Source organism: Talpa occidentalis, unplaced genomic scaffold, assembly GCF_014898055.3.
Source record: "Talpa occidentalis isolate TD23 unplaced genomic scaffold, MPIMG_talOcc4v2.1 talOcc4.12, whole genome shotgun sequence".
Taxonomy (NCBI): Eukaryota; Metazoa; Chordata; class Mammalia; order Eulipotyphla; family Talpidae; genus Talpa; species Talpa occidentalis.
The window spans coordinates 97089341-97198631 of NW_023601212.1; the positions used below are offsets into that span (position 1 = coordinate 97089341).

Genomic DNA, 109291 nt, shown 5'->3' on the forward strand with positions numbered 1-109291 from the left:
CGACTAGCGCAAGGCAACATGCCGTAGGACAGGCAGTTCATGCTAAACACAGATGACTTAGGGTCCCGGAGCCGGGGCTGCAAAGGCATCTTGGCTTCCTGAGATTTTCCTGAAGGACATTTTCTTCCCTCTGGCTTATTTCGTGGCAACAATACACACAGGGAGGCCACGCACAGGTAACACAACATAGATTCATCAGCTGTTTATGACTTGCAGGTATCTGCAGACTCTCAGTAGTTAAGTTTTGGGGGAGTCAAAGATTATGGGGACTTTTGACTGGGGTGAGGGGTCCCCTCACCCCCAAGGTGCCAACGGCCTGCTGCATTGCTGCTAGGAGTGCTGCTGTGCGCTCCCCGCGCGCCTGGTACCCGGTGTGGCGGGTGTCACTGTCCTCGGTGGTGGCGCCGAGGCTTTGCCTCAGCAGATCTGCTGCTCAAGAAAAAAGCCTGCGCGCCGCTCCTCCGTCCCCAGGGCCGGGCCTGGGGCTCTGCTTCTTACAAGAACCCTGGGGGATTCTTGAGGTCCGGGCGGTTCGGGAAACATCTTCTCTCAACCCCGAGCGCGGCTGCCCGCGGCCCAGGCCCCTCCCTCCCGGGCTCCCTGGACACCGAGGTCCGTCCGCGGTTCCGGCCCAGCCCCGGCCCTCCCGGCACCGCTGGTGCCCGCTGGCGCCCGGCTGCCGCTGAGCCCGGGGCGCCTTCGCTCCGCCCTCCGCCGGGATCGCCCCTCGGGGTCGGCTTTCTCTCCGAGGAGAGGCCCCCGCCCGGCCCTGCCCGGGGGACCCCCCCCAAGCCCCGCCCCGGCCGAGCCCACCTGCCGCGCCGCGACTGCGCTCTGCGCCCCGCGCCCCGCCCCCACCGGAGCCCTGCGCGGAGCCCCCGCGGGCCCAGCGCCCCCACCACACCCCCGGCCGCCGCGCCCTGCCCTGCAGCACCCGGAGGCGGGCCGAGCCGGGGAGGGGGCCCTGGTGGGCTGCGAGAGGATGAAGCAGGTAGGCCCCGGGATGCTGGGGATGGAGGGGGGTGGCAGCACCGGAGGAGCCTGCGGGGCGCGCCGCGGGCCCCTGGCAGGGGGGATGCGCCTGCCCCGGGCCTGGCCCTCCGGACCCCGCGGACTGGCCGGGGCAAAGCCTCAGGTCACAGCCGGGGGAGGGCCCCGCAGCTGAGAGGTGGGGGGCGGGGAGGTGCCGGGGGCGAGCCTGCCACCGCTTGGGTGTCCCCCCAGGCCCTGGTGGACGACACGGAGGATGTGTCCCTGGACTTTGGCAACGAAGAGGAGCTGGCCTTCCGGAAAGCTAAGATCAGGTGTGTCCACACGGGTGAGGGGCCGGCACCCCCCAAAGCTGCAAATGCTCGCACCGTCTCACCCTCCCGTTCATGCAGAGGGGCCCGAGGACCTGCTGTGAGTCGGGCACCGGCTAGGGACACACCCCGGACAGATGGGACAGGATCCCTGACCTCCAGAACCTCGGGGGGCGGGGGGGGTGAAGGTGGTCACGGAGGGGCAGGGGAGCTGACACCGAACAGGCAGACACTCGCATTAACAAGCTAATCACAGTGTGGGAGGAGCTGGGACGAAGGCAGCAGGGTGATGCAAGGGAAAGGGGCTGGGGAAGGCCACTTGCCTTAGTGCAGCCTGGGAGGGCTTCTCTGAGGAGGTGATGTTTGCATTGAGACCTGAGTCATAAAAGCAGCCAGCCAAGGGAGACTCCAGAAGTGGTCCTAGAAGAAAGGAGCCGCAAGGGCAGACACCCCACACTGTTGGAAGATCAGAGACTGGTGGTTGTCAGGAGTTGGTGGGGAGGGCAGAGGGATTGGCAGGAGCCTGGAGAGGTGGGCAAGGGTTTGAATTTTTATTCTAATCCCAGTTTCAGCTCCTCCCAGACATAGTGGCTTGGGTAAGGTCAGTTGCCTGCCTGAGACCTGCTGCATCCCGGGGGCGCAGGGTGGGGCGCGGTGAGGAGCAACCCTTGGACACAGCTGCTGGTGCCCTGGGCAGTTACCGCGTCTGGAGACACCTGTGGCCCAGCCACATTCCTCACCTGCTTCTGCCTATTGCTCCTTTAGGCCCACAGAGCTAGCAGGCCCTGCGCCTGGCACCCTAAGGCTTTTCCTTTTAAATTCACTGATTTGAATCCACCCAACCCCAGAATGGAATAGGATTGAATCCAACCAACCCCAGAATGGAATGGGACTGTTTTCCTTCCCTGGGGCTGCTGTAGCAGTTACCCTGAACTATGGTTTCAAACAAGGGAACTTACATTCTCCTGGCTCTGAGGCCAGGGTGGGGACAGGGCCACTCTCCCTTGGGTTAGCTAAGGTGCCTTTTCCACCTTCCGGTGGCTGCTGGCTTGGCCCCTCCTGCACCCTCCAGGCCTGCAGGGAGCATCTCTGGTTGACTCTCTCTTTTTCCAACTTCCTGATGCCTTGCCCTGGGTCGGACCTCTCTCTGCCTTCCTCGTAGGGTTGTGATTGCATTTAGGATGCACCCCATCATCCAGGTGAGCCTCTCATCTCAAGACCCTTCATTGAATCCCACCTTTGAAGTCCCTTTTGCCACATAAGTTAGCTTGCACAGGTTCTAGAGATCAGGATCTGGATATTTGGGGGGGCATTATTCTGCCTGCCATGTGATCAATGATTGTCTCTAAGGAAAGACCATGAGAAAGCTGAATTCCTGGGGACAGAATCTTACAGAACATCGGGCCTCATGACAGTTCAGTCTGTATTAAGTACCTCCTGTGTGCCTGCCTCTGGGCTGGGGGTTGAGGCCTCTTGGTATACAGGACACCCCCCTGCCCTTACAGGGCTACCCCCCGACCTGCCTGTAGCCGGGAGGGTCAGCCTTGACGTTGCTGGCATTTGGGCCAGTACTTCCTTGGCTCTGGGGCTGGCCTGTGCCTTATAGGCTGTTCAGCTGCATCCTGGTGGCCAGTAACCAGGCTCGTGGAAGTGGGGGTTGTGCGTGCCCGGGGTTGTTAGAGCGCTATTTTCAATGTTGTGATTGGCAAGAGCGCCAAGCTTACCCTGGTCTGTAGAGGAAGTGACAGCCAAGTTGAGCCCTAAAGGATGGAGGGGGGAGTTAGCTAAGCAGGGGAGAGGGAAGGGGTCACGGGCAAAGGCTTGGAGGTGAGCTCAGGAGGTTAGGGTCTTGTGGCTGAAGACCAGGGGTCTGGGGAGCAGAGGCTGGGGACACAGCCTGAAGTTTGGGAGCCACGCTGTCCTCTAGAACTTTCTGCGAGGACGAGGATGTGCCGTATCTGCCCTATCCTGTAGGCAGCCACATGACCACTGAACACTTGATATGTGGCTGGTGTGATTGCTGGAACTATTTGGATATTTCATTTTAATTAATTTTAATTTAAATAGCCATGTGTCACTACTGTATTAAACAGTGCCGTTCTAGAATTGGGATTTACACAGGGGAATGGTGTGACCAGAACTGCAGGATTGTAGGGGCAGAGGGAAGTAGGGAGTGAAGCTGGGGGCTTGGACCAGGCTGCTGGCAGGGGTGATGGAGAGAAGGACAGGGCCACAGAGGAGGTGGGCTCAGCCGCTGCAGTGATGGTCCACTGTGGACTGTGGATGGGGATAGTCCCGGATGATGCCCAGGCTCTGGCCTAGTGGCCCAGGTGAAGGCATACTGCTGGGGAAGAGGTGCTGAGCTCAGGATGGTCCTTTCTGGGTTGTGATGGAATGTTCTAATGGCTAGGTTGGTGGGCAGCTGGGAAGGAGGCAAGGAGCTCAGGAGTCATCAGGCTGCTTTCAGAGAGCTGGGAGGCAGCAGCTCACAGACCCATCTGTTTGAGAGCCCCCAGTCCCAGAATCCTCTGGTTTCCCTAATGCAGATTTCTGGGCCCAGCTCTGGACCTACATACCAGAGTCACAGGGGATGGCTTCCAGGGAATGAGAACTTAAAATAGCATCCCTCACAGGGTCTGATGCCCAGGAATAGAGAGATGTCTCTGAAATCCTGAGAATAGATGAGCTTCCCTGGATAGCAGGGTGGAAATCGGGTTCTTAATGGAGGCCTGTGCTTGGGCTTCAGGCGGGTATAGGAATCTTGGAAACCATTATCTAAGTTTCATTTGTGTGCTGCTTTAGGAAAGGCACTCAAACTGTTACGGATTATTAAATGGGTTGATGAACCGAAAAAGTTAAGACTGGTGAAGACAGGGTGGGAATTGTTTGTAAATTCGGTGTGACTTTGAATGGAGGTGACATCTCGGAAGAGATAGAACAGGATGTCAGGCCACTTCTTCCTTTACCACTTGCTGGTTTTGTGATCTTGGACAGGTCACCTTGCTTTGTTGTGCCTCCACCGACCCTTCTGTAAAATGGGATAACTGTACCAGCCAGACCTCACAATGCGGTTGCTGTGCAGTTTGTTCAGTAAATATTTTTCACAGTCTGCTGGGTAGCTGCTGCTGCTGGCTAAGCCCTGGGGACAGAGACCTGGTCCAGTTCCAGGTCAGCGAGGTGCAGTGCTATAGAGGGGGCGCCTTGGGGAAGAGCAGCGAGGTGTGACTCCCCAGTACACCTGGGCAGGTAGAGGAACCGTTGGCTGTGCTCTGTCCCTGTGTGTTTTTCCCGGTGGGGTACTTTTTCTCTTTCTAGCTTTTTCATTGTAGAAAAAATACCCTACAACATAAATGGTGCCATTATTAATCATTTTCAAGTGTATATTTCAATAGTGTTAAGTATATTCGTGTTCTCGTGAACCACATCCGCAGAACTTTCTCATCTCGCAAATCTGAAACTCTGTACCCTTTAAACTACTACTTCCATTTCCCCTCTCACCACCCACCCCCTGTCAACCATCATTCTAGTGTCTGTCTCTGTGAATTTAACTTCAGATACTTCATGTAAGTGGAATCATATAGTATGTCTTTTTGTGACTGGCTTATTTCAGTGAACATAATGTCCGCAAGGTTCACCCATATTGTAGTATGTGTTAGAATTCCCTTCCTTTTGAAGGCCGAATACTATTTCATGGTATGAATGGACCATGTTTTGTTCCTCTCTTCACCTGTTGATAGACTCTTGGGTTGTTTACCTTTTTCAGCTCTTATGAATAATGCTGCGATGAATGTGGATGTGCAAATATCTCTTTGGGACCCTACTTTCAATTCTTGATATATACCCAGAAGTTGAATTGTTGGGTTATATGGTAATTCTATTTTTAATTTTTTGAGGAACTTCCATCCATTTTCTCTGACGGCAGCTCCATTTCACAATCCTCAGTGATGTACAGGGATCTAATTTCTCTAAATCCTCACCAGCACTTGTTCTTTTGCTTTTTATTAGTCAGCCATCCTGATGGATCTGCGGTTTCTTATTTTGGTTCAAATTGACCATTCTTTAATGATGAATGATGCTGAACATCTTCTCATTTGCTTGTTGACTGTTTGTATGTCGTCTTTGGAGAAATGTTTATCCAGGTCCTTTTGTAAATATATGTTTTTATTTGGAATATTGGATTTTTTTGTTGTTGAGTTGTAAGTGCTCTTTACATATTCTGGATATTAACTCCTAATCAGATATATGATTGGAAAAATACCTTCTTCCATGTCATAGCTTGCCTTTTCATTCTTGGTTCTTCCCTTTGAGGTACAAAAACCTTTTAGCTTGCTGTCTTTCTGTTTGTCTATTTTTACTTTGTTGCCTTTGCTTTTGGTATTCTAGACTGTGTGTTTAACTGGAACCTAATTCACATATATAAATTCACTCTTTAAAAGTGTACATTTCAGGGCCTCCCTGGTGGCGCAGCGGTTGAGCGCTGGGTTGTGAAGCTGCCAGCAGCTTCTGCAGCGCCAGTTCAATCCCCAGCTGCTCCCCGGCCACCGGAGGAGGGTCCCACATGGCGCGCAGACCTCCCCTGCCGCCCGCCGCTCCCCTCAGCAGTGTACTTCGTTAGGTCTGCCTGTTCTGCTCCCCGCTCTGGCTCTGGTGAATTCTCTCACCCTCCCGCGCCTCTGACTGTACCCAGTGCTTGTATAAATAAATAAATATTTAAAAAAAAATAAAAGTGTACATTTCAGTGTAGATTTTAGTATATTCACAAGGTTGTGCAACCATTATCATCTAGTTCTGGAATTTTTTTATCACCCCAGTGGAAACCCTGGGACCCCGTAAGCAGTCACTTCCCACCCCTCACCCTACCTCTAATTTACTTTCTGTTCCCATGAACCTGCCTGCTCTGGACATTTCACATAAAATGAGCCATGTGCTGTGTGGCCTTTTGTCTGACTTTGGCCACTTAGCATGTTTTCAAGATCCGTACATGTTTGGGCCTTTATCAGAACTTCATTCTTTCTGTGGCTGAATCACAGCTCACTGTATGGATGGAGCACCTTGTGTTTATTCACCCATAAGTTGATGGACATGGTGTTTGCTTTTTCGTTCACATATCAATGCTGCTGTGAGCGTTGGTGGCCATTGGTGTGCACACAGTTCTCTTGGGCATAAACTCGGAGTGGGATTGCTGGGGGTATGGTTGCCCTGTGCTTTAGCTGTGCCGTCCTCTACAGGTGCTTCTGTGAGTATGCTGGGCTTCCAGCCATCTTGGGCTCCAGGTCAGGCAGGCCCAGCTTTACCTCTTTTTCTTTCTTTTTTTTTTTTAAAGATTTATTTATTTATTTATATAAATGCTGGGGTATAGGCCAGAGGTGCAGGAGGGTGAGAGGATTCACTAGAGACAGAGCGGGGAGCAGAACAGGCAGACGGACCAAAAGCACTAATGAGGGGAGCAGCGGGCGAGACAGGAGAGGTCTGCCACACCATGTGGAATTCTCGCCGGCCGGCTGGGATCAAACCCGTGCTGCAGAAGCTGTGGACAGCTTCACAGCACTGTGCTCAACCCGCTGTGCCACCGGGGAGGCCCCCACCTTTGCCTCTTGACATCACCATTCCCAGCCCACTGCAGTTACAGGACTGCAGACAGCTCCCAGACATACACAGGCTCTAGGCCTTGCGCGCTCAGAGAGGGTAGGGACAGTGCCTTCTGCCCAGCGGGGAAGACCCAGCTGTTCCCCCGTCACCCCAGCTGTTCCCCTGCCACCCCAGCTATTCCCCTGCCACCCCAGCTGTTCCCCCACCACCCCAGCTGCTCATGCCCTGTCCCTCCCTGGGTTAGGTGGGCCTCCTGGGGCAAGAGCCTAAGTGCCCCCCCAATCTTCTCTGTGGTTCTGTTCACCGGGGCCCAGGCCTGCTCACCAGCTCTTGAGGTGGCCCATGTCACACGCGGGCAGAGGAGACAATGCCATGGGCAATCCAGGGTCCCGCAGGCGGGATTGTAACTCTTCGCTTGTGGTGACGCTGGACTAGCCAGGGCACCTTCTGGAGCCTCCGTTTTCTTATCTGTAAAATAGGGGTGATGTTAGCTCCATCGTAGGGTTGTGTGAAGAGGACTAAAGGAGGTGACGAGTGTCTGTAACAAGCAGGACCCCGACACCTCATCCGGTGCCTGTCATCTTCCCATCAGGGTGCGCCCTGTGGGCAGCTGCCTGGCCGGGACTGAGCCCTGCTGCAGTGGCCGCCCATAGCTGGACCGCGCTGTGTCTTTAACCCCTGCACCACCGGGGAGGCCCCAGCGTGTTGGTGTTTTCAAGGCACTGTCTTCACGGAATTGATGTGCCCCCAAAGGTCACGGGTTCCAGTGGATCCCACCCAGAGTGAGATCGTCCCTCCGCGGACGTGGATTCCTCTCCTTTCTCTTTCCTTTCCCCTGTATCCCTTTTCCTTTCCTTTTCTGTTTTACTGGCCGTGCTTTATTTGCTCTTTCTCTTTTAAACAGGATAACCAGAGATACAGACAGTATGCATGGGAATAAAAACAGAAGAAACAAATTCTAAGAGATTGCAGTGCCACAGGCCGGGACTGATTTTAATCTGATTTTATTCACACTTGCCTTGAAAGGGAGCCTGGGTCGTTCAGTAAAACATACAATAAAAGCAAAATATGTTTTATCACGTACAACTTCCAAACTACGGTAATGCACCGTAACTGCTTCCAGGTACACAAGTCTAATGCTACAGGCCTTTTCTTTTAAAAATAAACACAGTCAAGACTCTGGAGCATTTAATAATAATGTAGGTAGGTCAGGTACCTCCAACACACAGTCAGCAGTTTACTTACAACGAGCACTAAGTAAATTAAGTGCATGGAAGAGCCTTGGGCTAAGCAGCCCTTGGTCCTCGGTTTAGCAGTCAGCAACAAACCCTGTGCCAGATGGAAAATGTGTATTTGCAAATATGTTTCAAAAATGGAGCTAACTCTTTGTAATCAAATACACAGAAGACACCACTTTGCTACAGTAAGATGTGCCCTAGCGATTCCCCGATTCCCGGCTCTCAAGAGCGTTCCAGATCACGGGTAAGTGTGAGCGAGCGCCGTCGAGGACCGCAGGCTAGTGGCCCGGCTGGGTGGAGTATGGGTGGAAGCTCGGGGGTAGAGGTTGGACACCGACTTTTGTTACCTTGAGGTAGGTGTCACGTGTACCAAATTTGGCTTTCATTTTCAGTACCGGCAACGGTACCAAAAATGTGAAAATGTTGACGAATGAGATTTTAGGACAAAATAATATTCCCACACAATTATGTATGTCAGAGAGCTCTGAAACTGCAGGGCGGCACGTGAGCCCTCCTGTCTGCCTCTGGAGTCCTCATCTGTGTCAGGCTGTGCTGAGGGGGCCGGCTGCTCACCCCGGGAGCGACACCCAGGGCCCCACCCTGGGACAGCAGACTTCCATCTTGTGCATCCTCTGGGGAGCACTTTATACTTCCCTGTGTCTCCCTGACTAGTCAGAGTAGGTTTCTAGCCTTGGTGCTGTTGCATGCCAGACTGAACCAGCCTTTGTTGGGGGGCTGTCCCTATAGGATGTTCAGCGGCATCCCTGGATGCACCCACTCAATGCTAGTAGCACAGCCCCCCAGTTGTGACAACCAAGAATGCCTCCAGCCATGGCCATTTTCCCAGGGGGGTGGACAGTCCTCCTGGTGGAGAGTTTTCATCTGGATCATTCTCTCTGTCTCTGCTTGGGGTTTAGATTTGGATAAGTTAACTTTGCATTTGAAGGAATTTAGAGCATTCCTGACCTCATCATGCTGACTTCCACCCCAGAGAAGCAGGTGGGGGATGAGGAAGGACAAGGGCCCAGTGATGGCCCCCTGGTGGCCACCTGGTATCCTCAGAGATCAATACACACCCTGCTCCAGCACTCACTGAGAAGAATTTGGGGTCTCTGCTGTTATTCCAAGAAGTCTGTTGGCCTCAATAACTGCAGGCCCCTCACCCAGGCCCCATCCCCAGTGACTGTGGGGAACAAGTCACACTGCCCGGCTCACGCTAAAATCTACTTTAAAAAATCTAGAAATATGACACATAAGCAGGTCCCAACAGAGCTGATTGTTTAATTTTAAGGAAGGTCCATGATTACCAAGGAAAATAAACCACAAAATCAAGGAACTAGACAAATTTCAGTTCTCTTTGATTAGGGCACGGAATTACATCTTTTGAAGTTAATTCCTTACATCGACAGCAGCTGAACTTCCCTTTTGGTATTTCTTGTTAACATGACATTGCTTGCACAAGCCACACCAACAACAAAATCACTGAAGGGAGATTTTCTCTTGAACTGTGACCCACATAACATTTGGGGACTGGAGGGGGCATTGGTCAGTTTCCTTGATGTTGGGCAGCAGCCGACTATCTGGACCTGAGTGTCTCACTCATGAATTCATTTGTCCCAGGGTTGGCACTGCTGGCATTTGGGGCCGGACCTTTGTGTCGAAAGATGTTTAGAGCATCCCTGGCCTTCTATCCATTAGCTGCCAGAAGCAACCCCAAGTTGCTGAGGGTCCCCAAATTACCTCCCCTCGGAGAACCACTTTATTCTTTCATGCTTTATCTACTCATTAAATCAGCAAAAATGTTCAAGATGTGCTTGGCACATCTCAAGGGGACACAGAGGAGACCAGACAGGGCATGCCTGTGCGGAATTTGGGGGTTTTATTATTTCAAGAAGTCTGTCGGCCTCAATAACTGCAGACCCCTCATTTAGGGAGCAGACAATGAGTATATGAGCAGGTGTCTAAGCAACACCACGTCAGGGAGTCGGTGCCAAGAGGACATGAGGAAAGGGGCCCAGGGCCAGGGAGCTCCTTTCCATCAGGGAGGGCTCAGAGGACTGAGGAGGTGCATTTGGATGGACGCCCAAACGTGGAGGGAAGAGCAGGTGCAAAGGCCCTGAGGTGGGAGGTTTTCTGTAGGGATTGTCAGGAGCAGGCCAGGGTGTAGAAAGCAGGAAGGTGGCAGGGAGGAGTCAGAGTGGAGCTTTGAAAATCCCTATAGCATGGGAATTTGGGGTTTCTCCTGTGTTTAATGGGTGATATTTGGGGATATTTGAACAGGGGGCAGGTGCAGTCTGACCAGCACTTGCACAAGCTGCCTGTGACCGCCATGTGGCCTGTAGGGTAAGAAACGAGATCTGTTAGGGGGACCAGGTGGGGTTGGGGTGAGAGATGCTGGTGGCTAGAGCTGGCTGACCACCAGGGGTGCCCCTGGGCACTTGGGTTGACCTTCACCTTCTCCCAGCTGCATGTGTGGGACTCGGGTAGGTGCGAGGTGGTGGAAGGCAGTGGTTCTGCATTCCCTGGGGACCTCAACCTTGCTGGCATCCCCAGGGAACTTGAATGAAGGACGGGCCAAAGCCTCGGGCTCTCTGTCCCTGAAGATGCTGGCTCAGGTATCGGTGTGAGGTGTGAGGGCTCTGGCCGTGTGACTCTGCTCTGCCCTGAGCTAGGAGGCATATCTTTCTAGGTTGTCCATTTGTAGACAAGAAGGGAATGCTCGTGCTGGCCCGTGTGTGTGTGCGCGTGCGTGTGCATTCATCTTCATTGGCGTGGGTGGGTATCGATTTCTGGCCAGTGAAGCTGCGGCTTGTCCTTAGTAAAGTTCAACTCTGTAAATCAGGGTGGGAAACCAGCGGGAGAGGCCCGGGGCTGGCCCTCTTCTAGTCATAAGGAAGCCCTGCCTCGAAGGGGCTCAGGCCTGGGTGTCCCAGGGCCATCTACACGGCATTCACTGCTGGGGCTTCGGGCTCCTGGGATGACTCAGAAGCAGCCACAGGTCTGCTGACTCATGTCCCCCGCATGATGCTACGGATGTCGGATGTCTGTTGCCTCTGGGTTTTTTAAAAGACTTCAGAAATTTTTAAGAAACGGTCAGCCAACAGACACGTTATCTTAGGCCAAGGAGATATTTTAAATGAATTTGAATTTAAGTTAAAAAATGAGAGAACAGATCCCATTAGAAGTCTGACTCACAAAGGGAGGCGGGTGGCAGTTGGGGTGTCTTGGGGACCGTGGGAAGTGCCCGAGGGGCTTGAGGCTTTTGCTTTGGAGTGATGGAACTGCTTTAGAACAAAAGTATGAAGTACAAAAGGCCGCTGGAGTTTCACTTTAAAATGGTTCATGTCATGTGATGCGACTTTCACCTCAATAAACTTTTTTGTTGCATTTTTATTTTTCTGTGTTTTACACTTTTAAGAGTATTTTTAGGTTCACAGCAAAATGGAGGGGGAGATTTCCCATACACCCCGCAACCCCATGAACAGCCCATTCCAATTTCAGCACCCCCCGCAGCCTGGTACCTTTATTACAATGGGTGAACCTACATCAACACGTCAGCATCACCCCAAACCTATAGTCGGCATTAGGGTCACTCTTGGTGGTGCCCATCCTGTGGGTTGGGTCAAATACGATGACATGTCTCCACCAGGCCGGCATCTAAGAGCCGCCACCGCCCTGAAGGACATCTGAGCTCCACCCATCCCTCTCCCTCGCCCCTGCTCCCCACCAACCCCCGCCCAGCCCACCGGGAGCCCCCCTACACTGTCTTACTCCTGCTTCCCTGGTTTCACTCTCCCAGAACCCATCTTGTTTGAAACAAAGTATGTAGCCTTTTTAGATTGGCTTTTTTTCTTTGTAATAGGCAATTAAATCATTTAATTTAAAAGTCACTTTCAAACCCCTGGATTACTGGCTGCTTCTGACCAGCTGCGGGAGTCTGGGGGTGAGGAGGGGGGGCTGAGTTGAGTTCTCCTTCTGGGGGAGCCTGGCAGCCAGGTGACCTGTTCCTGGCTCTGAGTTTGCAGCCCCTCCCGCCCCTCCTGGAAGGCGGGAAGTGCTGTTGAGTGCTGTTGCTTCGGGGCCAGCATCCCAGCCAGCATCCCCAGGGCCGGTGCTTTCTCCCCACCTTTGGGGCAGCCCACCCCCAGGTGGTGGAAGGGCCCATTTGTGACAGCCCAACCTCAGGGGCCCGGCTGTTGGGGGCCACTTATCCCGAGGAACCCCTCACCCCGGCCTTTGTGTGTAGCGTGCACTCTGCTGCTAAGTTTGTTTTTTAGATTGTAACATTTTTTTAAAGATTTATTTATTTATTTTATACAAGAACTGGGGTACAGGCCAGATGCGTGGGAAGGTGAGAGGATTCACCAGAGACAGAGCGGGGAACAGAACAGGCAGACTGATGAAACACACTGCTGAGGGGACCAGGAGAGGTCTGCGCGCCATGTGGGACCCTCGCCTGCCAGCCGGGATCAAACCGGCGCTGCAGAGGCTGCGGACAGCTCCACAGAGCGGCGCCCAATCACCTGCGCCGCCAGGGAAGGCCCATGGATTGTAACATTTTTAAAATTCATTTATTTTTTCAATTGAGCTATAATTCATATGGCATAAAATCCATGTATGGATCCATTTATGGTGTGTGGCTCAGTGGTTTTAATATGTTCGCAAGGCCACGCAACCATGGGTATAACCGAATCCCAGAACACGTCATTGCACCCAGAAGCCCTGCCCTTTAGACCTTAGCCCTCCATCACTGTAAGAGCCTCCTCCACCTGTGCTCACACTCCCCTCTGAGCCCCACGGCCCCATGTCTCCCCCTTTGTCAGTAAATAGCCGAGGGCTTCATGGGCACCCTACTCTGGGACAGGTGCCTGGAGCTGAAGGATTAGCTCCAGGCTCCCCAGGGGTAGCTGTGGGACCCTGATCTCACCTTATCATTCTGACTCTACTTACCCCACTGATACTTCATGCACTGAGTTGAGGTTGTCCACTTCAATTCTGTTGACCCCTAGGTCAGAATTCGCCCACCATGGTCCTTTTTTTTTTTTTTTTTAAAGATGTTAGACATTTAAAGCTACACTGGTTCAGTTGTGGCGCTTGATGGGGTGGTGTGGGGACAAAATACCATCTTAATATTTGCAATGATTGGGGCCTCTCTGGTGGCGCAAGGGGTTAAGCACAGCACTATGAAGCTGTCTGCAGTCTCTGCAGCACGAGTTTGACCCTCAGCCGGCCAGGGAGCAACCCACATGGCGCAGCAGACCTCTCCTGTCTCCCCACTGCTCTCCTCAGCAGTGTATTGCAGTAGATCCACCTGTTCTGCTCCCCACTCTGTCTCTGGTGAGTCCTCTTACCCCCTGCACCTCTAGCCTGTACCCCAGCTCTTGTACACATAAATAAATCTTTAAAAACTATATTTGCAACGATTGGTGGATACATCCTCATTCTGAACCATCACAATGCACAGAAACAAAAACACAAGGAAGGACTATATTCTCTGCATTTTATGGACGAGGGATGGAAGCACCCAAGAGGCAGGGGGCAGACCCAGGCTCATGCCAGGGCTGATATGTGACGCCTTCAAATCCTGCCCACTTCCAGCAGAATCAAGTAGCTCTTCTGAAATAAAATCGGAATTCAAATTCATTTATAATAGCTCTCTGGCCTACAAGAGTATGTCTGCGCTTGGGGGTTGGGGGGGCTGTTGGCTGACTCTCCCTTAAAAAATTAGCTAAAGTCTTTTAAAATCCAGAGGAGATAGACTCTGTAGGGTCATGCAGGGGACATAAGTCGGCACAATCTGTGGCTGCTGCTGAATCATCCGTGGGGTTCAGGGCTCCATCAGTGAGGGTGGCAGATGGCCCTGGGATACCCAGGCCTGAGCCCCTTTGAGGGAGGGCTTCCTTATGGGCCAGCCCCCCACCCCGCCTCTCCCCTTGGAGTCTGACTTCAGTGTGAAAAAGCACCCGCACCGCCCCCGCCCCCGAGCAGCCAGGCCCTTACCTTCCTCACCCTCCAGAGAGGTCTCAGCGCCTTCCTGCTGCTTAACTTCAGCCCAGGAGCCCTGTGGCTTTTGCAGTCTTTTAATGATCTTTCAGCATCTGTAGTGAGGCAGCCAGGTGCAGGGCAGGTAGAGGGGCTGGGAGGTCTGTCAGCCTCCCAGCCCCTGGCGAATCTTTACTCTCTCTGGTGTGCTCTCCTGATCTCTCCCTCTGGAAGCTGTGGCTCCGCCATCTTTCCGCCGCCCCATCCTCTGTGATGCTGCCCTTATGTGCTCAGCCTCTGGGCTCAGGTGTGCCCACTCACGCATGCCCACACCGTGCTCCAGGTGTCCGCCATCAGGTATGCATACTCCGAGCCCTCATTCCCAAGCGCCTCCTGCATTCAAGGCCACAGGTGATAGCCACAGAGGCCAGCGGCTCAGAAGCCTGAGCAATCTTCCTTTACCCTACGGGGGCACCTCAGACAGCCCGGTGAGGCAAAGGGGACGTTGATTCTGCCACTAAGGCAGCTGCAGGCCCTCCTCACGCCGACACCTTCTCCAGGGGAGCCGCTGGTAGGGGCAGCCCTGCCCACCCCAGGCTGCGAAGGTGCTTCTTTGCTCTGGCCCTGGGCCCTTCACATCCCGCTCTATCCTCATGTGCAGCTTGGGCAGCTCTCTCCCCTTCCTGCCTCGCTGGTTTTCTTTGCGCTGAAGGCCTAACTCCAGTACCTCAGAATGGACTCATTTGGAACGAGGGCCTTTGCAGGCGTGACTAGTTCTGATGAGGTCATGCTGGAGCAGGGAGTACTCCGAGTTCAATATGTCTGGAGTCCTTATAAAAACGTGGCCAGGTGAAGCCTGAGACACGGGGAGAAAGGAGAGCGTGTCTCAAGGTTCCCCATGCCTTAGCCTGTACCAGGCTTCGTTCCTTTATTTTTACTGTGGTTAAATATGCATAACTTCACCTCTACCCTGTGACCGCTTGGTGACGTTACACACACGTGTTGTGTGCCCCCCACCACCATCTCCAGACTTAGTCATCGTGCTATGCTGAGAGCCGAGTAACTACCCACTCTCTCCCCCCCAGCCCCCAGGTGCCTCTACGCCACTTCTGTATGGATGTGCCTATTCTAGGACCCTCACCTGAGGGGACCTGGACAGTATCTGTGCTGACTGTTCTGGCTTTTGTCACTCAGCATCGTGTTTTCAATGTTTCTCCAAGTTGTAGTCCTTATGGTCCTTTAGTTCTTTTTATGGCTGAATAATATTCCACCTTGGACACGCCGCTCGCTTGCAGGATGCTCATCCTTGTGAATGGTGCTGCTATGGACATGCACTTACATTTTGCTTGAGTCTTGTTTTCAGTTCTTTGGGGCTCCAGTTTCATTTGAAAATTCTGGGATATCAGCTCAGGAGTCCAGGCCACGTCACTATAGCTGTGCTGGGCAAACTGTGGGTGCCCTAGGGAGACCCCCTACAGGGCTGCATGCCCAAGGGCCTACCTACCCGTCCTGGGGTTCACCTTCATTTCGATGCTGAGCAAAGCTGGCCTCAGAAGTGGGGATGGCTCTTTAAAAAGAGCAAAGAACAGAAACAAGAGGGAAATCTGAGCTGCAGAGAGAAGCCGCTGCTACTCACTTCCACACTCGGCCTCTGTGGTGCTGACCGTTGAACAGGAACACTTTGCCGTCAGCATCTCCTCCGACATCCCAGCAGCCCCAGACCTGCCCAGACGCCTTGGGGAGAGGAGGTGACACATTGTCCTTGACATGGCATCCAGGGCATTTACAGGAGAAAACTTGGATCAGCCCAGATGGTGGCCTGGCCCCTACGGGCTCTGAAGGGCTCCCAAAGGCTCTGCTTTTTCAGTTGTGGGTCCTTTCTGCCTCATTCTGCGTTGTTCCTGCACCCGAGTTTATCTGGAAAGGGGAGTTGAGGAGGGTGCCTCAGGTGTGCCAAGCACATGAGTCACCAGGGAGCTTGTTAAAATAGTCTGAGGTTGGGCTGGGGTCCTGGGGAGTTTCTGCCTGGGGAGCTGGCAGAGAGAGCTGAGGGGGCAGGAGGAGGGCTAGGAGTGTGGAGAGCCTCAGGGCCGGGAAGGATGTCCCCACTTAAACCACGACCTTCAAAACTCTCTAAAGTAGAGAACTGGTCTGAGACCACATTGTGTTAGCTGGGACACAGGCCGGGCAGAGCCCAGATGGGGACTGACGCAACCTGCATAAAACAGGATTGAAACAGCATCTGAAAGTACAGTCGTCTTTTCTGTTTGCTTTGGACTTTTATAATATCAGCAGCAATAATCAAAATAACACCTACCACCTTAGACTAGGAATTGACCAAAGTGTTTTTAGGCTGAGATAATTTCTCTTCCTCTTTTAAAACTAGTATTTGGGGGCCATGGCCTAAAGGTTAAGTCTCAGCACTACTACCGCTTTGGCCTGAATTCTATCCCCTGGCCAGGGAGCTAGCCCACAGAGCGCAGCAGACCTCTCGCCCACTGCGCCCCTCAGCAGTGTATTTCAGTAAAATCTGCCTGTTCTGTTCCCCACTCTGTCTCTGGTAAATCCTCTCAATGCCCACAACCCAAATAACTAAGTATTTTATTTTATTTTTTAAAGATTTATTTATGCATACAACAGCTGGGGTACAGGCTAGAGATGCGGGCGGAGGGTAAGAGGATTCACCAGAGACAGAGTGGGGAACAGAACAGGCAGACTGACTGAAATACGCTGCTGAGGGGAGCAGCGGGTAAGCCGGGAGAGGTCTGCTGCGCCATGTGGGTAGCTCTCCGGCTGGCCAGGGATCAAACTCGTGCTGCAGAGGCTGCGGATTGCTTCATAGTGCGGTGTTTAACCCCTTGCGCCACCAGGGAGGCCCTAACTAAGTATTTTATTTTAAAATTGTCATTTTTATTTATACATACCAAAGTTGGAAAGACTATTCTTGTATGTTTCATGTTTTTTTATTTAAGAGTTAGTTTGAAAGGAGGCAGACTAAAGCTTATTTATCAAAGTGGTTTTGGTCATTAAAATAATACACCTTGCATTACAAGTTAAGCAGACAGTCTGCTGAGTAGGGCCCAGCCCCATGAACCTTCCAACAATTGGAATTTTTTCTGCATTTTAGTTCAGGAGAAAACCACAGTCAAAAAACGAAAACCAAAATGAGATGGGCAGGGGATTTATTTGAGTATATTAACTTCTAGGTTTTACCCTAGATCACTATACACTCTCTTACATCCCCAAAGTCTGTATTAGGATCCTGTGACCCTAAATGGGTTCAGTCACAAGGTTCAACAACAGATATTTGCTGAGAATCTTAAATACCAGGTGCATCAGGGATATAAAATTACCTGGAACATGGTCTCTGGCCGGGGAAGAACCTTCAGGTATTGGAGAAGGACTCATTTCTCCTCAGGGTGAAAGGGGAAAATTGTGTCAAGATAGTTTAGTTGAAAGATCCTCCATCAGGTTTAAAACAAAAAAGGTGTAAGAGACTCCTAGGAGCCTTACCTTCTTGAACATTCCAGGCTTGGAAGTTCTGTGTGATCATGTCTAGTTCTTAAATGCCAGGGCCCTTCCCTGGCTGGCCTTTCATCCAGGCTGCGGGAGAGCTTGGCATCTGGAAGCACAGAAGAGAAGATTCTGGTGAGTCGCTGTTGTTTGGGCCCAGCTTCCCCTTCCCATCAGGAGTGAATGCAAACAAGCCCCTTAAATTCCACCTTTATTCTTCACTTTCCCTTGGGAGTTGGAAGCCCTGCCATCCTACAACGTGTGCTCACTCTGACCAAGCTTCTTCTTGGCAGCACCGAGCAGGCTTGTGCCCCAGCGGGTCTGCCAGCCCACAGGCCACAAGCTGGCAGCTCGGGGGCCGGCGTGAAACACCGCCTGCACTATTTTAGCTACACAATTAGTCGCCATCATTTAAAAATCCGGTTTCCCATCGCGAGCCTGGACACCTGGCTTATGCGGGTTTCAGATCTGATGGTACTGGGTGGGGTTTGCCGAGTCCCGGGTGGCGCTGTGACGACCTCATCATCAGGCTTGCACTGTGGCTTCCTGGAGAAGCTGTGACCCTTGTCACCCATTTACCCATTGGTCTCTCGCCTTTCCAGATCATCGTTTTAAGTAGTGGAGGGACGGTGCTTGGCGGAGGTGAGCGTGTTCCCCTGGGTTCTCTCTCTCATGTCTGAGGCTCAGTGGACAAAGGTCTCCCCAGGTCACATCCAGCATTCGAGTGCCACTTGCCGTGAGTGAGACTGGGGTTTGCACACCCTGATCTCACCCCTCACGAGACTTCATGTTCCCCACACGCTGTGTCTTCACAATGTTGATTTATTGGCAGTTTACCGACGCTCCAACACGTGGGCGCTGACGTGTAACAGGTATAGCTGGCCCACCTGAGCATCGGTCAGGGCCGGGGGGCACAGGAACCCACGCGAGCTGACTGTCCGTTGACAACCTTAACGCATCTGCAAGTCCGACGTTCTCCAACTCTGTCCAACACCGTCAGTTGTTAAGGGCCCAAAGTCAGAGCAGATGCGGTGCAGTCCGGTCCGCACAAAGGCATTTCCAGGGCCTTGCAGTGACCGAGCTCTGCGGGCTGCGCCGTCTGGGCAGTCCCCAGGGAGCAGCGTGCTTCCTGCCAAAGCCCGGACTGGGCGGCAGCGCCTCAAGGAGCGGACTCTGCAGAGACGCATGTGCAGTTTGCTTGGTCTTCCTCATACTTTAAAGAGTCTTTCTGCCCAGGGTCAGTGTGTAGGGTTGTTCAGATGAGGTTCTCGAAAGTTCACCTAGGGTGTTTTCCTGGGGTGCTGCCCTACCACTGGTGTCTTTAAGTTGACGGGGTGCTGTCTGATTTACTCCCCCAAAGTGGGTTTGTGCTTTGACATTGGTGACGCCATCATATTCAGTAGAAGATACGGCATTTACAGCTCATCCAATAGTATGACTATTCAAACAATAAAATGCTCTCGCCACCCTCTATCCAGGAACGTGTCCCCGAGGACCGAGGCTGCATGTGGTCTGCATGTGCTCTGCTCTGTCACTGCCGGAATACCCCAACCTTTGCCTTTAGGGAACTGGTCCCTGTGCCCCAGGTGGGGAGGCAGTCACCACCATTGTTTCACTTCAGACACGGCTGGTGATGTTTGGAACCGAACAGGGGAAAGTACTGAATTCTTCAAAGGGGAGAGGAAACTTGCTGGCCGGCACCCCAGGGAGGGCTGTTCCCTGGGAGCTGTGACCTGCGCTAGTCGGCTTGGGATGCACCCGGGGCCCCAGGATGAGGGTCTTCTGTTCTTTCCTAGGCACCCCTTGGCCACCTTCTTCCACCTGTTCTTCCGAGTGAGTGCCATCGTCACCTACCTGTGCTGCGACTGGTTCAGCAGGAGCTTCGTGGGCTGCTTCGTCACCGTGCTGCTGCTGCTGTCCTTCGACTTCTGGTCGGTGAAGGTGCGGCCTCTGCCCTGAACCACGGGGCTGACCTGGGCTAGGGGCTTGGTTTAAAATGCTGTGACTCTTATGAATCAGGAGGCAAACGTTGCTCAGAGACAAAATGTTGACTAGGTGGCTTCCAGGGTGTCAGCTGTCCTGGTTGCAAACACGCATCCCGTGAGGGTGACTTCATTTCATTGTTTGTTGGTTAAATTCACAAGCGTCGTGTATTTAAACACACGTATGGACGCTTTAAGTAGATGCACATGCACATACGCACACATTTTTAAGCCTCGTTAAAAACTGGGAGCCTTGGAATCTTGAGAGCCCCCCCCAAGTCCATCCGCCTTTCTTCCCGCTCCCAGTACAAGTTTCACATGAACGGGTGACCTTTATTCCTCGGTTCAAAAGATCGGGGCTCTCACGACCTCTGATGTGCTAAGTCATTTTGTCCATTCTCAGAATGTAACCGGGAGGCTCCTGGTGGGTCTTCGCTGGTGGAACCAGATAGACGAAGATGGAAAAAGCCACTGGGTTTTTGAAGCCAGGAAGGTACTGTCATGCCGAGTCACCCCAGAAGCGGGAGCAGGGCTGTGGAGGGTGGCAGCGGGTTCTCGGGGCGCCGGGTATTGACCCCCACCCCCCATCCCCCCTCCAAGCCCTGAGAGGGAGCGAGTGTGGAGTGAAGCCATCGCCCGCTTCTAGGTGGCCACTGTCACTGGTTTTTGAAATTGACTCACTTTCCCACAACAGGTCTCTCCAAATAATGTGGCCGCCACAGAAGCGGAAGCTCGAATCTTCTGGCTCGGACTTATTATCTGCCCCATGATTTGGGTCGTGTTCTTTTTCAGCACCTTATTTTCCCTGAAGCTAAAGTGGCTGGTAAGGCAACACCTGGATCTGCCATCGCCCGGATGTCTCCGCAGAGCTGTGGCTGAGGAGAGGGTTCCTTACATAGCCACGAGGCACTGAAGCAGCTGTGCCAATGGAGCTCACCCGCTGGGAGGGCAGAGCTCAGCGGCTGCTGTCTACTCAGTCACGCAACCCTCGCCACAATCAACTTTAGGATATTTCCATCACCCCCCAGAGCACCCCTATACCCGTGAGCCATCACTGTACCCCCACTTCCCACGCCCTCCCCTTGGGATATACTTATCTGTTTCTATAGATTTGACTGTTCTCTAAATTTCCTATAATTGGAATGTACGGTCTTTTTAGGACTTCTTTCACTTAATTTTTTGTTTTAAGATTTATTTTTAGGGCCTCCCCTGGTGGCACAGCAGTTGAGCGCTGGGCTGCGAGGCTGCCCACAGCCTGTGCAGTGCCGGTTTGTTCCCTAGCCACCGGCGAGAGTCCCACAAAAAAAAAAAAAAAAAGATTTATTTTTATTAGGGCTCCTTGGTGGTGCAGGGGTTAAAGTCTGAGCACTGTCATGCTATTACCAGCCACGGAGCCTGAGGTCGGAGCCTGAGGTCGTTCCCAGGCCAGGGAGCTGACCCACATGGTGCAGCAGACCTCTCCTGTCCCGCCCACTGCTTCCCTCAAGACCTGGATGTAGGTCAGAGGCGTGGGGGTGAGAGAATTCAGCAGAGATAGAGTGGGGAGCAGGACAGGCAGATCTACTGAAATGCACTGCTGAGGGTCTGCTGTACCCTATGTGGACCAGCTCCCTGACCAGGGATCAAACTCAGGCTGTGGTGGTGACAGCGCTGAGATTTAAACCCCTGCACCATCCAGGAGGTCCCTCACTTAATGTTTTTAAGGCCCATCTGTCTTGTGAACACGTTGGCACATTTTGGACTAATACTCCATTGTTTGGCTGGGCCACATTCTGCTTGTCCATCCATCCACGGAGGAACTGGTTGCGTCCATCTCTTGGCTTGTAAGAATAATGCTGCAGGAGAGGAATTTAAAGCACAGGACATCCTACTTGGACAGGACACCCTCCTCAGCAGGAGTTAGCTAGCCTCTGAGTTTTGAGGTTTTCTTTCGGAGTTAGTGCCCTTCACCACTATGATCTGGTTTGTTCAATGAGCAACTGAAATATCCAGACAGTGAATGAGCCACGTGTGGGCTCTGGAATTTGGATCCTGGCTGCACCAACGTCAGCTCTGGAGCCTGCGGCTTCCTCCCTGTAAAGAGGGCTGGCAGTGCAGCCACTGCTTGGGCTGCTGCTGGTGTAAACCTATCCCTGAGCTTTTGAGAGCTCAGGAAAGATGGGTGGGGTCCAGGCCAGAGTCACTTCTGCTTGGCTTGGGAAGATTTCAATTTATGCTCTTAGGAAAAGTACCTTTGCTTTATCTGACCGCAGGCCCTCGTGATAGCTGGGATTTCTCTCCAAGCCGCAAACCTCTATGGCTACATCCTTTGTAAGCTGGGAGGTGAGAGTGACATCAGCAGGGTCACAGCCAGCTTTCTGTCCCAGACGGTGTTCCAGACGGTGAGTGTTTCATCACCTCGGGCCCCTGCGCTCCGGACAGTGAGACCTGTTGTAACCGCATTTTTTTACGTTTTCCTTTTCAGCCAGCTGGCCACTGTCTATCTTATTACAATATATAAACAAAGATATCGTTTTAACAAAAATAGCATAATAAAAATATATACAAGATCTGCCGTTTTAACCGCAAGGGAGGCGTACAATTAGGGGCGCTCAGCACATCTCCCTGGCTGGGCAGCTGTCACCACCTCCCCCCTCCAGGGCCCTTCATCTTCCCAGACTGGAACTGTCCCCACACACTAGTGTCCTATCCACTTTCTGTCCTAGGAATCTGCTGACTCTAGGGACCTCATACGAGGGGAATCATATAGCATTTGTCCTTTTGAGAACTTCCCTGCTTCATTTTTAGCGATTTAAAAAACTTTTAATATCATAAAAGTCTTAGAATGTCTAAGAACCACACAAAAAAATATTTTTTAACCTAACCCAGCATATATTTCTAGCACAGAAGAGATATGTTTCACCAGGCTCATCCTGAAAATCTTTTCTGTACCGGGTGGGCTTGCTCTGGCCTTGAACTGGCAGAATCAGGCCACTGATGTGAGGACAGAGTCATGCTCGCTCTCCCCTTGCAGGCCTGCCCCAGTGACTTCCAGAAGCCGGGCCTTGAGGGGCTGGAGATTCACCAGCGCTAGGTGAGAGGTGGGGGCAGGGTCTGCACGGCAGGGCCTGGGGGCTTTGGAGCATAGCGTCCTGGGCATAGCTGTGCCTGGGGTCCGGGTGGGCTGCCCAATACCCTTGGGGGCCAAATTGGGCCTTGGGCCTTCCTGGAGTTTTGCAGTCTCCCTTCCTCACATGAACACATGCAAATTCAAGCGTGGTTGGAGGTGCAGGCCTCAGGGGAGTGAGTGGCAGGGAAATGAGAATGGGTGGGGAAGAACACAGGGATCAGCAGCCTGCCACCTTTCTGCCCCAGGGTTAAGGGGGCAAATGGGAATGACTCTGTCCCTAGCTGGTCTTAGACAAGTGAGCAACTTGAGGCAGCGAGGATAATTTGAGAGCTGACAGCTCGCTCTCCTTTTTATGTAACTGAAATCCCTGTATGTTGTTCTGAAGGCCCCTGGAAGCAGGTGGGTGCAGTGTACACGCACCGGGTGCAGGCACAGCCCACAGCTGCTTACCTGGGGGTTGAAGCGCTCCAGGTATCTTGACAGCCCCAGCTGCACACCCACACGGGCCTCTGCCAGGCTCCCATGCACCCAGCACGCCCCAACTCTGGAGAGTAGCCGTGGGGACTGCCCAGCACGCCCCAACTCTGGAGAGTAGCCGTGGGGACTGCCTCGCGTGAAGTCTTGGCTTCATCCCTCCTGTTCTTTTTTTTTAGGCTCGTCTCTGAAAGTGGCAGTGGCTTCAGTGAGAGGTTCTGTCATCGGACAAGTTTCCGCCAGAGAAGAATTCCCCAGCCTGCCAGCTGGCGGCTTTTCAGGGGAAGCAGGCCTTGGGGGAGGTTTGAGGAAACATTTTTATTTTTTTTTAAACGGCATGTTTGGTAGAACACCCTTTACACATGTTCTAAAGGAGCGTACAAATACTAGAGGATGAAACTGAAAAAGTGGCTTCCACCAGGCCAGGCCGGTCCCTTCCTGTGACCCATGTGTCCCCGGGGCCGCCTGCGTCCTTCTGTGTTCAGGAAGGCAGGGGGTTCTCTTCTTTTGGCTGATGCAGGCTGCAGAACTCCTGGATTCCTGGAAAACAGGGCGATGTGTCAGCGCCTAGGCCGCCTTGTTCTCTGGGGCGGACTCTCCAGACAGCTTAATTCCCCAAAGAAGTCCTGTTTCTACCGAGGAATCCTCGAAGGTGCCCAGATACCAGCTGCCTTCCTATGGCCCATTCTGTGATCGGGAATTCCGGGAGAGATGTCATTTACCCTGAACACTTGCTCAACAAAGCCCAGCCACAAACTGAGGGGTAAAAACTTCAACGACAGGTTCTGGCTGCGACAGCCAGGCAAGGGCCACCTTGGCGGCTGAGCAGGCCCACGTGTGAGTTTGTCTCAGCTCCTGGAGCTTTGGGTTTTCTTCCTTCTCTTTGTATGGTTTCACTGAGATGTATTTCCTGTACCGTAAAACTCATGCGGCTGTGCTTTCAGACTGACTTCGCTCACAACATTGACATACTGGAAGATCCCCAGCTCCTGGTTGAGGGGGACACCCTCCAGGCCCTCCTACACCACTCCACCCTCCTCTCCCCACCCGAGGCTGTGCGGCTGTAGTCATTTGTGCTCCTAGGTGGGACCCGTTCACATCCCAGCCCACGTGGCTCATTTATTTCCCTTTCTGGCCTCGAAGGCATCAGAACTTACAAGACTCAATCACTTACTTTGAATTATGCTTCTGTAGGCTAAAGTGGCTGGCGAATCTGGTGCATCGGTCAGAAAAGACTGTCCGTTGTCACAACTCTTTCCTTAAAAAAACAAAGAAATCCCATTGAAATCCCTGAAGAAAACCTAGTGCCAACATGACCTTGGCACTTTCTGTGCCTGTGAGGAGGAACAAAGCCAAGAATGTTGGGGGGCTCCAGGACCACCCCACATTCCAAGGCAGCTCTGACTGTCCTATGGATCACTGGGGTAGTGGGTGGCAGTGCTGGTTCCAGGGCTCACAAAATGGAGTCAGCAGCTCCCGAGTGGCTCCCGAACCTGCACTGCACGGAGCAAAAAAAGTAGAGACTACAAAAGGTCAAAGGTGAGAAGCGTGTCTCAGACACCTTCCTGGGATTATGGGCACACAGGCAGCGCACGCAGGCTCGTCCGCACTCAGGTGCTTGAGAGTGGTCGGGGACTCGGTGCTCGTGTAGGCCCTGCTGCCCCACATACGACTGACCTGCCAGTCAGCACTGAGCACCTGCTGCCAGTGCGAGTGTGCAGCACTCGGGAGGGGTGAAACGCAGCTGGAGCTTTGGATGTGGTACAAAGAGGAGTTCAGGATCTAGTCTTGGGGGTGCCACGGAGCCTGGGGTCCCACAGACCGTTCTCCTCCTTGGAGCAGCTCTTGCCCCTTCCCCACTTCCACAAAGCACACATCCCCCAAACTGCAACTTTGGCCTCTGTTCTATACACCGCCTTGGGGACCCCTCCTCTACTCCTGGCCACTCTCCCAGGCCTGAAGACAAACCTAAGGCCTCCCCAGCCTGCAGACACAGCACCCCAGAGGGAACCCGCCACCCCCGACAGTGCCCCCCAAGTCACTCGGGGATGTCGCAGACAGCAGGCCTCTGACCCCTCCTTCTGCAAGACCGTCAAACCCTGACCCCTTGGCCGGCCAACACGAGGCGCTGCCCCCCCTGCCCTCCGGTGAGCCAGCCACGGGGCTCCCTGAGAACACACTGGTGCCCCTGAAACAAGTCCTCAGCTCGCATCTGACAAACGCAGCCGAGCTCCCGGGCTGCACACACAGCCGCCGCAGGGGCTCCCCCCTCCCCGCCAGCATTCTCCCTCCACTTCCAGTGGGCCGGGAAGCCGTCAGCACTGAACATGGGGCTCTGTTGGGGGGCAGGAATAGGACATGGAGGGCATCTTTCTAAGGGGTTTTTGAGGTTAATTCTGTCCATGACCCGCACCTCCAAACCTATTTCCCGTCCAAGAGGGAGCTCTACTGCCCTCTCCTGCCTGCATGGGCCCCAGGCCATTCCCCTCTGTCCCCTCTCCTCTCAGTATTCCTAGGACCTTCACCCCAGCTTTCCCTGAAACTCCCTGCCCCCCTCACCGAGGTCTGCCAGCTCCCCTGGTTCCAAGCGTGTTTGCGGATTCTCTGCCCTAGAGCTTGACTCGCAAGGGTCCCACTGCCCAGCTGTGGCCTGGCAGCACCGGGGCGAGGAGGGAAGGCTTTACTTGGCCACGAGGGTAGGAATGGGGATGCCCGCACTCACCCACCTATGTGTGGGTCCAGGGGCACTTTGCCCAGGAGGGGGACGTTCAGATCCTGGCACATCACCTCCGCACCCCCCGTCGTCGGCGGGAATATCTGAGACTCTTTCTGTGTGACAAGGGAAAAGAGGGAGGAGATGTGATTTTGTTTCAGAATTGAGAAGGCCCACGTCTTAAAACACCTTTTAAAAAGCTATTTTGTAATATCAAACACCAACATCCCCCAAAACATTCATTAAATTAGCAATAGAAGCTTGTAATTGAGATGCTACTTCCTGGGACAGGGGAGGAGCTGGCTGGCACCTAGGCAGCCGGCACCGCTCACCTTGCACTTGGGGCAGACGAAGCCACTCATGTTCTCCACCACCCCGATGATGGGCAGCTTCACCTTGCGGCAGAAGCTGATTTCTTTCCGCACGTCCTGGAGAGACACCTCCTAGCAAGGGCCAGAAAGTCTGGTGACTTCACAGTAAAAACAGGTTGTGTGGTGGAGGGGACAGGTGTCCTGGTCGATTTTTACCATCACAAAGACTTAAGAGAATAAAGCACAGCTGCTGATTTTTGGGGCTCCCTAAGAGTAATGGGGTGATAACGCAGCACGGCAGAGTACCAGTGCTGTGGGGTCTCCTCAGGCCAAGGCCCTCTCCTCAGTTTGGGGTCAGCATGGCTTGGCAGCATGTGACTGGACAGAAGGCGCTGGGCACTGCCAAAGAAGGGGTGAGGACCACAGCAGGTGAACCAAAAACGTGTCCACTGCCCAGGCTGGTTCTGCGGGGAGTTCCTGAATTGTTTTGACAGGCGTGTCCATGTGGGTACTCACCACAGAGCATGGCCAGGGTGACGTGACCAGGAAGGACTAAGTTACCGCAGCACCAAATCTAAATAACAGCAGCACCAAAAATCTCACTGGCTTTGTGAAGGGAAACTAAGAAGGCAATTCTGAACCTCTATAGTTTAATCCGTGGACCAAAAAACACTGTGGAATGCTTATTCGTCGTCGTAAGAGAAACCCAAGGTCCCTGAAGACCTGCCCAGGGTGTGGCTGAGAAGCCTCCCCAGCGGGCCCGGCTGCCCGCTCACCTGAGGTGTGGTGATTATCACCGCCCCGTCGATGCGCGCTGCCGTCAGGTACTGGACCACCGACAGGTGCTCGTCCGACGTGCCAGGCGGGGTGTCTACGACGAGGTAGTCCACCTCGCCCCAGTCCACATCTCGGAGGAACTGCTTGATCATGCCTGCAGAGAGGACCACGACACCCTGTTCTCTCAGTGGCTCTCCCAGAAGTACGGGTTCGATCTCCGTGACCCCCGATCTGTGCTCTGAATCTCGGGGTCTGACAGTCAGCATTTTTGGATGTCATTCCGGGGTGGGGGTGCTGCTAGCACCTGGCGGCTAGAGAAGCCAGGGCTGCCCACACCCTACAATGGCCGGCACAGCCCGCCCCTCCCAACAAGCTCCCTCTGGGACAAATGCCCGTCAACCCAGCACGGATGCCCCTCACACGCCTCTCTCTCGCTACCAAACCAGAGACAGGAAATTTCAAGGTTACACAGGTCTTAAGGGGAGAGAAACTCATAACACATTTTAATGACACATGGGAGCGAGTCCTTCTAGTAGCTGTCTTCGACCAGTGGAGAAGACCAAAATGGAGGCATCAGGGTGAGGCTCTAGAAAGCCCAGCAGATGAGAACTGACCCCTGAAGGGGATGGGCTGTGCGGGGACCTGCGATGGGGCTGCCCTTGGGAGAACGTGGCGGAAGACAGAAAGCAGAGGCACAAACCGTTCTTCTTTGGTCCCCTCCAGATAACAGCATCGTCAGGACTGCTGAGCAAGAACCCCACCGACATCACCCCCAGGTTGTCTTCCAGAAACTGGAGAGAACAAGCAAGAAGCACTCTACTTTATTTTTATTTATTTATTTATTTATTTTAAGATTTATTTATTTATATAAGCACTGGGTACAGTCAGAAATGCGGGAGGGCGAGGGAATTCACCAGAGCCAGAGCGGGGAGCAGAGCAGGCAGAAGGACCGAAGGACACTGCTGAGGGGAGCAGCGGGCGGCAGGAGAGGTCTGCGCGCCATGTGGGACCCTCCTCTGGTGGCCGGGGAGCAGCCGGGGATCGAACCGGCGCCGCAGAGGCTGCGGGCAGCTTTGCAACCCAGCGCTCAACCGCTGCGCCACCGGGGAGGCCCAAGCACTTTACTTTAAATCACTGTGCAAGACACGTCCCTATGTCTTCTGAGTTCTAGCTAAAAAACCATCTGGGGACAAAGTTACCATGTGACCTAAGCTGCCTATTCGCTCTTTGAATCCTCAAATCATTTTTGAAGACAAAAAGGGCTGCGCTATTGGGGGGCATGGACTGGGTCCAGGCGGCCCTGTGCTGCGTGATAGGAACTGGCTGAAATGAAGGAAAACCAGCTCCCTAACTGGCCCCCAGCCTAACCCTGCCCACTTCAGTGTCCGTAGTTTTACTGGAACCCCGGCACCCACTTTCACTACGTCCAGCTGCAACAGCGGGGCGCACATGGCCTACAAAGCAAATCTAGTTATCGCCCAACCCCAGCCTCAACTATTCCTTGTGCCTAGAAAAGTTCCCACAAGTACTTGCGGCTGACGAACAAGTGGCCAAGAACAGCCTGCCTGCCTAGCACGTCTGTGCACACACGCCCCCCGCCCCCCGCAAGTAAGAGGCGCGGACACTCACCACAGGAGACCAGCCCGAACCACTCTGGTGAACCTGCATCAACGGAGCAAGCACATCGTTTGTGAGGAGCTGGCCACACTCCAGGCGCAAATGCCACCATTTTATAAAAATACAATTCATCGTCTCGTGTGCTGAGTTCTCAGTAGGGAGTCAATGGCTGGGTGGGGGATGGGCAAGGGAGGCACAATTAATCCAACACTTTCTCCCCCCAAGGGGGGCTGTTTTGAAACTCTGCTCAGGTGTCTAGTCAAGGAAGCAAATAACCTCAGTTCAAATAAAACTCTGGGTCTGTGGTATGTGAAAGTGTGATGGCAGCTCCTGACAGAATGCAAGTAATCACGGAAGCAAGGAGGCGGCCCTGGCAGGAGGCCGGAGTGAAGGGACTCGCCGAGGGACACGGCAACGCCAAGGTAGCCCAGGCCGCGGCAGGAGTTTTAGCTCCGCTGGCCCAGGGGCGGGGCTGGGGAGGGGTGTCGCTGGGGCTCAGGATTAAGGCTTTCTTCCAGCGGGGTCGCCAGCAGCCAGGGCTCAGCTGTTTCCCTCTTGCTATGAAATTAGAACTTAAGCAACTTCCAATTACACATCAACCTCAGAAATTAAGCTTTAGAACATAAGCCTATTTTTTTTTTTTTTAATGAAGACTTGCTTTTTTAAACAGCTACATAATCCACATGGCACATAATTCACCCATTTAAAGCACACAATTCAGTGGCTCTTGGGATATTCAGATTTGTACGTCCACCACCATAATCACTTTAGGACATTTTTATTACTATAAGAAGATACCCTGCACCCCCAACCTGTCACCCCCAATCCCTACGTGTCCCCCAGCCCTAGTGGCCACCATCTGCTCTGTCTCCCTAGATGAGCCTGTTCTGGACATGTCACAGAAACGAAATCATGTAACATGAGCCCTCTGGCCTCTGAAGTCCTGCTCCTTAGAGACACACTCACTCCTAGTTACACGGTTCTCTAAGTCACTGGTGACGATCCAACAGCCCGGAAGAAAACAGCCCAACTTTTATTTCATCTCACCGTTCACAAGTCTCAGTTTTTGTAAGCTAATTGTAGTGTGTATACGGGACACACACACATGAATGTTTAAACATCAGGGGGCACGTGCCAGGAGCTTGATGACAGGTGTGATCACAGGGGTCACCTACCTGATCCTGCGCCCTGCCAGCCCCCGCCACAGCAGGAAGCCCTGAGCAGAGCCCACAAGGGCTGGCCCATCTGCCCCGGCTCCTCTCCAGCTGGCGCCCCCAGCCCTCTGCCCCCTCTGCCACTCTGCTGAGGACATGAGGACACTCCTGCTTTGGGCATCTACACTTGCTCTAGGGGGGCCCTTTGGCAGGCTCTCAGAAACAGGGTGACCCTGAGCACACCTCCCTGCCACCTGCCCCTTACGCTGCTTTAGTTTTCTGTGACTTGTCGTCTGCCCCTCCCGCAGGAGCCCTCTGCCTTGTTCATCACTGCTCAGACCCAGCCCTGATGCCCCGGGGCAGCCTAACCCTGCCTGCAGCCTAGCTCAGTGGACTGCCCTTGGGGAACTCATCTTGGACTGCTTTTTGCCCCACTCTTGGCGGAGAGATGGGGAGATCCCAGCACCTGCACTCACTCTTGGCCCTGCCGCCTCCGGCATCGCTCTCCCGCAGTCTCAGTTCCCCAGGAGAGCCCACAGGCAGAAACATTCCCTTGCTTCCTGGGGAAGAGCCCTAGAGAAACCAGCCCCACGCTCACATCCCAGCTATGTTTCCGTGCCTTACTTCTGCATCTGGCGCACTGTTTCCCTTCCCCTCTAAGGCAACATCCATAGGAACACTTCCCACGTGCTCTGCGTGAACTTGAATGTCATCCCGCCTCCAACGTGCACAGCTGTTAAACAGGTGGTTGAGGAAAACATCTGCCTGATTTCGCTGTGTCCGTGCAGAGGCAGGCCGCTGCTGACCCCAGTGTCTAGTGGTAGCAGCGCAGCCTGCTGCGCCCCAAGACACTTCCCTGCGCCTGTGAGGTGACACTTACCTGCTCTCCTTCCAATCCCATGATCTTGGGAATTGATGGCCCACATATATCAACGTCCAGGAGAGCAACCTGGGGAGCAAGAAAGCAGAGCAGTGATGTAACTGGACACGATTCTCCAGAGGTGCACAAGTGGGAGGGGACGGAGTTTGAGGAAAAGGAAGTGAGGAAAATGGAAGAAACCAGGTCAAACATGGACCCAGTGGAAGCGCTTGAGCATGAGATATAACACTGTTCTTCTAGGCCATGCAGGAACAGTCCAAAACCTCTAAACAGAGTCTGGCAGAGTGCAACCCCACCCCGAACCTGGCCTTGCAGTGTGGGGAGAGGGGCGTCTATGGGCACTGGTGCCAGGTCACCTGGGGACTCAGGCTGTCACCACCTACTCAGGCCTTACCATGCGCCTGGGGGATGGTAACTGGGGAAAGTAAGGGGCACAGAGGCCCAGGGGCTTGTTCAATGAGCAAGGAGCAGAGGGACATAAACCAGGGACTCCCCATTCACACCAGGGCTCTTCCTCTGCCCCTGGGGCCAGGCCAGAGCACTCCCTCCAGCAGCTCTCCGACCCTGTGTCCTGAAGATCAATGACAGTTCAGACAACTCCCAAAACCAAAGGAAAAAAAGAAACCTAGGAAAATTTTTTGCAGATCCTCAGATGAACACCCTGCCCCAAACACCTGCTTCCTTGGTCTGACCCACGAGGGGCCGAGTTGGCCGGCGTGGGGCCAGCGTTCACCTTGAAAGTTCTCATGTCTAGGATCCAAAGTGCAGCACTTCTGGGTAATGTTTTAATTTGCCCTAAATTTGCTTCTTGCTTCCCTCTTCAAACCTCTCTTCAGACCTCAACCTCCTACTTCCCCAGGATCTCAGGGGACCCTCACACGCAGCTCAGCCTGCAGCCTCACGCGCCCTCTGCTGGAGCACGAGGATAGTGCAACAGGACACGCTCCTGGCCTCCTGGATACTTGGGGGTCAGGGGGTTGTTAATGACCCACAGACGTTTCATACCAGAGTGTCATGATTTGGGAAATTAAACTATCACTACGGCCCGAGATGTTTGTCAATACCCTCAGGTATCTAGCTACTCTGTGTCCTCTTTGGAGAACAATTTAATCAGTTTCCTTCTGAGGAATTACAGGCCGACAAACCAATGGGGTGAATACAGCAAACTGATGCAAGAATGGGTCATGTGCAGTTGCTGCCATGGTGGTGTCTGAAATGGCTGCTGCCAGACTTCCTATTGGCCCTGTCACAAGCCCAACACCATACAATTACTGCCAGAGAGCCCAGTTATTTCCAGGGCCCCTGCCTGCCAGAGCAGGTTTGTGCTCTGTGGAAGGTGCTAGAAGCCTGATGGGAAGAAGCCCTGGCTGCACTGGCCCAGCCAAAAGTGGGGGTGAGCGGGAAGCAGCTACAGGGCTGTTGGGCTCAAAGCTTCCCCTTACCACGCACCCCAAGCTTCCCCTTAAACAGAGGTCACGGGAAGTGGATTGAAGCCCTAACTCTCGGGGCTCCTGGACTGTGTCACTCTACAGTTGCTTCCCCACCCCCACTCCCATCTGTCTGGGCTTCTGCTCCATGAAACAAGCGTTTGTAGAAATGCTGGCACCTTCCAGCTCGAGTCTGCAGGCCCGAGGAGGCGCGATCAAAGTCCAGCACGGCAGCCTGAGGCAGAGTGCGGGCCTTTCAGTGACGAAGGTTGCTGTCCAGATCCCAAGGCAACACGATCTGGTAATTTATGGGCACTGGTGACATCGACAGTGGACACATGGCCTATGAATTTGCACGGCTCATAGCTCAAACTTCCATACAAAGGCTCCTTCTCCCTTCACTACACCCTGCCTGTACCTCCCAGCCAGCCTGAGATTAACTCAGGGGTGTCTTCCAATGCTGCTCCCACTTGAGTCGAGGCCCCGCACAAAGGAGCTGTTAGACTGGCCTGCAGGAGCTCATGTGGACAGCCTGGCTCACAGCCAGCAGAGCACAGGGTGGCCCCCTGCAACGTGCTGCACGGGGTGGGGGTGGAGGTGCGGGGAGGGCAGGCAGTGGGGGAGGAGAGGATGTGCGACTGGACTAGCCAACAAGACAGTCCAGTGTCCAGTGTCCACACTGCACCTTCACGGTGTGCCCTCTGGAGACAGTGGGGCTTCCACTGTCATGAGAAGGTGCTTGGGGGAGACACACCTTCTATGTGCAGACTTGTTTAAGTCTGACCTGCAGTGAGAAACCCGCTTATCCAGCCGCACATCCATGCTGGATAGGGCCTCCCTTCGCTGTGCTGCAGAGCCCATGCATGCGCCAGGGCTTCTGGGGAATCACGCGCCAGCAGTCACCCCTACTCACAAGCAGTAATTTGTAACCAGCCTGGCTCAAGCCCATGTCCAGGGAGCTGCTAAGGAACACGCCTGACAGCTTCTAAGAGCAAAGGTTATTCTGGGTAACAGTGATAACCTGAGAATTTCTTGGCCTGCCAACTGGTCCATACAAATTTGACCATCTGGTGGCAGGAGATGGCTGGCTACCAGAAAACAGAACTGACGAGTACATTTTGAACTCAGCACTGCTCTCTGACCAGGTGCAAACTCAGCACTGCTCCTCCATGGATAGGCAGGTACTTATATCAAGGTTTAAAAGCCACCACTAATCAATGAAAAGCCATTCTTAGCTCACAGGGCACAAAGACAGATGGGCTGGATTTGGCCATGGGCTCTGGTCTACCGACCCCTAGGATAGGAACAGGAAGAAAAGGGCTAATAAAGAAAAGAGGTTCTAAGCCTGATGTAACAATCAGCATGTCAAGAGAAAAGGACACTTGCTTTCCATTTCCACAGCTGGAGAAACCCATCCAAGCCTAGCTTGACTGCCTGGCTAAGCCTTCCCTGCTCTCCCTGCAGGGATCTGGATTCCCAAGAGGCCAACCCAACTCAATTTCAGGGGTCAGTGCTCAGCAAGTCGGCATGAACCCTCAGACTGAAGGAACTGCTCCCAGTTTTTCCCAGGGCCCCACCTGTGTGTTTTCATCCTCCGCTAGGACGTGGGCCAGGTGGGCACTGAATGTGCTTTTGCCGACACCGCCTTTCCCAGACAACACCAAGATTATGTGTTTCACGGTCTTCATCTTCTCTTTGATTTCCTCTATGGCTGCAAAGGAAGCAGTTCAGGTGATGAAGTCCCTCACTGAATCCTAGATGCCACTCTTCCCACAGGGCAGAAGAAACTACCATCCCGGGGCACGTTTACCAGGATCCTGGGTGAATCACCTGACCACCTGGCCAGTGGTGGTGATGAGTGCCGCAAAGGAAACGGGGCTGTTCTCGCACCTGGAACTTCCTCCTCAGTTGTTTCCTCCCCCTATCGGGACACTAGCTCCATGAGGGTGGGGACTCCGAAGTGGACACCACCGTATTCCCAGCTCTACACGGGGCTTTACCCATTACACAGTAATGGGTCCCAATCTGGGGGAAAATCTGCCAGGGGATCCCTGACAACATCTGGGGACAAATTTTCGTTGTTACAGGAACCAAAGGGACCACTGGCATGCAGTGGTTAGAGGCTAGGGATGCTGATAAATGTCCAACAGTATTCAGGACAGTCTTCCTGACAAAGAATGACCTGGTCCTGAAAATCAAGGGTGCCAAGACTGAGAGTCCCCAATGAAGTGTACAACACCAGGAGATAATTATTTTCTTCCTGTTTTTGATGCGGAAATGGAGTGTCAGAGAGGTTCAGGCTTTTGCTCAAGGTCATACTATTTGCAGTGCGCCAAGGGATCGAATCTAGGTATCCCTGCATGCCATCCAAATTCTCCCAGCTTCCTTCTGCTTTTTAAAGATCCTTTAGCGGCTCCAGAATCTGACCCCCCACCCCCACAATTTGTCCTTCTCAGTACTTATCACTGGAATTTATTTGCTAGCTTGTTTACTGTGGGGCTTCCCTATTAGTAAACTCCACCAGGGCAGTGGCATGACATTGACAACTGTATGCCCAGTGCTGGGCACTGTGCCTCGGAGGTGATCACACATATTTCTGTTGAATGACCTGGAGAATCCATCTTTTGCCCAAAGGAAGAAAATTTTGTCCAAAGGAAGAAATTTGCAGAGTCAGGATTTAAGCCTGAGCTCCTAAACTTCCAAATTTATATCCTATTCCCTCTGCAGGGGGCCGCCTCCCGACCACTGCACTGCCACTCAAACGTCAGGTCCCACCCATCAACCCTGCGGACTCTCCCAGGCTCCGCCCCATCTCAGCCTTTAAAACCCCGCCCCCGGCACTCAGGCCCCGCCCCTCGGCACTCAGGCCCCGCCCCCAAGCCCCACTTCCCCTCCATCCACGCCCGCCTCTTCCGGCCTGCGCCGTCCACTTCCCGCCCAGGCCCCGCCCCTTGCTCACCGGGGTCCGGGGCGGCGCCGGCTCCAGAAGCGCACAGCCGCTGGTTGGGGCACCCCTGGCAGGAGGCCCCTTGGCCAGCCTGGGCGGTGCCGGTCCCGGGACATCCTTCGCGGGAACAAGATCACAGTTAGAGGAACTCCTGCCCCTGGGCCCCAGCACCCACCCCCTCCGCGCGCTCACCCTGAGGCACCTCCTCCATGCCGCCGCTGGGGCGCCGACGCAGGCTCCGGAACCCGCGCTTGCGTATTTCCTCCCGCCGGCGCCCGATCTGACGCTCCAGCCGCGCGAAATAAGTGTCGGGCTGGGGAGAGTGTGTGCGCACGCGCAGGTCCGGCGGGGACGGCGGGGCTGCTGGTTCGGTTCCCCTTCACAGTGGGCTGTGCAAGACGTTGCCCTGCATCGCCCTCACATCGTCTTATACCTAAGAAATTTCGTATGCATGCTAATTGCGCTGTATTATGCCAAATGCTAGTCGCCTCAAGTTCAAGACAGCCCCCAATCTTGGCCACGGAGGCACACCCGGCCCTCTGTTCCACCTGCAGGCCAGGCCAGTTGCCCGGCAGAGTGTTCCATAATCGTCATTTGTCTGATACCCGCCTCTTCTCCCCGTGATTAGATTCAGGGTGAGTTTTGGGCTGGCTGGCTCCAGGGACGGGACTCCGGTGGGGTGAGGCAGCACCCCCATTAGGGGCCCTTGCTGGCCATGGGGGGCGGGTTGCTCGGTCCCACATGGAGTCTGCCCTGTTTCTGCTGTGGGCGGCGCCTTCTGCCATTGTAATCCGTTGAGGACTCTGCAGGATGATAAACTGAGACCACCTGAATGTCCCATTCTCCGTCAATCTTTCCATACAGGGCAACCCTGATATAAAACTGGTTGCCTGACTGTGGGTCCTCACCCGCGCCTAAAGGGGACTTATTAATGCTAAACTGCAGGCACACACAAAGGTTAACAAAAGGTTTATTCGCAGTGGAAGGGGGAATGAGGAAATGTACAACTCAGGGGGAAAATAGGGAGATAAATTCTTAAATGCGTCCTACCCATTCTGCTGACCTGGAATCCCAAATGACCCCAAGACCAAACCTGCCTAGCCAAGTGCCCGAGACCCCCCAAACATGGCTGGTTTTATTTACAAACAGCAAAAATGGTTGCTTAACTCCACCCTTAGGTTTTGCAACTTCCCTTTGGGGATCAATCACGGGGTTTGTAGTTCCCAGTGTCTTGATGGAGTGGGGGTGGCGTCCACAAAGCCTGTATGGCGTTTGCTCAGCACATCCTTTTCCCCTAACAATTCCACTTAGTGGTTTTAGGATCATTCTTGCCTGAATCAGTTATAGTGATATTTGCAAAACTGCCTTTCCCAGCCCTGTCATTATCCATTATCTTTATTATTGGCATCCTTCCATAAATGATGGCATTCTTGTCCCCTCTTTTTTTCCTTAGACTCACTATGAACTTCTGTGTTTTTAAAATTCTGACTCTGTGGTTTAGAAGTCGCTGTTCTTGCTGGTCGACTTTGTCCCCAAATCTCCCTCCCAGTCAGCATTGTTTAAGATGCTAATCCAAATCCTTTGAGCACATCTTTCTTACATGGTGAGATGTTCTAGGCTTCTCTTCCACATTTCCTACTGCAGTCATTTCTCCAAGGAGCTGGGGTTGCTTCCCTGGGGAATTAATGATCCAGGTCTTGGTGCCAGGTATGCTCACCACAGCTGTTAGAGGGCCTGACTGGGTCCTAACCCACGTGCTTAAAAGGGACTTGTGGGCCTCCCTGGTGGCGCAGGTGGTTGAGCCCCGCACTGTGAAGCTGTCTGCAGCCTCTGCAGCGCCGCCGGTTCAATCTCAGCTGGCCAGCGAGAATCCCACATGGCGCAGCAGGCCTCTCCTGTCTCGCCCGCTGCTCCCCTCAGCAGAGTATTTCACTCAATCTGCCTGTTCTGTTCCCCACTTTGTCTCTGGTGAATCCTCTCACCCCCCGCTACTCTGGCCTGTACCCCAGCTCTTGTATGCATAAATAAATAAATCTTTAAAAAAAATAAAATGTTTCGGTTCCTCTGATTAAAGGTGGCAGTGACTAAGAGCACAAAATTGAAGTTAAAAAAGTTTTTTTAATGTTGAAAACCTAGTTAAATCCCGTAGATTTAAATAGCTACATTTTTTAGGATTGACGGAGTTTGTAAAACTAGAGTGCAAAAATCAGTGATGAGGGGCTGCAAAGGGGGGCAGAGGAGGGAGAGAGGCAGGGAGGGAGGAGGGATGGGCAGAGACAGGATTTGGGGGCCAGGAAACTACTCTGAGGGGTGCTATGAGGAGGCCCAGACTGGACACCACCAAGTGTGAGCCTGAATGTAAATTACCTGTTTTCTTAATTATCAATATTGATTTGCCAGTTATAACAAATGTACCAGGACAATGCAAGGCATTAATAATGGGGACAAGTGGGGTGGAGGAGAAGGAACATGCAGGAACTAGCTGAACTTCCTGATAAATTTTTCCAGACACCTAAAGTTGCCGCTCCCCCCACCCAAACAAAGTCTGTTAATTTTTCAAAATTTGTTGATATTTCTGAAGGATTAGAACTTAAATCTAGACCAGGACTATGGGGTGCTCTGCCCCACACCCCTCCAGAGCAGGCTTCCTGGCCCTGCCCACCTTATAACCTGGGGAATTTTAGACCCGAATCCTTCTCCCCCACACCAATTAAATCATCACAGGCCCTGGGCCTGATCCTACTTCTCAAGGTTTGGGGGTGCATCCCCCACTCCAACAAACAAGGCTCCTGACCCCAGCTGGAGGCCTGTGATTCAACTCCACCCCACCTCTGCCCGGAGATGGCGTTGGCTCCCACAGGGTACGGCTCAGGCACAGGTCTGTCTTCTTCCCACTGCTGATGACGAACCCAGGTTGTCACCTCTGCTTCCCCCCTCCTGACTGCAGGTTGGGGGTTTAACAATCCTCCCCTTGGACTTTCGGGCTGTCACCTGTTCTGACTGTGATGATGGGTCAGAGGCTCCCTCATCTCCTCCTTGGTCTCAATTAAGTTGCTGGAGCAGCTCAGAGAACTCAGAGAAACTTAGAAAAAATTTGCTTCTTCATTCCTGGTTATCATAAAAGGATAAACACATCACAGAAGGATATTGTAAAAGGATCAGGAACAGTCAGAGCTGCACTGGGCAAGGAGTAAGGGAGAGGGTGGGCTGCTCCCAGGTGCTCTCCCCAAAGCTTATTTGGGTTTTGATGGGGGCTTCGTTACACAGACAGGATTGATTAAATCATTAAAGGACCATTGGCCAGAGGTCCAGGTACTGAAGGTTTCCACCCTCCAATCCCAGAGATGGTTCCCCCGGCAACCAGCTTCTGGCCTTACAGGCCTCACACACGGTTAGGTCCCTTAGTCAGCACTAACATAACAAGAGGCACCTTCTCAACTCTTAGCCTTTAGGAAATTCCAAGGGTTTTAGGGGCTCTGTGCCAGATTGGGACAAAAACCATACACATTTCTTATTATAAATCACGGAATCACAGCATGTTTTAAACACTCCCCAGGGGTTCTGGTGGTGGCACTACAGACTTACTCGGAGGCAGTGACGGGTGTGAGGCGGGTGAGGGCGGGCTAATCATACTCTGAAGGCAGATGACACAAGTTCAAATCCATGTCCAGCTTTTAGGGCCTGAATAACATTGGACTAGTCACTGCATGACCCTGCTCCAGTTTGTTCCTCTGTAAAATGGAGGGGGAGGTAGTTAGATCATTTGCCCCGTGAGATTTCTGTTGGGATAAGAGTTTAATTCTTGCAAAGCATCAAGAGCAAAACATCCAGAGAGCAAAGGTGCAATACACGGGTGGGGTGGGTGGCTGAGGCTTAGGCAGGGAGAGTTTCCCTTAAGGCATGGCGTGTTAGTGGGTGAAACAAGATGAGAACCTGTGTTAAAATGGTTAAGAATTTAAATACTGAATCAGTGGGACAGAAGCATTTAAATACCTGCAGGTGGAGAAAACGCCATCACGCGCCCTGGAGGTGCTGCCTGCAGTTCTGCATTCCACCAGTAGATGATGCTCTTCCCCAACAGATCATCAAATTTTCCCCATGTGGGGAAAATTAAATTTAGAAGTAGAAAATTTTCTACCTCTTTCCTTGAATCCAGCAAAAGTATCACCTAAAGAGCTACATACATGCCAGGCACTTAACATACAATTGAATGAAAAAATAAGACTCCATTCTTTATACGTAGAGAAGTTGATGTGTGTTGTTCAAGAGCATAGATGTTCTAAACACCCGATATTTGCATTAAATTCCAGCTCCCCCGCCACCAGCTTGTGCCCTTCCTTCAATTCTCAGTTTCCTCCTCTGTAAAATGGCAATATTTACAATAACCTCGAAGGGTTATTATGGGGAGGAACAAATAATATGAGTAAAATTATGTTTTTAAAGCATCTGGTACATTTAAGCCCTAGGTAGGTGCTAGGAATTATTAGTTTGTTTCTTAAACAGCTTTTTTGGGGGGCCCCCCCAGTGGTGCAGGGGTTAAGTTTTAGCACTGTCTTGCTATTACCCATTGCTTTGAACTGAGTTAGATTCCCCAGCCAGGGAGCTGACCCACATGGCACGGCAGACCTCTCCTGTCTCCCCACTGCTCCCCTCAGCAGTGTATTTCAGTGGCTCTGCCTGTTCTGCTCCCCACTCTGTCTCTGGTGAATCCTCTCATCGCCCCCCACCTCTGGCCTACACCCCAGTTATTGTATGCATAAATAAATAAAAATAATTCTTAAAAAAAACCTCAGCTTTGTGAAGGTGTAACTGATGGACAATAAATTGCATGTATTAAATATGTACAACTGACATGTTTTAACTTATGTATACACACCGTCACCGCAATCAAGATAGTCAGTTCATGTATCATCTCCCTCCCCCAAAAGAAGCTGATCTTTCATAAGTCAACAAAAGAATCCTGCCAGGACCCAACCAGTCTGCCAGCCTCAGACATGTGAGAAACAAATTTGGAACACGCGTATATAGTATATGCTCTGTCACTCATGCTTGTGAAGGAAAATATACGCATATACATTAAGTATGGAAGACTTAATCAAAAAGTCACAGTCTCCCTCTGTGCCCCCACGCCCCACAGACTTCAGGCCCTCTCCAAAGGTGATCATCCAGCACTGTGTATCCTCCCACATGTGTGTCTGTGCGATGACTTGCATGTTTGCTTCAGCAATGTCACAGCTTACAGGCGGTTCTATCGCTTCCGCACTTCCCCTATATTTGAAAGCCTTTTCTTATCAGCAAATGCAGACATCATTTTCTTCGAAAGTTGCAGAGTATTCCATAGAATGGGTGGGCTACGATCTCTTTAGTCATCCTCCACCAGCGGGTATTGGGTCAGCTCCACTTTTTTTTTCATTGCTACATTAACTGCAGCAATGACCACACATCGGCGTGCATTCTAGCACACGTGCATGTGTCTACCGGTGGGTTTCCGGGTCACTGGTCACCAGCCAAGACCAATGCTTGAAGTCCAAAAAAGTTACCTTCTGAAGTGCAGAGCAGGGGAAACAAGCCTTTATTGGAAAATTCCGTTTTTGTGTTTGCATGGACCTGCATGCTGAATGGGAAACAACTTCCTTCTGACTTTTTCTCGGATCTTTCCTGTGTATGTCCCTATGTTGGTGGTTTTCTTTTCTTTTCTTTTTTTTTTAAATAATAAATTTTATTTTTATATTCCCCATACAATTGCAGCCCCCCCATTCTGACCCCAATCCCTCCCCTCCCGCCCCCGCCCCCTAAAAGTGTCTCTGGTTCATAGTTTTTTGTTGATTTTGATTTTCACTTTCTTATAGTTATTCATTTTCCTGGTCCCTTATTTAAGTTTTCTAGATTCCTGCTATGAGTGAGACCATCCGGTATTTTTCTTTTTCTTTCTGGCTTATTTCGCTGAGCAGGATCCCTTCCAGCGCCATCCATGTTGCTGCAAATGGCATGTGTTTATCTTTTTTGAATGCTGAGTAATATTCCATGGTGTATATGGACCACATCTTCTTGATCCAGTCATCTATTTTTGGGCATTTGGGCTGTTTCCAAAGCTTAGCTATTGTAAACAGTGCTGCTATAAACATAGGGGTGCAGGTGCTCTTTGGAATTGATGTTTCTGTGTCCTTTGGGTAAATACCTAGGAGTGGAATTGCTGGATCCTATGGAAGCTCTATGTTTAGTAGGTCCAGAAATCTCCACACAGCTCTCCACAGTGGTTGGACCAGTTTGCACTCCCACCAATAGTGCAGGAGAGTTCCTTTTTCTCCACACCCTCGCCAACATTTGTTGTTGCTAGTTTTTTTAATATGTGCCATTCTCACTGGTGTAAGATGGTATCTCATGGTAGTTTTGATTTGCATTTCCCTCATGGCAAGTGATGTTGAACATTTTTTCATATGCCTGTTGGCCATTTGCATTTCCTCTTCAGAGAAGTTTCTTTTTAGCTCTTCTGCCCATTTTTTGACGGGATTATTTTCTTTGTTGTTGTTGAGTCTCATCAGCTCTTTGCAGATTTTTGTGATCAGTCCTTTATCATTAGTGTTGGGTGCAAAAATCTGTTGGTGGTTTTCTAAGAACAGATTTTGGCTGGGAGGAAGGCACAGGGCAAAGATCCCTGTCTACCCACAGGGGGCGCCCCAGGAAAGCGTGCAGCCTTGCTGGGCTGGGTTGATGCTTACAGCATTTAGCAGACAGCTCAGCTCCCAGGACACATGCCGGTCCGATGCCTTTCTTCTGCAGACAGGGTTTCCCATCAAATGCACAGACATGGCGCCGTCCCTTTGCACGAGGGCAGGCAGCCAGCTCAAAACAGCTGGTCCAGGGAGAGCTTGGTGGGCCTGGAGTCTCCAAAGTTTGGGCGGCAAGGTGGGGTGAAGGACTGGGAACCCACTCCAGGGGGGCCGTTCCTCTATCATCCCCCAACCCCTCCCACTTGCCACTCCAGATATTTCAGGAAGAAAGTGACGCTTTCCTTCTGTGTGGTTTAAAAGAGATTGAAAAAAGTGCAATAGTAGTGGGGGGGGAGCATGGGGGGCTCACAAGGCTGCAGTCAACTGAGTGTATTTGACATCCAGGGTTGAGCATTTTTCTGACATCTGCCTCTTGAGGAGGTTGAGATATCCTTAATGATATCTCCAGGAATAATTGAGTTTCTGGTTATTGTTTTTTTTTTCCAGTTGTGATACAATATACATACAAAGAATTGTATTCCAATGTTAAAGATGGTGACTTCAGTAAAGGAGTCATAGACAAATGAAAATAGTCACTTGCGAAGCAGAAATATCACAGCACACAGGTGCCATCCTGCCTCGCAGGCTGACATCCTAGACATATACCTGCAAACGGCCACACAGAGCGCGCTCGGAAGGGACCACACGCTGGCATTCACCCTCAGGTCACGGCTCTCCTGTTTGTGCTGCCCGGCTGTCTTCACCAGGGACACGAAGCACCCAGAGATGGGATCTGCACCCAAACAAAGCATCGCCCATTTCCAACTGTTTGGTCCTTCTCTTGGCTGCCCTCAACGTGCTGGCTCTTCTAGAGGACCCTGCTAGGTAAGTGTAATAGGAATTGGGGTACCCAGAGCCCACATGATTTTCTTACCCAGCTCATTGTATGGGGCTATCAAGGCTTTCTTTATGGGTATTCTGTGGACATTAAATGAGCATTGGAAGGTATTGGGTACACAGATGATGCCTAATAAATGTTATTTCTTTCTGCCTTTGTCTTCACATTCCATTTTTCAATCCTGGTTTTAGGCCATTGGGGAGAACATGCCCATGGACCTTCTTACTCCATTGACAAGGACTAGCTGAAGGTTAGACTCTTCTCTTTCCCATTTCAAAAGACCAAGTTCTCTGCCTCTTCATACTTATAGAATTTGTTGCCACTCCCACCAGTAAAGAAAGTGGGGCAGTTTCTTGGGGAGATAAAAATATTGGCATAGAGGAAAGAATTGAATACCCAATCTGGGACAAGAAAGCTCTCATTCTGGGATGTCCATTCATTCATTCAGGAGTGTGCTGGATGCTGGGACTGAATAGCGAGCAAAATAGATGAGGGGGTGCTCATGATCTCTGCCCCCACCTTCATTAAGGTTAGATTCATTGAGGTGTAATTTCCATACAGTAACAAAAATCCACTGGTTCTAGTAGACAGTTCTATGGGTTTTGATGACCAATGTAACCCCTACCACTATCAAGACAGAAAGCAAGACTATGGCCATCCCCAAATTCTCCCTCCAAATTCAATCCCCCCTACTCCCACCACCACTCCCTGGAGCGGCTTTCACTTAATATAACACATTTGAGATTCAGTCATGTTGTTTCTGGGAACTTCATTCCTTTTCATGGCTGCATAGTACTCCACGCTCTAAATGTACTGGAGTGGCTGAATGACATTTGTGTCAGTGATGGACACTAAGTCAACAGAGGTCCCTACAGCCTGCACCATGGATCCGGGATGTATAGCGGGCTCCACCATCGAGGTTTGTGTAATTATACTCTGACGTTTGAACCCCTTGCCTAACAAGGTATTTCTTGCTTTGGTATCACCTTGTAGACAAAGAGTGAAGGCAAACAACCAACCTGGACCAAGCTGGCCCTAAGCTGTCAGAGTTTACTGGAGGGGAACTACACGAAATCTCATCCCACAGAGCAGGGTTAGGTCTGCAAAAACTGATTCGACGGTGATTGGAAAATACATAAATGCTCTTTCTTGCACCTCCAACTCCGTGGATTGAGAAACTTGTCCTTACTTCGTTGGTTTGGTTTTACAATATGGTCCCTGCTGGTGTGACCGGGAGAGCACCCCAGGGAAGTCCTGCACCCCAGGCTTTATGACAACAGTGCGAGTCATAGAGGCCTGGCCAGGGCCCAGGAGAAGTGCCTTCCCCTCCCTCCAGGCCTCGGCCCCCTGGGGAATAGTTTGCCAAAGCAGAGCTGATGGGGGAGGATGGAGTTTCTGGGAACCACTCAGACTGCCAGTTACTGTGTCCCCAAGAAAACCTGTGGCTTCACGGAGCTGCCGCCCGCAGTGCGGGCCCCCGTGGTCCAAGAATGCTGCCAGCCCTACTACCTGCCTGGGCACCGCTCCCTCAACTGCTGGAGACCCAGCCTCTTCTACAGGATCGCCAACACTCAGGCCTGCCCAGACAAGGAAGCCATGTGCCGCAGCCCGCTCAGGCCTCCCACCATCCTGCCGGCCCTCCGTTCTGCGCTCTTCTGCCGCTACAGCCCCCGCGACTGGGAGCGGTCCAGCCAGCTGCAGATATGCGGGGCTGAGGCCTCCCGGAAGTGGTGCAGCCGGCTGACGGGCGACTCCATGCGGCTCATGCAGGAGAAGGATCAGCTGACGCGCCAGATGCAGGAGGGGACCACCAGGAACCTGGGCCAGAGGCTGTCGGACATTGGCTTCTGGAAGTCGGAGCTGGGCTTTGAGCTGGAGCGGCTGGCCACCGAGACTCAGGGCATGGAGTCTGTCAAGAGGCGACTGGAGTGTGCGGCTGAGGAGATGAACTGTCCTTTGCAGGTGAGCATGGGGTGGGCACGAGGCCCTGAGGTCAGGTTCACAGAGACAGGCTTTGCAGCTGGGTTTGAACTGCGTAGTGAACTATGACATGTCTTCGAGGTAAAAAAATAGAATCGTAGTCAATTTGGGTTAATTCCAGTCAAATCAAGATACTGTGAGCTGAATGAAACTTCCTTTTCTCCTTGGTCTTGTGTCAGCATTTCAGGGGGTTCCTCGAGACATGACGGGCATGCCTGTGTGTGTGCGTGCATGTGTGTGCGTGCATGTGTGTGCGTGCATGTGTGTGTGGCCACTCTATAATTCACATGTTTACTGACGGATGGTTTCTCTGTGCCCCCAGAACGTGGGCGCTGGGCAAGCAGAGCTTTGCCTGCCTGGTCACCATGCATTCAAGACACAGTGGACAGGATGTGACAGGATGTCTGTGAGGTCCTTAGTGACCACTCTGTGCAGGTTGCTGGTCGTCTAGGCTGGTACTTTGAATGTCTCAGCCTAGCACAGCATGTGGCACATAGTAGGCATTCAGAAGTACTTGCTGAAAATGGAATAAACAGCCCAATGTGGACTTGCTGGCACGTCCCCAGACCACATCAGCTGGGGCCACATGTGGCTTCCTGTCCACCATGTTGGATGCCACGGGCTTGGTCATGTAGGAATTTGTGTTTCTGTCATGAGGTGGCGCTCTGCCTGGCCAGCCTGGGCCTGTGGCTTGGCCTGGAGGTTTCATATTTCACATTGGGAGCTGGGCTTGGGAGGAGCACTTTGCTCTTCTCACCTGAGGCAGGGAGATGGGGGGAGGGCAAAGGGTAGCTGACTCTGGCTGTCCCCTGTCATCTGGGCATTTTAGTTTTCCAGAAGGTCCAGCATGTGATTCCGTGTCTAGCCCGCTTGCCAGAGCTCACAGGCGCTCCCTGCTGCAGAGGAGCCCATGAGCGAGGTCCTTGCGCCTGGCCCCGGGGTGGAACCAGCTTTCTCTGTCTCGGGCCAGGCCATGAGAGCTGCTCTTGCCCCTGGAGTGGGTGTGGAGGCAGGACTCTGAAGTCGCGGCCATGCCTGCCCCATCTGGGAGCTGGGCCTCGGCAGACCAGGCCGCCTCCAGGTGCCTGGAGACTTGGTGCCGGTTCTGACCACTGTGGAGGAGGATGCCCTGCACCCCAAGAATTTCCCCCCTGAGGGAAAGTGGAAAGAACTGCTTCTCAGGGACCTGCGCAGCATCCAAACTGTTGGCTTTCTCTCCTTTGCTTTCCCTTCCCTCAGCTGGTCTGGAAAATCCAGCTCTGCCCGTTCAATGCGGCCGCCTGACAGTCACGCGGGGGCTCGGGGTTGGAGACATCGGTTCTGCCCTCTCCTCTCCATCTGCAGGGCTCCCACCTCAGGCCAGGCAGCCTGTCCCTGGATAGTGGGGCTACCTCCTCCCTGCCCCGACGCCCCACTCTTGGTCCCTTCCAATCCATTTTCCAAACAGCAGTCAGAAGGGTGATTTTAAAGACTGAACTGAATGTCCACACGCCCCTGCTAAGAGCCCCTTAACGGTTTCCTAATGACCCTGGGAACATCCGTGCACCCCTGCATGGCCAGCCACGCCCTCCACACCCCAGGCCCCAGGGCTTCCTGTCTGTACCTCCTCCTGCCTCAGGGCCTTTGCACCTGCCTGTCCCTTCTATGGCACATTGCTCCCATCTATCTCTGCTGTTTCTCCTGACTCAGTTCTGGGTCTGTCATCTCCATAGTGAAGCTCTCCCTGACCACCCACATCTCCTCGTTCACGGCCCCTTATCTCAGACAGAGTTGAGATTCTTAGGGGGTTATTTGTGTGTGTTCTCTTCCCTCTCAGACATAGGCAAGGAGGCACCATCAGCTTAGTTCCTTGTGGTATCCCCAGACCTCGAGAGAGTGTGACCAAAGAATGGGATCCTCAAATTCTGGTGGGATGGGCCAACATAGCCCCCTCCCTTGTCCCAGCTGGACATGAGCCCAGCCCTCCTGCAGCTCTTTGTGATGTCATAGGTGACTGGCCAGTCACTGTTGCTCTGTTTTTTTTTTTTTTAATATTTATTTATTAATGCATATAAGAGCTGGGGTGCAGGCCAGAGTTTCAGAGGGGTGAGAGGATTCCCCAGAAACAGAGTGGGGAGCAGAACAGGCGGATCTACTAAAATGCACTGCTGAGGGGAGCAGCGGGGGAGACAGGAGTGGTCTGCTGCGCCATGTGGGTAGCTCCCTGGCTGGAGATCAAACTCATGCTGCAGTGGCTGCCAATAACTTCATAGTGCTGAGACTTAACCCCTTGTGCCCCCAGGGAGGCCCCCTGTTGCCACACATTTTGTCATTGGGAATCCAAAAGTACATTCATTGTACTCATCCAAGGTACTCAATATCGAAAATTTGCAAAATAGTAATTCCCACCGCTACTTTCTGGAGATAACCATTCTTATTCACTGTATCTAACCCTCCGCCCCCACCCCGCCCCCCTTCAGTGCTTTCTCTAGGTCTTTTCCCCACGGATATGTCCTCCTTGCAAGGAATGAAGGGGAAGCCCCCTTCTGCATGATGGACGCCACCTTCATTTTGGCCTCAGCCCCACTTTCGAGGAGGGGCATTGGTTCTTCCATTTGTGAGCCCCCCCAGAAGCCACTTCTGTGTCTGACGTGCCTTCCCACAGCCTTCTCAGTTCTGTGCTGCTCACATTGTGTGGCCTGGGATCTGACTCACCCCATAAATTGAGCCACAGGACACAAGAACTGGAAGACCCTGTGACTCTGGGAGAATCATTCCTCTCTTCCCTCTGCGCCTCGACGTTTTCATGTATAATGAAATTGGGACAGAATCACTCACTTTTAACCCTCCCTTCAAGCTGTAGAAACACTTCAAGCTTATACTGAATTCTAATAAATAAAGCAGATATCGGCAGGCCTGCAGGAGTAACTGGGAGCCTCGTTTTGCTAGGAAACCTCGAAGCCAGCCTGGCTCTGTGCTTACTCACCTGGGCATGTCACCAGGTAACAAAAGGTTAGGAAGCAAGCTGAAAAAATGCACCTGGGTGATTCTGTTATAGGGCAGCCCCGATATTGAACCGGTTGCCTGGCTGTGGGTCCTCACCCACGTGCTTAAAAGGGACTTATGAATACTCCACTGCAGGCACACACAAAAGGTTAATAAAAGGTTTATTTCCAAGGGAAAAGGAAAGAAGGAAAATGTACACCTCAGGGAGAAAATAGGGAAATAAAGTCTTTAATGTGTCCTACCCAATCTGCCGACCTGGAAACCCAAAGGCACTCTCAGAGCTGGCCAGACTCTGCGAGCTGGTGGAGAGTCAAAATGGGGGACCCCTCCAAAGCCCACGTGTCTGGCTTTATACCCACCTGGCTGCTTAACCCCACCCTCAGGTCCCAGCCACCTTCCCTTGGGTGGTGATGGGATTTGGAGTTCCCAGTGTCTTTGGCTTTGGCCTGGGGTGGGGGTGGAGTCCACAAAGCCTGTATGGAATTAGCTTTAGGACAGCCTTTTCCCCTTAACAATTCCAGGACCCCTGAGCGTGGGGGGCCTTCAACTGAGTTTGCCCCTGGTGGGGTTTGTGGCCACACACCTCCTATTTCTGGATGTTCTGACTGTTCGTGATTCCAGAATTTCTCTGCATAGGGGTTGGTTGGGATAGGGACCTTTATATAAGATGAGCTTCAGATGCTGATCACAGGCACGAGTACAGAATGTGTCGAGCTGTGCTTCTTACTTGGGTTGCATAATAACATCAGCAGGAGCTAACTAGTCTAAAGATTATTCTATGTGAAACCCTATCTATTTTTTTTATTTTTTTTTTTATTTTTTTTTTTTTTTATTTTTTATTTTTTAATTTATTTATTTGTTTGTTTTGTTTATACATGCACTGGGTACAGTCAGAAGCACGGGAGGGCGAGAGAATTCACCAGAGCCAGAGCGGGAGGCAGAGCAGGCAGAAGGACCAAAGTACACTGCTGAGGGGAGCAGCGGGCGGCAGGAGAGGTCTGCGCGCCATGTGGGACCCTCCTCCGGTGGCCGGGGAGCAGCCGGGGAGCGAACCGGCGCTGCAGAGGCCGCGGGCAGCTTCGCAACCCAGCGCTCAACGGCTGCGCCACCGGGGAGGCCCGTGAAACCCTATCTAAATATAAACCTTCTAAAGTATAATCTACTTTGAAAATATAAGACTATTCTTAAGGAGATAATACTGTATTATATAATAGAAATAATAGCAAAATGTCCCAAGGTGTATTTTATTTACACTTTATATTAAAAGGAAGAAAATGTCTATTGTTCCTTGTCACTATGTCGACAGCCAGCCCCACTCTAATGGGCAGGGCAGGGGGTGGTGGCGAATGTGCTTCCCCCAGTGACTAGTGTGGGGCAGGGAGTGTCCAGAAGTCTCTGCTGCTTCCAAATGCTCCCTTTTCCCCTGGGGTCTGCTGCCACCTAGTGGTGCTTCTCTGCTCCCCAGCATCCTGTCCCTGGGGACTGCTCTGGGTTCTGTGTGGTTGGCAAGTCCTGCCAGTGAGTCCGTGTTGTTTTGTCACCTGGAAAAGGCTGGGCCCAGAGAACGTGGACGCAAGAGGACCTGTCCTCCTCCATTTCCCCAACCAGTATCACCCTCCCATCTCCCCTGTGTCCTTCCAGAAGGTAAAACTTTAGGCCGTCGCTGCTTGAAGAGGGTCTCCACTGAAACAGAGAGTTTGCCCTGTTATTGTTACAGTTTGGAAAGGCGTGGGGCAGCTCGTGGAGGTTATTGGAGGGGGCGTTAGTCTTACCCCCAATCACTCCTGGTGACTACAGCCAACAAGAAATTTGAACACTGTCTATTCTGGGGACGCTACTTTATCCTTTATTTACGTGAGTCCCTTAATGCTTTGGTGGTCCTGAAGCATTAAGGGAGAGGGGTAGGCAGAAGCCCACCCAAATGCACAGTGACGAGGCCCCCCAAAGTAGCCAGGCTTCCTTTGGAAAATACAGACCCTGAGTCAGCCCCACTCGGGCTATGCAGAGGCAGGGAGAACACACCCCTTCTCGCCGCCCCGACAGGTGGCCCTGGAGTGTCTGTACCAGAGAGAGAAGAGGATCGGGATTGATTTGGTCCATGACAACGTGGAGAAAAACCTTATCCAGGTAAAGCACCACCTGCTCTGAGGGAGGAACAAGGGCTTCTGGCCAGGGAGGTCCCTGAGACCCTGGGCAGAGTTAGGGCTCAGAAAACACAGGTGGTGGGGACCTGGACTGTGGCTTAGTAACAGAAAGAACTGGGGTCACTTGACCTTCAGTCTCTTTATCCCCAAAGAGGGCATCACCACCACCACCATCATTGTCAACACCCCAATAATAAACTAATAATAACAAAAGTTAATAATTATTGAGCACCTGCTATATGCCACACACACTGTCATTTCATATACATTATTTAATTCAATGATAACATAATCAACAAGTGAGTGTTTGGCAACAGTAGGTTGTGCTAACTTTTAATCAGGAAGTGCTCGGAGAGGGATGGCGGGCCAAGGGTGGGGAAGCTCCACAGCCCCCCTTAGCTCATGCAGGTTGAGGCCCAAAAGGGACCCTGTCCAGATAGTTCAGCCGTGGGGTGGAGAGTGGACAAGGAGAGGCTGGCCTGGGAGACAGGACGCCGTGGGATTCTGCGTGACTCCTCTCTTTCTGACATTTTTCATTGCAGGAAGTAGATTTGCTAAAATGTTGCCAAGAACAGATGAGAAAACTAGCTCAAAGAATTGATATGCAGATGCGGTAAGGGCTGCTTCTTTCTCTCTCCTTGGAATTTGTTTGGGGTCCCCCAGGTTTCTGGGGGCAAGCCAGATGGACTCCGTGGCTACAGGTGGTCCTTTGGGTCAGGTGGGCTGGTAAGTGTTTAGCAACCAGCTTTCCTGGGAAGAAAAAAAAATCCTGAGTAGTAGCTTATGCCAATTTCTGTGGTGTAAATGCTGCTGCCACTAGTGATTCCAATCTGCCAGGATGATGTTTCTGAGATGAGCCCAACTGATTTCATGAGCCGGTGCCTCACTGGTGGGCCTCGTTTTCGTGAAGGCCTTGGCAAAAGATATTGGCCTTGGGCAAGTTTGGAACCTTGAGAATGAGTAGCAGAGAGTGGGTGGCATTGGGCAATCGGTGAGGGCCAACGCATCTCCAAGGGGACAGGCGGACGCCGTCAGCCTACAGTCTTCAAAAGGAGCAGGTTTTTGTTCTCGGAAGGTTATGTAATTGGCAGCATGACAAGTCAGGAGGTTTCCTGCTAATTAAGGAGACCTGAGTTTTACAGGGCTTGGTGCCTGTGGCGAGGCCTTGGCATAGCCCTTGGCACCAGCTCCCGAGAAGCCTTCCCGCCATGAGCCGGGCGCTGGCTGTAGCTCTCATCAGGCTGCTTCTCCAGGGTTCCCTCCACTTACTCAGAGAGAGAGGGCAGGTCTGGCCACCCTGCCAGGACTGGCCTTCCTACCTTGGGGGCACGTGGGCAGCCTAGAGGGTTCTCTACGGAGTCAGGCAGCTTGCAAATGGATTCTGGGATATTGGTGCCCTGGCTCACTGTACCCCAGAAACAGCAGTCACCCATTCCCCTCTCCCCGATACACACACAGAAGCCCCTCGACTCCACTGAGTGAGAACGGGCGGGGATAGGAGAGAACCCCCGGGATGCAGTATACCCGGGACCGTGCGGTCAAGCCCTGAGCGGGCCAAAGCACGTGGCCGGGCAGCGAGCCCAGGGACATATGGAGGTGCAGGGTGTGAAATGAGATGCAGAGACAGCAGCGGCCGAGAGGCCTGAGGGTGGGAGCAGGGGTGCAGTCAGGCTCTGCGCACCCCATTCCGATTCCTGACCGCTCCCCTCCCCCTGGCCGAAGTGTGGTTTGCCCAATATCTGTCTGTACATTAATACGCTTGTAAAGCACCTTACCTAGTTCCATTCCAGCAGGGATGTTTTAAGAAAGGGAGCTCCTGGGACGGGGCACGTCTGCGTTTTATTATGTCTCTCTTGCCCTTATTTTTATGACCACTGATTTTTGGCAAGAGAGAATGGTTTTCCACTTGTGGTCCACCCAGGGCTGTGGCAAAACTCGGTGCTGGAGTGACAAGAGGGCTGGAGTTTGGGGAAACGGACAGTTTGGGGGGCAGAGTGAACAAAAACCCAGACTTGGAAGTGGGGGGCTGGACCTAAGAACTGGGGTTGGGAGCCGTCCAGTCCCAGGCGATGAAGAGGCGCCGGAGACAGACACAGAATGGGCCCTGACACGAGCGGGAGAGCGAGACAGACATGGCGATAAACAGAGAGACGAGGCAGGGGACGGAGGGTCAGAGGCAGCCATGGCAGAGGGTGGAGGGGAGACAGATGTGGAGGAAGAGAGGGGGCAGTGCTGGGACCGGCTGCTGCAGACAGAGACAACTGAGGCGGAGGCTGGGAGAATGGGGACAGGCGGGGGTCTCTTTGCCAGGACAGAGGCTGGGGTGTCCTGGAGAGGGGCTGCTTGGCCTTGGGCAGTGACCCCTTTTGTCAGATGATGCCAGACGCCTTAGAGGCCGCAGCCCGTATGGCCGGTGCACCCCAGTAACCCAGAGTCTCATCAGCCAAACAGAACTCAGGGTCTGCTTTCCCCGGGGCACGCTTTACCGCTGACAGGCACAGGCAGGCTGGGGCTGTGGACTGTGGTTTTCTGGGTGAGGCCCGAGGCCTGCACCCCGGCAGGGTCGTGTCCTCACCGCACAGGTGCCCAGTGAAGCAGAAAGGGCTCCGCCTGGCTGGGTAGGAGCCAAGTTCAGGCTTTTCCTGGTGGCTGACAGCTGGGTAAGACTTGACTCTGGCCAGGGTCTCTGTCGTGGGCCCCGGGGGCGAGGGAGGGGCTGCCCCCTCACTCCCAGGGTCTTTCAGGGCCAGCGTCTGCACTGGCTGAGCAGGGACCCAGAGGCCCCAAGCTCCCCTCTAATGCCCGGGCCTGTTTCTTCTCTGCATTCTGGTCTTTCATCACATGCAGTTCATTAGCTGGACGGGGCCCTGTTTCTCCACGACGCTGCCAATTCAGAAGGCCTGAAGGCCCCAGGAGGTGCCTCCTGCCCCAACATGACCCCATGTACCCAGGGGGGACGCACCATTGGCTTTCTTGCCTTGCTCTGGCATGCCTGAAGCCCTTCACCCCCATCCCCCCTAGCTCCTAGTGTCCACTGCAGGAAAGAAAAGAGGAAAATGATAAACAGAGATAGATGGGAGAGGGGCAGAGACAGGGCAGAGGCCCCAAGACAGAGAGAAACCTAGAGAGAAAGCAGGGCCTCCCTGGTGGCGTAGGGGTCAAGTCTCAGCACTATAACCTCTTTGGCCTGAGTTCTATCCCCAGCCAGGGAGCTACCCACATGGCACAGCAGACCTCTCCCGACTCTCCCGCCGCTCCCTTCAGCAGTGTATTTCACTCAGCCTGCCTGTTCTGCTCCCCACTCTTTGTCTGGTGAGTCCTCTCACCCCCATACCTCTGGCCTGTACCCCAGCTCTTGTATGCATAGATAAATAAAATAAAATAAATAAAATAAATCTGTAAAAAAAAGAGAGAGAAAGCAACAGAAACAGACACAGAGAGAAAGAGAGGGGTAGACAGAGACAGAGACAGCAGCAGAGAGAGAGACAGAAAGGAGAGGGGTCGAGAAGGGGAGAGACGAGGGTGGCCCTAAGCAGAGTCTGGACATCACCTGACTTGTCAAGTTTAAACCCTATTTCCTTTTTCTCTTTCAGCTCCTCTAACCAGTGCAAGGCTGAAGTCCCAATCAGTGGTTATATCTTGATCGTTGACTAATTTCTTTTATTCAACCAAGAGGGACAGAGAAAAAGGGTTCAGTTCTAAAAGCTTCTAGAGATGACAGAGTCTAGCGAGGATTCTGTGTTTACTGAGTATTTATATTGCAGTGACTTTCTGCCAAAGAAAGGGTTACGGGTTTTCCTTTAAAGGTAGTGGTGTCATTTCCTTTTAAAAATATATTCATTTATATTTTATTTTTTAAAAAGATTATTTATGCATACAAAAGCTGGGGTACAGGCCAGAGGTGTGGGGAGTGAGAGGATTCCCCAGAGACAGAGTGGGGAGCAGAACAGGTGGATCCACTGAGATACACTGCTGAGGGGAGCAGCAGGCAAGTCAGGAGAGGTCTGCTGCGCCATGTGGGTTGCTCCCTGGCCAGCCAGGAGAGGCTGCAGAGGCTGCAAATTGCTTCATAATGCGGTACTTAACCCCTTGCGCCACCAGGGAGGCCCCGTTTATATTTTAAAAGTGATTCTTAAAAAAGAATTGCAACTAATATTACAGAATAATTGTTGGCTATTTTATTATTTATTATATATTTATATTGTATATAAAATATAATTTATTGCATTATCATTCAGAATAATATTTTGGAAATAGGGAAAGAATCTCAAATGTGGTTCTCAAAGACAGAAGTTTGGCAAACAGTAGGTTTTAAGTCTAAGCTTCTTAGCCAAGATACCAGCCCTGCTTGCTCAAGTTCTGGTTCTGCCCCATAGTCCACACCTGGCTCAGTCCCTGACTCCACCCAGGCCCGGACTCCACCAGTCCTGACTCCACCCAGGCCCGACTCCACCCAGGCCCTGTTTCCGCCCAGCCCCTGACTTTTCATTCCCTAACTCCACCAAGTCCTAGACGCCTCCTCACCTCTGATTCCACCTAGCACCTGCTTCCACAGATTTAATGAGCTGCTCTGGGGTCCCCAGACACTGTGTAACTTGTCAGCTTTTGCATTTGGTATCTGCAGCTTGGAATTCTCATCTCCTGCCGCCCAACATCGTCCACAGCATTTACTCCTGTTGTAGGGAAACCCAGCTCAGACACCTCCTCTGGGACCCTCCCGGCCCACCCGCAGCTGATTTAGTGGCTTCCTCCCTCCTCTGTGTTAAACCTGCACGGTTGCCCTTACCATTCTGTGCTATATTTGACTGTTTGTTTTGTTTTTCTTTTTTTTTAAACTGTATTTTTTTGCACAAATCTGTGAGTAACTTGATGGTAGTGACTCTTATTCATGTCTTTTCCCTGCATGCCAGGCATAGCATCAGCCACAAAGATTTGTGAATTGTTTTAAATAGATTCCAAGCTTTGCCCAAAGGGTGAACTGTATTTTTATTTATTCATGCATATAAGGACTGGGGTGCATGCCAGAGATGCAGGGGTGGGGAGATTCACCAGAGACAGAGGGGAACAGAACAGGTGGATCTACTGAAATACACTGCTGAGGGGAGCAGCAGGGAGACAGGAGAGGTCTGCTGTGCCATGTGGGTAGCTCCCTGGCCGGGGATGGAACTTGTGCTGCAGTAGCTGCGGGTACCTTCATAATGCTGAGATTTAACCCCTTGTGCCACCAGGGAGGCCCCCACCACCCGCTTTTGTAAATAAAGTTTTATGGGAATGCAGCCACACCCTGCACTTAATAGTACCTATGACCGCTTTTGTGCAGAGTTGATAGCTGCAACAGAGATCACATGACTCACAAAACCTGAAATACTTAGCATTTGACCCTGTACTTTAGAGCAATGCTTGTCCTGCTCTAAACAATAGCAGTTCTGCTTGGATTGGATGATTGGGGAGGCCCTGGGTTGCTGGTGGGGTTTCAAGTTGAGACAGGAGCTGCGAAGCTACTGAGGGTGGACACAGCACCCCCTGGGAGGCCAGAACTTGGCTTTCAGCAATGGCTTTGCATGACCTGCCTTGGGGCCTTGGGTAAAGGACACCAGACACACCAGGATAAGTCCTTGCCTCCCGCAGGGATAACCGAGATGCTCAACACGCTCTGGAGAGGGACCTCGAGAACAAAACCTCAGCCCAGTTCATCGATGAGCAGTGTTTCAACCTGAGGAACACGTCAGACTGCATCAACTTCTTCCATGGCATGGAGAAAATCGACGGCACGTAAGTCCTGCGCTCAACCCCCATCCTGGCTGCTCCCATGGGCGAGGGTTTCTGGATCTGCTCCTGCCAAGAGGGGCCTGGGGGACTGTCAAGTCAGGGGCAGTGTAGTCGGATGGAGATCCTCAGTTGCAAGTGATGGAATCCAACTTAATGGAAGGTGGAGGAGGAGAGCCACAGAGTCAAGAGGAAGGCTGGAGAGGAAGGTTCTGGAAGCTTGAAGGAGCCAGGGAGTGGGAGCTAATCAGCTGTGTTGTCACTTTGCCTGAGATGCAAATTCCAGCAAAAAGTGTGTGGTTGACTTAGTGAGGGTCACGCGGCCACTGCCCGTAATAGGCAGGATCCAGATTTTCACCACATCACGGGTTAACCCCTGGCGACCAGACCCCTGTGAGCAGAGATGCTGTAATTCAGAGCCACTGGACACTCCCAGTGCTGATAGGAGCTTAAGAATGGAGTCCAGGGCTGGCCTCCTGGCTTCAAAGCCAAGATACCTATTCAAAGCCAAGTCCCCTATTCTCCACTGTGCCTCTGGAATAATAGTATCCACCTCCTGGGTGGCCAGGAGTGTAAGAGGTGGGCACGGGAAGCGCGGAGCACAGAGCCCCTGTGGAGGGTGAGAACAGCCAGCATTTAGTGAGTGCTTGCTGTACGACCTCTTTCTCATCGCAACAGCTCTGAGGTGCCTGCTGCTAGCTGGCACTGTGGTGGGCACGCCACGGCATGGTGGAGTTTCATGCAGAATGAAGATGTAGGGACCAGCAGCTCAGAGCCTGAGCGCTTGAGCACTGAGAAATGTTCCAGACCCAGGCCGAGGGGGCATCCACCCTGCCTCCTCCATTAACTCTCCAGCACATAGAGTTGTGCTTGGCATCTACTGGGTGTGCAGTAGATATTTGTTGAATGAAAGAATGATGACGGGAGGACAGAGAGGAGGGAGGGAGAGAGGGAGGAGGAAGGAGTTTCTTGGCAGTCTCCTTGGCCCAAGCCCAGGCCCCGCTCGGAACCTCAGCAAACGTGGTACGAGGGTGAAAGTGCCCCTTTGGAGTTTCTGGCGATGAAAACTCCAGAGGCCTCTCCTCCTCCTGACAAGGCTGCACCTCCCACAGTGCAGCCAGGTGAGCAGAACTTGAGGGGCTGGGGCCTCCTGGCCTGTAGCAATCGGTCTGCAGAGAGAGCCTGTAGGGCCCCCCCGCCCCAGACGTTCAGCCACCTCGGCAGACAGGCTGCTGATTTCCGTGCCCAGGGGGAGCCTGCTATTTAAAAATCCCTCATCCAGCTACCCCACTGGAGAGCCAGCTGCTCTTTGTGGTGACTGACTGATGCCCAGATATGCTAGCTCAGGGCTTTGTGTTTGGGTTCTTCTTATAGCAAGGCCTTGTCTGGGCAAGGTAGAGGGCGCGGAGTCTGGGAGCTGCAGGGTCTGTTCACAGACTTCTTGTGGCCATAGGTTAACTGGTCATGATGATGGACTATGGCAGCAGGCACCTTCGTCTGAGTTCACCATGTTGGCTCTGTGCTGAGAGCTTCACACAGTGTCTTGTGAATGGGAAACATTTAGTGAGCACTGTTGCTATAGGAGCTTCACATTTAGTCACTCAACAACCCCAGGGTAGGCACCATGTTCTCCCCACTTTATAATGAGGAAACTAAGCCTCAGCGAGAGGCGCGGTGACTCCAGCTCACACAGCCAAGCAGCAGAGCTGCCATCTGAGCCCACGCTGGACACTGGGGTGGGGTATGTTTTAATTTGGCATCTTCCTGCCTCCCCAGCTAAATTTGCTGTTTTTAGGGGATACAGGCTCCAGAAAGCACATGGCTGTCAAAGGCACAAAGCCTGAGAGGAGGCAGGAGAATGTGAGTCAGCGGCTTAGTCTCATGGGAGCTCAACTGTCTGCCCCAGAGGAGGCTGAGGGCTTAGAGACAGCTGCTCTCCACACTGACCTGTGACAAGAGATACGCCACAGTAAATCTGCAGGTCCCTACCTGCCCTCCGCGGCACCTCCTCCTTCCTCCATTGCTGGTGAGAAGCTGTGTGACCTGGGGTAAGGCACTGTACCTCCCTGAGTCTCAGGTTGGTGTAGGGTGAAGAGTCTGGATCAGACACAGTGCCCTCTTCCTTCTCCCGAAGCCCGAGCCCCTGTTTTGGCTTGACTCTCACTCCTGTAAAGACAGACAAAACAGCCACGTATTACATATTTTTTAACATTTCTATTCACCATGCAATCTCATTGTACTTTAAAGTGTCTGAAAAGAGACTTCTATTTCAGAAAATTTAGGTTTTTTTCCCCCCAACTGCCCAAGAATAGAAATCTGCTTTATTTAAGAACTGGAGGGGGGAAAAAAAGAACTGGGGACTTTCCAGCTAAAAAAGACCTTGAAAAGTTATCCAGTCTGGTTTCCCCAGGAACTAATGTCAGTGCAAAGAAATGTGTTCCTCTTTCTCAAAGGCTGTCCAGAGGAGAACCCCCTTGTAATATACTGTGGCAGGAATTTATACTCTTCCAGAAAGCCTATTGTTTAAACTGAGTCCCTTCTGGGTCACCTCCTCTGAGAAGCCTTCCTGGCTTACCTTCTCTAATGTAGCCTGAGTCTCCATTCATCTCTCCAGATTCATTCTCCAGCTGCCCTGCTGTCTTACAGTGGAGGCTGCCTCAGGAGAAGCCCTTTTGTGCTTTTTTTTTTTTTTAAAAAGATTTATTTATTTATGCATGCAAGAGCTGGGGTACAGGCCGGAGATGCGGGGTGGGTGGGTGAGAGGATCCACTAGAGACAGAGTGGGGAGCAGAACAGGCAGACTGACTGAAATCCACTGCTGAGGGGAGCAGCGGGCGAGACAGGAGAGGTCTGCTGTGCCATGTGTGTTGCTCCCTTGTCGCCGGGGATCGAACTCGTGCTGCAGAGCCTGCGGATTGCTTCATAGTGCGGTGCTTAACCCCTTGCGCCACCAGGGAGGCCCCTTGCGTGCTCTTTGGCAGCTAGTTCCCAGTTGGCTTCAGTCTAAGAGGATCACAGCTGGAGACAAAGGCTGGAGGGAAAAGATGTTGGGGATTAATTCTCTTGCTTCCTCCCTCCCAGGAGCTGCGATCCCCCTGCACATTTCCTCCCCTCCTACCTCTCCTTGCCCTTGGACGTTAGGGTGGTGACACCTCTGTGCATTGGTTAGTCCATGAGCCCCTGGCCCACCTCGGGCTATTCCTTTTACGACCCAGTGGCACCTAACGACCCCATCCCATGTGTCTCTTTCATCACCCCTTCCCTAAGTGCGTGCAGAGCACACCACACTGTGTATAAATATCTTCTTTATTCACTGTCTGTCACCCTCCTCTGGACGCTTATCCCCACGAGGACAGGGATGTTGCTGTTCTTGTCGATGGCTGTGTCCAGCTGCCCAGAGCGATGCTTGGCATGCAGGAGGTGTTCAAAGAGCGTTCGCTGAATGAGTAAGTCGGCAGCCTGGCCGCATGCTCAGCTATGAATTGCGGGGACCCTGGGGCCAGTGTCTGGCCCTTGCCTGCTTCTTGGCTGTCTCTGTGCGTTGTGGTGCTTGAGGGGAGCGGGGTAGAATGTTAAGGGAAAGGTCTTGGAGCGCATCCCTCTTTTCCTTCCAACCACACGAACTGCTCTCTCTCGGCTGCCGTAGCCCCACCTGGAATGGGGTGCGATGAACAGGGTGGTTCTCAGCAGCGGGGGACCGGGACCCTTCTCCAGGGGACATTTTTGTTTGTCACAACCGGCAGTAACAACCAGGGGTGCTGCCCAACATTCTCTATAGGACCCCCACACAGAGCGATCCCGACCCCAAGGTCAAGTGCAGAGCATGAGAAATCCTGGATTCACAGGTCTCCAAGGCCTGCCCCGGCCCCAGTGCCTCGCAGGGGCTCAGTTTGCCCTGTGCCTCCTGCAGCATCTCCGTGCCGGAGACCTGGGCCAAGTTCAGCAACGACAACATCAGGCACTCGCAGAACATGCGGGCCAACAGCATCCGGCTGATGGAGGAGGCCGAGCACCTCTTCGAGACGCTGTCGGATCAGTTGTGGAAGCAGTTCACGGACACCAACCTGGCCTTCAGGGCCCGCATCTCCGAGGTCGCGGACGTGAAGAACAAGCTGCAGACGCAGCTGGCCAAGGTGAGTGACGGGCGCCAGGGCCGCCGTCCCCGTCTCGGCCTCGCCTTCCCTGTGGCCTCAGCAGCATCCATCCTGGCTGCTCCCCACCTGGCTTCTCACTGGTCCCACCTCTCCTGTGGCCTGTCAGCTTGTCCACCCCCCGTTGGGCACGGGCCGAGAGCTTCCTCGGGGAGGCCGGCACCCGGGTAGTTCCTTGCTCGTCTGATACAGGAGATTGGAGCTTGGCCTGAGCAGCACCCACGAGTCTGCTGATGGTCCCCAGGGCCTTCCCTTCCTCTAGGGACCAGGCTGAGCAGGACCGGCGAGGGCAGGGGTAGATATCGGAGCGCCAGGGCGCAGGCCTGAGCAGACCTTCTCTGCCCACGTCAGTGTCTTAGGAAATGTAACCTTTTGACCTTCAAAGACTTGAGCAGCATCAGGACTGTTGAGGGTGGTTTTGAATTTGAGTCAGAGGCTGCCCTAATTCTGCCCTGGCTCCTGCTTCCTCCCACGCCCGAGGGCCTTGCCTGTCTCCCTTACTGAAACCATCATGCGTTTTAGTCCTCTCGGGAGCCCCCTCTGCGTGGCGTCCGTCCTCCCTGCCTGTGGGTGCCAGCTGCTGTGCAGGTGCCAGAAACGAGAAGAGGAGCCACACAAAGAGGGCCCTCGCCCCACTTCTCAGGGGGTGTCACGTGGGGGGCGGCAGCGTCGGGAGCTGCAGGGTGAGAGAGGTTGCCAAAGCCCCTGTGGAGCAGTAAGCAGCCCAGAGGGGCTACCCGGGGAGTAATGTGCAGCGCCCTCCCAAGGCAGCCTCGTGTTTATTAGCATCAGGTGCAAAGGTCGGGCGAGCACGTCGGGAGTGCACACGCGGGGAGTGCACATGCGTGGGGGATGCGAGATAGGGGCCTGAGCTGGGGTGGAGTGCCCAGGGGCTGTTGCCTGGGGGCTCCGTTGTTCCTGCTGGTCAAAGCATATTATTTCTATTCTCTCTTCTGCCGCTCTTCTCAGCAGATACTGGTTTCCCAAAGTGTGTTCCTCCTGCCAGGACTTTTGCCCTGGTGAGAGGCCCCCCGCCTGACTGTACGTTTAGCTTGACCAGCAGGCACTCTGGGCACCGAGACAATAGCTCTGAGAACAAGGACTGGGGACCCCACAAGGGGACGTGCGTTCTGGCTGGCAAGCAGCGGTGGCTGTGAAAATATACACGCAGGAAGGACTTGGTGCCGACATTCTGTTTGGAAGTGGCAAGCAGGGGTGGGGGCCGGCCTTAAACCTGTGTGAAGAACAACACCCCCCCCATATATTGAAAGGGGGCTGGTGGTTGTAGGAAGGGTTTTATGGAATTATAGGACTGGTGAGAGCCCACCCACACAGGCCACCCTGTGGCCTGCAGTGTGGAGGAAGCAGAGAAAACAGAAGTTTTTCTAAAGTAATCACAAGGTTGTAATAAGTATCACAAGGAAAGAGGCCAGGATGCACCAGAGATTCCCATGGGGACCTGCCAGGGTGAGGCAGCCAGGCAGATGACATTCACATTAGCAGCAGATGGCTGGGGAGTGGCATCCAAAGGAGGACAGCGCATCAGGAAGGGGTGCAAGTGCGAGGAGATGAGGAAGGGCCAGCTCAGGTCATGCAGGTCCTGGGAGGTCCTGCAGGACTTTGTGGATTTTTAAAAAAGATTTATTTTATTTATTTATGCATACAAGAGCTGGGGCACAGGCCAGAGGTGTGGGGGGGTGAGAGGATTCACCAGAGACAGAGTGGGGAACAGAACAGGCAGATTGACTGAAATACACTGCTGAGGGGAGCAGTGGGTGAGCCAGGAGAGGTCTGCTGCTCCATGTGGGTCAGCTCCCTGGCCGGGGATCAAACTATTGCTGGCTGCAGTGGGTATGGATAGCTTCATAGTGCTGAGACTTTACCCCTTGCACCACCAGGGAGGCCCCAGGACCTTGGATTTTGTTCTGAGAACTTGGGAGCCTTTCCAGTGGCGATGGGAGATTTACCCTTCAGGGCATTTCTTTTCCTCTGCGTGGAGAAGGGATGGCTGAGAGCAAGAGCAGACTCAGGGAGGGCGTGGGAGGAGCTGGAGGGCTTCTGTGCCACCTGCACTGTGGTGGCATCAGAGGGGAGGGGAAACAGGGCATGGAGAGTGCCTTCCCTCCTCCACTGAACTTTTCCCTGTGAGCTTCATTACCCTTGAAAATAGGTAGACTAACTTTTTCTGTGAAGGGCCAGAGAATAAATATCTCAGCTTTGAAGAGTGTAAGGTTTCTGTCACAACTATTCACCCAGTGTGTGTACAAGTATGGCGATGTTTCAATAAAACTTTATTTACAAACTAGGCAGCGGTGACGGTATGCCAATAAAACTTTATTTACAAAACTAGGCAGGAGGCTAGATAGAGCCCATAGATTATAGCTGGCCGGCTACAGATGTAGCTCTTTATGTAGTTTACGGTCCTTCACCCACCTGTGGTGTGTGGTCAGAAGCAGGAGTCTGAGTCTGACTCGTGGGTGTGAATGCTGCCTCCACCATCTCTGGAACTTTGGACAACTTCCCCGATCTCTGTGCCTCAGCCTTCTCATGTGTAGAATGGAGACTGATTGTGCCCTCAGATATGCTGTGAGAAGTGTCCAAGTTAAAGTGGGTGAGCTCGCTGGCTGAGTGCTCCAGTCCTGTGTCTGTGGCTCGGATTTTACTGTATTAACTGATTTACTTGTCCACATCTCTACAGATTCCATTTTGTACACCCCAGCCCACGCCTGGCTTAGCACACTTCCTGGCACACAACAGCCACACCCCCGTCCTCGTGCCACGAGGAAAGGAATCAATGATGCTGGCTTGTGTGTCCATGTTTTTTAAAGACCGATGTGTGGATGTGTTTAATTTCAGGCTTTGTCTTCTCTCCTTTCTCTTTCTCTTTCCTTTTTCATAGGAAAACTCTTTGTAATAGAAACTTACCATTGTCTTCATCTATTTCAGTTGTTATAGCAAAATTGTCATAGACTGGGTGGCTTATAAACAATGGACTCTTATTTTTCACAATTCTGAAGACCGGGAAGCCCCGGGTCAAGGTTCTAGAGATTCGCTACCACGGGCCAGGCCTGGTGTGTGCAGATGCAGCTGTGTGCAATCGTTCTTGGTTGATGGGCCTCATCTTCTTTCTGTGCCCCCATGTGGTGGAAAGGGAGCTCTCTTAGTAGGACAGTGATGCCACTCGGGACAGTGACAATCACCTCTCAAAGACGCCGCCATCTGAAATCGTCAGCAACATAGACCTGAGTGTGTCAAATATTACTGCATGTGCAGGAATCACCAACATCTCCCAGGGATTGCATCAAAATGCAAGACTGAGCAGCCTGGGTGGGCCTGAGAATATGCATTCACTTTGACCACACTGAGGGTGCCCAAGCTGCCCGTAGGACGTAGCAAGAGTGTAGGTAGCAGGACGTGCTGATTTGCCAAACATCTGGGTAAGCAGCTGTATCATCCCCCGCTCCCTCCTACCTTCCTCCCTCTCGCTTCCTCTCTTCCAAATTCAGGATACTGGGGGAACCAAATCCTTCCAAATGGTAAGCCTCAGTGGTCCAATTCTAATCAGATTTTCTCTAATTGCATTTTGCTTCCAAGCTCACAAGCCAAGGCCAGTCATTCCTCCCTCAAAGGACCGATACCCGGGACCGCGCCCGGTGTGTGCAGAGGCAGCAGTGGTATTATGAGCTGGGGGACCAGGAGAAGCTAGAAGCACAGCCTCTGTCAGGCTGTCAAAGGGACAGATCGCGTTTCCCGGCTTCCTCTCTGGAGCCCCCACTCGCACGGGCTGTAGGCCTCCTTGTGGCCCAAAGCAGCAACCCGGAGAAGCCCACTGCAGAAATCCCACCTCCTGCCTGCTCACAGGAGCTCTCCCATCTCAGTTGCTGGCTCTCACTTCCAGATGCTTCCAGGCACTTCCAGGGGCTCCGACATCTAGGTCAGAGTCCCTGTGGACGCCTCTTTCTCCCCCACCCACATCCACTCCCTCAGCTAATCCGCTTGGGTTTACTCAGCATCTTATCACTTCCCACTGCCTCCTCCCAGGCCCCAGCTTCTACCATCTCTTGCCTGGATCATTGCTGTGCCTCTGACAGCTCTGTTTGCTTTCACTTGTGCCAACTGATTAGCTGGCAGCTAGTTAAGAGGGCATTCAATCCTTGAATGGGCCAACTGGGTTTACAGAGAAAATTTCTAGAATCTGTTCAGTTGCTCTGGAGTTTTCAGAAAACCTTGAGAGTTTACCAGAGAGTATGAGTGTCAGACTCTCTCTGTGTGATAGCCCCAGAGTCCTTGGCTACCCCCTTCACCCTGGCTAGGCCTGGTGGGCACCACTGCTGTCAGGACCTCTCAGTGGCCTCCACCTTGATAACTATAGCAGCCCATGAAATACATGAAGTGCTGTAAATTCTGTAATGAGTAAATGTAGATTGGGTGATGTAAATCAGAATCAACAGCAATAACCATAACCCATGGGTCAAATTGGGTCCACATAGTATATGGCCCTCGCTTCTGTCTTTTGACAGATTTATTCGTGACACTGACTTAGCTGCACATGTTTCAAGGATACACTTTGAGAGGTTTTGACATACATATATATATGTCAAAATGTACATGTATATAATGAACCATATGTGAGTTAAGGGAGTTATCCCCATCCGTGCACCCCTCCGTCAGCTCTTCCCTGCCTCTTCCACCCACACACCCAACACAACCACTGACCTGCTTTCTGCCACTAGAGAGGAGCTTGCATTTCATCTAGAACATCATCTACAGGGGGGCATACCCTAGACTAGCTACTTCCACTGGCTTTTTTCCGTAACATAATTGAGACTCCAGCTGACTCCTTCTTGCTAAGAAGTGGGGTGCTATGGGTTGGGAGTGGATGGGCACACCCAGCCCCTGTTGTGTCCATTACTGCAATTTGTCTGCCACGCACCTGCCGATGGGCTCTGAGGTCCAGTAGAGTGGACATATGTGTGCCTGGATTGTGTGCTCTAAACATTTTTAAGCAAATGTTTAAACAAATGTTTACATGCAAAGGCTAGATTTTCCTGAATCTCTTGAAATCTTGGTAGCTCTAGCAACTCTGAGCCCCCATTTCTATGGGGAAGAGTTGGCCTGAGGTGCCCCTGACCCCCAGTCTTTGGCCCTAGCCTGCTCAGTTCTCCACCCACCCCAGTGCCCCCCACGGGTGCACCTCCCCTCTGCTCACTGGCTCCTGGAGGCTCGTGCATTGCAGGGTCTGTTCTGTGTGAGCATCAGGAGAAAGCACGTGTGCAAAACAGCCAGGCGGGGAGAGAGTTTAACAGAAATCAGAGGGACTGTGAGTTTTAACCTTGAAAGGCTTGGCTTTTATCCTGAAGTGCCTTTGGGGTTTTCATCACATTAACACTGACAGAACCAGCCTTTCACCCCAGTCCCAGAGGCAAAGCCGGGGTGGAAAGGTATGGGGTCTGCAGGCCCACCGCCAGCACCTGAGTGCCCCAGCCTCTGCCCTCAGCCCTTCTGTTTATCCAAGAAGGTCTGGAAGCCATCGCCGATGGGAAATGCTTTTGTGCTTCGCAAGCAGCAGGATCCCATCCAGTGGTGCTGGCAGCCAAGCTGCTGCCTGCTGGTTTCTAAAAGCGGCCCAGGCGGGGGCAGTGGAGCCAGCAGACTGCAGTCTGCTGAGGAGGGGCAGGCCCAGACCCTAAACACCCATCCTATCAGTAAGAAATTCAGTCTCTTTTCAAGGTCTCTGCATCAATCCTTGTGGCAAAGTCAAGGAGCAGGACATCAGAGGATGCTAACATGTCTTCATCTTGTCTCTTTCAAGTGTGTTCTCCCTTTCTAGCAGCGAGGCACCCAGCCTCAGGCCAGTTTAGAACCTTTCACAGACCACAGAACTGACTTTTTTCCATTTTCTCTATTGTGATGACAAGGGATACTTGTTTTTCACTTAGGGCAATAATATAAAGATTCCATTTTAAATACATTTGTTGAAGGCTGAAAAAGGAGTTGACTGGAAGAAAGCTGTTGAGTAGTTGTAGAGATGGTGTGCGAGCTGAGAGCCAGCTCAGGTCCCGTGGGTAGGTCCATGTACCTGATGCTCACCTGAGCGCCAGGCAGAATCAGGCCTCACGGCACCTGGGTGGTGTGCACTGAGAGATCCAGCATGAGGGGTTCAGGGAGCTCAGATGTCAGCCGTTCTGCCAAATGGCCAGGCGCCAGGCAGGAGGACGGAGGGTGGCATCATCAGTGATCTGTCCACAGGGATGCTGCCAAGTCAGACAGCTGCTGGGATCAGGAAAACAGAGCCAAGGTCCAGAGTCGGGAAGGTAGCCAAAAATGCAGGAAATTGGAGGGACAGACAGCAGAGGAGGCGGGAATGAGCAAGGGTCAGGATGTGGCCGGTGGGGGCCGGAGCAGTTCAAATGAGGTTATTTTGAACTCATTTTGAAAATACCACTAACACTCTGGGAAGCCTTTACTTCTCTCTTCCCAGTGCACTCATCAATAGGTGTTAGCCAATCATGCGCTTTGATGGCAAGTTCTGGGTGGGGCAATCACTGCAACTGGTCACTGCTGAAACAGGAAGCATGTAAGAGGCAGCCTGGTGGAGGCAGAGTGGTCTTGGCATTTCCCAGGTATGGCTATATCCTGACAGTCTTCTAATTTCTTCTGCGTTGTGACTTGTCCACAGCAGCACCTCAGTACGGCCTGCACTCCCAGCTATGCTGCTGCTTGCCTCATTCCAACCAAGGTCCAAATTCCCCTTCCATCTTGACATCCTTTATCCCCCAGCCCCACAGTGCAGTGCAGGTGGCTGGCTTTCATTCTGGATTCCTTGCAAGCACATCCTGGCTTCCCAGCTGAGGTCAGGTTGCCCTGCTTCTCTTTGCCTCAGTTTCCCCTTCCATCAAGTGGGAGCGAGAATGGTTGACAAACATTTGCTGTGAGAACAAGAGACCCTTGTGAACACTAGTCACCTCACAAGGGTCCCCTAGTAAGTGAATATTGGCAATAATTGTGGTTAAAAAAAAAAGCATGCTGTGATTTCTCACCTTCTGAAAGGGAGGGCCAAGCAAAGTGACAGAAAGAAAATGGCACCTGGAATAAAAAGATCAGGGCTGAATTTTGGTACAATTAAAGGATCTTGGGGAAATAGTGAACGCCACCAAATCTGAGTTTCCTAATCTGGGAAAAGGCATAATCTACCAGTGAGGATCAAGAACCTGTAGTGGACAGTTCTGGGAATCACCCAAATCACCCAAATCACCCAAATCATCTCTAGGGGTTCTGATTTAACTGTTCGAGGTGTGTGTGTGGCCTGGGTATCTGACCCACGAAAAGCTCCCCAGATGCTTCTACTGGACAGCCAAGATCGGGAACCAAAGGTTCAGAGTTCAGCCCAGAGGTTCTCAAATTGTGGTCCTTGGCCCAGCAGCATCAACAGCACCTGGGCACTTGTTTAGAAATGCAGACCCCAGGTTCCATCCCAGATCTTCTGAATCAGACATTTCTGGGACCCAGCTTTGAATTTGAATTTAGTAGGTCCTCCAACTGCATCTTCCGGGTGTAGGCATGCAGCAATGTTCAGTCCCCCAACCCCCAAAGCAGATTCCTCAGCACTTCCTGTGTTCTAGACTGAGTTCAGTGCTAGGGAGTACAACACAAAGGGACAAGATCCTGCCTGCAGGGGACTTACATACCAGCGGGGGAGACACTTACTTAAAAATAAGCATATATAATTAAAAATGGTGGGAAGTATTAAGACAGAGACCCTCAAAGACTGAGCAGTGGATTACAATGAATTTTCATAGGGTCATACCTGTGTTCTCTCTAGTGGGGAGCCCTCACCCATTTCTAAACTCCTCCAGGACTTTCAGGACACCTGGCCCCAGAATGCTTCTCAGCAATTGCTGTTTGTCTTGGCCCAGACACCTCTGGATGGAAGCGACTGTGACAGGGTCCACTCAGTAACTGCCCCTCGGGGTGCTAGTCCTCACTTGGTGTGGATTTGCTCCCCTGTGGCCTTTGCCAATGTCTGGAGACATTCAATTGTCACAACTGGGGATGGGGTACACAGAGGCTGATACAAACCAGGGGTGCCGCTAAACCTCTGTAATGTACAGGCAGCTCCACAACGATGAAACAGCTGTCCCCAAATGTCGAGGGTGCAGAACTGGAGACTGGAGCTGTCATGTCTTGGATTTCTGGGAAGGGCCCTCCCTAGCCCTCCAATTTGCCTTCCTTGAGGCTGACCTGGAGCTTTGAAAACCTTCCCCCGTTTGAATAGAAAAGTCTCCCAAGCTGCCTTCTCCCTTCCTGAACTGGGAAAACTGTACTGAGCCAGGCATCTCCTTGGAAACCCCTTGGATTCATGCAATTTGGAAAACAATAAATTTGCAAGGTTGCACAAAGCTTCCAGAAGCCTAAAGCCGGCTGGAACTGCTAAATCCATTTTTCCCCTCCACATCAAAAACAGTTTCCTGGCCTCAGAGGCTTTCTCTGCTGTCACAAGACAAGACGCAGGCAGATTGTTTTACAAGGCAAACAACCCCGCCGCACACAACCCCCTCTCAAAACCGTTGGATGGATTTCTGTTCCAGCAGGAACATCAGCGCATTTTCCGCTGAGCTGAGGTTCGTTTCATCTGAGGCAGAGCCAGAAATTGCCTTTTGCACCCCAGATGCAGCCAGGCATAATCTCAGCTGGGACCTAACCCTTTTCCCGAGGTGGGGACTGGGGTCTGGGGTGAGGTTTGCCCTCAGCTCCTTCCCTGCAAGGGTTGAGGGTGGGGGATCATTGTCTAGTCTGCAGTCCTGCTGTGGATAGAAGGACGCAAACAGCTCACCATAACCACTAAAGATAGGTAGGCAGGTAGGTAGATAGATCTTTCTAAGATCCTCCAGATGTGTAGCTTGTTTCCTGCAACTTTTCACTCATTAATGGATCATATTTCATTACCTGTTTGTGAATCATCTTCTCCCCCACCCCCAAAGAAGTGGAACATCCTGATTGCAACAACAATAACAGAAAGTGATTTGCTAAGAACTCTGCTCATATATGTGCCTCTGGCTTAGGAATAGGTTCAGCAGCATATAATAGACAACCCAAAATAGAAGTTTATTCCCGTGCATGTCAAAGAAATCGGGGGTTGGCTTCAGAGTGGGCTTGGAAGGGACAGTCTGCTATCTTTCTGCTGCATCATCCCAGCATTTGGTTTTCATTCTAGGACCTCATGGTCTAAATGGGGCTGCTGCAGCGCCACCATCACGTCTTAAGTTTGAACCAGCAGAAAGATGGCAGAGAATGAGAAGGGCACAACCACTCCCTTTTAAAGAGACTACCCTGGAGTCCCAGGAATCATTTGGACCCTTCTCATTGGCTAGAATTGGTCATACAACCCAGAGCCACAAGGTGGGGTTGGGAAATGCTGTCTTTTATAACATTCTACAGGTTAAGAGGAAATAGATATTAGCTGAGTCCCTTCTATGTCAAATAGCCACTAAGAAACATGTATGCACATGTATGTAGTCCTAAAACTGTGTTGTAAACCAATGCTACTGCAATAAAAAAGGCTTTATTCAAAAGCTACATATGTGATGTATACGTGTATATATGCATCTACTCTACGATAGCCACATAGGACAGACACTTAGAAGTCTCATTTTATAGATGAAAACATGGCTTTGGAGTTATTAGGTAATGTGTCCAAGGTCAAGTAGAGGGTAAATGCTTGAGTTGGGATGGGAACCCAGGAGGATTGGCTAAATCCTATTTTTCCTAATTGGTATTAAGAACATTTAAATGTGGTAAGCAGAGACTGGAGACGGAACATTCTTTATGTAACTGGTTCTTGAGTTAACTGTCGTGTGTGCGTGTGTGTGTGTGTGTGTGTAAGAAACTGACAGTGTAACTTCTTATTAGGAAAGGTAGTAATTTCACCAAAGTGACTAGATTCCTGTTTTAGGGGACTTCTGTCACCCACAACAACAAACTCTATCACATCTTCTATTTTTTAAAAAGCCCGGTGATTCCAAAGGAAAAATCTCTAACAGACTGAGTTTTGCAGAAGGGGTGGGGTCAGAACCGGGTACCTGGCATCTCCAGGGCAGGGGCCAGGCAGGGGCAGGCGTGGGACACGCTGTCACTCAGCCTCGCAACAAGCCTGGTGTCCCTGTGCTGCTTGTGCGGAAACCAGCGCCCGCCCAATCCCTGGTCTCTGGAAGGGGCTCAGGAGATGTTGAGGACCTGGTTGCAGGGAGCAGGGAGAGGTTGAGGAAACTGATCCAGTCACACAGCCGGGAAGCACAGGAGAGAATCTGAGCCTAGGTCTGCATGACTTCAGAGACGCACAGTGAGTGAGATGCCAACACCCCCCAAGACAAGTAGGAGGCTTCTTCCTCGCTGTCTCCAAACCCAGCCGCCTGCAGTGTGCAGAGCAGACCTACGCGAAGGGGAGAGGGGTGAGAAGAGCCCTCCACTCCCACCCCCTGCTTTCCAGCCAGTTCCAGCCCAGGGCTCGGGCTGCAGAGACTCCGCCCATGGGGTGACCCTCCTGGCCAATCCCCCAATGGCCCTGCCCAGCTGCCCCAGGAGCCTGGCACCCTGAGGGAGGAGTCTCTCCCCCTACTTCTTAGGGCTTTGTGGAATCTTAAAGGTTAACCTCCTGGCTCGTGTTCTCTGTCTCTCTCTCTGTCTCTCTGTCTCTCTCTGTCTGTCTCTCTCTGTCTGTCTCTCTGTCTCTCTCATTCCAACAATGTTGTCTGAACATCATCACACCTGGAACGATGGGATTTACACTCTCCTTGAGACGTCCCAGAGCTTCTCACCCACACGTGGGGAGGGAGGCAGTTGGATGCTTGTGATCCCAGCTTCACTAGAAAGGCTCAGAGAGGTGAAACGCTTGCCGGTCACTCATCTCGGATGTGCTGGGCTGGGGTTTCAACACACGGAAGGTGCCGCAGCGCCTGTTCTCTGGTCTTCACCAAACACGCCGAGGTCTGCTCTTCCTGCATCCGCAGCGGTGTTCATTGAGCACCTAAGTGCTCAACATGCGCAAAGCCCTTAGCCAAGTGCCTGTCACACATGAACACTCCTTTGTGTTAAATGTTACGATTATTTACTATGCATTGATTGGCACAGGAACTGGAGATTCATCAGTGAGCAGAATAAAAAGCCGTCCCATATGGTTCTTATTTCTGGTAGGGGGAGATGAACGACATGGATGAGGAGGCCACATGCGTTGTGTGTCACAAGGCATAAGAGAAATATTGAGGGGGGGTGATACATAAAATATAACAGAGGGTTAGGAGTGCCGGCTGGTTTGGGAATTACGATGTTAAAAGACATGGTCAGGGAAGGGTCTGCTGGGCATTTTGGCCACAACCTGAAGGAGGTAAGGGAATGAGTCGTGTGGCTATCTGGGGAAGGGGCATCTGAACAGAGGAGCTGGTCTGTGCAAAGGCCCTGTGGTTGGCGTGTCCTGGTGTAGGGGCAGGATGACACAGGGCAGGTGTCTCTATGACCCGAGCAGACGGGGTAAAGGAGGAGAGAGTCTTGGAGTCCTTGGTGGCTTTTGCAGGCTTTTATTGGGATTTACCAGGCACACGGCAGGCAGGCTGGCAGGCCTCCCAGCCCCCAGCAAGTCTTCACTCTTTCTGGGCTCTCTGGTGTTCTGTGGTGTTCTGTTTCTCTCATGGTTCTTCTCGTGGTTCTGTTCTCTGCTGGCATCTCCATGAGGACCCCCCTTATAAGCCCAGTCAGAGCCCAGGTGAATCCCTTCTACCTAGGCCCACACCCTACTCCAGGTACCCGCCCTCAGGCATGCATACGGGACCATAGGGTTCCATCATCCGTCCTAATGGCGGGAGGGCAGAAAAACCCGATACTTTTTACCTTACCCTACAAACAATAATGGAAAGTTCCTTCCAGCACCCCCATGTGCAGCCCCTCTCCTGATTTATTTTATTTATACAAGATTTATTTTATTTATACAAGAGCCGGGGTACAGGCAAGATGCACAGCAGGGTGAGAGGATTCACCAGAGACAGAGCAGGGAGCAGAACAGGCAGACTGACGAAGTACACTGCTGAGGGGAGCAGCGGGGAAGACAGGAGAGGTCTGCTCGCCACTTGGGTTGCTCTTAGGCCGGCTGGGAATCGAACGGGCACTGCAGAGGCTGCGGACAGCTCCACAGCGCTGTGCTCAACCGCCTGCGCCACCGGGGAGGCCCTGCAAATTATTTTTAAAGGACACTGAATCACTTGGGGTTGTGGGCTTGTTTTTCCCTTCGGACATGGCAGGCAGAGAGGAGTTTATCGCACCCGCGGATCTTGGCTCATCCCGCTGATAGAGGGCACCTGGCTCAGTTCTTTGTTTATGGTCTTTCCTCGCACTGCCCTCTCCCTCCCTTCTCCAGGGATGTCCGATTGGCTTGTCAAATCTGGAACTCTTGATTGATTGTTTTAGGGTTTTGTTTTTTTTTAAATCATTTCATTGAAATCAGTTTTTTTAACATGTCGTCTCGGGTCAGCATCACAACTCAATCCGTACCTGGGTGCCAAAGTCCACCCCTGAGGGTCTCACCTGCCCACTCCCTGCAGCTGGCCCCTTTTATCACACTTACCCACTCCCTCTGCCCCTCCCCACCCCCCTACCGCTTTTCTCATAATGAGGAATCTGGTCTTACACTCGAAAAGCTTGTTGTTGTCTTGCAACCCCCAAAGGCCAGGAGCCAGAGACCTCGAGGGCTGACCACAGCCTTGACCTGCACACTAAGGAGGACGCTAGGATCTGCCTGATGCCACCCCAGGCTCCAAGCTCCAGGGTGGCGCAGCCTGGAGCTTTCTCTCCATGCACCACACAGGAGTGAGCGGATGGAGGAGGCCTCTGGATTGCAAGGCGCGTAGAGAGCAGTTGCGTAATGCTTTCTGCTTCCTGCTCTTCTCACTCTGTTTTAAAGACCCACCCTCATTGCTTGTGCAGCTAACCCTCTGCATCTAACAGGCGTCGACATCCACCCTGCACCCCCTGTTCCCTTCCAGTTCATGGGCATGGCCCCCCCGTCTCCCTGTCCCCCAAATGATACCAGGGGAAACTCCTTGGCACGTATATCCTCAGGGGCCCTGGTTCTGGGCTTACCAGGAGTGAACTTGTTGAGTTGTGGGTCAGTCTCTGACACGGGGTTCTTCCCCTGGGGACATCATGGAATCTGGGGTTCAGGGACCAGATTGACCTGGCGCTCAGATGCCCTGACCAAACTCAGGCTGCGCCACCCTGGAGCTTGGAGCCTGGGGTGGCATCGGGCAGATCCTAGCGTCCTCCTTAGTGTGCCGGTCAAGGCTGTGGTCAGCCCTCGAGGTCTCTGGCTCCTGGCCTTTGGGGGTTGCATTCCTCAAACTTCTAGAGACTGAGTCATCCTTCATTTCCAGGGCTCCTGGAGGTGCACAGGCTGGCGGGACTCGGTGGGTGGCAGGGACTGCCCTCAAGACAGGGCAAGTGCGTGTGCATGCGTGCGTGTGCATCTGCGCGTGGGTTCTGCCTCCTAATGAGCATGGCCCCAGCTGAGAGTGAGAGAAGAGATAAGAGGTGATGGGAACATTCTTCGGCAGGGCACACCTGCCTGGGCAGATTCGCCATGGGTGTGAGTCATCAGTTCGTTCTAGAGTGGCCAATTCTGGAAAACCCCTACCCTTCTGGAAAATCCACAGGCAGGCCCACTCTAGAAATGCCAGCGGGGACGGGGTGGAGGGGATGGATGCAGAGAAACTAGCAACAGTTGAGTTCCTGCCTCTCACCTGCCACACACGCTGCCAGCCCCCAGTGGGACCGCACAGCGGCCCCTCCCCCCCCAGGGTCCCTGTCCACCAGCTCCCACCTCCCCCCCATGCTGTCACCTGCTTTATGTACCTGACACACCCAGGATACGGGGTTTCCCAGGTCCTCCCTCACCTCCCCGATTTTGCCAGGATGCTGCCACCTGTGCTGTTCTATTTCTGTGTAAATTAAAAGACATTCATGTAAGACACACTTTCTATCCCTTTTGTAAGTGGAAAACCAGCAGCCCTTGGGTGGAGGGGAGCCAGAAAGGGGTATGGGATGAAAGCAGAGCCCTGGTGTGAGGGCCGGAGCCCGCCGCCTGCAGCCCCAGCCTGGGAGTGGCTGCTCCCTGTGGACCACAGCTGCTCTCTGTCCACCGCAGCAGCCCCTAGAGGGGGGCCGGCCCGGGCTCACAGGTGGAACAGTGTAAGGGCAGGGATGGGCACAGGGCAGGTTTTCTATGATCCCAGCAGACGGGGTAAGGGAGGAATCAAAGTCCTGGAGCCCTCGGTGGCTTTTCAGGCTTTTATTGGGATACCAGGCACATGGCAGGCAGGAGTACTGGGGGGCCAGGATGCTGGCAGGCCTCACAGCCCCCAGCAAGTCTTCACTCTTTCTGGGTTCTCTGGTGATCTCTGCTGCCCTGCTCTCTCGTGGTTGTGCTTGTGGTTGTGCTGTGCTTCTCTGCTTCTGCTTCTCTTCTGCTGGCGTCCCGTGACGCCGCCCTTATAAGCCCAGTCATAGCCCAGGTGAATCCCATCTACCTATGCCCACACCCTACTCCAGGTACCCGCCCTCAGGCATGCATTCGGGACCACAGGGTTCCGTCATCCATCCTAATGGCGGGAGGGCAGAAAAGCCTGATACTTTTACCTTACCCTACAAACAATAATGGAAAGTTCCTTCCAGCACCCCCATGTGCGGCCCCCCTCCTGCCCCTGTGCTCTCAGGGGGCCCCAGAAGAACTGAAATGAACAGGGACTGGGTGCCTCCCTTGTGGCACATCCCCAGAATGTCCTGCACACCCAAGGCGCCCAACGAGTCTTCCACAGAGAAGGGGTGGAAGGAACTTGCACGGTGTGATGCTGAAGAAAGCGCTGCCCAGTGCAGCAGGCACGTGGGTGTTCGTGATGTCTGTTGCCTGAGGGAGGTGGAGGGAATGACCCTCTAGAAGGGAAACTCTGGAGGACACTGCTGTGTCTGCTCCCGGGGCCAGTGCTTGGCTCTCCATGTCTCCATTGTCCTGTCAACTGGTGAATCCGTGAACCCCCACAACGTTGATGAGTGAAGGAAGAAATGACTGAGCACAGGAACTAGTGCTGCCCCAGAGGCAGGGCTCAGGTCCCCAGTGAGGCTGGCCAGACCCTGAACTGGGGACAGGTGTTGGGGGGCTGTGGGAGTGAGTCACAGGAGTCACTGGAAGCACAGCCTCAGGTCACTGGCGGGGCACCCCCAGGCGCCCCAGCAGCACCCAGCGCTGGCACTGCCTTCAGGTGCTCTGGCGGGCGGGGCTGGTGGCCACCAGCAGCAGCTAAACCTTGTGATGTCCCAGCAACTGCCTCGGCCCATCCTAGCAGGGCACCTACCTGGCAGAGGCAGGCTGGTCCCACAAGGGGCAATGCAGTGCCAGGGAGGGGGTTCATCCGCAGGTCAGGTTTCCGATTCAAGGCTGGGGTGTGCTTTCTGGGCTTTGCCTGTCTGTGCACCCCACCCCCACAACACACACAGGCAGGCGTCTGAGGAAAATCCCCAGGACATCTGAAAGAGGTGCCCCACTGAAGTGTTTACACGCCCGTGCGCACGCCGAGCACGGAGCACTCCGATGGGAACATTCTCACGGGACAATGTTTAACCAGCAAGGGAGGGTGGCTCTGGCTCTGGGGGCTCATGGAGGATCGCATGGGGCCAGCTCCTGCTTTGGGGGCCTCTGAAGGAGGCAGCAGCCTCCCTGGCCTCCAATAACTCTCTGTCCCTTCCCCAGCAGCAGGCAGTGGGCCTGCCTTTGTCCTCTTGAAGCAGTGAAAGCTCGTCTAGGCTTTTCCCCTAAATTGATGGGGAAGCCAGGATGTTAATGCTTAGAAAAAATTGTCTTATGGTTCCAAGCCAGCTAGAATAACCACCTTGTTATACTTTGAGGATATTTTACAACTCACCAAAAAAAGTGTCGGGGGGAACAGCATGACTCTGAAATGCCTGAAGTTTGGGGCTAAGTCTTAACCTTACAATCCCCACCCCGTTCCCTGGGGTGTGATTAGTTTCGCCCAGATCAGTCTGAGATGGACAGGACCAAAGACATTTTAGGGTGCGCTGTTTTCAAACCTCAGTGTGCTTGAGGACCATTAGAGGACTAGAGGTAGAAATCTAGATTTCCATCTCCCACTGTCATACACCCCTCCACCTGCTGTCCATCCATCCATCCATCCATCCATCCATCCATCCATCCATCCATCCATCCATCCATCCACCCACCCAATGAATGGCTATTGAGTTACTACTAAGAGTGAGTTGGCCAAATCTAGCAATTAAAGACGTGGGCTGTCCAGTTAAACCTGAATTTCAGATCAGCAGAAACTCAATGTTGTAGCTTAAGTGCCTCGTGCAACAGTAGGTGCCCTGCGTTCTGTCTGGCACCTCGTCCTGCGTCGGGCACTGCTCCTGGCAGTGGGAACACGGCATGAACAGAACAACACTGATGCCCTCCGAGTGAGGGAGGGAGACAGACAAATGGTACCTGAGGGAGGAAGTGGGGGCACCTTGGCTGGGTACCACTCCTAGGCTTTCCAGGACAGGGCACGTGTCACCTCCCTGGGGCAACCTGCCAAGCCTGGGGCAGGGTGTTAGCACAGCCCACCCCAGAGCCCTGCTCCCCAATGTAGGCCCACTGGGAACGTGGGGGTGGGGGAAAGTTTCAGCCACAGTGAAGTGGTGTCTTTGTGGGACTCTCAACTCCCGCCGTGTGCCCTGGGGTCAAGTGCAAGTTGGGCCCCTTCAGGTCATGGACTAGGCTGGCATTTATTAGTTGTCTTCCCATTCTTTGATGTTTTATTATGGAAAACTTCAGGCATACACCTAGAGATTCGCGTACAGGGTCCCGCACACCCAATACCAGTGTCTACACTGCCGAAATTTTCTTGTGATTGACCTTTTCCTGATTTTAACTTACTTTCTACTAAGGCATAAGGGTTTTATCATCAAGTGCGCAGTTTGATGAGTTAATGATGCATTTTTGACTATGTTTGTGCCTCTGAGGCCTCCACCCAGGTCAAGTCCCAGCCCTTTCTGTGGAGGGCACAGGGCGGCATTACACTGGGAGATATTTCCTCTAGAAATATCCTCCAAATATCCTCTATTCCTCTAGAATATCTCTAGAGATATTTCCCCTCTCCCTTCTCTGCCTCAAGGCCCACTGAGGACTCATTGGCTAATTTCACTGCAAACTTGAGCTTCAGAACAAACCGCCCTTGGCCCCTGGCCCTGTCCAGCACGCACAGTGTCCAGGGTCACTGGAGGTGCCTGAAGCTGCTTCCCGGGGATGTCCTGAGAAGAGTGAGGTCCCTGCCCCCACGGGTATCCCAGGCTGGGGAAGGAGTCACTTAGGCCCCTGACCGGAGCCCATGGGCCCTTGCTCCCGCCTGGCCTGATGGGGGTGCCACCCCGCACACTGTTCCCCGCAGACGCTGCAGGAGATCTTCCAGGTGGAGAACACCATCATGCTGCTAGAGCGGTCCATCATGGCCAAGGAGTGCCCGCTGAAGGTGGCGCAGACAAGGCTGGAGTGCCGGAACTGGCGCCCCAACATGGAGCTGTGCCGGGACACCCCACAGTTCAAGTGAGTGGGGGCAGGGGGGTGGGCCCCCACGAAACCTGGTCTGGAAGAAAGACCCTCCCCAACAGGCCAAGAACGGGACACACAGGAAGCACAGATGAGTGAGTGAGCTTGACGCAGGCCCCCACCTGCTGCAGGGGGTGCGCCTGTGTGTGTACCGACGTGGGCGCCAGCAGGTCCGGGACTGGGCACATCTAGGGGCCGGGCCTGCCTCACCATCCTGCAACCTCTTCCTTGCCCCACCCCCTCCATTACCTCCTCAGGACCTGCTTTTCCTGCTTCCTCTTACCGGTGGTCTCGCCACACCCTCTCTAATTGCTCAGGATCTCCCCTCCTTGATTTCACCTGTGTCCTCGCTCCAGTCCTGTTCAACCCCATTCAGTCTCCACCAGCTGTATTCCACTTACTTTGAAGTGATGGCCAATGAAATACAATTAGAAGACCAGTTCCTTAGCGATCACGCCAGCCTGCAAGGACTCCTGAAGGCCCTGGTGACTGGTGGCCATGTTGGGTAGTGCAGGTCCAGAACATTCCAGCATGGTGCAGACCTCTGTTGGGCAGCACCGCAGGGATCATCTCTGGGGAAGGTGGACCTCAGAGCCATCAGCTGCCAACATCCACAGCAGCTGGGGTACCAGTGCCAGGGGGCCTGAGCAGGGCACCTGAGCAGATGCCATATCTACCACCTTAGTTACATGAGGCTATTCCTGTTATCTGAATTTTTTTTAAATGTGATAAAATTTACCATTAGTGACATTTAAAAAATATATTCATAATCTTGCGCAGCTATCACCACTATCTAGTTGCAGAACTTTCTTATCACCCAAAGGAACATAAGCCCATTAACAGTCATTGCTCCTTCTCACCTCCCTCTAGCCCCTGGCTGCCACCAAGCCACTTCTCATCTCTAGGATTTGCCTGTTCTGGACGTTTTATCTAAATGGAGCCACACAGTGTGGGGCCTTCAGTGTCTTGACTTCCTTCACTCAGCATGATGTCTTCAAGATTCACCCAGGCCGTTGTCTGTGTCACAGGTTCATCTCCATGGCTGTGTAATATTCCACCGTGTGACTCGACCACACGTGCTTGTCCATTCATCTGCTGATGGACATCTGGGTTTTGTCTGTGGTAATTAGTGCCACTAATCACAACCCCAGTGTGATTTAACTATCATTTAAGTATTTAAGTATCTGTTTCCAGTGCTGGCAGGTGTGTACCCTGGAGTAAAATCTCTGATCTCACGGCATGTCCACGTGTAACTTACTCAGAAACTGCCAGCTTATCTTCCGAAACTCTCCTGCTCTTCCATGCTTCTTGCTTTCCGTGGCTCTGTTGTGTGTTCACTTCGTTTACCTGTTCTGTTTCCATCTTTCCTGTCTACTCTGCCCCTGCTGTCTCCCGGCCAGCTCCTGGCACATAGCAGCTGCACCTCTGTCCAGCAGCTGAGTGGACTGTGCCTTCTCTGCCCCCAGGCTCGTGAACGAGGTGTTCACCATTGACGACACCCTGCAGACGCTCAAGCTGAGGCTGCGGGAGACTCAGGACACGCTGCAGCTGCTGGTGATGACCAAGTCCCGGCTGGAGCACGAGCTGGCCATCAAGGCCAACACCCTCTGCATCGATAAGGAGAAGTGCATGGGCATGCGCAGAATCTTCCCCAGCACCCCCCGCCTGGTGGGCTACACCTGAGCTGCCGCCACTGGCCCCGGCACTCTGCTCCGGCCGGTTCCTTAGGCAGCACACCCTTTAATGTCAGAAAAACAGAATAAAAGAGTCACTTTCTCCCTTTCCTCCTGAAAAAGATAATCTATGTTAACAGATGAAATAAATGTGCCCAAACCCGATCCTGGAGCTCATTCCTTGCTGCAGACCTGGCCTCGAGGTGTTCCTGACTCCTCAGGAACAGGATGCAGAGAGAGGTGGCCACGTTCCCAGGAACGGAAGGGGCCAATATTTATAAACCTGGTTATCCATTGAGGAACACGGTATAGACGGTTGTAGGGTAAAGAAAATGTCAGGCTTTTCTGCCCTCCCGCCATCAGGATAGATGATGGATCCTTGTCCTGAATGCATGCCTGATGGCGGGCACCTGGAATAGGGTGTGGGCATAGGTAGATGGGATTCAGCTGAGCTAAGACTGTGCTTTTTAAGGGCGGCGTCACGGGGGGACGCCAGCAGCACCAATAGCAGCAGTAGAAGCCGAAGCAGAGCCAAAAGAGAAGCCGAGAAGCAGCAGAACAAACACTAGAGAGCCCAGATAGAGTGAAGACTTGCTGGGGGCTGGGAGGCCTGCCAGCCTCCCAGCCCCCCAGCCAGCACCCCTGCCTGCCATATGCCTGGTGAACCCCAATAAAAGACCTGCAAAACTACTGAGGACTCTGACTCCTCCTTTACCCGGTCTGCATGGGATCAGAAAACCTGCCCTGTGTCCTGTCCTGCCCTTACAACGGTGGTGTCCAAAGATCAGACACCAGGGGGCCTCCCTGATGGCGCAAGGGGTTAAGACGTCTGCAGCCACTGCAACACGTGTTCGATCCCTGGCCAGGGAGCAACCCACAGGGCGCAGCAGACCTCTCCTGTCTCACTCGCTGCTCCCCTCAGCAGTGTATTTCACTCAATCTGCCTGTTCTGTTCCCCACTCTGTCTCTGGTGAATCCTTTCACCTCCCTCCCCCACCATACACACACTTCTGGCCTGTACCCCAGTTCTTATATGCATAAATAAATAAATCTTCAAAAAAAAGCCCAAAGATCAGACACTGGAACTCAGAGCCCAGAGCTAGATGTCACTGAGGAATGACGTGACCTTGAACACACCCCTGCCCTGAGTGTCCTCATCAGAGTGAAGGTGACTGTCAGCTGTGTGGGGCAATGCAAAAAAGAGAGAGAAAAAGTTAAAAAATATTATGGACCTATATATACAGGTATTTCCATATGTAGACTCAGCTCTGCTAGATGGGTGTGTTAGACGTTGCCATGGAGAAGAAGGAGCGAAATCAATTCTGTGGGTGGGACAGGAGGAGGCAGGTCAGGGTTGAGGGAACACGAGGCATTGTCCCAGAAAGCTAAGCGCGGAGCAGCCATGCAGCAGTTAGTCCTGGCTACAGAATGAAGAGAACGGAAAACAGATATTTAAACACTTGGACATGAACGTTCCTGGTCCTAACCACAATAGTCCAAAGGGCTAAGTAACCCAAATGCCAAGCATGAGTAGGAGAGCAAAATGGGGTCTATCCCTACACTGGAATACTAGTCAACCATTAAAAAGAAACAGTTTTGACATCCACTACAGCGTGGATGAAACTTGAAAACATCCTGCTGAGAGAAAGGGGCCAGACTCCAGAGGCTGCTGCTGTATGACTCGTCCACGTGAAATGCGCAGGGCCCGAAATCTAGAGAAATAGCCTGCTCTGGTTGCCAGGAATGGGGAGTGGGAAGTGACTGCTTCGTGTGCCCAGGATTTTATTTCAGAGTGATGAAAATGTTTGGGGGTGAGAGAGAGGTGGTTGCACAGCTAAATTCCATAGAATTGTTCACTTTAAGTGGTTAATTTTATGTTAGGTGAAATACACCTTGTAGGGTAAGGAAAAGGTGTCAGGCTTTTCTGCCCTCCCGCCAGTAGGATAGATGAGGGAACCCTGTGGTCCTGAATGCATGCCCGATGGCGGGCTCCTGCACTGGGTACACCTGGGCTGAGAGACTGCGCTTACAAGGGCGGCGTCATGGGGACGCCAGCAGAAGCCAAGAGAAGAAGAGAAGCAGAGAGAACACCAGAGGGCCCAGATAGAGTGAGGATTTGCTGGGGGCTGGGAGGCCTGCCAGCCTCCCGGCCCCCCTCCGCACCCCTGCCTGCCATATGCCTGGTAAATCTAAATAAAAGACCTGCAAAAGCCACTGAGGACCCTGACTCCTCCTTGACCCGGTCTGCTGGGTCAGAAAACCTGCTCTGTTCCCTGTTCCTGTCCCTACACACCTCCATTAAACACGAGAAAAAGAAGTATTAGAGCTGGGTCTTGAACGTAAGGAATAGGAAGGACGAGCATGGGGGACGGCATGCTCCGGGACAGAGATGCCCTTGGTGAGGCTGTGAACCCTCTAGAAGGGCTGGCCAAGGCCAGATCATGAAGGACAAATAATTCAGACATTTTTTTTCTGAGGTCAGTACTTCCCAAACTTCATTACACACATCAGTGCTTCTGAAATGTAACGTGCGTGCGCAGATTGCCAGGAAACCTCGTTAAAATGCAGATTCTGAGTCTTAGATCTGCACTGGAGTCTGAAATTCTGAATTTCTAACAAGTTCCCGTAGGAAGCTCTCAGACCAGGGGCCACACTTTGAGTAGTGGGAATTCCAGGAACACCTGCACCCTTGGGACCATAGCCAGGACACACATGCTGACATTTACTCAGGCTTTTAAATTGTTGAACTTAAAAAAGAAATCAAAATTTGTTTTAAAGATAGATGCATAGCACAATTGCACAGGAAATCCTGCTTTGCCCACACTGAACAAAATGTTGTGAATGTGTCTGGGTAGGGAATATCGTCTGGTCTGGGCGATATTAACTGCAGCCCCCTCTCCTTTTGCTCAAAAGGAAGAGCAACAAGTCTTAGGGGTTACAAACCACATAGCATCTAACAGAGACTCTGTCCTTGAGATAAGTTTGCTTGAAAGAGACTAGAAATGTCAATTTCCCTACAATGACTCTCAGTGCTATTTAAGGCTTTGAATGCTCACACCTGAGGAGTCAAACCTGCAGGCAGTAGGGAGCCCTGGGATCTTTAAAGCAAGAGGAGTGAAATGCCAGGTTAGTGTTTTAGAAGTAATTCCCTCCTGGAGAGAAGAGGGGAGTTGGAGGCAGCTAAGAAAAATAGAACACAGCCAAGTCAGGGACTATTAAGTAGCTCCAAGAGAAATGCTCAGCAAATGCTTGAATGCTGGAGGAATTATGCTTATAAGGCGAAAAGCACAGAATACAAAATAGTGATTATAACCCGTTCTCTATTGTGTCACAGGGGTACAGGAAAAAATATTGTACCGAAATACACTGGAATGTTAACAGAACGCATGGTAAGCAACAGCCGGTTCTTATTTGTGTATATTTTGAATTATCTACAGTGAACACGCGTTCCTTTATACATCAGGAGGAAATGCTTTTTTAAATAGACTTTATTTTGCAATAGAGGTTTATAGAGGAGTGACAGAGGATGACAGAGTTCCCACGTGCCCTTGATCCAGCCCGCCCTGATGCTGTCATCCTCTGGACCCATTTGTTATGATTCCTCGTCAAAACTAAGAAATGAACATTATCAGTGCATGACCATTTTCTAAACTCCAGAATCTGTTTTTCCCCATTGACCCTTTTTCTGTTCTAGGATCCACGTTGCATTTCTCAGTCTCCCCTGATCTATGATGGTTTCTGTCTTTCCTTGTTTCTCGTGACCCTGGCAGTCTTGAAGAGTACTTGTATTTGTGGGTATTTGTCAAATGTCCCTGAATCTGGGTTTGTCTGTGTCCTCCTCATGATAAGGCTGTGTTACAGGTTTGGGGGGACAACCACAGAGATGGGGCGCCATCCTCGTGTTGCGGCTCCAGGGCCATCCTGGTGGCAGCACCTGAACCTTGGCTGAGGTGGCACCTGCCAGGTTCCTCCCCTGTACAGTGACCGCCCCTTCACCTCTACTCACTGAACATGGGTCCTGAAGTCCAACCTGCACTCCAGGGTCAGGGTGGGGTGTCACTCCCCACCTCTGAGCGGGGGCTATTTATGCATATGACCCCCAAGTTTCCCCTAAGAAAAGTACATCCCTTCACCGGGATTCATTTATGCTGTCATTTCTTTCTGTCAGCACATCTCATGGATACTGCTCCCTGCTTGGGTTATAATTCAATCCCGAGTTGCCTGCCTTGTTCAGATTGCTCTGGATCTGACCGTCGGGAGCGCCATGTCACACTGTCTCAGTGTGCCCTTGTCTAGCCCCTGCCTACTTCCTGGCACTACAAGGTGCTCCAGGCTCATCTTGAATTTTTTTCTATCCAGTCCTAGAAACAGCCTCTCTCCCAGGAGCCTTGGTTCGTTTTCTTAGAGAATGGTATTTAGAAAACAACTTCTAGACACTGGGGGTGCTCACGTTAAGCTTTTTCCAATTATATTTTTGTGGTGAAATGCTCATCAAATCTGCTATCTTAACAGTTTTTAATTGTACAGGTCAGTGGTGTTTCATACAGTTATAATATGGTGCCACCACCACAACCATCCCTCCCGAGAATTCTTTTCATTTTAGAAAACTGAAACTCTTGGGGCCTCTCTGGTGGTGCAAGGGGTTAAGCCTCAGCACTATGAAGTTATCAGCAGTCACTGCAGCATGAGTTTGATCCCTGGCCCTAGAGCTGACCCACATGGAGCAGCAGACCTCTCCTGTCTCCCCGCTGATCCCCTCAGCATGGATCTACCTGTTCTGCTCCCCACTCTGTCTCTGGGGAATCCTCTCACCTCCTGCATCTCTGGCTTGTACTCCGTTCTTGTATGCATAAATAAATAAAATAAATCTTAAAGAAAAAAAAGAAAGAAAACTGACTCTTTATCCATGGAACTCCCTGTTCGTTCCCTTCAGGGCCTGATGACCCAGACATGGTCGACTTTCTAGAATGTAGGCACTTGGCTGCTCCCAGGGACCCATGTATGTGGGCTCAGGCATGCCTCATCTTTTGTGCCTGGCTTATGTTACTTAGCATATTGTCCTGAGGTGAGGTTCATCTGTGTTCGAGAAGGTGTTAGAATTTCCTTTCTCTTTAAGGTGAACTACTATTCCACTCTAAGGTAGACCACATTTCATTTGTCCAATCATCTGTTGATGGACATTTGGATGGCGCCCACCTTCTGGTGATAGTTTAATAAGAAAAGAGAAAAGCTACTGGATTTGGTGCCCTGGAGGCTTTGGTTAAGTTGTGAGAAAGGTTTGGGTGGAGTGATGGGGTAGAAGTTGAAATGGATGGAAGGGGGAAACCCTGAGACTTGAGTCACCTCTGTACTGGCAGTCCTGACCACAGTGTGTCCCATAAATACATTATTGAATAGGAGTAAATGGTCAAGCAAGTATATACAAATATAGATGATTTCACCTTGGACTGGTGGGTTATTTCTGAGCAAAGGATGTGGTCACACTTGGATGTAAGGAAGATGAGTCTGTCGAAGCACATGCTATTTATAGCAGAGGGACTAGGTGATGTGGGAGTCCACCTTGGCTCTCAGAATTTGGCATGCTGACCACAACCCAGGCAGGAAATCCTAGAGACAACCCCAAGAGCTGGCTCCTTGCCAGGCTTGGGGAAAAACTGGGAGAATTTGGAGGCTCTCCCAGCTGATTTGCTTGCATTGTTGGCTCAGGAGGGATGCTGTCCAGCTGGCTCCAACAACATACACCCCCTTAAGCAAAGAGAGGGAGGAGAGAAAGAGACAGACAGAAAGAGAGACAGAGAGAGAACATGTGCTTATGTTTTCAGTCTTCTCCTGCATGGCCTAACCCAGCACATCAGTAGTTTTCAGAAACACTTAGGCTGAAATCCCACAGACTTTGAAGACTACGACATGTGAGAAACCTAAGGAAGGAGATAGAATTGAAGATATAGGGACTGACAAGGAGAATGGACGTGGACTTGACTCGGTTTATAGGAAGGCTTCAAAAATACGTTGAATCAGTTGCCAACATTTAAATAAAAAATTTCCTATCATCTGTCTATTATCTTTTCTTAAAGATTGGATGACCTTTACCCACATCCTCCATGTAGCTGAGATACTGAATTTGTAACAGTCATTTTGCCATAATCCCTACCACTCCCTATTGGCACATGCCAGTCCTGTTTCACTGACAAGTGTTTCCTGATGATCCTTTAGTAAGCTGACCTTGTCATTACTCCTTACTGAGGCTCCCAAAAAGATCCTTTGACCCAGTCTAGAAAATTGAAAACCCAGTGGGTAAAGAGGAGAAGAGACTTCAGGTGAGGTCACCCAACTATTATCATGCATCACTTAATGACGGGGATTCGTTCTGTGCAATGCTTTAAGGTGATTTCATCACTGTGCAAATGTCATAGAGTATAATTACACAACATCGACCACGAAGCTTGAAGAAACCTCAAGACATCTAGGAAGGTGTCCAAATGAGTCAAGCAGTGCATTTTAATTCCCATTTGGAGAAATAATAACTAAATACCACAACCCATCCCAGATTGGCATCTAACCCTAGATCTATCTCAGTCAACATGAAAAGATTCTTGAGGAAGAAAGCTTCCTCTGCCATTCTAGGTCCTTATGGCTGAAAAATAATTAAATAGAAATAAGACAGATTAACAGGAGGAAAAAAGATCAATTTAATTTCATGCACATAGAGGTGTCATATGAATGTGGGACTGGGGACCAGAGCAGAGAGCAAACAGGCTTATATACTTTTTAGACAAAGGTATTCTTGAAAAGTTTGGTTTGGACAATAATTTAGTGAGAACTAAAAGGGTTATCTACATAGGCCAGACATGTAGATTACTTTCCTGGCAATAAACAGGTCTTTTCCCTCCTGGTACAGGGAATGTGCCTGTCACAGGGGACATTTCCTGCTCATAGTGAGACAATGGGAGGTTCATTTCAGCTGCATCTTAAGCAACTTTCATTTAAAATAATCGATATGCCACACCGGCGCTTTGGGGGCAGCCGGCTCTGAGTTCCAACAAGACTTATTTTCCACTTGGGGGAGGGCGGGATATGACCATCTGGGGAACAGGGACCCGTGACAGTCAGTCTAGGCAGATGTTTCCCAGCCTCTTTGGACACCAAGCCCGGGAGCTGCAGTCTCCTCTGTCTTACACCCTCTTCGGTGGGCAGCATGGCCCCTCCCCTCCTGGGACCTAATTCATTCCCTACTAACTCCCAGACTCTGGAGTCCTAGCTCCAAACTCCTGGACACCTCATCTCCAGGTTTATCTGCCCCCCCATCACTCCCCAAATAAATACTGCCCCCTCACCACTCATCCCACCACATCTGGTGCCATCTTTGGTCCCCCTCCTTTTCTCTCTAGATCCAGGGTGAGTCCTGGTGGTCCTTTGCCATCTCTTTTTTTTTTTTTCTTTGCCATCTCTTTTGAACTTGAATGCGGTTCACCTTCTCTGTTGTCCCCGTAGGTAAGCACCTGCCACCTCTCACCTGAGTGATAGGTAGAGTAGGGGATGAAGATGGGTCAATCCTGGTTCCCAGGGTTCCCAGGGAGCCAAGAGGTACCTGAATCCCAGACAGAACTAACCCTCAGGGAGCAGATGGGATGGGTGATCTTCAGAAAAAGAGATTCACTTTGAAGTCACGTACACTTGGGTTGGCAAGTTTCTGGAACTTCAGAGATCCTCAGTCTCCTGATCTGTATATAATGGTCCCCTTCGTGAGGCTCAGCATGATCACAAGAAAGGCCTTGAGCATCAAGACGCGAGTAGACAATCCATCTCAAACAGTATTTAAATGGCTATTTAATATTTGCAGATGCCGCTGTGTTCAGGCAATGCGTGATGGAATTGATACTGGCTCTCTGTTGGTACAGATTTTTCTTGGCAAATCCTGAAAACAAGGACTCTTTCACGTGGGAAGGGAGCCTCTTAATGTTGAAAAGGGGTGATGGGATATGTCATGGTTAAAAATAGGGCTTTTAGAGCCTCCCTGGTGGCGCAAGGGGTTAAGCACAGTGCTGTGAAGCTGTCCGCAGCCACAGCAGCACAAGTTTGATCCCTGGCCAGCCAGGGAGCTACCCACATGGCACAGCAGACCTCTCCTGTCTCGCCTGCTGCTCCTTTCAGCAATGTATTTCAGTCAGTCTGCCTGTTCTGCTCCCCACTCTGTCTCTGGTGGATCCTCTCACCCCCCGCATCTCTGGCCTGTACCCCAGCTCTTGTATGCATAAATAAATAAATCTTTAAAAAAAGAGGCTTTTAAGTGAGATCTGGGTTCTAATGTGGACTCCATTCTGACTAGCTGTGGGTTAGCTCTCTTATAAGAGCTGGTTACCCTCTGAGCCTCAGTTTCTTCATCCATAAAATGGAACCAATGACACTCTTTCCTTATTGTTCCACAAATACCCTTTAGAGGGTGATTGTTAAGTCGTGTGACTGCATCGAACGGGTATTTTCGAAATAACAGCTGACATTTATTGACTTGCTCTGGGCCAGGCAATTTTTTAAAGTAGCATCTCATTTAATCACCACTCAACCCTGAAACAAATGGAAATCAAGGCTGAGAGAGACGAAGGAAATTGCCATGGTTGCAGAGGAGTAAAGGCTCAGGCAAGATGTAAGCACAGCTGTGTGATGTCAAGGTCTGAACTGCTGGCCACAGCTCCCAAATAAAGGAAAAGTTATTGTTAGGGGTGGACCTAGAGCCCCAGAGGGATCTGGCAAGGCCACTGGCAAATGCCAGCACCACGGGGTGGTCTAGAGGAATGGGGGATGGAGCAGCTGACCTGGGGAACAGCATCCCTCGTTCCTGGGCAAACAGTAATAGTAACCAGAGATAATGTCCTGAGAGCTGTGAGAGGCCAGGTGTTTTACCTTCTGTCTCTGATCATCCTGAGAAGGAGCTGCTGCGCCCATCCTCATTTTACAGATGAGGAAACTGAGGCACAGAGAGGCTAGGTCACCAGTCCACAGTGACAGGAGCCCCCACTGGCGTCCCCAGCCCCCCACCCCCAGCCAGTAGGGAGCCGCAGCGCTCTGGGAGGGAGGCGGCTGCATTTTTTGCCTGGTCCAGGAATGTCAGTGCGTCCCCATCGCACAAAGTCCTGGCTGTTTGCTCCTGTGGTTCCCGGGGCGTCTTGACAAGTGTCCCCTCATGCAGCCTGGGGGGAGAGGCAGGAGTGGAGGCAGGTCCCAAGCACACAATCAAAATTCCTAAGGAACTATGTGGAGTCCTTCTATTCCTCGCCCAAAAGCACACAGAACATTCTTGGTCTCTAGATTGGGCTGGGGGCTGGACTCTGAGCCTCTTGCTGCACCTTCTTCAGTCCTTTGTGACCGCAGACGGGCTCCGGGAGGAATTCTCTGTCCCAGAGACAGCCCAGCCCGCCCTTCCTCCTCCCCACCCAACTATGCTGCTTGGGATTCCTGGCGCTCCTCTGGGGGCACGCATGGGTGTGGGCACCCCACAGAGCAGAGTCCAGGATAGCCCGAGTGGGGGGCATCCCCTCTCCCTGGCCCCTCCCATGCCGCATGCCTGGGTTTGGGCCTGGCAGTGTGTGTGTCCCGGGAGGGGGTGCTGCCTGAGCCCCCAAGATATTTTCAGTTTTTCAATCTGGTGACTGGGGGTCTCAGAAGATAAGGGAGACCTACGAGTTGAGGTTGAGTGAGAACTGTTCTCCGCAATGGGTGTGTGGCCTCCCGTCCGCACAAGGGGTCATTCTGGTCGGGACTGAGAAGCAGGCCGGTGGCCCCTCACCCATTAGCTTGCCAGAACTGTAAGCAGATGCCCCCTCAGGTTCACCTCACTTTAAGGGTCCAGGGGAGAGGGTATAGGGAATGGCTGCTTCATGGGGTCTGCTTTGGGGTGATGAGAATGTTCTGGAACACAGAGTGTACAACCTGTGACTGTATTAAATGCCACCAAATTTTATGTTCTGTGAATCTCACCTCAAGTTTTGGGAAAAGCGGTAAAAGAATCAGCTCTGGCTGGCGCAGCCCAAACCCTCCCCTCCTCCTTGCAACCTTATTCTCCTACCTAGGGAATTTCTCAGGGGAATCTGGAACATTCCCAATTAGACACAAGAAGACACACTGATTGAAAAACTGGAAAATATCTTGAACATCTTCACAACGAATCCATATTCACACAGCTCTGAGCCCTGGGTAGCGGCGCCATGTGAGTATACGTCTACACTGGTTGGAACCCGAGGGCCTCCTTACTCTTTGCTCCTGGCTTGCCACCCCTGCCCACCTCTTTCGCCCCCCCACCACCTCCTGAGGTCTCCAGGACTTCTGCCTCCCCCACCCTTCCCCACAATTTCCACAGTATGATTCAGCATCAGGGTTAAAAGCCCCCTTCGTGGGGTCTGAAGCCCCGCTGCGGGGTTTAAATCTGGACTCTCCAGCTCTCTCTGGGTGACCATGGACGCTGGTGATCATAAACCTGAAGGACATTGTAGGGTAAGTGATTTTCAGGCTTTTCTGCCCTCCCACCATTAGGATGGATGACGGAACCCTGTGGTCCCTGATGCATGCCTGAGGGGGGGCACCTGGAGCAGGGTGTGGGCCTAGGTAGATGGGATTCACCTGGGCTGAGACTGGGCTTATAAGGGTGGCGTCACGGGGACGCCAGCAGAAGCAGAACCATCAGAGAGCCCAGAAAGAGTGGAGACTTGCTGGGGGCTGGGAGGCCTGCCAGCCTCCCGGCCCCCGAGCCCCCCTGCCTGCTGTGTACCCCGAGCCCCCCCTGCCTGCTGGTAAATCCCAATAAAAGCCTGCAAAAGCCACTGAGGGCTCCAGGACCCTCTCCTCCTTTACCCCGTCTGCTCGGGTCATAGAAAACCTGCTCCGTGTCCTCCTGCCCCTATCTCCAAGGTCAAATCCCAAAGGACAGAAACGCCCAAACCACTACTCCCGTAGGGGGCGGTAGCAGCGGGCCGAATCTGCCACGGAGTTTCCGCAGAGACTTCCTGCCCTGGTACTACCTTGAAGGGTTTCTATTTAGCGTTTGTTTTCATTTGAAGATAGTGGAAATCAGACATAAATCATGGACAACCCCAGTTCTTCTTGCCTGATGATTGGAAGGTGAAACCGTGCCCTTCTCCATGTGGATCTAGTGTTCGTAAAAAGCAAGACAGGGCAATATGGCAGCTTTGACTGGCAACTTAACCTACAGCAGTGACAAAGTCTTGTCATATAAATGAACTCATCACAAAAAGGAAACTGCTTTGGCCAAGAATGTACACAAATGGGTAAGTGCAGATTCCTGGGTGCGTTCCTAGCCCTGGAGCTGGAAACTGCAGGAGAGGGGTTGGGCGCTGGCTAAAGAGCCCCCTTGGTGGTTCCCTCCATGCCCTGTGGGTGACTGGTGATGTCCACATCTCCCAACTTGGCTTTGGTGCCAGGAGGCACCACCATGTTTTTCTTCATCATCTGGCGCCAGATAGGGCACAAGAAATATTTGTTAAATGAATGGACGACTATAGAATGAATGGAATTAGAGCCACGGACAAGCTTTAATTCAATGCCCAAGGGTGTTTATTACTCCTGCAGGAGACCAGCACACCAGGAGATGCCCAAGATGGGCTGCCCCAGGGAATCCCAGCTGAGCTAAAACCCAAATGGGTGGGGGATCCTGCAGGTGTAGAAAGGGGTTCCTGGCTGTGCTGTGAGCCTGGAGTAGATGGCAGAAGGTGGGGGGACCATGGCGAGGGAGCTAAGGCCACCCTCTCCTCTCTGAAGGCGCCGTCCCTTCAACACAGGTGGAGCAAACCTGTTTACCCCTGGGGGAGCTGAGGCTCCAGGAGAGCACAGGTAACAACAATAAGAGCAGTAACAATAATTAAGATCTGCATTCCTGGCACCTGGATAATGCTTGGTCTTGTTCAGAGATTACACAAGCTCCCGCAATCTACGAGAGGCTTGGACAGAGACAGGACCTTGAATTCCTGCCCTGCGCCCCATGCTCTGCGCCCCAACTCCAGCCAAGTATTAAAAACTGAACTGGAGCAACTGCGCCTCCTTCCACCGGTGTGTCCCAGATTTCAAACAGCCCCGCTCCCCCGCCAACCTCTGCCAGCAAGTTAGGCGCCTGTGCTCGCCCAATTGCTCTTGATTGGGGGCCCAGAGCTGATGGCCACTCCCCTGGAGTGGGGGTGCGGGCTGTCTGATGCAAGCGTGCAGGGGTGAGGGGCGGAGGGACTGGGGTGCAGCCCGGGAGCCAGCCCCACCCAGCTCTCCTCGCTCCCGGCCTCCCACCTTCGGCTGGCGGCACCCACGGGGCTGCCACTTGCATTTCAGGACCTGGAGCCTGGCGAGGTGCCTCAGGGGGCAGGGAACGCAAAGAGGGCAGAGGAGCCACAGGCTTTCCCAAAGCCCCGCCCAGCCTGGGATGGACAATATCTTGGGGATCAAAAACCAACTGGCCTGCGCCCAAGCCGCACAGGGCGGGGAGGGCTGGGTATGCAAAATCGGGGTGCGTGGGAAGGGGTGCCGGTTGCGGGGCGGTCTCGGGGCAGTCCCTGGGCCGCGGTTACCCTCTAAGCTCCACCCGCCAGGAGACAGAAAGGACGTTTCAGAGCCGGGTGGGCTGCACTGACGCTTGGGGCGCGTTTGCCGCTGCCCACGCTGCCTGGGAAGCGCCTGCTGGCCCGGCCCCTGCATCCGGCCTGGCCCCTCCCCTCCCCTGCCTTCATCCCTGCATCCCTGGGGGCAGCTCAGAGCACGCCCCAGAGGCCAGGGCTGCGAGGGACCAGGGTGGGACCAGGGTGATGCCCTGGCCCTTGCCTGGCCTGGTAAACAGTGTCCCAGAAGTGAGTCTGTCTCCCCTGACCCAAGCCCCCGAGACATGGGGAGGCTGCCCATGGCCAACTGTTTGACTTCAGGGTGAGGAGGGGCTGGGAAGGGTAGCAAGCAGGCATTTCCCCTGAAACCAGGCATTCTCCGTCCCAACCTGAGCCTGAAGGAGGCTTCCAGAAAGTCTTAACTCCGCCCTTCCCCTTTCCAAGCCTACCCCCCAGCTCTGTTGCGACCCAGAAGGAAGGGCCTTTGGAAATCTTAGGTCAAGGAGGCAGCAGAGCATTTCTTTGAAAGGGAGCCCGTGGGTGAGGAGCGATGAAATGTGTTCTTGGGGTGCACCAGGCTGGGGCAGTGGAGAAGGGTGGAATGTTGTCCTGGAAGTCACCCAAGAGGGTGACTTCACCCTCTTGGAGTGTCAGGCAAGTGAACTGGGGACCCACTGGATTCCCCCCAGTTCTGAAGGACCCTGCATTCTATTTAATGCTCTGCTGGCACCACCTGGAAATTCTTAAAGCTTGAACAAGGACCTTGTTCTCATTTTGCACAAGGCTCTGAACATTATGTAGCGGATCCTGGTCTTAAAACTCAAGGTGTTAGAGTTTCTATTTAGGGGAAGCTTCCGAATGAAAAGCAGCTTGGAAGGCAGCTCCCCCTGACCTGAACTGTACCTGTTCATTAAAGCAACGACAGCAGAGGTTTGCAGCACTTCCAACGTGCGTGTGGTCGCTACTTTAAATGTTTCCATGAACTTGCTTGTTTCACCCCCACCGTCTGGCGTCAGCTGTAGCCATGTACCCCTGATGACTTTTCAGTCGAGGGGCCTCACGGACAGGGGTGGTCCTGTTAGCCTGCGTGGTCACCCAGGTGTGCCTAGAACCTCAGCGTATTGAGGTTCTATGATGTGAAAGAAGAGCCCCCACCCATCAGTCCTGGGCAGTTGGGTCCACACCCCTTCCTCAGCTTCTGCTAGAGCAGAAGGGTTTCTCCTGGACAGTGGTAGCTGGTCTTGCCTTTTCTGCACCCTCTGACAGTCTCGGTTCTGTAAAGGGTGTGTTTAGAACGTTTGTACGTGGCTGAAGGGGATTGCTACCCCCAGGTCTGTAGCTGTTTCTTTCTTTTTTAAAAAAGATTTATTTATGCATAGAGCCGGGGTGCAGGCCAGAGGTGCAGAGGGTGATGATTCACCAGAGACAGTGGGGAGCAGAACAGGCAGACTGACTGAAATACGCTGCTGAGGGGAGAAGCGGGGGAAACAGGAGAGGTCTGCTGCGCCATGTGGGTAGTTCCCTGGCCCGGGATCGAACTGGTGCTGCTTGATAGCATTGTGTCTTTCACCCCTGTGCCACCAGAGAGGCCCTTCTGCAGCTGTTTCTATCAGTGCACTTGTTCTTCCTTTTAAAAACATCTTCTTTTCCTGCTTTCTCAGTTTCTAATTCCACGTTTTATAGGAGTCCGTTTTTCTCCTCTTTGCCTATTGAAATCAGACTTCTTTTAAAAAATGTGAGTGAGGGGCCTCCCTGGTGGCGCAGGGGTTAAAGTCTCAGCGCTCTCAAGGCATCACCAGCCACTGCAGCACAAGTTCAATCCCGGCCAAGGAGCTGACCCACAGGGTGCAGCAGACCTCTTCTGTCTCCCCACTGCTCCCCTCAGCAGTGCATTTCAGTCCATCCACCTGGTCTGCTCCCCACTCTGCCTCTGGTGAATCCTCTCACCCACCCCCCGCACCTCTGGCCTGCACCCCAGTCTTCTCTGGAAAAAAATAAATCTTTTAAAAAAATGATGGTGGAGGCCCTGGAGGTTTGAACACGTATTTTCCTAATTTAACTAAGCGAAGTCCAGGTGCTTAGTTGCAGGTGCTTCCCAGGTCCCCGCCCTCCCTCGCGCCTGGCTGCTGCTCATTTCCGTCACCCACATGCCCATCGCCTGCACCTTGCTGCGTTGCTGAGTCGCTGCCCGCTGATTGCAGTCCCTGACTGGCTCCCTGAAATCTCACAATCACCGTGAGGCCGGGGGCGTCCTCACCTCGCTCTCTGGGGCAGCCCGTGAAGGCACAGAAGCTAGAAGCAAGCGGCCCGGGACAGCCAGTGAGTGGCAGGACTGACATCTGAGCCCACAACGCAGCCCCACTCTCCTGGCCAGTGCCTACGTGCATTCCTTGGAAAGCAGCCTGCTTTTGTTTAGCTGACGCTTGTCCTCCAGCAGAGCAGAGTTTTCCCAAAGAGACCTGCATTCTCAACCGGCTTGGCGTTGTGCTCCTGTCAGTGCATTGTCACGTGGGGGCTTCGTAGGAGCCCAAGGAGCTCAGAGCCACCCACAGAGAATTCTGGTTCTGGCCTCATCTCCTGACTCTTCCCCCAAATCACACCCATCAGGTTCCCAGCAAGTGGGAGGGGCTTGCCGGCCCGCCCCGTGGCGTGGCGTGGCGTGAGGTGCCCAGGGCTGGGGCATCCTGTGTGGAAACGGGTGTCTCCTCCCCAGGACAGCGCTCTGGCCTGTTGCAAATCCTCTCTGCCCAGGAACCTGGTTTCTGGATTCTCAGCTGCTCCCTGTGGCCCAGGGTTGGCCTGTGTTCTTGGGGGTGGGGGCAGAAGGGCATTCTGGGGACCCTCCCAGCAGGATCCCCGCATCCTGAGCCAGCCCAGCAGCCCCTTCTCAGGAGCGGGCAGGAAGAAGCCGCTGTCTGTTTGTAAACAGGGCCTCGCCCTGCGGGCATCCTTCCTTCCTCCTGCCCTCCCCAGCTCGGTCTGTCCCTCCCTTTGAGGAATTGGCTAGGGTCCTGGGCTGAGTGGGCAGGACGCCCACCCCAACCTTGAGGGGCTGATGTTCCAGGCCTGGGGAGGGGGACCTGAAAGGGCCTCTGACTTCCCGGGCAGATAGAACCTTCCTCAATGAACTTTGAGGGGGGCGCCAGGCTAGAACTGAGGGAACCTGGTTCCCCTCCCCAAGTGCGCCAGGTGCTGGAGCTGTGGGCACCCGCGCAGGCGAAGGGCTCTGCTGGGCTCCTCTTTGACCAGCATCCCACCTCCCTGCTGCCCCAATAGCACCCCAGTTCCCTCTGAGGAACCACCCTCCGCACTTTCCTGTGTCCTTACCCTCTGCTCCAGAGGAGACAGGACGGGCTGACCTGGCCAGTCAGATGCTCCCTCCAGGCCACCCTGTGGCTTCATGTTGTCCATCCAGCCTCTGTCCCGGGCGCCCTGCTGGGACATGAGAGCAGGGACACTGTCCTGCTGTGGCTGGGCTGGTCCCGCGTGAACCTGGGGCCACTGTGGCTGACTTGCCAACAGGGAAAACAGCGCCTAAAGATGATGTTTTTAAATGACATTTCAAATTAGTGTAGAAAGAATAAACTAGTCACTAAATAGGACAATTGGCTACACATTTAGGGGGAAATTAAGTCTGATCCCTTGCTACTCTCATGATTCCAATTAGATGAAAGAAGGATGAAAACTGAATGTAGCAGAAGAAAAGACAACAGGAAGGAATGTGGGGGGCTGAGGGAAGGGAAGAAAGGAGGAGCCCCCTGGCCCGCGTAGGGGGAGCAATTATCCAGGCTTTGGTGGTGGAGTGATAACATGTCTCTGGAGAGCTCTGAACTCCACCCCCAAAACATACAGTGCTGTAAACCAACGTTACCACAATAAAGATCATTTTTAAAAACAACGAAAAATTTAAAATAAATAATTCAAAAACCACCAACAAAAAGAAATGCTGTATTGTGAAAATAGTTCTTTATAAAGTTGAGAAATGGGCGAAACTCTTCTTGGCATGACATGAAATTCAGAAGTCCCAACAGGAAATGACTCCCAGATTGGCTGCTTAAAAACAGACCTGCGTCTGGCAGAGAAAATGAAGAAAGGAGCCTCCCGGGTGGCCTAGGGGTTAAGCCTCAGGGCTTTCACCTCTATGGCCTGACTTTGATCCCTGGCCAGGGAGCTACCCACACGGCACAGCAGACCTCTCCTGTCTGCCTGCTGCTCCCCTCAGCAGTGTATTTCAGTAGATCCACCTGTTCTGCTCCCCACTCTGTCTCTGGTGAATCGTCTCACCTCCTGAATCTCTGGCCTACACCCCAGAGTACGCAAAAAAAAAAAAAAAAAAAAAAAAAAAAAAGCAAAAGAAAATGACGAAAGGCCAGTGATGATGGGAGAAAGTCTATGCGACATGGCCGGGGACAGCTAGAAAGGCCCTCGTGTCAAAGAGGCTGCCTACCAACCGGAAAAAAGGAAAAACCACTCAAGCCCAAACTGGGCAAAGGACAGGAATAAGCAGATCACAGAAGAGGCGTTGTTGGCTCCTAGAAGCAGTGATCAAAAGGATCACCCCAAGGGGAGGATTAGAAATGATGTCAGGCATGAACTGTCGAAGGAAGGGAGACTATTTAGCCCAGCAGGAAATAAGTGAGGGCACCGCAGCAGGAAATAAGTGAGGGCAACACCGTTCAATAAAATGTCCTGCCAGATGCAGATGAAATCGTCGGTTTTGTAACAGCCACTTTTAAAACAAAGCCAAAGCAGGTGGAATTACATTTTAATAACACATTTTACTTAACCAAAATAGCGTCCTTTCAACATGTTATCCCTGTGAACGTGATCTCTGATTGTCTATTCGGTACGAGGCTGTGGGGCTCTGGTATGGGGGTGTAGCTTACGGCACCTCTTGATTCCGGGCAGCGGGATTCCCAGGGCCTGAGTAGTTATTGGGAGCTGCCCGATCGGGTGTTAGGGACTAAGAATTTGTCCCAGGCGTCCACCAAGTCCTGGCTTTTGGATTTGCTGTGTGACCTTTTTGTCTTTTCATGCCTTCATTTACAAAACGTGTGGGGTTTCAGTGGAACCCGTAAGGTGTGCAGCTCCCCGCAAAGTTGAGAGCCTAACAGTGTTTATGCAGTCCCTGATGACCGTCAGAGGGCTGAGAGGTCTGCAGGCACAGTGACCAAAACAAAGACCAACATGTAAAAAAGTGGTAAGGCATCAGATTTTTAATTCAGATTAGAAAACACACCATGATTTAGAGCTGCCCTGGCCAGTACCAGGGTCAACAGCCCTGAAAGGCGGGGGGCGGGGCACAGATGTAGCTGGTCCAGTTGAGAAAGCTTAAGTGTGAAATACACGCTGGATTTCCATGACTTGATGCAAAAAAAAATCAAATGTAAAAGATCTCACTAAAGTTTTATGTTGGTTCATGCTGAAACAATTACATTTTGTATGAATGAATAGTATCATCTATAATATTAAGATGCAGTCATAATATTGTTAAATACTGTAAAATAATATTAAACTATTAAACATTATTTAAAATAAACATCAAGCTATTAATATAAAAACAATATAACATAACATTCAAGTTAATTTCACGTATTTCTTTTTATTTTCAAAGTGACATTCATGGGCTCACATTAGTTGCCTCCTGCACGGCATGATTGACGACTCAGTAACGATGGAATGGAATGCTCTGTGGGGCAGTGAGCGTCCTGTCCTGAGAGTTTCAAGGATGGATGGTCAGGAAGTTGGAACAGCTCATGATGGCTCCTGCCTGGGTCTCCTGGCCGGTCAGAGCTTCTGGGGATGCAGCTTAGATCATGGCGGGAGGCAGCTGATCATCTGCCTGGAGGGGTCTGCACAGGAGTCGCTCCCACCCAACAAGACCTAGCTCCTCCAAGGAGCCCAGCATGACGTACTGTTGACTCGGGGCCAGTGACTGGCCAGTGGCAGGACTAGACCCTGCCCAGCTTCTGTGGCTTGGACTAGCTCTAGGGTGGGTTCTGTGAGGAATCTATTCCCTCCTGCTCCCTGACAGTGTCTGGATGGGACGGGGGTCTGCTCTCTGCTTAGCCCCAGGTCCTGGGCAGATCTCCCACGGGGGAAGATCCTGGCTGCCTGAGCGAACGTGGAGAGGCCTCGTTGTGAGCATTGTAGAAGGTGGGAAGCCGGGAGCAACAGTCTCTGTTGCATCGGTGGCCAGACTTTTTTCTCCTTGAAGCCTGTCTTATCCAGTAAGGCTCAACCCCGTCCCCCTCTGGGCTTGCCTGCAAGTCAGGCAATGAAGAACTTGAAGGAATTTTGCTCAGTGGTTGAAACTTACAACCAGTAGGAGGCATGATGGGCTGTTCTTACCAGGAGACTTTGGGCAAGTCTCTTTCCCAATCAGTTTCCTCATTCATCTAACAGGCCAAGTGGTCTTTCCAGTTCTTACATTCGTGGGTCCTTTGATTAATCAAGGGAGCCCCTCATAGCTCCTGTCCGGGGTATCCTTTTATTTCGCTGTCAAGTCTTGTGTCCCCACCAGATGATGGGCAACGAACGGTAGCATATGCACATGTCGTCACAGACCAGGGAGCGGGCTGCCCCCTTCCCGACCCCACCTCCCCACAGCACAGTGCCACCCCACAGCACAGTGCCGCAGTGCCACCACAGTGGGCTCTGCCCACTGCTCCACCCAAAGGAGTCAGAGGGATGGACCGAGGGGTCCCGCTTCAAAGCCTGGAGAGGGCTCTTGAGACCCTCTGGTCAAGATTGCAAAGAGGAATCCTGCAGTGAGGACAGGGAGCAGTTCAGCATATATTAATGAAAAAGCAAGGAAAGAGACCTCCGGGGAGACCTCCCTGGACCTGAGAGAGACCCCAAACCGTGCAGGGGCCCAGGGTGTCTATAGGTTTTGGGACTGGGGTTTGAGAACAAAGGAATTCAATTTTATTGGCTGAGATCACAGGGAGAGGGGACTTGGCTAAAGCCCATTCATGGCTGCCACTGCCCCCCCCCCCTGCAGCTAGTGGGTGGTGCGAGCTCATGACCACCTCCTGGGCGAGCACCTCACAGCATGTGTGCCCTCGCTCCAGGCTAAACCGGTCTCCATCAAGGTCTGCGACTCCTTCTGGGTCTGTGACTCTCTCTTCTTCCCACAGCCAACTTGATACCTGTGCAGAGAGCGCTCAGAAATGGTGACAAGGACAGTGAGCCCAGAGTCAGCAGGTGTCCTGGCCTGAGTCAGCAGAGTTTAACCTCTTGTTGACCAGCCTGTGGGAGCAGCAAATTTCTTGCAAAATTTCTGTCCTTGAACCCTGTCCTTGTCCTAGGGGACCTTCCTGTCTAAATACGGAGGTGTGAAGAGATACCCCTAAGGTAATGCAGGTATGCAAATGATGTCAAATTAACAACATTTGAGGGGGAAAAACCCAGCAGTTATTACTTGTTGATTTCTGTGCTGCTTTATGTGCATTTAGTTTGTTCAGTCCTCCCAAGCACCTTGTGGGATCGGCCGTTATCATCACTGTTTTATTATCACCAAGGGCAAAAATGAAGAACCCTGAGCCCTAGTCATCAGCAGTTAGGGCTCAGGACCACAGCCTGGGGCTTAAACAACAGAGGTTGAGGCTGAAAGGTCCAGACTCAGATGTCAGGGTCTGGTTTTCTCAGAGGCCTCTCTCCTTGGCTGCAGACGGCTGTCTTCTGCCTGCGTCCATATACAGTCTTCCCCGTCTGTGTCCAAACCTCCTCTTATAAGGATGCCTGTCGTATTGGAATTAGGGCCACCCTTGTAACCTCATTCCACCAGAATTAGCTCTTTAAAGACAGTCTCCGAACACAATCACACTCTGGGGTTAGGGCTTCAACATGGATTTAGGAAAAACACAATTCATCCTATAATGCACCTCAAAGGCAGGGAGAGCTTACTTTTCCCCAGTAGCCCTCAAGCACTGGCCTATTATAGACTCTCAGAAGATCTTTGGTAAAAATCAAGGTTGGAGGGTGGGGAAGGGGAAGAGAAAGGATAAGGGGTGGGAAGTGGCCCGTCGGGGTTCTCCAGGTCTACTAGACAGTACATGGTGGGAAGCTCAACCCCTCTTTGCCCTGTGTGGTGTTGGAGCCACCTGCTATTTCCTGTGTAGGAAATAGCCAAGTGAGGAGAAATTACCTTCCCCACGGGGGAAGGTCAGGAAGGTTTCCTGGAGGAGGTGCCGGAAGGAGGATGGACCAGGTTTGGAGAGGCTAGGAAGAACTTTCGGAGCAGAGGGAACAGCTAGTGCCAGCTGGTAGGTGTGAGAGAGGATGTGTCTTGTGAAGGGAGCTCCAGGCAGCATGGAGTTCAGAGATGGGGGTGGAAGTGGCGAGAGAGGATGAAGCAGCCCAGGAAGGTCTTGACTGTGAAGGAAATTTCCTGGAAAGCATGCTGGGAGTGATTGAATGGTGTGGAGCAAGGGAGGGGCAGTTACAAATCTGTCCTCTCCCCACTGCCGCACCCCTAACTCACTTGCAGCCTCTTCCCTTCCCCTGGGAAGCTAGGAAACCTCTCATCTGTTGTTCAGCCAGGGCCACCCCTAACCACCCCACCTCCCAGCCACAGTCTTGGACAACTGCTTTGCAAATGCAGCACTTGGTCCTTTGGTCCTGGGGAAGGCTGTGCCCTGGCCTGGGTGTGTCTTTGGAGGGACAGTCTCTGCCTTGCCCAGCTCCCCCGACATTGCTGGGTCAGGAGGGTCTGCTCTGGCTGAACCTCTGAAGGAGAGGATGCATCCAGGGACTGAGAGTGGGCTGGGTGCACCCTATGACACAGAACACCTTCTCTTTGACCTGCTGGTTGACAATAGCAACGACAACAATAATAATAACAGAATGAATATTTACCAAGCACTCCTTGCACACTTTACATAATTCATTCAATTAACAGCAACCTGGTGAGGAAGGAACTGTTATTTACTCTATTTTACAGATGAGAAAACAGAGGCACAAAGTGTTAATGTCACTTGCCCCAGGTCACTGGTTGAATTGCTCAAATAAAGGAGAAAGGGAGCCTTTTGCTGGGTATAGAAGAGGAAACTCCCTATGGCCTGGAGAAGGCTACAGCGGCTGTTTGAGGACAAGTCATAAAAATTAGAGGGTGCTACTGGCATCCCCAGTGTTTCCACATGAACAGTAGACACGTGGAAATCAGATGTGGTGTTTAAATGGAGAGCTCTGTCTGGATGGAACTGCCACACCCAGGCCCGCTGCCTGCCTGGGCTGTGGGTGGGGGCACTGGTTTTACCCCCTGAATAAAGGTAGCCATAAAAAGTGCTAGGAACCCCTTTATAAATTGACTTGGACACCTTTACATACATGGAAATTGAGTCCCAGGAAGCCACTCTCAGGGTCATGTAGCAAATCATGCAAAATCTGTGCATTTTCATACATGAAGTGTCAGCATGTCTAAAAACCCCTTGGGAGGCAGTTAACATGCAGATTCCCTGGTCCTACCCAGAGGTTCCGGTCAGCAAGTCTCCCCTTAGTGCAGGAATCCAGACTCCACAAAATTCCCCTCTCTCCTCCGCTCTCCGCCTCACACAGGGGCTTCCCTCACCAAGGATGGAGATCCCAAGACCACGCTTGGAGAAATATTACTTTCATCCCTGGCACTTGACTAACTGCGTGGCACAGCACTGAAAGGGATTCCACGGGCTCAGCTTGACCTTGGTTCTCAGTGACCTTGACAAATGGACCCTCAGCCAAGGTGATGGACATGTCTCCCTACTTGGGGCTTTTCTTCCTGGAGCCTCTAGTTCAGGCTCACATGCATGCTTTGGTGCCTGGAAGCTTTAAGGACTCAGCAGCTCCTCCCCTCCTGCACCCGGGCAGCCCCTCCCCTCCCTCACGCTCTCTACCCATCCCCTCCCACCTCCAGCAGTGGAGTAGCCAGGTCTCAGGAACCTGTTTCCCTACCTGTCCTGCAGGTTCCCATGAAACAGACGCTGGGTGAGATGGCTTGTAGAGGAGAGCTGGGTGCAGCCCCCTCCAAGCCCTTATGATGCCAAGGGCTGGTTTGTGATCTGGTGCCGGGCCTGCAGATTAGCCCTCAGCCTTACCAGCTCTCCTGCCTCTGTGACTGCAGGACGGCAGGGAAGGGACCTGGGCCCCTCCCTGTGAGGAAACACCAGGAATCAAATGGGGTGTTTGAGAGGAGAGTGCCCCAGTTGCCAATTCCCCAGGGGCTGTGGCAGTGCCTCTGGAAGCCCCAAATCAGCCCTGGCATCTAGCTTCCTGATCATCATTTATCACCAGGACAAAATACTTGTTGATGAAGAACTGCTGCCTGGGAGCAGAATCTGGCCACCAGTTGGGGCAGAGAACTGACTACCACGGGGTCACTCCTTAAGCGCCCTCTTGTTCCGCCTGCTCTGTGCTCTCTAGCAACAGTCCTAGGGCAAATAAAAGCCCCACATGGGGAGACAAGTCCATCGCCTCTGTTGAGGATGCATTTGTCAAGGTCACTGAGAACTAAGGTCAAGCTGAGTCCACGGACTCCCATCCAGTGCTCTGCACCCAGTCACCTCTGCAGTTTAATGCTCACAGGGGGTCGCAACAAAATGTTGCAGGGGCCGCAACATTGTCCTCATGACAGCAGCTCCATCTCACAGATGAGCGGAGTGAGCGGAAGCTCAGGGCCCTCAGAGGGTGGCTGCTGGGTTTTAATTAAGGGAATGAAGACTCTTTTATGTCTTCCTGAGGTTTGGCTTTTAAGAGACGCATTCTCTCTGCCCAGACACCCAGTGGAGGTCAAACCACCCTGAAGGTTCCCAGCAGCTTTGGGCAGCTTTGAAGCTAAAAGGGAAAGACTCAGCTGTCTAAGATGCTAGTACTGCTCAATATGGGGGGGGGTCACTGAACCCCACAAAGTGTAGCTGGTTCAAATTGAGATGTGCCCTAGGTATAGAATACACAGGGTTTTGAAAACTTAGTGTAAAAAAAAAAAAGGACAAAAAGTTATAAATTATCTTAATGTATAAAATAATAATATTTGGAACGTGCTAGATTAAAGAAAATATTGTATTAAAGTTGATGTCGCCTGTTTCTCCTCCATTTTTTAATGCAGCTACTTGAAAATGTAAAATTGCATTAAAAATACTTTTGAAGCACAGCGATGAGAGGCTGCCTCTGATAAGGACACTCTCCTTGATGAGGATCAGAAGGTGACGGATGTTTCGTTACCTACTGTCCCCTGCTTACTGTTGCCCACCCAAGAGTGCGCTTGGGGGGCAGGGGACAAGGTGTATAATTGTGTGTCGCTGCACAGGACCAGTTCTGAATATCCAGCATGGAGTGGTTCCTCAATTCTATGATAAGGAAAAGTTTCAAATATTTGAAAGGCAAGCATTTGAGAGAGGCTGCTGTGAAGCTGAGAGAGGTCGGGGTGGGGCACCCTGAGGCTCGAGAGACATTCACTTAGCAGGGTCCCATCCCCACCCTGCCAGATGCTCATGCCCACAGTCAGTGTGCCCGGCTCCCAGCACTCACCGACCACCCAGCAAGCCAGGAGATGGGTTTGATTCCAGCGTCCACAGCCACACGGGGAGGAGGGACATCTGGCTGGCGCTTTTCCTCCAACCCTCTCGCTGAGCAGTTACACAGGGGTCTAGGAGCGCAGGGGCCCGGGGCCCAGGCTCTGGGTCTATTAAGACATAGCTTTGTCCAACATTTTTAAAATTACAATTTTTATAATTTTATTTTATTTTTAAATTTAATATATTTTATTTTATATAATTCTTACGTCATTTTTCATTGTTGCACAATTTGTGCATTTTCATTTTGGTTATATTCCCCATACAATTCCGCCCCCCCTAATTTTGACCCTAATCTTTCCTCTCCCCCCACCCCCCATAGTGTGTCTCTGGTTTATAGTTGCTTGTTGATTTTGATTTTTTCTATATTATAATTAGTCTTTTTCCTGGTCCCTTATTTGGGTCTTCTAAATTTCTGCTATGAGTGAGACCATCCGGTAATTTTCTTTTTCTTTCTGGCTTATTTCACTGAGTAGGATCCCTTCCAGCTCCTGTCCATGTTGCTGCACATTGCATGAGTAATTTTTACAATTTTAAAGGAAACCTGCAGTCCCATGTTTACTGCAGCACTATTTACAATCCCAAACTAAGGAAGCAAGCTAAGTGCCCAAAACAGATGAGTGGATCAAGACGATGGGGCCGGGCCTCTTCGGTGGTGCAGTGGGTTGAGTGCAGTGCTGTGAAGCTGTCTGCAGCCTCTGCAGTGCAGGTTCCATTCCCGGCCAGCCAGGGAGAGTCCCACATGGCGAGCAGACCTCTCCTGTCTTGCCCGCTGCTCCCCTCAGCAGTGTATTTCAGTGGATCTGCCTGTTCTGCTCCCCACTCTGTCTCTGGAGAATCCTCTCACCCCCCTGCACCTCTGGCCTGTACCCCAGTTCTAAATAAAAAAAAAAAAGTCAGGTAGTTCTCTAAATGCAGGGCAAAGGCACATACTATGGAAATGCTCTAGCAAGCACCAACTGCCCTGCCAGCTCCTGCAGCACAGAATCCCTCTGGGCTGAGCTCAAAGCACTGGCTGCCTTGGCTGCTGCATCCACCCAAAGCCAAGACCACCCCCCATTCTCATGAAGTCTTACTCGGCTGCGTTCAGTTTATGATTCAAAGCTTGGTGCGAGATGCCAGGGGTTCTGACTTCTGCAGCATACGGGCATTTCTCCAGACAGGAAGACGGACAGAGAAGATGATGGACAGCCCCGGGGGGAAATGGCAGCCCAGATTGCCCCAACTCACCTCTCCTCAGCTCTCCAGGAGCCCAGCCACGCAGGAGAGGCCGGATTGATACTCCCCACTCTTGGAGAAATGTCCCCAACCCTCCACTTTGCAGATGAGCGAGCAGAGGCACAGAGAGTTTAAATGACTTGCCCAAGGCAGCACAGCTAGGGGTGGTGGTGGTCAGGTTCAGACCCAACCTCTCTGGCTACAGAGCAAGATCCCATGACGGGGCCTCCCTGGTGGCACAGCAGGTTGAGCGCCGCACTGTGAAGCTGTCCGCAACCTCTGCAGCGCCGGTTCGATCCCAGCCGGCCGGCGAGGGTCCCACATGGCGCAGCAGACCTCTCCTGTCTCACCCGCTGCTCCCCTCAGCAGTGTATTTCGTCAGTCTGCCTGTTCTGTTCCCCGCTCTGTCTCTGGTGAGTCCTCTCACCCTCCCGCGCATATGTACTGTACTCCAGTTCTTGTATAAATAAATAAATCTTAAAAAAAAGGGGGGGATGGGAAGGGGGAGGCAACTTGTGTGATCAAAGACACTGAAGGAGAGGTGCCTCCTGGGAGGGGGATCCCATGAGTCCTCACATCCTGCTGAGGAAAAGAGCAAGGAGAGGGCTGGAGCCTGGGCAGAACTGCATGGAACTCCCAGGGTCTGACACTCACCTGATTACCTGATTATGAAATTCCAGGCCTGCAGGGCTGGGGGTTCTCCAACATAGCAGACCTTGCGGGTTTGGGGGCTCCATTAGGGCCTAGCCCTATCGCTCAGCACCCCGGACCCCAGCAGGCCTCTGGGAGGGAGTGGATGTTTCCCCCCATAGGTTGACATTGATGGTAAACAGAGACATTCCAAACCTGCAAGAATTGGAATAATGCTCTACCAAGGACTGAGGGCTGGGGAGCTGCGCGCGGGGCAGGGCTACATCCAGGCCTGGCTGCAGGCCTCCACAGCCTCTGCAAACACTCTGAGTGCCTACTGTGTGCAAGACGTGGAGGGAGAGGCATTCCTGAGGTTCCTGCCCAGAAACCTCGGCAGCCAGTCCTCCCTCAGGTACGGTCAGCACCCTCTTGAAAGAGTGGGGAGTTTCGATCTGGCCTCTCCTGTGTGGCTGGGCCCCTGGAGAGCTGGGGAGGGGCGGGGTGGGGCAATCTGAGCTGCCATCTCCCTGAACGCTGGGCAGGGACAGTATCACCACCCCACCCCTGCCCTCCGCCTGGGCGGATGCAAGCCAGCTGTCCCAGGCTGGGCGCAGAGACTGGAGGCCCCACGACCCGGCTTGATAGCGTGAGTCCGCATTCCTCACGGCCTGGAATCTGCACCAGAGAGTACAGACAAATATCTCCAGATCAAAGTGGCTAAGTGGCAGGGAGGTGGCAAGTGCCGAGTAGGGCAAGATTCTCCCTCCCTTGAAGAAGGTTCTCCTGAATCGGGGGTGGGGTGGGGGTGTGTGTGGAGTGGAGACAGCTTCTGGGCTTGTGGAGTCCACTCCACCCGCCCCACCCACCCCACCCCTCCTGGCCAGCCTGTCTCCTGTGCTTCCTCCTCTGCTCCACCTTTGTCGGGGGACAGGGCACGAAGACATGAGGATCTTATCTGCCTGGTGCCCATCACCCAGCCTCGGGGTGCTTGTAGCTGCAGCACCCACCCACCCTGGCTGGCGTACCGAGTGCTTAGGCTCCGTGGGCTGCAAACAGCCTGCAAACCGCCACCTGCGCAGGCAGAGCTGAGCTGCCAGCAAGAGTGTGGAGGTCTCCGCAGGGTGAGCGCAGCTGTGACCTGCGCGCGCCTGGCCCCTCTGTTGGGTGTGATGACAGTGCTCGTTCGCAATGAAGCAGAGACTGAAAAGCAAGCAGACTGGCCCTTCACTGCGGATGGTTAGACAAGCCGGGCTTGGGGATCTGCAGGGCTGGCCAGTTCCCCTGGGAGGTCAGGACCACGGGCCTTGTCCACCATCCTGTGCCTCTCTGAGCTCAGAACCCTGCGAGCATCAGGGAACACGCCAGGGGGTGGGTGTGGCCTGGCTAAGTTTGAAGAACCCGGGTGGCTCTCAGTTGATCCCCAGCAGGGGATCCAAGAAGGATCCAAGAAGGCAGGTGCTTGTTCCAGCACCTCCTCCCCTCCCTCTGGAGGGTCCCGGGGGCTCCCCTCGTGACTCGTCCCTCAGTCCAGCACATGCGGGATTAGACACCAGGCCCCAAGGCCCCTACCTCGTGGGTCTTCGTTCTCAGCAGATGGTAACGGGGAGATGAATGAACCAGGTGTTTCCAGATGGTGGTCAGTGCTGCAGGGAAACAGTGAGTGGAGGGGGTGGACTTGGGCTAGGTGTGTTAGTGGGGAGGTGGAAAGTCACCCCCAGGAAAGGGTGGTGGGGTTTCAAATGGCTTAACAAGTCACAGGGGCCATCCCAGAAACCCTCACAAAAGAGAGAAGGACGAAGAGGAGGAGAGGAAGGAGAAGCAGCCAAGGGCAGGCATCCTCAAGGTCAAGGTCAGTTTGAGCTCACCAAGTGCTCACACCCCAGGGGGGCCCAGCCTCCTCTGTGGGTAGGTCCTCCCCCTCTGGCCCTACTCCCACCTCCCAAGTGCAAGGGGAAGTCCTTCCTGCAGGGGGCTTACATTCCTAGGGGCTCCCCAGATTGTGGGGTGGGTTGGGGAGTGGTTTTGGTCAGTCTGGAGTGTCCCAAATCCTTCCCTCCTGCCTGCAGACCGTGGCATCCAGTAACAACTTCTCACACCCTGGACCCACGGGCGTGCCAGGAGGTGCTGTGTGGGCAGGTGGGGGCAGCAGCAGAGTGGGGCTGTGGCCTGCCTTGGAATCGAGTCCTGGCCTTGCCCCTGCCCCCCTGGTCCCACCCGTGCCCATCCTTGTCCTTGGGTGATCTGTCTGCCCGGCCTCTTTGGCTTCCAGCCTCGTCCTTCTCCTTGGAATTTCCCTCCTTTCGGGGTGCTTTGAGGAAAGCCTGGCCCCGAGGGCCGAGGGTCAAGACTCTGCAGCAACTTCTTTACCTCAGTAAGTGGATTTTCTCCAGCTGCATAACGGATCCCCACACGCTTCCCGGCTTTAAACAACACACTTGTATAGGCTCCCAGTTCTATAGATCTGAAGTCGGGGTGGCGGGGGCTGGGAATACTGGCTCTCTGCTCTGGGTCCCACGAGGCTGAAATCAGGGTGTCAGCCTTTATCTAGAAGTTTGTAAGGAAAATGGGTTTAATCAGGCTCCCATTTGCCTCCTACCACCAGCCTCTACAGCCGCCACCTGCAGCTTTGCTTTCCTCCAAGCTTGCGTTACCCACACGTGGCATCACGTATTGCAAAAGCGCTTGGGGAGCACGAGCACGGGGCATGCACACCTGTGATTACAGACACCCAGGCCAAGAAGCCCAGGAGCACGGGGTGCACGTGCCTGTAAGGACAGATGCTTGGGTGGAGGAGAGATCAGGGGGAGGCAGGAGAGGGGCCAGGGAGGGAGATCATGGAGACCACGGGGCTGGGAGGCTTGGATGCTGCCTGCCTCGCAGTGTCCCTGCCTCGCACTGTCCCTGCCTTCCAGCCTCCCTGCCTCCCAGCCTGCTGATCTGCCTGTGGGTCTGGCCTCCTGCTTCAGCAATAAAGGCCTGTTCAATCTACCCAGGGCTCCGAGATTCTTCTCATCTGCCCAAATCTACAAAGAACCCGCCCGGCCTGGGATGGCTGCCTGCGAGGTTCTAGGGGAGATCTGCCTCCAGCCTCGTGGAGGCTGTTGGTGGACTGATGCACTCTCCACCCCCACTGCCCTTCGGAATCACCTGGGGGAGTTCTGAATGCCTAGTGCTGGACCCGTCCTCTATGATTCTGGCCCCACTGGTCAGGGTGAGGCCCAGACATGGGTTTACAAAAAGAACCTGCCTCAGTCAGGGGTGAGAAGCACAAAATTGGGAACTTTCTAAAGCAGGGGCTCACAGCACTGGGTGTATATTGGTACTTCCTGGGGAGCTGTTTTAAAAACACTAGGGCTGGTGTCCTCTGCCTGGGGCTGGCTGGATTGTTGGAGGTGGAGCCCAGGTCACAGCCTCTTTTAAAGTCTCCCCAGGCGGGCCTCCCTGGTAGCTCAGGTGGTTGAGCGCAGCGCTGTGAAGCTGTCTGCTGCCTGGGCAGTGCCGATTCAATTCCCACCGGCTGAGGAGCAACCCACATGGCGAGCAGACCTCTCCTGTCTCGCCTGCTGCTCCCCTCAGCAGTGTATTTCGTCAGTCTGCCTGTTCTGTTCCCTGCTCTGTCTCTGGTGAATCCTCTCACCTTCCCACACATCTGGCCTGTACCCTGGTTCTTGTATAAATAAAATAAATCTGAAAAATTTATTTTGCAGGCCAACCTGCAAATCCAAAAATCCTGCATGGGTCCCTGGTGGTCCCCGAGCCCGCTGCACTGGGCTGTGCATTAGGAGTGGTGTCTTGATGGCCCAGTGCAGACCCCCGGCCATGGCATTCGTGGAGAACCTGAAATGCAAGAGGGAGCAGGAACCGGACTGAAGCAGGCCTCCATATGCTCAGGAAGCCCCCAGATTTCTCTGTCAGGGGACCTCAGCCCTCTCGCTCCAAGCTCAGCCCTGGAAACAGGTCCCAGCACTATTTTAAGCATGGTCACTGCCTCATTCTGCACCATTTCCTTGCAAACAAATGTTTCCCCTTCCGGAGGTTATCAGCCTGCAGCCCAGGGTGGGCAGGGCCGGATTTCTGCCCTGGGCTCTTCCCGGAGGCGGGGAAGAGGTCATGGAGCCTGAAGAGGTCGTGGAACCCTGGTGGGGCTGAGAGACCACAGGCGGGCCCTGGAGGCCAGGTCAGGCAGGGCTGTTGCTGCTCTGTGTGCCCAGGGCACCCAGGACAGGGGGGGGTCTCCTTTTCCCTCTTGGGATAATGCAGGCTGGCCCAGGATGGCCGCCGAGCTCTTGCACCGTGGTTGCTTAGGGCCTCCCCAAATGCCTGCTCAGCACAGCAGTCAGGAGTTCCCATTCCT

At 52.6% G+C, this 109291-nt stretch overlaps 3 protein-coding genes across 5 annotated transcripts; 2 read left to right on the forward strand and 1 right to left on the reverse strand.

The window, feature by feature from the left end:
* Window positions 1-920: 920 nt before the first annotated feature.
* TVP23A (trans-golgi network vesicle protein 23 homolog A) lies at window positions 921-25284 on the forward strand. 2 transcript variants are annotated; one of them, XM_037507610.2, is made up of 9 exons: window positions 921-991; window positions 1225-1304; window positions 8295-8372; window positions 19420-19564; window positions 20009-20098; window positions 20300-20428; window positions 21858-21986; window positions 22619-22678; window positions 23368-25284. In XM_037507610.2, the coding sequence occupies exons 1-8, from the start codon at window positions 983-985 to the stop codon at window positions 22676-22678; spliced, it is 720 nt and encodes a 239-aa protein (XP_037363507.1). In that variant the 5' UTR covers window positions 921-982; the 3' UTR covers window positions 23368-25284. The 2 variants fall into 2 exon arrangements, with proteins under 2 accessions (XP_037363507.1, XP_037363508.1); XM_037507611.2 differs by lacking the exon at window positions 8295-8372.
* On the reverse strand, window positions 23370-35256 carry NUBP1 (NUBP iron-sulfur cluster assembly factor 1, cytosolic). Of its 2 annotated transcripts, XM_037507608.2 has the most exons (11): window positions 35207-35256; window positions 35027-35131; window positions 33645-33778; window positions 30641-30709; window positions 28619-28651; window positions 27690-27780; window positions 26989-27143; window positions 26234-26344; window positions 25915-26017; window positions 24363-24446; window positions 23440-23728 (listed from the first exon to the last, which is right to left on the reverse strand). In XM_037507608.2, the coding sequence occupies exons 1-11, from the start codon at window positions 35223-35225 to the stop codon at window positions 23670-23672; spliced, it is 963 nt and encodes a 320-aa protein (XP_037363505.1). In that variant the 5' UTR covers window positions 35226-35256; the 3' UTR covers window positions 23440-23669. The 2 variants fall into 2 exon arrangements, with proteins under 2 accessions (XP_037363506.1, XP_037363505.1); XM_037507609.2 differs by lacking the exon at window positions 28619-28651 and having other exon boundaries at window positions 23370-23728.
* An 8671-nt stretch (window positions 35257-43927) lies between these two features.
* TEKT5 (tektin 5) lies at window positions 43928-79147 on the forward strand. Its single transcript, XM_037507612.2, has 7 exons — window positions 43928-44584; window positions 49631-49714; window positions 50274-50344; window positions 55360-55503; window positions 59408-59630; window positions 77126-77280; window positions 78750-79147. The coding sequence occupies exons 1-7, from the start codon at window positions 44009-44011 to the stop codon at window positions 78964-78966; spliced, it is 1470 nt and encodes a 489-aa protein (XP_037363509.1). The 5' UTR covers window positions 43928-44008; the 3' UTR covers window positions 78967-79147.
* The last annotated feature ends 30144 nt before the right edge of the window (window positions 79148-109291 follow it).

What these genes read in the sequence shown, in the direction of transcription:
- TVP23A (XM_037507610.2), top strand. An exon ending in TTCCGGAAAGCTAAGATCAG is followed by an intron (nt 1,305 to 8,294) that starts GTGTGTCCACAC and finishes TCAAATACACAG; the next exon opens with AAGACACCACTTTGCTACAG. An exon ending in CCCTGAAGCTAAAGTGGCTG is followed by an intron (nt 20,429 to 21,857) that starts GTAAGGCAACAC and finishes ATCTGACCGCAG; the next exon opens with GCCCTCGTGATAGCTGGGAT.
- NUBP1 (XM_037507608.2), bottom strand. An exon ending in GTTCGGGCTGGTCTCCTGTG is followed by an intron (nt 27,781 to 28,618) that starts GTGAGTGTCCGC and finishes TGTTCTCTCCAG; the next exon opens with TTTCTGGAAGACAACCTGGG. An exon ending in GCCCCTGGACCCACACATAG is followed by an intron (nt 24,447 to 25,914) that starts GTGGGTGAGTGC and finishes TGTTTTTTTAAG; the next exon opens with GAAAGAGTTGTGACAACGGA.
- TEKT5 (XM_037507612.2), top strand. Translation starts at nt 44,009, where the DNA reads ATGGAGTTTCTGGGAACCACTCAGACTGCCAGTTACTGTGTCCCCAAG. An exon ending in TGGAGAAAAACCTTATCCAG is followed by an intron (nt 49,715 to 50,273) that starts GTAAAGCACCAC and finishes TTTTCATTGCAG; the next exon opens with GAAGTAGATTTGCTAAAATG. An exon ending in ATGGAGAAAATCGACGGCAC is followed by an intron (nt 55,504 to 59,407) that starts GTAAGTCCTGCG and finishes TGCCTCCTGCAG; the next exon opens with CATCTCCGTGCCGGAGACCT.